This window comes from Struthio camelus, chromosome W (genome assembly GCF_040807025.1).
Source record: "Struthio camelus isolate bStrCam1 chromosome W, bStrCam1.hap1, whole genome shotgun sequence".
NCBI lineage: Eukaryota > Metazoa > Chordata > Aves > Struthioniformes > Struthionidae > Struthio > Struthio camelus.
In genome coordinates, this window is record NC_090981.1 from 6,502,335 (window position 1) to 6,646,513 (window position 144,179).

The 144,179-nt window shown below is 40.2% G+C and overlaps 1 protein-coding gene across 3 annotated transcripts; it reads left to right on the top strand.

The window, feature by feature from the left end:
* Positions 1–2,935: 2,935 nt before the first annotated feature.
* Positions 2,936–112,775, top strand: LOC104145893 (transducin-like enhancer protein 4). Of its 3 annotated transcripts, XR_011137378.1 has the most exons (21): positions 2,936–3,083; positions 3,397–3,494; positions 4,443–4,506; positions 5,861–5,905; positions 43,954–44,016; positions 53,139–53,213; positions 67,591–67,795; positions 68,190–68,206; positions 98,385–98,504; positions 99,060–99,113; positions 99,776–99,928; positions 101,185–101,317; positions 101,550–101,740; positions 101,931–102,007; positions 105,615–105,864; positions 106,865–107,112; positions 108,045–108,192; positions 108,728–108,878; positions 109,191–109,267; positions 111,071–111,504; positions 111,966–112,775. XR_011137378.1 is itself a non-coding variant. In XM_068925254.1 (20 exons), exons 1-20 carry the CDS (start codon positions 3,039–3,041, stop codon positions 111,176–111,178), a joined length of 2,322 nt encoding a protein of 773 aa, XP_068781355.1. In that variant the 5' UTR covers positions 2,936–3,038; the 3' UTR covers positions 111,179–112,775. The 3 variants fall into 3 exon arrangements, 2 of the variants coding, with proteins under 2 accessions (XP_068781355.1, XP_068781356.1); XM_068925254.1 differs by having other exon boundaries at positions 111,071–112,775; XM_068925255.1 differs by having other exon boundaries at positions 67,594–67,795; positions 111,071–112,775.
* Positions 112,776–144,179: the final 31,404 nt, after the last annotated feature.

The window sequence follows — 144,179 nt, forward strand, 5'->3', positions numbered from 1 at the left end:
TCCTTTCAGTGGAACCTGTGACAGTGCACTCCTCCCCCCTCTTCCAAGAGTGAAGATTTAGTCCCATAAGTAAAGCTAGTAGGAACAAGCCTTAAATTATAGTGCATTCGGTAACTATAAACATTATACATCTTAACCTGCCAAAGCCATATTGTGGGACACCATGTAACTGGGCACAGAAGAAAAATAACAGTGCGGGAAGCTTTAAATGATGTGGGATTGCTCTCTTTGACATCCATAAGTATTTGTTTTATAGCCTCAGTTTCAGTGGCTTTGCATTTCAGATGTAAACAATTTAAAATAATACAGGATACAAGGTCTAAAGTGAGGCCTATCTCTGGTAAATGCAGACTGCAGCGAGGTAAGGCAATTGATGCACTAACAAAACACTAAGACAAAGATGTCTAGCTTTCTACAGTGTGGATGAGCCTCCCAACCAACTTGGTAAAAGATTCTCAAGTATTGCAAATTTATCATGCAAAATATGACGGGATATTTTTTTCTAAGATGTGGCATGTCGACTGGTTCTCTTTAGAACACAACCGTTTGTTAATCAACAACAAAAAAAGACTTAAAAGCACGCAAAAGCCTGTCCACAGCAGATGATGAAAGAGGCAGTTTAACACTGGGCCCTGTGACTGGAGGCCGGATCCTTCCATGGAATGGAAATGAAGCTGCTTTGCTGCTGCATCCTCCTGCCACGCAGCACTGAGGGACACCCCCATGGCGCTCCCTAACCTGGCCAAGGTGTTGGTGTTACTCATGTCCAAGGAGGTGCGGGACCCGGTGGGGAAAGGGCGCAGGAAGAGCGGGGGCAGCAGGCCACACACGGGCCACGGCCTTCCCTCACCCCACCAGGCCGCAGCACTGGCCACGGCTCCCTGTAAAGCGGGATGTGTCAGCTCCTTCGACTCAGGCAGGCCTCCCCCCAGCTCTGAAAAGGGCATTTCTGCCTCATGCCACACAGCTTATATACTCCAAACAGATATAAATGACCATGCTCCTTCAGCCTGGGTGGCTGAGGGGCGCCGGGCTGTGTCCCCTCCCCTCACCACCCTGAGGTGGTCGCGCAACCGTCGCTGCGACTGTTACGTGCCCGCTAGGCACAACGCAAGGCCAACGTTGCCCGGGGAGGCAGCGCCCTCGCTCTGAGACCCCCCTGGCCGGTGCCCCATGCGGGGCTACCGGAGGCCGAGCCTCCCCTGCGCACTGGGGAAAGCGCCGTGGGTGCTGCCTCCATCTGCGGCAGAGCCGGGGGCTGCCCCCGACGGCGCCCGGGTCTGGGGCACCAGCCAGGGAAGCGAGGGGCGCCGGCCGGCCAGCCTGTCTGCCTGCCCACCCCCCAGCGCCGCGGCACCCTCCGCGTCGAGCAGCGCGGGGACTCAGCCCCGTTCACATGAAAATTATGCCAGCTCCAGTGGCGCGAAAAATTGATATGAGCTGAAGGGAGAGGGATCAGCGCGATCCTCCTTGTCTCAACAGGGGTTTCGGCACGTTACATAAGACTGCGCTTGTCTCTTTAAGGAAACATTGCCCCCTAATTAGTGTGCGTCCCTCCCGGCGAGGGCGATACGGCGGCACTGGGCGGGGCGGGCCGCGGAGGGCCGAGCACATCCCCCCAACCCGCCGCGCCCTGCTCCCGCCGTGCCACCACCCAGCGCTCGGGCTGCCGCGGCAGCAGCGGCGGCGACGACAGCCAACACCACCCCCACGTTACTTTGATTGACAGCTGAACAAATGTTTCCCCTGTTCGAACGCCGGCGCTATGGAACGTCAACGATCTCAAAGCTCCACCTCGGGCGGCGGGGAAATGGGAGAGGAGAGGCGGGGGAAGGGGTGTGTGCCTCAGCCGGGGAAGCTGCCTGATTGGCTGCGGCCCCGTGAAACGTCGGGTCCCCACGTAGGAGCTCAGGCCGGGGCCGCACCCCCTCGGACGTGTGTGCCCATTTGTCAGCGGCGAAATGATGGGCATTAATACAGAACAGCGATTAATGTGCAGCCGCCACTGATTGGTCGCCAGCGACGCCCTTTATGGGCGGAGCAGCGCAGGATCCGCAAGGGGGGACGGGCGGCGCTGCAGTGCCTTGTGGGAGGGGTAGTCCTTGGCGCCGCGGCGTGGCCACACGGAGGGGGGCCGCGACCGGGGAGAACTACAGCTCCCAGGCTGCCCCGCGGCCGGCGGCCTTCCGGCTGTGTGAATATGTATCAGAATTTTAATGATGTACCGCTGCTAAATTTGGTCAAAGAAGTCACTTCCTCAGAGCGTGCTGTGGGAGCAGCAGTGGCGATTCGATCCGAGTGGCGTTGCTGCTTCCAGTTCCAGGAGCTTCTGAAAGGCGATGAGGAGGAGGGAAAAAAAAGAAAAAAAATAAATAAAGCAACCCGGACCGTATTTTTTCATCCTTCTCTTAAAAAAACCAAACAAGTTAAAAGAGGAGAAATAAAATCTGGCTGATAGAGAAGAGGAAAAACTCATCCCGACAAAAGGTTACTGCACTTAAACCTCTGAAGACGTGAATATCGCGTGGGGGAGAAGAGACAGGCGCAAAACCGACAGCAAAACGTTTTTAGCCCAGGAGGTGCTCTCTTCCTAGTAAAGAAAGGAGTTTGTTTTTTTTTTTCCGCTCTATTTTTTTTCCCTCGAACGCGTGTAGGCGGGATAACAGCCGAGACCAATAAAAGTTTGCAGAAAGGAAAAAAAAAATTGGAGAGGGGAGCCTCTAGGTAAGCCGTGCGCCGGTGCTGGCGGAGGGGAGTTCTTTCCCTGTCTCCTCGTCGTCCCGCTCCGCCGCATCCCGGGGCTCGCAGCCCGCCCGCAGGGATCTGCCGCCGGTCCGGCCCGGCCCGCTGAGCGCCCCCGGGGGATGTGGCAGCGGCCCCCGCGAGCCGGGTACGCCGCCGCGCCTCGCCGCCGCGGGGGGTGCCCCGCCAACCCCGGGGCGGCGGGGGCCGGGGCGCCCTTGTCCACCGCCGCGCCGCTGCGGCCGCAGCCCATGAGCCCCGCTGCTCTGGCCGTCCGCGCCCGCTGACAGGCTTGGATGATTCGTGACCTGAGCAAGATGTACCCCCAGACCCGGCATCCGGTGAGTGCGGCGGGCCCGGGGGAGGGAGGGCGGCAGAGGGGGGGACACTGTCGGCTTGTAGCCATTTTCTTATTGTTGTCCCCGGCTTCGTGGTGGCCTTTACCTTCTTTGAGTTGCCCTCGCCCTGCTCCGGCGTGGCGCGAGCCCAGCCCCCACGCGAAGGGCACGGCCGTTGGGAACGGGGGCGACGCCTCGCGGCGCGGCCCGGCGAGGAGCCTGCGGAGCCCCGGGGGACGGCGGGGGGGATCCCGGGGGCGGCGGGCAGGAGCGGGCGGTAGGGGGGAGGCGATTAACCGACTTTGATCGCTTTTAGGCTCCTCATCAGCCAGCGCAGCCCTTTAAATTCACCATTTCCGAGTCCTGCGACCGGATTAAGGAGGAGTTCCAGTTCTTGCAGGCACAGTACCACAGGTAACGGCTCGTGTTTACTTTCCCTGAGCCGCGTGGCTGCTCGACGCCCGGCGCTAGTCTTTCTCACTCGCTCCCCAGAGGGGCGGCGCCGCCGCCGGGCGCCCTGGGCCGTAACGGTCCCTCCAGGACGGGCTGCCCCTACTGTTGGGCCGGGGGCCGCGGTCTGTCCCGGGAGGAGCGCTGTGAGGCGGGCGCTCGCCAGAGTCAAATGCCCGGCGATGGAAGTGGATTTTTGGTGTTTTTGTCGTCCCCCCCCCCCCCCCAAACACACACTCAATTTTGGGGTGGCCGGCCGGGGTCATGCCCCGCTTTTCTCCCAAACGCCGCCGCCCCGCTGCCGGCAGCTGCCTGGTGCCCAGCGATGACAACCGGCTCTCGCAGGGCTTCGAGCACGCTCCTGCAGGCAAACACAGCGGCCGGCCGGGGAGCTGGTGTTTGCCGCGGCATCCCTTAAACCACCCGCAATGTTTGCCTTGCGATTCTGTCATAAATAACAGCAAAAAAAAAAAAAAAGCCTAACAATCACCTTTAAGCGGCGATATGCATCTGATTCGTCTGTGGTTTGAATGAAAGCAATAAGTGTTTCTAAAACTCGTTTTTATTTTAAATACAATTCTCTGAAATTTTAAGTGGCTTCTGAAGCTTTAGTGTTACAGGTATGAACCAGTGTGTTTGCATTTTCTGTGAACCAGTGGTTTGTTTTTGTCAGAGAAAAATATTCTCCTGTGTACTGTGTACAGCTCACTCAGGAGATGAGGATGTTGCACGATATCTCTTGAGAGAGGAAAAGGGCAAACCTCTACCCTTAACTCCCAAGCAGGAGCTGGAATGTAATTTTTTATTTGTTTATTAGAGAAATGCTTGGAAAGGGGAGCAAACGTGCGCTCAGAAGAATGTCAATTTTGCATTATGAAGTACTCATGCTTTTTTCTTTTTTGTCTTGAACAGTTTAAAGCTAGAATGTGAAAAACTGGCCAGCGAGAAGACGGAGATGCAGCGACATTATGTAATGGTAAGCAAGCTGCATGACAAATTCAAAATATCTATTAGCTTGGTATACTGAAACTGAAATACATTTGAATTGCTGGAGGTGAACAGAAAGGTTACAGCAATGCTGCTCTTGTTGAGGTTGCATCAGTGTTTCCATTATAAATCCTTAATTTCAGGGGGTTTATAACTTGTTTGTAGCAATTAGTTTATATGCGAAATCTGCTTTTTAATGTTTTAAGCAATTGGGGATTTTTCTTCAAAAAACTAATAGATTACTTGGTCAGCCCTTTAAAGGCACACACAACTTCCTAAATATATTTAGGGATGATGTTTTCATTTTTGTTGACTTCTCCCAACTATCATATCTCCATAAAGCAGTTTAGGATAATCTTTTTTCTATGAAGAGGTTGAATCAAAATCTTATATATGTATATATAAAACTGAAGTCTATTTCCTAGAAAACCTGTTTCTTCTGGGCTGCTGGCTCATTGTTTTACTAAATTCAGAATGTCAGGGATCTGAACTGTGAAAGGGATTTCCACAATGATTGTGGCCTCTCTGGTTAAAGAACTTGCATAGGAAGAAAACTCTAAATACATAATTATATGATGGATCATGATGACTCCAGAGGAGCTCTTGCTATCTGCTGTCTTGTGTGTCTATGAAGGATTAGCTGTTTTCCATATGTATGTGACAAATACCATTTACAAAAACAGTAAATAACCTTGAAAAAACTGTTTACCAAGAACACAAGCAGATGTTAAGGCTCGCATTTGCCTTTTTTTTGATGTGGAGATTGTTTGGTGCTAACATTGCACACGGACCTGAGCTCCCTCTGATACTGAGGCACAACAGGAGATATTTAGAATGGAATAGCTGTTTTGGCTCTGAATTTCCATGCTCTTTCATTTTTTGCATCCTTGCAATTTAATTGCATCACTTTTGTGTTTTTAATTTAAAATATTGAATAACCAGTCTGTTAGATATTGCTGATTTATATGTGTGTCTGATTTCAAGCACTTCGGGCTTTTTTGGGCGTTTTTAACGTGTGCTAGGGAATAAAATCTTGAGCATTTTCTGTGAGTTTTCTCTGCTTCTAATCTTTAACTCTGGTTGTTTTCCTTTTTTTTTGTTGTCTGTTTTTTTGCTTGTTTTATGACTGTTTGTAAATTTGACAAGAAGCAATGTAGATAAAGCAAAAAAGGGAGGGGGGAAGGTTGCTATGAAATGCTCTTTCAAATTCCAGGAGCTTTTTCAAGGCTAGTAAATGTTTTGTAGGTCTGTATGTCTTTATAGAGATGGTGTTTGATTCAAAGTGAATTTTGGAATGACTTTCATGATTGCAAGTTCTAATCGAGCCTTTTCTTCTTTCTTAGTATTATGAGATGTCCTATGGGTTGAATATAGAGATGCATAAACAGGTAGGCAAATATTTTGTGTAAGAATATTCTGTATAATGTCTCCCATCAGTCTTAAAACAGATGTGTATTCTGTGAGAGTTGATTTAATTGTATGCTTAAAGTGCATTGGATGTTTTTTGTGCTGCGTGGTGCCCTGAAACTTCTATCTTGTGTATGATACGTGGTTCTATGTAGGTTACTGTGTTGACTTTCCCCATGTAATCTCTGCACATGCAAGTGGTCTTACTACAAAGAGAGTACCTATGTGAGTAGGGAGGGGAACATGAGTTGTAGCTTCAGATCTATCTAACCTTTGAAGTTTACTTTTTGGAACAATAGCTACATCATAAACATATATGAGGTGTAAAGGATTGTGTATTTGTGTATAGAAAAAGGCTGTTACCTTCAGTTAAGGTGGACAGATTTAAGCTGGAACTACAAAAAGAAATTGATGCACAGACATGTTCCTATTTCCCTCAAGCTACTTACTTGGACCTTTGTCCAAAAATAGTGTCTTAGTTACTCAAGCTCTAAAGAGTAAATGAGCTTTCTATGAGGATGTTAGCATGCTCAGTTTTGTGCCTTGAAGTCTAACGCTTAGGCCATGATTAGCAGGAGATTAGTCAGATGGAGCATGATAGTGTAAATCAGAATTTCTTATTTAGTAATGTGTTTTTAACCTTCTCTAGAGGAGAATGAATTAAACATCTGACCTCTTTTCTAGTGAGGAAACTTTTTATATGGGGGAGTTTAATACTGACAACTCATTTTAGCAAGCGGTTGAGCAATTCAGCAGTGTTGCTGGGTAGTGTAAACTGTAGAAATAAAAAAAATGGTTGGATGGGAGAAGAAAGCCTATCTGAAAATTGGTTTGTATGCGTTTCTGTTCAAAGTAAGGGATTTGGAACTTCTCTGGGTTGTGGAAATAGGATTTTTTTATCTTGTTGAGAGCAGACATACAAGTCATGTTTTTTCATGTTATTATATTTTGTATCCTATTAGCATCTCAATGCCACAGTACTAATTAGGGCCATTTGTGCTAGATGGCATACAAATATGAAGATAGTAGGATTTCCTGCCTCAAAGCATTTTGATCTGCAGCTCCAAACCTATGGAACTTTGTACATATATGTTATTTTACAGGCACACACATAGCCCTGTTGAGCTCAAATGTACTACTCACGAATGTGATACCTACCCATAAAGGCTCAACAAGTTTGTTTAACGAACAGTCAAGAGTAAAAGACTGTTCATCTAGCTGTTCAGATTTTAATCATATGATTACTCTGTGGACCTGATTCAGGTCACTGATAGTAGTGGAAAGACTGTTCATTGACTCTCAGATGTTTTAGAGCTGTTCTCAAATGAATAGCTAGATTATTTCAGGTATTATTAAAAGAACCTAAAGTAGTAGATACAAAAACAATTTGTAAAGTCCAGAGTCCGTACAGGCCACCTACGCAGCAAATTCTCATAGGCATTTGAAGACAACCATTGCAGTCAGACTTGTTTATATATCTAGATACTCTGTTTTTACAGTGATTAGTTGAGTCCACAAAATTCTGTATGTAGGACAAAGCCTGTTTGCATATGAAATGTGCAGTTATATTTTTTTGAGGGGGGGAAAACAAAACCAAAACCTTTTAATTTTTAAATTCTAAATAGTTCAGAAACTGTATGCAGTTATGGTAATGGAGGCTTAAATGATATTCTGGAGTAATTAAATGGTTAGTTACAAATAAATGTGGGGATTACAAAGGACTGAGTTTTAATTAAACACCATTTTCCATTACCATTACTTTTGTTCAAATTAATAATGTAAGTATTGTACTCTCATGCAAAACAAATATTTGTCAGCTGTTCATTCAAATTAATTGCAAGAAAGAAACTTGTTTGCTATCATTCTTAAATCTGATGTTAGTTTTGTATCTTTCATGTTTTCCCTTCTGTTGCCTCAGAATTGTTTGTTCCTTTCCTCTTTTACTTCAGCAACTACAAAATATTTCCCATCTTACTTTAGGATTGCAGCATTAAGGCCCAATTTTTGTATATGTAGTGTTGATTGTTTCATTTGATGTGTGTGAAGTTTTTTTTTTAGCCTTCCACCTTAAATTCCCTTTTCTTCCTCCTCCTTGATCTTGGAATTGTACTCAGCTGAAATTGAGCGATTCACTTTTTAAGCTTTCTAAATTCAATCATATCAAAAATCCTGAGGGCAGTTTATCACATTATGAAATACAGACAGCACCGCAAACCACCTACTTATTATATTTTCTTTCTTTTTTTCCACTTTAGCACAGAGGCGTATCTGTCTTTATTTGTTTTTCTGGGCAGACAGCCTTGGTTCCTCTTAATTTCTTTTCCAGATGTACTCACTGGATGCCCTTGTAATGGAAAGCAGGCAATAATGCAGTGAAGTTGCCCTTCTGCCTGTTTGGGCCTAGTTCTCAAGATCAGGTTTATTCACTTATTAGATTTGCATCTCAAAGGGTTCAAGAGCAGGACTCCCTGGAGTCCTTGGAAGTACCCTAGTAATTGGTGGCCCTGATATTTGAAACCTTTGTGTATTTTTCTGTTAAAGCTTCTGTTCTTGGCTGCTCCCAGCCACAGAGTATTTATTTTTAGAGAAATATTTCACTGGAACAGAAAACAATGGCTGTGATGGAGTCATGACTCTGTGACTTAGCAAATTGATAAAAGGATAAATGCACAGAGCAGTGATAGTATGTGTGTACTGGGAGGAGGAGGAAGAAGGAAGAGCATTTCTTTTCCCACCCGTGATGTGATGCTCATCATCAGTCATCCTCTGTTGATTTTGATAGAAGACTATTAAAGTGAAACCTATGGGGAATTTGTCATCCTGAAAGGAAAGCTAATGTAATTAGTACCAATTAAAGTGCATGTAGTAAATTGGATTTAATCTTAATTAAGTCTGCATAATGTTGCCAATTTTTAACAATTATGTTTGAGAACATAATTAATTTAAATTTTGGTAACTGAGTAAATAACATTAGACTGGTAAAATTAGTCATTTGTATTTTTTTTAAAAAGATGTGGGGTATGTTGTGATGTGGTGTTGTAGCCTAAAATATTAATCTAATTTTTGATATCCTGTAGTAGGATCAATAGAGCTTCAAAATAGACACATTCCAAAGAAAAGCCAAAAAGTTAGGGATTGTGGGTTGCAGTATGAACAGATAGTTCCCTACAGTTTTAAATTTCAGTATTAGAACAAATGTGAGCATTTGAATGGGCCTGGAAATGCCCATTTCTTACTAAGCTGTTTTTTTTAAAACATTTGTTTTTAAGAGGCTCAGTGGATAGTTTATGAATGAATAGTTGATGTGCTGCTCTATGTTTCTAATATGGTATTGCTACTTGCTGTTGTTGGTCATTCGGTTTAATTTCTGAAATTAGGCAGTTTTAATGTTATGGTAAACAGTTTATTTAAATTGCTGTAATCAAACATGCTTTCTGAAGGTTTTAATTCGGTATTGTAATTATCACTTAAAACAAGTGTCTGTATTTGGCTACAGACAACAGACGTTTGTGAATGGGACTGATGGAGAACATAAATAGGATACAGCATTCACTTTTTATTTTGATTATCTTTTTGGAGGTGGCAGACCATAAGTTCTGATTCTTTTTGGTTAAACCTATGTCTTTGAACTAATTGTCAGGGAAAAAATGTAGGATTTTAGCATTTTTGAGAGAAACTTCAGATCTTCAAGAAGCTGGATATTAAAAAATAAATGAAATTACTTTTTTAAAATCACAGTAAGAAAACCCCCTCTTTCAGTCCAATCCATGTAAATTTTATTATGAGACTTCAGCAACAACTATTTGAGTGCTGCTAAAATATTAATTGGATAGAAATGAAAGTGCTCTACTAGCTGATAGGATATCCTAATCATAGCTGCAGTAGTTGATGGTAAATGATGATAAAAGGCATTAGGAACCTTTTAGCAAACTGTAATAACTACGAGGAGGGAAGTGGTATGGATTTGCATTATATCTGATACCCTCTAGTACCAAGTGGATTGCCAATACTGCTTGTTTAGCCTTTTCTAAGGGTAATAGGATATTGATTTCTGACTTACAAGGAACGACTCTATTTTCACCATTGAAAAGTATTGCAGGTTGTTAAGAAGAAATTGACTTGAAGAGGCCTGACTGCTGCCCATCATGGAGCAAATAAAGCAAAACTGCTGAAGCATGGTGGAGCAGCGAGATGGGGCCCTCAGCAATTTGTTGCTATTAATTTACCATGCTCGACAGCAAAACAATTGGCATCTACTTCATCTGCTGGAGAAAACGCTGTCCAGGGCAGATAAAAGGCCCTGTGTGGTGCAGGGAATAGACTGGATTGGCCAAACAGAGACTGCAGTTAATGTGTAAATAAGTGAAATCAAGGCCACTGTTGCCAAGAAAGCTGTTTTTAATTAGGTTGGGGCTTTATAGTGAGCTATTTAAGAAAGTAGTATAGAGCTTGGAGAGTAAGGGGAGATTTATTGCTGACTGAGTTAATATATGGGTTGTATGACATCCAAGCCTTGAGTCCGCTTGCTTCTTAAGCATTATTAAATTATTTTGGTAAAAGGGTAAAGATGGGAATCTATTTGTTTAATTTAGGACCGAGTTTTGACTATTTTTCATCTTCATGGCCATAAAATGAATATATCACAGAGAATTGGTCTATGTGCTAAATATGTAACAAAAAAGTACTTTTTTATGGCAAGGAACTGGACTCTGTGTGAATGGGTATGTGAATGCATGCGTGTGTGTATGTACTTTTTTTTAAGGCAGTCTGTAGTTGAATGTATATTGTCTTCCATTTGAAGAATAGCTGGAGACCCAACTAAAATTATACTAGCTGAGTTTATTCTCTGCTATGAACAATAGGAAAGATTTAATAGAGATATAGGCAGTGGGTAGTCGGAACTGAACTGGGAAACCTCAAAATGAGAGAGATTGGAAGTGAAATTTTGAAGACTGCAGCTCGCATAGGACTATTAAGGAGGGAGAGAAAAACAAGTGGCTTTTCTATCAAAGTCACAAAATATATAAAAATAAATAAATAGGTTGTCAAATCAGTTTGACAACTGAGTCTTGTTTTTCCCAGTTTTAGGTTATTTAGCCCTTTAAGCCAGTTGAATAGCTTAAAAGCTTATGAAAAATGTATTATTCTGCAGTTAAACCAAAAGCCTTTTGCATTGTTATAACTGTTAAGTTCTGAAGGGAGATTCTGTGCTTTTTTTTTTCATGATATAGATGTTAGACAACCTTTCTGTGGAGAGAACTTGTTAATTACTGAGAAGTTTGCTGTTTCCACTTGTCTGCAAGATACTGTTGAAATAATCTTTCCCTCCACAACTGTAAAAGAACATATATTAGGACAAGAACTTCCATTTCATTCTGGTTTTGCTGTGCATAAGCAAAGGAAAACATAATTTTTCCCCTATTTGTTTTGGCAATTCAGACAGATGCTTAAGACACAGGAAATAGCACAAAACATGCTGAGCATGCTTTTAAATTAAGACATATGCTCTGTTTTTACTGGCAAAGGGCTGTACTCTACAGTGTTTAAACATAAAAGCATTTTTCTGTCTTTGAAAGATGCTAATTGCCATGATGCTACCTCACTATGTTAGTTTATGGTTGTGCTTGTAATTACAGAGGGAGCTGATGGCGACCCTATGGCTAGGGTTGCCCAACACTTTTCATTATAGAAAAAGTTACTGCAAACTTTTCTTGCAAGAAACTCTGTCTCCTTTATCCTTTGCAATAAGGGACATTGTCCTGGCAGGAATCCCCAACCTCCTTTGATAAATGGTGGGGGGGAGGAAAGGAAGAAAGATAATCTGACCCGGGCCAGACTTTCTTCATCCAGTGCCTCAACACCAAGAGGCTTCTGTTCTGCCTGGCACTGCCACTAGCTCTTTCCGTCAGCTAATATGGCTGAGAAATGTAACTCTACTGTAAGATTTGTGCTGAAGAGTCAAAGCTTACCACCTGCAATGGATCTGACAGGAAAAGAGGGAAGCTCTGTCACCATTATATATAATAATATTTGCACCATCTTATATAATAACACTTGCTTTCCCTTTGGGGGCAAAAAAAAAAATGCCTAGGACATTCAATGCAGGAAAAAAGTTAGCAGATAGGTTTCAAAGTGAGGTACTCAGATGCTAGGATGTCTGAGGCTTACAGTGGTTTCTGTAAGCTTGGTCCTACCCCACTGTGTATGTGCGTTATGGTGCAGTTTTTAGTTATACACTCACTGATCTCATTACCAGTTTTCCTAGAGGACTTATTTCTGTGCACAGAATAGACATTAGGAAAGTAGAATTAAGGCTGCAGAGATAACTAAATCTGGCTTTAAAATATTTGACTGCTTGACTCTGCAACTGAAACAACTTTTAATGTAAGGATACAGACATGAAATATTTGAGATTTTAAGTACCTCAAGGCAGGGATTCTGTTTTACCTTTTATGTTGTACATAGTGAAGGATGCTCTCGCTGGTCAATCGCTGTGTATACCATGCCATTGGTTCATTTAAGCAAGGAAGTAGATTCTGTGACTCAAATACTAAGGCCATAAAACACTGAGAATTCACTGTTGTCAGTTTGGTCTTATTTATTCATTTTAAATGAGAAGCTACGATGTGCTATTTGTGGATGTACTAGAGAATTGGTTATATCATAAACATGAGCCAGTTTGTGAACAGAGTGATTATAACTGCTACAGAAGTCACTGCTTTTGCTGTCTACAGATTGAGCACATCTGTTGTCACTGACTTTCAGAAAACCAACTTAGTCACAAGGCACAGAGGGAGCAGAACAAAGATGATAATGCAAAACACAGGAAGTATGAATGGATACTTGCATTAACTAACTGATCACAATGTTCTTGAGTATGGATAGATTGGGCTTCAAGTAATCCTATTCTAGGAAAGAAATTGAATGTTTGAACGAAACAGTGGTCTTTTTTTTAAATGTAAAAATATGAAGAGTTTTAAAGAATATCTATTTGTCTCTCTGTCTATATCTATATATTTTTTTACAGCTTCTGTCTTGGTTCAAGGTGACTTTTACGATTTCACTGTTAGCTTCAAGTACTTCTTAGGTAAAATTTCCCTTGTTGTTTATCCATCCAAGTCTTAGTGGTGACACAAACTATAGTTAAGTGCAGTGGGAGGCATTTTGGCACATTATCAAGTGCAGGTGCCTGTAACATTTTTTAATTTATATATTTTAAAATATAATTGAAATGTCATAAATTAAGCCAAACTCTAGTATTTTCTGGGCTGTGCACATAAGATTTAGACATATGGAATCATCTCTCCTAGCCCAGGGCAGGTATGTAATGTTTAGGTATTGAACAGTGGTGTTATGGCTGAGATGTTTAAATGCACAGATGTCAGGTAAGTTGAAGTTATAGTCCCCACAATAAACTTGAATTGATCTCTTTATGGATATGTATTTGTATGGTATGCTGTATTGCCAGCTCTAAATGTTAAATCATGCCAGTCCCCAGGAAATCATGAGATTGGCTTAAAATTAATGAGATAAAAATAATAAATTTGGAGTTCTTTTTATTTTCCTTCCAGTTTTAAGCTGTCAAACTGCACTTGGCTCATGCTTCTTAGTTTTTCCTCCAGCATTCTCCTATAATCACTTGTTGCTAGTAAAGTTTCACAATAAAATCAAGGGAGCTGGGTATGTGGTGTTAAAAATACATGTATGGTTGGTGCCTTTTGTCATAATTTCTTGTTCTCTGAAAATGCATGAGGCATACTCTACTTAAAAAAAAAAAAATACCAAATTTAAAAAAAATCTTTCTGTAATTGTGTGCTGGGAGGCCTCTGCAGAATGACTGAACTAGTTGATAGGCATTTTGCCCTGGTGAGGTAGTTCAGCAGGCTCCATACACTAAACGGGTTCCAGTGGTTGTATAGGTGTCCCTACTCCTTATGAATGAGTTCACAATTGTAACAGGCAAGTAACAAAGTTTAATGAATTGATAAACAGTAATGATAACTATAATAATATTGATAAGTTAATACCTTGTGATTATTGTATATTGTTGTTTACAGTGGTATAGATGAAGCTCCAGTATGAAAGTAAACAGAAATGACTATATATTTATACACACACAGGCTTGAGTTTAGAAGACAATCAACAAAGAAAGACACACGAAAGTGATAAGGTGGGGGGGGGAAGGGGAGGGTTAAGCAGGCCGCACCCGGAGTGAGGAGCGCTGCTTCCAGGTCCAGGGACCTGTACTCTAAGCAGGCCACCCTCCGCAGAGGGGGCCACTGCACAGTGAGAAGCTCTTAGCAGGCCACACCCCAAATGGGGGGGGGGGGAGGAAGGAGTGTGCCGCCTCGTGGCCAGAGGCCCTACGATCAAGCAGGCCACACCAGAGAGAGCGTGCCGCTTCGCCCTTACAGGCTTAACTCACGTGTCCACAGTAAGTCAGGATCCTGAAGCCCTGACCTGGCCTCCCAGGTCGGGGGGGGGGGGGGAAGGAAAGCGTAGCGCGTTGCTGAAGCCTGGTGTTGGGGGTGCACCTCCTCTGCTGGCTGTCCTGCAGCCTCCAGCAGAGCTGTCTTCAATCGGGGAATATGCCCTTGGCTGCTTCAGGTCTTGAAAAAGACCGCCAGTGATTTCAGCTCTTCTTCCCTGGGTCACTGATGAGGAAAAGCTCCACCTCACCCTCCCCCCATAAGGGCTCATGGCTTTTTATAGATGGACCACGTTGTGACCGCAGGCATTAAGACACTGCCATTGGTCACACTCCATCTGGATCCGTGTTCCTATTGGTGCATTCCGGATCCGTCACCAGCATGTGGACCCACCTGCCGACCAGCGCCTAGGCCCGCTCCCCTTCCAGAATGTTCCCCTTGATTGACAGTCACTCCCCACCAATGATTTGACAACATAAGGGTGGGACACAAGGGTTAACTAACTAAGGGTCACACAAAGGACAACATGATTGACAGGACACACAAACCACAAATAAAACCTTTCTAGCAGATCCAAAGCATAACTTTCAATCTATTAAGGGTTCTACTATGATAAATTGTTTGTTAAGTTTTTGTGGATTTATATATCATATGATGGTACAGCCATGCTGGTGTTGATTCATTCCTTTTTATGTGGTAGAAAGAGAGGGAACACAGGATGGAGTTTTTAGTGGAGATCTAACTTGATGATTGAACCTCTTTCTTTTGGTCTGCTTAAATAGTATCTCTGCAGGATCTTATACTGGCAGAGGTTTCTGACGCTTGCTGGATGAGGTTCAACTTCTTCAAAGGAGAAAAAACTTTCACTGTTACATTTGGAATGTGGAGCATTGGCAATGAGAATGTGTGCTTTTCTTTTTTCTTGTATTTGCTTAAAAACCTCAGCAGAGCATCTCAGTGGAGCAGAAGTTAAAAACTGTCCCATTCATGCTATAAAAAGTCTGCATAATAATAGGTCCTGCCACTAGATTTTGTTTGGTTTGCATCATGTGTGCTGTGTGCACATTGTGTATGTTCACTGAAAGCATTTCTTTTTTAAAAACATTCCTTTCATCCATCTTAAATACAATAAACCTAATTTATTTACTATCTACTTATGTGACTGGATTCTCTTAGTGTCTCTTGTCTCTTTGGCTGTTTGGAGAATTTGAAAATGGAAAAAGCCCCTGCAACCCCTGTCCTCACTTACCCCAGTAAGAGCAATATAAGCCCTAGGACTGAGTAGCCAGTAATATACTAGCACCCCCTGCAATTAGTATATGAGGAGTATGGTAAGGCTGCAGTTAATCAGCTGGATTTCAATTACATTGATTGCCAGTGATACAGATTTATTGTTTCAAAAAGACTTTTGACAGCAAAGGGACCCCTTTCCCCCTGTCTTTTCAGAGTTTGAACCCAAAATCAACAAATCAAAAGACAACAGGGCCAACATATGCTCTCTGCACATACTTAGTAAAACATTTTGGTACTTGTAGGCAGTGACAGCAAAAGCTACTGAAATTTAATGGCAAGGGATGGAGAGGTAGGGTTTAAAAAACAACAGCAACTCTGGCCTAGGTCCATTATGTCTTCTAGACTGAGAGCTTCGTAGAAAGTGATTATGGGGGTGGCCTTGGGCTTAGAATGACAGACATGGTGGGAGATGAGGACAGAGTATGTGACCTGGAGTCCTCTAACCTGGTACAACAGTGTGTTCTTTGGGTCTTTTTTACCAAAGCTGGAAGGGAACTTGGATGATAGTGCACTGATTTCAGTGTTTGGAAAATCTGAGTTGCAGGATGTTCTTCTGGACAGCCACTTGATGGCTGAAGCCATAATCTATCATGTTAAAATAACAGCATAATTTAAAATTAATCATGAGGCATACTGGAGTGAGTTTGTAGCCTTGAGTTGAGGGAGAAGATGGAGTTTTGATCACTCGTTTTCTTTCTTCATGTCTCTCTGTTTCATGGCAGTGGAAGTGAAACTTTTTTTGTTCATTCTTCATGAAACGGATAGCTAAGTGTGGACTTCTAGGTTTATCAATCTGGACATCCAGTTAACCCATCTATCTCAGTAACTTTTGACTGGCGATCAAGGAATTACTCCTGTTTAGCACTTGATTCAAATTTTAACTTCTAAAAAGGGGGAGAATGTGAAGCAATCCTAACATGCTGTTGCTGAGGAAAGTTTAATCTTTGGCAACCACTTTCCCATTTGTAACCTTTCTCTGGGATGAATAAGAAGTTTTCGGCAATGCTTCATGGCCAAAACACTTCTGGATTTCATTTTGAAAACGCAGTGGGATTTTCTCTCCTATTAATACATGCAAAAGAGCCAAAATAACTGCAGTGCAGTTCAGCTAAGGGTTGTGGAAGGGGGCAAAACTTGGACTCTTCCGTGTTTGTCCACGTGTTTTCATGAAAGCCACTTCACCAAGGGCTGTGCCAGGTCAGGTTTCTGTAAATAGCCTGGGAGGTTTCTCTGACCTGCTTCCTGTCTGACTTGGGAGATTCTGGGTAGGATTTGAGGTGGATAAACCACTGTTCAGCTGCTTGACAGCCAAGAAGTCAGTGGCAACATGGACTCCACAAGGTCTTTTAATTCCAGTAGTTAGGCTAAATGGGACAGATATGTAGTGGTTTCAGCTTTTAGAGGTATCTGAGTTCCGCTGGATTTTTATGACAGCTGCAGGATGAGGAGATGTGAATTCAGTACTCATCCTTTGTGAAGCACTGAGGATCTGAAGAGAAAAATCAGTGTTGAGTTTGTGCTGTTTTGTGCTTTGGATACATACAAATGTCTACCTTTGAGCTTTCTTGAATCTAGGGAAATGGCTATTTAATTTAAACCATGTGACTGGAAAAATTAGCAGTTGTGGTTAGTCTGACTCTGAATATGTTCTGCTGTGCTTTGTGAAAATCTCTTAATGTTTTTTGGTGTTATTTACGTGACAGAAGTGATGTAAGATTTAGTTTGTTAACGTCCATTATCAGATGAGAGGCCCTAGAGAATCACAAAATATTGAATTAATATATGTTTGTTGTGGAGAGAAGAGGATGTATTCCAAATCCATGTCAGCTTTGTAACAGGGTCCAGCAGTGCATTAACTGTTATGAAATTTTATCTGTCCTTGTACCTCAGAGGTTACCAGTAGATAACACTAAAGGTACTTGAGTGCCTGCTACTGTGTTAGTTGTATTTGGAGATAAGTGTTGGAAATGGGGAGCTGGTTCTGTGATGACATTTGAAGAGGGAAGGCAAAGAGATTAAGGCCTACATCGACCAAAAAGCATGTGCTAGACTTTTGGTTTAAGGGAAGAGACAAAGAACAAGGAGCAATTGGAGGAAACCACTTAATTAGTTTTCTTCTCACGTCTCTCATTTCCCTGCAGTACCATTCACTCTGCATGACAAGCATCCAGCTTCACAGTGCCCCCTTTGAAAGATGGCACTATGCTGATGTGTGAGTCAACTACAACACCACTACTGTCTGCTTGTTATAATTTTATAAAGCATGTGACTTGATACAAAGTAGATACCTCTTCTTAAAATATCAATCCATAGTGTTTGAATAGTACAAAAAGATTGGGAAGACTGTTCATAAAATACACCCCATGTGCTTGTATCAGTGTGTTAACAAAGAAGAGATTGTGTATTCTTATACTCAGTTTAACCAGTAGGCTTTCTATGCTAATCGCAAAAAACTGTTGCAGTCTGAACAGGTTGCTTATGTACAATTTCTATTAGTACATCTTAATTTCTGGGAAGAAGCTGTCTGTTTCTTTTCTCAGTCCCCCCCCAAAGCAAACAAAATCCAAGCATTGATATGAGACTTCTGCTTATTTGTTGCTCTAATACAGTACTTGTGGAAGAGATGCTGACTTCTCCAAACGTCAAAGTGTGTTTTTTGTTTGTTTTTGTTTTTTTATTCCTTCTTAATGTGGGAGGTGCTTGCTATGTATTTGTCCATGCATAAATAGGAAGGTGTTACTCTTAGAAAATAAGTAGCATATAAACTCTTGGTTTAATTCAGTGAAGAATGACATCCTTTTTCCTTTGCATCTCTCCATGTTCTTCTAGAGATGGCTGTAAGGGGAGACAGAGCTAATAATGTGTCTTTAAAGTGGACAACGTGAGGAAAAAGACGTTTTCCATGCAGTAAACATTTAGCTCTCTCTCCCTCACAGCTTTCTCTAGTTAATCTTTACTGACTGGTGACACCAAAATGTTTCCTATTTCAGTTGGCACCATAAGGGAAATGTTACAATTCTATGCCTGTGGCACCCTGGAAATTTCTGAGGAATAGTTTTTCTGACGTTTTTTCTAAAACCACGTTTGACTGAAGATAATTATTCTTATTCTGAGCTTTGATCATGTAGATAGAGATGTTAAAGAACAACAGCACCACAACAATGTACAAGAATAGAGTCCCCATGAGAATATATGTGGAGGTGTGGGTTTTTTTCTGAGGTTGTGGGTTTCCATTTTAAGACACATTTTTGAATGTATATATAAGATGCTTTTCAAATTAACAGTAGCAGCCTCATTATCTTCCACTTTCAAACCCTACCTCTGTTACATAAGACTTTTCTTTGAAGATACAAATGCCCAGCTTCTTTGGATATACAAACTTTTTTTTTTCCAAATATACCTTAGGTAGAATGGACATATGTGCCTTATGGACATACAAAAATATAATATTTTGTTTTTTTATCTAGATGCAATTTACTCAGCTCTGTTTTCTGTCTGGAGCTCAGGTGTGTGCTTTTTCTAAAGCATTGATTTTTAACAGATCTTTTTGTGTGAGTGAGAAGAATCCTGGGATAATCTTAGCTTACACGTTTTCAAAGAAAAATACCACTGTAAGTATGCACTGTATTAAGGGTCATGAGGTTTGTTTGAGCCTGTGACAGAGCCTGGAGAACTTGAAGATCTGTAGACACAAGAAATAACTCTCAGTATTAATATGAAGCAAAGCAGAAAGCTTCCAGGTAGGTGAGATTCAGCTGTCAGGGTCTGGTACTTGGGGAGATCGAGGTGTGAGTTTCTGTTCTGCCAAAGACTTTTGTGAGACCTTAGGCAACCTACTTTGGCGGCCATCCACAAAGAGATCGAAGCAGTACTGTGGAAACTGCACCGCTTGCTTTGGGCCTGGCAGAATGAAGCTTACAATGCACAGGGTGAGTCAAGTGATTCAGGATGGAGCCAAAGAAATACATCATGTACTGAGGGTAGCAAATAGGGAAACATTGAGGTCAGGGGTGTGTCTTAAATCTAATACTGCTTGAGGAATGAGCCACCTAACTCAATGCTGCTGGGAAATGCTGCCTTTGCATGAGAATTTCAGCCCAGAATCACTTTTTGAAGATTGGCAGATAAACTTTCTTTCACAACCTGAGCATAGTGTATGTTTTTCTTTTAAAACAAAACTGGAGTAGACAACAACCTATATGCTAGTGAGACCCACGTTTCCCTTCTCCCAGGAGAGTGATGTAATGACTGGGAATATCCAGCAGAAAGCTGTTCAGAAAGCTGCATAGGATACTTTCACTGGTTGGTTAGAGCTGAGAGAGATGTGTGCTCTGCCGTGACCTTGGGAAGACTGTGTCCAGCTAAAAGGAGTTGTGCTGGGTTCCAGTCCCTGTCCCAAACCCATCTGTGTGTTTGGGACACACACAAAACCGCCCATGGCGGTTTTTTCATGTACAATGAATCTGAGTGGGAACTGGAACAGGGGCTTTTTTGCTACAGTGGAAGAATTGGGAGTATTTACTTCCCAGAGTTCACGGTAGCCTAGTAGAGAGGGCGTTCTCTTGGGAGGTGGAAAGGAGAAGTAAAGCAAGAATTAGTCATGTATATAAATGCCCTGATTAAACTCTTTAACCACTGTTATGTAAAAGTCTCTCTGTTCTCCACCCCCTCCCCTTTTTTTTTAATGTGACTGCTGTTGTGTTTTATGTGGGAATAATTCTGGCAGGGATCCTCAGTCCCTTCGGGGAGATGGGTGGAGGAGCATTGAGTTGGATGGGGATGTTTGCCCAGGCTTAGTTGGATGCCAAAGTGCTTGGCATTGTCAAGTCAAAGACACTTCTGAGCAAGTCTAGAAAGGGAACTCAATGGGGAGCTTCAGTGCTGGAGACAGAGACTCTTATGTGCTTTTGGTGACTTCAGCATTGTGTGATTTCCCCAAGTGGAGAGACAAGGGGGAGAAGATTGCAATGTTGGATTTTAATGACTAAATCCTTTTGGTACTCCAGCCTTTGTGTTTGGCATGCCATGTTTTTTAAGGTGCAAAAGTACATTTAAGTATCTACAGGGGTGTGGGTATGTGATTCCTGTGCTTAGGTGTTCTTGAAAAATCTTCTTTAGCGTTTGTCTGTTACTGACTTACTGCATGAGTAAGGTGTGTAGTCTGCTTATGCATCTTTTAAAATCTCATTATGTGCCTTCTTGAGACTTCACCTCTGGCCTTCACTGCCTCAGTTCTGTCAGAGATGATATTACATGAGAGCCGCTTAAAAGTGTCTGTGTTTATCTCTGTAGATTATAAGATGCTTGGGGCAGGATGGTATTTCCCAATACAGTTTTGTCCTGGTTTTGCCTCCCATGTGAATTCTGCTGTCTTCTCTATCCCAGCTGGTAATTAGCATGCTTCAGGAATGTGTCTCATAGTGGTAAAGCACTTTAATTCATATTAAGGTTTGTCCCTGGTAATCTATCTTCTCAGTCTCTGTTTTCCATCTGGAAAATGGGATAATACTACTTTTTTACATTAACAGGATTTTTGGAAAAAAGAACCTTTCCTACCTTGTGGTAGTGTATCTCCAACTTCCTTCTGCATGCCCCCAACCTGGCCTGGGAGGGGGGCATGCCCAAACTTTAGGAAATGCCAGAGATGGGGCTTGTTGCTATGAATACACAGTGGCTGCAGCACAGTGGGATCTTGATTCTCTGGTAAAAGCAATTATATTGTAAAGTTGAGGAAAATACAGGTTTCATTTAACCCTTCTGTACCTCCTGGTTTTAGCACAATTAGTCTGGGATAAGCTGTTGGTGTTGATCTCAAGTACCTAGTTTACCAGTCCATTTTTTTTAACCTTATCTTAATTTCTACCTGCTTATTAGAATATGAAGCTGTAACAGGCTCTTGATTTATTTGTTGCAGAGGTTGGAAGGGGATAATGGCAATATGACTTGTGAAAAGATTAGGCAAACCTGCTTAGTATTAAACAGTGAGGATCACAGCTTTGGTTGAGTCTTCACTCCTGAGCATGTGAACATCCACATGTGTAAGAAACTGTAAGTGTAGTTTTGAGAATAAACAGAAATTGGATTTTGGAAAAGCAATACTAGTCTGAGAGCTGTCTTCAGTATAACATTGGAGAAAGGAGCCTGGTTTTCTTATTGCTTGGCATATAAATACTGTAACTGATCTTTTCAGAAATACTTGATGACATGTATATACACACACACATGTTTTTAAATTAGATTGATAGGTTGTGAAATGTGTTGGTTTGAAGTTGAGTATTCTCCATTGAAACACTGCTGTGCTTTTCCACTTGGGTGAAGCAGTGGGATTTAGAAGGTAAAGTAGTAGGTCAGTTCCTCAACCTGATCATCACTTTGCCTTTCTCAGTTACCCTTCCTGAGAGGGGTGCTAATTTTGGAGGCAGAACAGCTGTGAATTTAGTAAGACTCTAATATCTCTCAATTTATAGTCTAGCCTAGTCTGTAGAGGTGAAGAAAGCCTAATTTACAACCAGATCAAATGAATTCCACCAAGGCTCTGCAATGGATATTGAGAGTAATTTTGTATAGATTTAGGCTGCCTTGGTCGAAAATGGCATCTGCTTTTAAAACTTTGTTTATAGGTAATGAGTTAAGATTTTTTTGGTGCATGTACATGATGTTCAGGAGTGTGACCGAGGTACTCAAAGGCATTTCTAACCACCTTTGAACAGAGATGCTCAGGTCCTGCTAACTCAGCAGCCCAAGAGCCTGGAGGTTGGCAGGGTTTCACTGTGCTGAGTAGTTCTTCAGCTTCTTGGGCTGTTTTGCAGCTGGTTTAAGGCAACTTCAGTTATCTGTACATGAGCTGAGGTTATACCTGTGATGGTAAAGTTGATGTACCCTTTGTGGGTGTCTGTTAAAAAATGAACTTTTTCTCACATCTCTTTCTTTTGCCTTCACCTACACAATGTGGTATGGTATGGCAGTGAAAAATGAGTTTATTAATAAAGAAATCAGTCATTTTAAACTGACTTCCCTTGTATATTAAAGGTTAATCTTTTCCAATTTATTCTTTTATCTTCACTGAAGCTTGCACAAAGGAAATGCAGTCTGAGCTATCCACTAGTAGTCATCAAACCTAATCCTCCCCCCCTCTCCTGGGCTTTTTCAGTGTTCTTTGTGAATAACATATAAGTGATTATTCACAAACAGGTTTGCAAACAATCTGTAGGTAGTTCAGTGATTTTTTTTCAGGTTTCTGTTTTTATATTCTGGCAAATTTCTAATGCAAACAATAGCACAACTAAGTCTCTAATTGTCAGGGGAAGCTACTGTTTATGAAAAGGAATAATTGTAATACTTTGTGCAAAACAGATGCTCATAAACAAAAATAGATGCAGCTGTTGTGTATCTTTGTAGGTTAAAATATTAGGATTTGAATGAGTATTTTTCATATAAACACTTGCCTCAAACTTGTCTGCTTAAAAGAGTGGCAAGATTACAGGCCTAGCTGACTAAATATGAAATTAACAAGCCCAGAGACTGCATTTTGGTAAACCATAGCATTACTCTGTGGCAAAAGGCCACAGATCCATTAAAAAAAAGGGGGGGAGGGGCACAGAAATGTGATTTTGCTGTCTACTATAACTGAAAAAGCATACATTCTTTTATGAGTTTTTTTTTGTTCACAGTTCTGACCACAGCATTTAGTTTCCTCATCAGACTACTACCAAGCCTGTATGCTCACCACTAATTTACACCAGTTTTTATTTATTATTTTAAATTCACTGTGCGATTGTGTATTAGTGATTTGGTTTACCAGATGATCTAATGCATGGCTGCAAAGACAAGTCAAAAACTTGCAACTAAACAGATCTTGGTGCTAGCCCGAGAGGTGAAAAGGTTATTATGTGGTTGATCGCAGTATGGCTTGGTTGCAGGGTAGTGGAAGAAGTGAAACAGAGTGCCTTCTCATGCTGAGAGAAGTATTGGTATATGTCACAAGATGAACAGCTTGCCAAGAGTGCTGCTGTGCGATTTGCTCTTTTAACCCTGTTCTTGTTTTCTAACTTAGAGGAAGAAGGTGCTGAGCGTTCACAAAAAGTCTCAGTATAGCAGTTTTGGGTGTCTGAGACTGTAGCTTTCTGTACAGTTCAAGCTGACAAAAAATGGCCTCAATGCTGAAAGGGGTGATCCTGTCTTTGCCCTTTTACATCCTCTCTGTGTTGACCCCACGGTGAACTGGGTCTGGGAATAGCATTTATATCAAAAATAATAGGGAGGGGACCATTTTAATTTGGCTAAGTTCCTTGCATGGTTCACCACATAGCCACAAAAATGCTGGTGGCATAAGGGTGGGATGAAGAGGAGTAGCTGGGGAAGGTGACAGCCTCCTCAGTGGCAGTGCCAGCTTTCAAGACAGTTCAAAGTGCATGTGAAACTACAGTGAGAGCCTTTTCTCTGTCTCTAGAACAGAGACGGCATATTTGCTGGGAGCACAATCCTTATTTCTGATCCAGCTGGCTTTATAGCAGAATCATGGGCACTGAATTGGACCAACCTTATTAAGGCATCCTGTTTGAGTGATGCCTTTTGTGATAACAATATATGTCAGTAGAGGGATGCATTGATTTTATTCTCACATGGTGATGAGAGATGATTAATCAGTTTATATAGAATTGATTATTAACCCCTTTCTATTTGCTTACGTTTGACCTACTTTACATGTTCTAGATGTGTTTATTGAAGCCTATATATGCAGTACAATGAAGAGCACACAGCATATGGTGCATCTTGAGCATTTGTCTGAAATTAATGCAGTTCATAGTATCTCTCTGCACAAAGTGTGATCTCGCAGGGAGTTACTGCACTGAAAAAGGTTTCATGAAGTGTACATGATATGCATTTCTCATACAGAATTCTCTTTTGCTCCATACCTCCTGTTCTGCTTTTTATGGTGTTTTCTTAAACTTTGTATGTGATTTCTTTAAAAAGTTTATTTTAAGTTGAAATCCCTCTTGGATGAAGAGTATTTGAAAATTTCAGTAATGCTGATGTAATTTAAAGAAAAACATCATTTAGTGTTGCTTGACTCGGAGTCTGTCTTGGCAGGAGTTTTATTGGGGGAATGCCATTCAAATGAATTGAACGTCCAGATGTACTTAGTGTATCCAGCTGTCTTGGACAAGTGAATTTCCTGAATGTATTTCAGCATTCATGTCTTACAAATGTCTTAACGTTTGCTTTGCAAATGTATCTTCTTAAGAAGGTTAAAAGGGGAATCGTAAGCTGCCTGATTATTTTAGATGCACTTCACTAGTGAAATTACCACTTGTTAAATATTCACATTTTGAAAGATAAAATTACTTGGTTCTTTCCTTGTCCTCTTCCACTTAAAGGCAAAAATGATGAATGCTGCAGGAAACCAATTTGCAGAAATGCTGAAACCCAAATAAAGTTATTTTCAGCAGAGGTGGTTATGATCTACAATGATTGAGACTGAACCATGACAATTTATATAAATATTTTCTCCTCAATAGGAGTCAGAGCTAGAGACTGTTATTTTGTTGTTGCTCTCTGAAAAACAGCATTCTGCTACATGAAGAATCCTTTCCTGTTGAGCTAATAGTCACAGAACATGTTTTACTTGAAAAATATGAATGTGAATCAGTATCATCTGAGTGCTGATAGGGATATATGCAATGCTGGGACTTTTAGTGTTTTAGTTTTGGATAAATATGCTCAGTTTGTCACCTCCAGGATTTTGTCCCACTTATTCTGAGGTTACCCTGTGCTAGAGAAAAGGAATAGGGATCCTGTCATCATAAGCAATACTGTGTAAGGTCTGTTACAATTCAGTCTAGCTCACCCATCCTTAGGGTGCTACAGTGGAAGCTCACAGCTGGTACTTCAGTAGAAATCTGGTATTGTCATCTCAAAACATGAAGAAGTCATCAGTCAACACCTCAAGTTTAAACTTGCATTTAAATTTAGAGTAAAAGAAAATGTCCCCTACTCATACACCTGTAGCATTTTAGATAACTTTCATGTGGGTTTTTTTGAATATTGATTTTTCCTGTATATATTAAAAAAATAAAAAGTTCTCTAGGTAAGAAAGGGATAAATCTGTTTTAAATTAAATCTGACTCTCAGATAGTCACTTGGCTCCAGAAACTAGGATTTGACTTAAAAAGGTATGAAGCATTTATTTATTTTCAAGAAAGAATTAACAAATATCATACTTTTACTTGGTTAAAATCTTGAGATGGTAACATGCTTTATTTGAATTTGTATCACTGCAAGGATCCGAAGTTGATGCTTGATTATAGCGTTGCTATAAAATCCACTGCACTATTCTTTCATCTTTTCCTCGGATTTTTTTTAAATTATACTCTTGTGTGCCAGGTTAAAAGGGGCAAGATTTTACTTAATCAAGTTATATCAAATACAGAAATCTGTTGCCATAACCCATGGGACTCACATCTGTGTGTTGTTCATTTTCATAATGCAAGAGGAAGATGCAACAGAAAAGGAGTTGTTCTGTTTCCCTTGCATATTTCAAGGAAAAGTGATCTAAATATGTATGTTTTGCTGGACTTCTTAATTGATAGCTAGTCACCACATGGTATGAAATCCCTGGTTGGGAAGCAGAGATGAGGGATTGATGGTTTGAAAGTGAAGCATAACATAGTTTTTAAACAGTACAAGAATTCTTGTCACTAGACCTAACAAATCCACTGAATAGATCAGTGTGCTGATTCATAGTGTTTATCTTTCTTAGAAGCAAACATAATCAAATTTAATTATCAATGAATCTAATAGGCTATGGGCTCCACCTCTCATGACTTGCAGGGTTGAGGCTCATGAGCTAACTAAACCAGAATTAGAAGAGAAATAGTAGCATCATTCCTGATGCAGAAAGGCCGATTCCTGGCCTCCAGATCAATCTGGAAGAAAATAAATTGAGTTCACTGGTCACATTGCTTTTTCTGTTTTTTATGGGGTACTTTTGGTTGCCCTTTATATAAGTTTATTGATTAGCTATGCATCCAGGCTATGCATTTCTATGTCCCTACTTGCTGGTAAGAGTAGATGTTAACAAAAAGTGTTGACTTCCTCAAGTGACAGGCTTGAAGCATGTTTATATGTCACCTTACTTGATTTGCTTTTTATTGTCTTAATCATGAATGATGTGAATGATTCAATATGTATCTTTTCTTACTCAATTGATCTCCATGTGCTTCTTGAGACCTTAAATAAAAACCTTGTCTTATTGGTTGACTTCAGCAGCCCACAGATTGGGATGTACATTAGCAAATTGATTCTGAAAATTTTACCACTCCAGCTTATTGCTTGTGTTGCTGTCTGCAGCATTTTGTGCAAAATAAGCATCTAAATTAATTTATAAAAGGGTGAATATCAAGTTTACAGTACTTCATGAACTTAACTGGGATGTTTATAGAGAAGGTTGATAGGAAAGTGAGGTGGAGAAGGTACCTGTGTTTATTTGGCAGAGTCTGATGGTAACACTTCATTCAGCTCTCCTGTGCATTGCTCATTGTATAGAATTAAAAATTAAATCTCCTCAACTTGAGCAATTGGTTTGTTGAATAAACTGTTTTCTCACTAGAGAACTTTCCCCCCTTCCATGTGACTGTAAGACTAGATTCTTTGTGGATCAGTTTCCAAGCAGCATTCCTTGATGACTGAAGAGAAATTTTATATTGAGGGCTTGAAATATTTTCTTCAGTTCTGTAGAACTGGAGTAAGCACTTTGCGACAACAGTCTGTGATTAAAACAAAGCATGTTCTTCTTTTTGAAAGAAGAGTTAATTTTCTGTGAATACTAAGATTAGCTTTTTTGCTTGTTGTATTCAGAATCATAGTATGTCTCATACAGTGTAATAATCTTTTTTGTTCTCACTAATTTGTGAAATGCTTGTTTAGGTATTATGGGTGTGTGCATGCGTTCTTGGTAAGCACTTAATAAACTAGATTGATCTTTTTGGTAAAGGCTGCATTGTGTAAAACAAATTAAACCTGAATAACAGTTGTTTCGGATTATTTTTCTGAAAGTGTAGAATCACACAGAATCACACAGAATCGTTTAGGTTGGAAGGGACCTCTGGAGATCATCTAGTCCAACCTCCCTGCTCAAGCAGGGTCCTCCAGAGCACATTGCCCAAGATCGCGTCCAGGCAGCTTTTGAAGATCTCCAGCGAAGGAGACTCCACCACCTCTCTGGGCAACCTGTTCCAATGCTCTGTCACCCTCACAGTGAAGAAGTTTTTCCTCAGGTTCAGGTGGAACTTCCTGTGCTTCAGTTTCTGCCCATTGCCTCTTGTCCTGTTGCTGGGCACCATGGAGAAGAGGCTGGCCTCATCCTCTTGACACTCCCCCTTCACATACTTGTACACGTTGATGAGATCCCCTCTCAGTCTTCTCTTCTCCAGGCTGAACAGGCCCAGCTCTTGCAGTCTTTCTTCATAGGAGAGATGCTCCAGCCCTCTAATCATCTTGGTAGCCCTCCGCTGGACTCTCTCCAGGAGCTCCATGTCTCTCTTGTACTGGGGAGCCCAGAACTGGACACAGTACTCCAGGTGAGGCCTCACCAGGGCTGAGTAGAGGGGCAGGATCACCTCCCTCGACCTGCTGGCAACACTCTGCCTAATGCACCCCAGGAGACCATTGGCCTTCTTGGCCACAAGGGCACACTGCTGCCTCATGTTTAACTTGTTGTCCACCAGCACTCCCAGGTCCTTCTCGGCAGAGCTACTTTCCAACAGGTCAACCCCCAGCCTGTCCTGGGGCATGGGATTATTCCTGCCTAGGTGCAGGACCCTGCACTTGCCTTTGTTGAACTTCATGAGGTTCCTCTCCACCCAGCTCTCCAGCCTGTCCAGGTCCCTCTGAATGGCAGCACAGTCTTCTGGTGTGTTAGCCTCTCCCCCCAGTTTAGTATCATCAGCAACTTGCTGAGGGTGCACTCTGTCCCTTCCTCCAGGTCATTGATGAATATATTGAACAAGACTGGGCCCAGGACTGACCCCTGGGGGACACCACTAGCCACAGGCCTCCAACTTGACTCTGCGCCATTCACCACAACCCTCTGAGCTCGGCCATCCAGCCAGTTCTCAATCCACCTCACTGTCCACTCATCTAGCCCACACTTCCTGAGCTTGCCTAGGAGGATGTGATGGGAGACAGTGTCAAAAGCCTTGCTGAAGTCCAGGGAGACAACATCCACTGCTCTGCCCTCATCTCCCCAGCCAGTCATCCCATCATAGAAGGCTATCAGATTGGTCAAGCATGATTTCCCTTTGGTGAATCCATGCTGACTACTCCTGATCACCTTCTTGTCCTCCAGATGCTTAGTGATGACCTTCAGGAGGAGCTGTTCCATCACCTTTCCAGGGATGGAGGTGAGGCTGACAGGCCTGTAGTTCCCTGGCTCCTCCTTCTTGCCCTTTTTGAAGACTGGGGTGACCTTGGCTTTCTCCCAGTCCTCAGGCACCTCTCCTGATTGCCATTACCTTTCAAAGATGATGGAGAGTGGCCTAGCGATAACATCCGCCAGCTCCCTCAGCACTCGTGGGTGCATCCCATCGGGGCCCATGGATTTGTGGGTGTCAAGTTTGGACAAAAGATCTCTAACCTGATCCTCCTCGACCAAGGGAGAGTCTTCCTTTCTCCAGCCTTCCTCTCTTGTCTCCAAGGTCTGGAATTCCTGAGGACTGGCCTTAGCAGTGAAGACTGAAGCAAAGGCAGCATTCAATAACTCTGCCTTCTCTGTATCCTTCGTCACCAGGGCACCCACCCCATTCAGCAGCGGGCCCACATTTTCCCTAGTCTTCCTTTTGCTATTGATGTATTTGAGGAAGCCCTTCTTGTTGTCCTTGACATCCCTTGCCAGATTTAATTCCAAATGGGCCTTAGCCTTTCTTGTCGCGTCCCTGCACGCTCTGACAATGTCCCTGTATTCCTCCCAAGTGGCCTGTCCCCTTTTCCACATTCTGTACACTTCCTTCTTCTGTTGGAGTTTGGCCAGGAGTTCCTTGCTCATCCATGCAGGTCTCCTGGCCACTTTGCTGGACTTCTTACTCAGAGGGATGCACTGATCCTGAGTCTGGAGGAAGTGACACTTGAATATTAACCAGCTTTCTTGGACCCCTCTTCCTTCTAGGGCCCTACCCCAGGAGATTCCTCCAAGTAGGTCCCTGAAGAGGCCAAAGTCTGCTCTCCTGAAGTCCAGGGTTGCAATCCTACTCATTGCCCTGCTCCCTCCTCGTAGGATCCTGAACTCCACCATCTCATGGTCACTGCAGCCAAGGCTGCCCCCAACCTGCACATCTCCAACCAGACCTTCTTTGTTCGTTAGTACAAGGTCTAGCATTGCACCTCTCCTCGTTGGTGTCTCCACCACCTGAGTCAAGAAATTATCATCAATGCTTTGCAGGAACCTCTTTGACTGTTTGTGCCTAGCTGTGCTGTCTTCCCAACAGATATCAGGGTGGTTGAAGTCTCCCATGAGAACCAGGGCCTGTGATCGTGAGGCTTCTTCCAGCTGTCTGTAGAAGGCCTCATCGATGGCTTCCTCCTGGTCAGGTGGCCTGTAGTAGACCCCCACAACAGTGTCACCCATGTTAGCCTGCCCTTTAATCCTTACCCATAGGCTCTCAACTTGCTCTTCATCCACCCCGAGGCAGAGCTCCATACATTCTAGTTGCTCCCTCACATAAAGGGCAACTCCACCACCTCGCCTTCCTGGCCTGTCTTTCCTAAAAAGCACATAGCCATCCCTGACAGCATCCCAGTCATGTGGGCTATCCCACCATGTCTCTGTCACTGCAATGAGATCATGGCCCTGCGACCGCACACAGATCTCTAACTCTTCCTGCTTATTCCCCATGCTGCGTGCATTGGTATACAGGCATTTCAGAGAGCCAGTCAAGCACGCAGGCTTCCCAGAAGAGGTGCAAGAGGATCCTCCATAGCCACGTTGCATGCTGTCTCCCCTGGTTGTATGCACCCGCTGGAGGCATCCTGACTTGAGCAGTGTTTTACTGACTCCCCTGCCACTATACCACTCCCCTTCCCCCATCTTGCCTAGTTTAAAGCCCTCCGTACCAGGCTGGCCAATCTGTTGGCAAAGACATGCGTGCCCCGCTTGGTAAGGTGGATCCCATCACTCCCTATCAGCTGTTGATCTTCAAACAGGGTCCCATGGTCATAGAAACCAAAGCCCTGTTGCCAACACCAGCGGCGCAGCCAGCTGTTAACTTGGAAAATTCGTCTACTCCTCCTCCTGTCCTTTCCCCTCACAGGCAAGATTGAGGAGAAAACAACCTGGGCTCCCAGACCCTTGACCACCATTCCCAGAGCTCTGAATTCCCGTTTGATGGTTTCCAGTTTGCCTTTCGTGTCATTAGCACCCACATGGAAGATCAGCAGAGGGTAGTAGTCTGATGCGTGGACAAGCCTTGGCAGTCTTTCCACGACATCTCTTATTCGAGCCCCTGGCAGGCAGCAAACCTCTCTGGACAAGAGATCAGGTCGGCAGATAGGTGCCTCTGTCCCCTGCAGCAGGGAGTCACCCACAACAATCACTCGCCGTTTCTTCCGGGGGTTCCTGCACAGCACAGGGTCTGGCAGGCCAGTTGCCTCCCTTGGAGCCATGCCCAGCTCCTCCTCAGCTTGGAGGGCGCTAAACTTGTTCTTCAAGGGTAAGTCTTGAGGAGGAGCAAGAGCCTTTCTCCTTCTATGAGAGGTCACCAGCTTCCAGCCCTCTTCAACAGCGTTATGATGCACCTTTACACACGGTGCTGAGCCCTCTGACACCTCCGCTGCAGTGGGGGCAGGGGACTCCCGGAGCTGAACAGTCTCCGAGAACGCCCTGTCAATCTCCCGCTCATCCTCTCGGATGCTACGCAGCCTACTAACCTCCTCCCGTAACTCCTTTATCTGGTGACGCAACTGGTCAACCACAGCACACCTCACACAGGAGAGCTGACTGTCAGCCCAGGCCTCACAGAGAGGCCCCAGGCACTGCCTGCAGCCTGACACCTGCAGGGCTGCATCTGCTGTCAGAGGGTCTGTCTGGGTTGAAGCCTCAGACACAGCCGATGCAGCACCTCCAGCAGCCACTGGGGAACGTGCTCTGCGGCATGTCATGACCATGCCCCGGGGAAGGACACACCACTGTGCAAAGTGTGCAAAATGGAGAGGTGCCTTCTGTGCCTTCTGGCACCCTTCTGCACAAACTGCTGCCTCTGTTCACTGCACTCTGGGAGCTGCGCTCTAGGCCTGGCTCTTATATAGGCCTCTGCCTAGCAGAGACTCACAAGGGTGCTTGACCCACCCAATCAGGAGCCACCTGAAACAAAAGCCCCAACTCCCTCTGACCAGGGCAGCCCAGAGAGCTCGTTAGCAGCAGCCCCACCTAGCTAGAGCTTCCCAGGAGAAGTTGAGTCAAGGCCCCCTGCAGTTGTCCTTGCCCAGCTCTCCCTTCCTGCTAGCAGCAAGCACCGTCTAGTTCCTCGGGGGTCCCCAGAAAGTCTCCACAACTTCCAACAAGGCCCACAAAAGGCCCAGGCAGAGCCCAGACACTGCTGCGCAAACTGCTGCGTCTGTTCGCTGCCTCTAAAAATATAATTGCATATATTTTTTCCTACTGGCTGCTGAAATGGGTTTCCTAATAGTGTTTTATTATTCTGTTTTATTTCAACATTACATATATACTAGTTTTGTTTCCATTCCACTGACAGACCTACAGCCTCCAGTGGTAATTCTTTACCAGTGAATTTTTATAATTGTAATAACTGTATTACTTTATGAAATATAGTGGAAATATTTTCCTAAAGTTTACATACTATAAATAACAACCCAATTTTGTTTTTTCTCTGCTAAAAAGGAGTGCAAATGGAGATTTTTTTAAGCAAGAAATTGATTCTGAACTCCCCATGTATTAGAACATTTCTGAGTATTTTTACATCTGAAGTTTATATGACTCTTGCTTCTGTTTTAGACCCCAGTTGTGCTAAGAATTCAGACATATGCTAAAATACTTATCAAAGCACTTAAACACATTGTCATATTTTACTGTGTGCTTAAGTCCAATTTTAGCTGCGTGCAGCAAGGGTAAATTGGATTAAACTCCTAAGTGCCATCTTCAAAGGGATTTACGAGTCTAATGGTCTGTCCACGTGCTCTCTTACATATACAGTTATGGTAGTTGCTCTGCAGTAGTTGCCTCATGGGTACTCTTACCCAAGGAACAGCCTGTGCTGAGAGAGTGTTCAGGGGCTGGGTTATCTCACAGGAATTTTCATGTAGCCTTGTCCTCAGGCTTGCCTTTTTCAAAAAGTTTCAGAAATACCTAAGTTTTGATAGGCACTTACATATTTAAAGGTCAGATTTTTAAAGATACTTATCTGCATATTTAGGTAATTAAATACCATTTAAACATTGCTCTCTAATTGCTTTGGTCAATAAGATTTCGTTAGCTGAATCATGGACTTAAGCAGTCACTCTTGTATTATTTTCCTTCAATAATGGTGAGGGACTACTGATTGATACAAATCTTCATTCCTTTACCAGGATCAGATTCTGGCACAATGATTTTATTATTGTCTCCTTATATGCATAACAAAACATAACAGAAAAGTTATTAACATTGTAGTTGGTAAATATTTAATCTTAAAAAAAATCCACACACAATCATGTAATGGAACCATTCCATTTCCATGGTTATGGAAAGAGCTTAATGTTAACAGTGTCTTTTGTAGGTGTCTCCCAAAGGATGCAGACAATACAAGCTTATGTTAGATAAGATAAATAATAAGACAATTCCAGCTCAAGCCTTTGCTGCCTGCCCCTCCCTCATCTTTCCTCGTTGAATGTTGATAGGTTTTTATGCAAAATCAAACATCTTTTACCTTTAGGGAAAAGAGAGTAATAGAAGTGTTGGTGTTTGTTAACATATTTGACAAACTGGCAGCAAAAGCTATCCTTTTTATATTTTGACATGAATAATAGCCCTTTTATTGGGCCATTAATACTATTCCAGAGCATCACGCTGCATCCACAAGTAATAATTTAGCAGCTGTTTGTCAGGAGCTTTCATAAAACTTTGAATAGTATTATAACATTCAGTAACCCTAACAACAGCATTTCAGAATCTGTGCTGGTTTAAATGGGATGACTACGAATGTAGTTGTTCAGGGATGCATGACCCACATAACCTATAAATTTGATTGAAAATTACAGTGCTGGCATAGGCTGATAGATAGCAGATTAGAGCCCTGATTAACCATGTGATTCGCAGGCTGGGAATATATTGTCCTAAGAAAGATTCATCAGATGCAATCAGAATTTCAAGTGGTCAGATGAAATTCCAATGCGCTGTGTGCTTTTTTTTTTTTTTCTTCCCTCTTTTTCTTGTGCTTTTCACCTTAGGTTGCCCTCTTTTTATTTATTTATTTATTTATTTATTTATTTATTTATTTATTTATTTATTTTATTTCCAAAGCTGAAAAATACTACTTTGATGAATCTGCTGTCTGTCTGTTATTCATCAGAAAGCAAGTTGCAGTTCAGTGAGCAGAAGAAAAGATTTTAATAGAAGCTGTGCCAAGGGCTGTAATGCATCATTTTAGGGCCCTAATTACATTACAGTGACAAATATCAATGGTGACAACAGCAATAACCTACATCCTTTAATGGCTATGCTGGAAAAGGAGTTTGGGTGCTGCGTCATTAGATTAGACTCAGTTTCAAAACATAAGCCATTAGAAGTGTGTGTCCACAGATTATTGGCCAGTAAATGAAGCCCAGTGGAAAGGCCTGTAAATAAATGATGCCTCTCAAAAGCTTGGTCCCATGGGACAAAAGAGGCAAAATTAGATGACCGTGGAAGCAGCAGTGTTTCTGAGGCAACTTTAGCTTTCAATGTGAGCAATTGGCTGCCTGATTTTATGAAATCATACTTTTTCCTCCTGCCAATTAGGTTGATCATGAAAACCCCATTGGCATGACATCTAAAATAAAAGATCTTAAACTAGTTTTTGAATGTAGGTTTTAAAAATCTGCATCAATGTAGAAATGTAAAACAGACTCTTATTTTGTGTTTTATTTTGCATGTTATGCAAAGAAGAATGCAGTTTTCAGGCTTGATCTAATGGCAGTAAGAAGAGGCCTCCTGAGATACTAACCTATGTTATCAGAGTCTCCACCTCCAGGCTTTAGGATGGCCTAGCAAGAAACCCATGCTAAGCTAGTGTCATATGATTTAATGATATTTTGTAATAAACAATTAAGCATGTTGCTGTTGTATTATTCCATAAAGTTCATTGCAGAAAGTGTTGCAATGTCAAGACAGAGAATACTTGTATTTACTTCATGAAAATATCTAGTTTAAGATTTTTTGCATTTGATTATTTTGTCATATTCAGCAAAAATACACAAAAGGTGTGTTTTGGTTCTTGAGCTGTTATGTTTTGGGTTAATTAATTTAATACCTAATACTGAGCAAGGTTATGAGGAAAACATTCTAGTATCACAGAATTTGGTTAACTGTTAAATTGTGTGCCACTAGTAATGTTTATTGCAGACAGTATTCTTGGTACAAAATTGGCAGTATCTTCAGGCAGTCCTACCATCAAATTTATTACATAACAGGACACTTAAAATAATAAGCATTTGCTTAAAGCTGCCTTTTACCTTTTGTGTTTAGCTATTCAAGTATAGAGGGTGCATCAGAAGACTTTTGTGTTTTAGTTGCATGGCTTTATTTTCCAGATGTTCTCTGCTGTGTAGAAAGGCATTCTGAATTCTCAAATCAAGTTGGTCTTTTTCCTCCTTCCTCTGATAATCTGCTCAGTCCTATAGGTTGACACGCGTTGTATGAACATATAGCTTGGCCATGCTATTTATTCTAAATTCCTGTTGATGGTTAAAAAACCAAATTCCTCATCATGAAATTATTATCTGAGACATTTCATTTCAGACCCCAAAACCGGGCTTCCTTCTGCTACTTGAGTTTTATGCAGGTACTCTCTGGGGTATCGGAATGGTTACTGCCTGTAATAAGGGTTGACTTTGCAATGTTTTTGATGTGTTTGACAATTGCTCATAAGAGCACAATGTAGCCTTAATATAAACCTTGAACCTATGTGAACTTTGGTCTGGAAACCATACCCTTACTTTGATTCCCCCCCCCCCGATTTAAGTAGAATTAAAGTCTTGCCAGAATAACTTCAGGCATTAGAGTTAGAGGGTTAATAAGGAGCTAATCCTTTTTGGAATATTTGCAAGATTGGAATTATTAAAGATTTTATGCTTGATTATTCAAGAGTAGCTCAGTGTCTTGCTTCTAGTTTTCAAAATCTGTTCTGGCAATACAAAGAGGCCCCTAAGATAATGTTCTGAGGATGAGCTCAGTGGCACAGAGTCTAGTTGGAGGCCTGTAGCTAGCGGTGTCCCCCAGGGGTCAGTCCTGGGTCCAGTCTTGTTCAATGTATTCATCGATGACCTGGATGAAGGGACAGAGTGCCCCCTCAGCAAGTTTGCTGATGATGCTAAACTGGGGGGAGAGGCTGAGACCCCAGAGGGCTGTGCTGCCTTTCAGAGGGACCTGGACAGGCTGGAGAGCTGGGCGGAGGGGAACCTCCTGCAGTCCAACCAAGGCAAGTGCAGGGTCCTGCACCTGGGGAGGAATAACCCCATGCCCCAGTACAGGCTGGGGGTTGACCTGCTGGAAAGCAGCTCTGCAGAGAAGGACCTGGGAGTCCTGGTGGACAACAAGTTGACCATGAGCCAGCAGTGTGCCCTTGTGGCCAAGAAGGCCAATGGTCTCCTGGGCTGCATGAGGCAGAGTGTTGCCAGCAGGTCGAGGGAGGTGATCCTGCCCCTCTACTCAGCCCTGGGGAGGCCCCACCTGGAGTCCTGTGTCCAGTGCTGGGCTCCCCAGTACAAGAGAGACATGGAGCTCCTGGAGAGAGTCCAGTGGAGGGCTACGAAGATGATGAGGGGACTGGAGCATCTCTCCTATGAAGAAAGGCTGAGGGAGCTGGGCCTGTTCAGCCTGGAGAAGAGAAGACTGAGAGGGGATCTGATCAATGTGTACAAGTATCTGAAGGGAGGGTGTCCAGAGGATGGGGCCAGACTCTTCTCCGTGGTGCCCAGGGACAGGACAAGAGGCAATGGGCACAAACTGAAGCACAGGAAGGTCCCTCTGAACCTGAGGAAAAACTTCTTTCCTGTGAGGGTGACTGAGCACTGGCACAGGTTGCCCAGAGAGGTAGTGGAGTCTCCTTCCCTGGAGATATTCAAAACCCGTCTGGATGTGATCCTGGGAAATATGCTCTAGAGGACCCTGCTTGAGCAGGGGGGTTGGACTAGATGATCTCCAGAGGTCCCTTCCAACCTCAACCATTCTGTGATTCTGTATTCAACTGCAATTGCCAGGCCAAGGCACGGTGGCCTAATAGATTAGTAACATAGTGGATAGTGTATCCTTTCTGAAGTGTCTTTAACTCTGGAAGACCAATGGAGATAAGGTATTTTGAGGTTTCAGAACGCAGAACTGTTAACGTCCTTCCTAGCATTTGTGCACGTACGCAATGTTTTTCTTCATGCCTTCCTGTTGACTGTAGTCTCCAGCAATAGGTAGTACATGTCTCAGTCCTGTTGAACCTCTACAGTCTGTTAGCAAAGTACAGCTGCTCAATTGGACTATTTTCTTCTTCCTGACCGCTTGTTAGCTGTGGCAGAGTTCAACTGCAGCCCAGCATTGCTGCAGAGGAGAGATCTGCTTGGTGGAAGGTGAAAAGTCCTGCTCAGTGCCAATATTTTGGTTTGCTGTTCATCAGATGAGTCACTCAAGACTGCTCGGGCAGCTGCACCCTGGAATGGTGTGTAACGCTTCTTGCCACTTCCTTTTTCCTTATGCTTTTCTTGCCCAGGCCTTGTAGTAATCTTTTTGCTCTGCAAAGTGACTGTAGTCCCTGTAAATTACTGTAAATTTTATCAAAGTGTGGTGCCATTGGGGGTGACAAAAACAGAACTGTACACGCAGCCACCAAACTAAGAATGGACGTTTGTTGTTGGGGGAGATAAAGACAATTTTAAAAAAGAAATAGTGTTAACACATAGTTCTGAATAGCAAGGGTTTCTTAGTTCTCTTCTGACTGGCCTAGTGGGGCCCCTTTCAGCTAGCTAAGAAATACTGCTGAGGGATGTCTCAGCATCTCTTGAAGCCATTAGCAAGCTCTTTTTCTTCTCTGTACACTGCGTAAGAGTTGGGTGCTATTTTGATCGGTTCATTTTTCTGCATACAACATGAAAAGACTTTCACTGTTTTGTATTCCGGTGGGATTGATACTGAAAGGTATATTAAAGTTGTATAACTGTTCATATTTGATCACCTGTTTTCAGTTGCTTGTAAGTTTTTGGAACCCACTTTTTAGCTTGACATTTCCCAGGCTCATTTACCTGCCTGAGGTAAATTCTGTATAAATATTATGTAAAAATGTTTCAACCTCTTTTTTACCATAAGAAGAATAGGAGAGAAATGTACTACTTTGGGAGGGGAAGGGGGTGATTAAAAAAAAAAACAAAAAACCCCCCCACCATTATCATAGCTGAAACGTGAGGTTGAATGTTGAAATTCAACATGAACATAAACCTTAATTGAGAAATGCCTTAAAGTATTTTGGATAAAATTGTTTTTATTGACTAAGCTGTGTTCTAGCTGAACTGGAAATTATGGACTCAGTACAGGAATCGGTGAAATTTTACAGCTTGTGTTACTCAGGAGGTCAAATAAGACAATTGTAATAGTCCCTTCTGACCTTAAAGTGTATGATTCTACAAGCTTTTTAAAATTACATGCTAAGCATTTGCATTGCACTTTATTACAAGTTTTATTCTTAGTTCCTCAATAGTTCAGTAAAGGTATCCAAGCTAACATAGCTGTGGTAAAAAGTGGTTTTCTGCTGAGCATGGGCTGAGGCAAAGGCACACCAGAAACCCTTGGTTACCACATAAGCTGAGTTCAGCAGCTATATAGGTGTTGGGTAAGGTTGCTACATGCGTTTTAAAGATGTGTAGGAGGAGTTGTTTTGTAGCAGAGGAAAGCATGATATGCCTTTTATTACTAAGGATGTTCTATGAAACATGCGTCTTCAAATGATTTATCCAGGACAGAAGATGGGTAAATGGTAAAATTTTTTTTTTTTTTTTTTTTGCTCTCAGGAGTTTCCTTTTAAAAAATAGTAGCATGACTGAGACCCAAAATTTGGAAAAGCTTAAATTAATGTTGCTTGAATAACTGTGGTACAGGTTCTTTGGAGCTTTGTATTGTATTATGGTCTACAATTCCATAATCAAATATTATTTCTCAAATGATGCAATATTAGATCATGCAGCCTCTCTTGCTGCAGCTTAGATACACATCTTGTAGCTCTCTGTACTGCTCTATATAACAAGTAGTTCATAAATCTCAATATAAAATACACGCTGTTTATTTAAAAGGGTATTTAAGTTTTACACTGTAGAATATCTGATATAGGCATATGTAGACCTTTGAAATTAGCAGGTAATTTAGCTTTGTGGTGAACTGAATCTATTCCCAAGTGTCATTTAAGATGCCGATGCTGCTGAATAAACATTAAATGTATAGTGAAGAATGTTGAAAATGTATTAAAATGCATAACTTTAATGAGATGGGAACTTGCATAAATGGTCAAGACCAGTGAGGAAGTACTGGGACAGTGTAACATTGAAATTGCTATATAAATAACCTACAGGAGTTTAAATGGATTTCAAAGAAATCAAGAAATTGTATTGTTTGAGGAAGCTTGTGTGTGTGTGTTAACTCAAGTGTATTACAGTACACACAAGGAGGCAGAGTTAGTTTCACATGTACCCTTAACTCTAGTGTACCATGTCTTCTGGTTGCATAGCTCTGTAACCAGAAATATTTCTTGAACACAGATTTATTTTATATGTAGTTCTAGCATTTTTACTGCTAGTTCTGAGCCTTTCTGTTGTATAGGTATGTTTCTAGGGGTTTGTCATTTAAAAGACTACATAGCAAAAATGCTGGAAGGGTGACTGATGGAAGGAAGCCTAAATTGCACAAGTGTGTACATCTTTGTCATACAGTTAGTGACTTCACGAAAAGAGCATACTGTCCTACCATATAATGAGGAACTGACTCTGGTTATAATTTACTATAAGAAAGTCTATGTGGCTGTAAATATTTTGTCTCTGGAGCTATAATTCTTGTGTTATCTCTCCAAATCTCTTCTGTCTCTATTGAGATTTGCAGATTGGATACACAGAATAAGAATTGATCTGCAATATGAAAATAAAAAGTTGTATATGGGCCATTCCTTATCACACTTGCAATGTGAAAGTAACTAGTATTAAGCTTGAGTTTGATAATAGCAAAATATTATGCAAGAGTACAATATTTTTTTCTAAAATATGTGATAAAATGATTATCAGTGATGTTGCAAATTGTGTTACTAATGGTCTCCTGATACACAGTGTTACAGAATCACAGAATCGTTTAGGTTGGAAGGGACCTCTGGAGATCATCTAGTCCAACCTCCCTGCTCAAGCAGGGTCCTCTAGAGCATATTGCCCAGGATCACATCCAGACGGGTTTTGAATATCTCCAGGGAAGGAGACTCCACTACCTCTCTGGGCAACCTGTTCCAATGCTCTGTCACCCTCACAGTGAAGAAGTTTTTCCTCAGGTTCAGATGGAACTTCCTGTGCTTCAGTTTCTGCCCATTGCCTCTTGTCCTGTTGCTGGGCACCACGGAGAAGAGGCTGGCCTCATCCTCTTGACACTCCCCCTTCAGATACTTATACACCTTTATGAGATCCCCTCTCAATCTTCTCTTCTCCAGGCTGAACAGGCCCAGCTCTTGCAGTCTTTCTTCATAGGAGAGGTGCTCCAGCCCTCTAATCATCTTGGTAGCCCTCCGCTGGACTCTCTCCAGGAGCTCCATGTCTCTCTTGTACTGGGGAGCCCAGCACTGGACACAGTACTCCAGGTGGGGCCTCCCCAGGGCTGAGTAGAGGGGCAGGATCACCTCCCTCCACCTGCTGGCAACACTCTGCCTAATGCAGCCCAGGATACCCTTGGCCTTCTTGGCCCCAAGGGCACACTGCTGGCTCATGTTTAACTTGTTGTCCACCAGCACTCCCAGGTCCTTCTCTGCAGAGCTACTTTCCAGCAGGTCAGCCCCCAGCCTGTACTGGTGCATGGGATTATTTCTCCCCAGGTGCAGGACCCTGCACTTGCCTTGGTTGGACTTCAGGAGGTTCCCCTCCGCCCAGCTCTCCAGCCTGTCCAGGTCCCTCTGAATGGCAGCACAGTCTTCTGGTGTGTTAGCCTCTCCCCCCAGTTTAGTATCATCAGCAACTTGCTGAGGGTGCACTCTGTCCCTTCCTCCAGGTCATTGATGAATATATTGAACAAGACTGGGCCCAGGACTGACCCCTGGGGGACACCACTAGCCACAGGCCTCCAACTTGACTCTGCGCCATTCACCACAACCCTCTGAGCTCGGCCATCCAGCCAGTTCTCAATCCACCTCACCGTCCACTCCTCCATCCCACACTTCCTGAGCTTACCTAGGAGGATGTGATGGGAGACAGTGTCAAAAGCCTTGCTGAAGTCCAGGGAGACAACATCCACTGCTCTCCCCTCATCTACCCAGCCAGTCCTTCCATCATAGAAGGCTATCAGATTGGTCAAGCATGATTTCCCTTTGGTGAATCCATGCTGACTACTCCTGATCACCTTCTTGTCCTCCACATGCTTAGAGATGGCCTCCAGGAGGAGCTGTTCCATCACCTTTCCAGGGATGGAGGTGAGGCTGACAGGCCTGTAGTTCCCTGGCTCCTCCTTCTTGCCCTTTTTGAAGACTGGGGTGACCTTGGCTTTCTTCCAGTCCTCAGGCACCTCTCCTGATCTCCAGGACCTTTCAAAGATGATGGAGAGTGGCCTAGCGATAACATCTGCCAGCTCCCTCAGCACTCGTGGGTGCATCCCATCGGGGCCCATGGATTTGTGGGTGTCAAGTTTGGACAAAAGATCTCTAACCTGATCCTCCTCGACCAAGGGAGAGTCTTCCTTTCTCCAGCCTTCCTCTCTTGTCTCCAAGGTCTGGAATTCCTGAGGACTGGCCTTAGCAGTGAAGACTGAAGCAAAGGCAGCATTCAATAACTCTGCCTTCTCTGTATCCTTTGTTACCAGGGCACCCGCCCCATTCAGCAGCAGGCCCACATTTTCCCTAGTCTTCCTTTTGCTATTGATGTATTTGAAGAAGGCCTTCTTGTTGTCCTTGACATCCCTTGCCAGGTTTAATTCTGAATGGGCCTTGGCCTTCCTCGTTGCATCCCTGCACACTCTGACAACATCCCTGTATTCCTCCCAAGGGGCCTGTCCCCTTGTCCACGTTCTGTACACTTCCTTCTTCTGTTGGAGTTTTGCCAGGAGCTCCTTGCTCATCCATGCAGGTCTCCTGCTCGCTTTGCTGGACTTCTTACTCAGAGGGATGCACCGATTTTGAGCCGGGAGGAGGTGATGGTTGAATATTAACCAGCTTTCTTGGACCCCTCTTCCTTCTAGGGCCCTACCCCATGAGATTCCCCTAAGTAGGTCCCTGAAGAGGCCAAAGTCAGCTCTCCTGAAGTCCAGGGTTGCAATCCTACTCATTGCCCTGCTCCCTCCTCCCAGGATCCTGAACTCCACCATCTCATGGTCACTGCAGCCAAGGCTGCCTCCAACCTTCACATCTCCAACTAGACCTTCTTTGTTCGTTAGTACAAGGTCTAGCATTGCACCTCTCCTCGTTGGCGTCTCCACCACCTGAGTCAAGAAATTATCATCAATGCTTTGCAGGAACCTCTTTGACTGTTTGTGCCTAGTTGTGTTGTCTTCCCAGCAGATGTCAGGGTGGTTCAAGTCCCCCATGAGAACCAGGGCCTGTGATTGTGAGGCTACTTCCAGCTGTCTGTAGAAGGCCTCATCGATGACTTCCTCCTGGTCAGGTGGCCTGGAGTAAACCCCCACAACAGTGTCACCCATGTTACCCTGCCCTTTAATCCTTACCCATAGGCTCTCAACTTGCTCTTCATCCACCCCCAGGCAGAGCTCCATACATTCTAGTTGCTCCCTCACATAAAGGGCAACTCCACCACCTCGCCTTCCTGGCCTGTCTTTCCGAAAAAGCACATAGCCATCCATGACAGCATCCCAGTCATGTGGGCTATCCCACCATGTCTCTGTAACCGCAATGAGATCATGGCCCTGCGACCGCACACAGATCTCTAACTCTTCCTGTTTATTTCCCGTGCTGCGTGCATTGGTATGCAGGCATTTCAGAGAGCCAGTCAAGCATGCAAGCCTGCCAGGAGAGGTGCAAGAGGATCCTCCATAGCCATGTCCCATGCTGTCTCCCATGGCTGTATGCACCCGCTGGAGGCATCCTGACTTGAGCGGTGTTTTACTGACTCCCCTGCCACTATACCACTCCCCTTCCCCCATCTTGCCTAGTTTAAAGCCCTCCTTACCAGGCTGGCCAACCTGTTGGCAAAGACGCACGTGCCCCACTTGGTAAGGTGGATCCCATCGCTCCCCATCAGCTGTTGATCTTCAAACAGGGTCCCATGGTCATAGAAACCAAAGCCCTGTTGCCAACACCAGCGGCGCAGCCAGCTGTTAACTTGGAAAACTCATCTACTCCTCCTCCCCCCGTCCTTTCCCCTCACAGGCAGGATTGAGGAGAAAACGACCTGGGCTCCCAGACCCTTGACCACCATTCCCAGAGCTCTGAAGTCCTGTTTGATGGTTTCCAGTTTGCCTCTCGTGTCGTTAGTATGAAAGTTATTAGTTTATTTGTTCCATTCACTTACACTTGTGTTGCTGTAATTTGGAATGGTTCTCTTTTTGCCTCATAGGTGAAAGTTTAATGTGGTACACAGTATTTTTTGTTTGTTTTTGTTACATCTCCTGAAGACTTAGAGAAGAATAAATGTGTTTGATTTCATAAGGAAAATGAACTTTTCTTTGTGTTGCATGGAAAATTCTAAACTGTGTTTTTTATAAGAAAAACCATTTTAGCCAGAAATGATTAACAGTAGCTGTTATGTTTTGTTGAATTGATCTCCAAATGCTTCTGTTATTTTTATAATCTATCCTGGTTAGAGGGTGACTAGAGATGAAAACAAACAAATGTGTGTTCTGTGTTCATGGGTGGCAATCACATTTGAGAATTTATATAATTACACTTTTTTCTTGTCACTTGCAGGCAGAAATCGTCAAGAGGCTGAATGCTATATGTGCACAAGTCATTCCCTTCCTATCCCAAGAGGTAAGGTAGTAGTTTGTACTGGTACTGATCTAAAAAATTGTCTTATCATATCTGTTACAAAAGTGGGACTATGTGTTGAGACTGTTTCGTTATGAATCTCTTGGTGCTTGTAGATGACTTTCCACTGTGCTGTTCTCATTGTAACTTCACTATCTTCTCCAAGTCCATTATAATATCATGTAAATATATTTACGTAATGGAGCGTGTTGTAACGTGCTAAGCAAAATTTTAGTTGTTTAAATATTTTGCTCTCATGTACAAATGCAGTGTTACTCAGAATTATGACTTTGTCAGTCTGGAACCAGAGGATAGCTTGCAAAAGTGCTGGAAAGGCATGATTTCTGCTACGTTCTTGGCAGTGGGCTTTAAAGTTCAGCAGAAACTTTTATGTTGATCTGTTGAGTAGTGATGCTCAACACACTAGACATATTAATGCAGCCTATTTTCTGCCCATTTTTTTTCCTCTCCCCCTCCCAGATTACTTATTACCTTAAATCCTTTTGTTTCCTGTGTATTTGGGGAATATAGACAGAAGATTAAAATTCGCTGTGAGCTAATTTCTCTAAGCGCTAATTTTTTCAAGATTATGATTTTCGAGTATTATCTTGAGTGCACTGTAGATACTTTGAGGGGACCTGGGATTTGGGGGAGTTGGTTGGTGCTAGTGAGGGAGCCTTGGAGCCACAGGCATGTACGAAGTAAAATGAAAGTGTGGTTCATGAAAGGAGACTTCAGGTGCATAGCAGCTTCCCCACCCCACTGGAGGGAGGGGATTGGAACGTGGGGGCTGCTGATGCATGCTGGCATGCATCTATGTAATGTGTGATTTCATTTCAGTAGAATCAGTAGCCAAGAAGTCAAAGCTGTAAGCTGTATTTCTTTGTAGTGCATCTGTAAAACATTGTATCTATGTCTGAGAATATGCTAGGACTCCTCCTCCTACCTTTTCAATGGTTCCATAAAGTGTCATTGCTTTCCAAGAGAGCTGCTCATCCTGCTATGTATGAGAGGCCACATGTTTGATATTAGCATTCAGCTAATGCTCTGGATGTGCATGTGTGTGCCTGTGTGTGTTTGAAACAATGAGAGTAATGCTACCAAAGCTAGAACCTGACATTGTTCACAAATGCTACAGTACTCTTTGCTTATAAAGATGGGTTTGTGGAAACTAAATGGTGTGTAATGATCTATACCATGCATCTCCAGCTACATTGCTGGAGGACTGGAATTCAAGTCCTGCCTGGATCTGAAATGAAAATCTGTTGATTTTGTACTTTGACTGCTACAGAAACACTATGCATCTAGTTATTGGGGTTTGTTGTTGTTGTTTGGGAATAACAGCATATAAAAATGAGGTGTAAAACAGATTCATACTCATGCTAAAATGAGCACTAAATGACACAATTTTGAAACAATGGTGGGATGAGTACTTGGCAAGCAAAACTATGATCTTGGCAAAGGCATAGGATTGGCATTTCCATGACAATGACATCTTTTCTAGAGTATGTGGTGCAGTATTTAGAAACTTTGCACCAATTTACTACTACTGATAGTGGTACTGCTATTTTCAGCTGAAATCCTCCAGAAATCTTCATTTTGGTACACAAATCACATCATTCTGTTTTCTGTACTTCTACAAACCTGTAGCTCATGTTTTCTCTTGGAGTAGGTATGTTTCTCGTCAATTAGACAAGCAAAGGGGGGGGGTACATGGGTTTAGAATTAGAATACATTTGAAGGAAAAATGTTTCATTTACAATGCCTGGCAGATTTGGCCTTTGATTTTGAAAATCTTAGCCTCCACTCTCTCTGGGTGCACATGTGGGATTAAAAAAGAAAAGTTTTTTGAGTTTTACTTTTAGCGGTGTCTGACTTGGACGAGCACAGATTCTCTCCTTTTTCTCTGCTCCATATGCGTTGTGCTCTCCTGTCCCTGGAGCTAAATGACCCTGGAGTCATTCTCCTAAAAGCTAATATTGGTACATTTTAAGTGCCTGCACTGAAGGCAGGAGGCATTGTGAAGACTGCACCTCATATTTCTTAATTTTTCTTCAGTCAAGGAGAATCTCTCTTGTGGGGTTCACATACAAAAACTAGTGAACTACGAGCCAAGGGCCCTGGCTGCTGTTTAACAACCTCCTGGCCATGAAGCTAGGCATGAGGAGCAATTTAAAAATAATTATGAACTTAACCTTTGCAGTAGATTCCCATTAATATGCTTATTTTAAGAACTATGTAGGTAGACAACTGAGATGATCCAGATGGTAAATTTACAAAATGATGATGCCCCACTTCTGTTACGGGTATAGTACCATCCAGGGAGGGCTCAGGCACACCAAAGTCAGTGTGCTTAATCACTGCTGTTTACTTTGTTAGGTTTTTAGATCAGACCTTTGAGTTAAAAAGTTTTAGATCTGAAAACAAGCTCTTGTATGATTTCTGTGCTAGTGGGCCTCTGCTTTTTACAACTTTGGCCCATAAAGTTTCCTTCAGCTGTTCACACATCTCATTCTTTTGCATTTACCAAGCATTACAGCTTCTTCTGTGTGCATGCTCTCATAGTGTCAAAGCTCTTCAGGCTACAAAGGAAATGGAGAGTTCAAAATAAGTTCACAACTTCAGCATCTTTGCATGCATTTGCAAAGAGAAAAGAGAACGTTTCCAAAAAGTAAGCGTACATGTTTGTCTTGCTTGGAGGCAAGTGTGTTTTTAGTCATCTAGTGAGAGAGGGGACAGACAGGAAAGAGGATTTGAAAGGGTAAGCACAAAAAAACCCCCAAATCCTTAAAATATCTTAGCAGTGCCACCGATTATAATAATTTTCATATTGAGATTAAGAAAATTGTGGTAATTGTATGGCCTCTATTAGTAGCAGCAATTATTTAAATCAGGTTATATTGGCATATGCTTATGAGGCAAAAGAGAACTGATCTCCAGTTCTGAGTATTCTGCTAGTCTTGATTTCTATCTAATTTCTGTCTTTAAAAAGTAAGTGTCTTAATGGAACCCTCTTTTTTTCATCATCTAGATTAATAGAGAATTGAAATGCAGCATGCTTTTGCTGTTTATGCATTTTGCATGCAGTCTAATTGTGGAATAGTGACTGAAAAAATGTGATCAAACTCCTTTGTGCCTGAGGGAAGAATGAACAAAATACAGCGGTTACATGCACTGATGGCAACACTATTGCCTCATAATAGCACCAGGTTAACTTGTCTTATTGTTTGTTAACTTTGTAAGGAATCAATGGCTTGTGATAACTCACTCAGAAGTAAGAAATCGTGGCCAAAATCACTTGAGATCTCGTGAAAAGGATGCAATTATAATAAGTCACCATATACTACGTGCTTTGTTTCAGGGGCAATTCAATAAAGTATTCAGGAAGTTCTCTACATGCAGGGCTTCAGTCAGTTTTACTGTGCTGTCCATTACCAAACAAGTACCTTGTTTTTATGTTGACTCCAACTTGGGGGGCAAGACCCTTTAAAAAAAGGGGGGGAGGGGAAGGGGGGAACCAAGAAATACAAGCTTCCCATTTTGATATGAAAGAATGACTTTGTGGTTGAGGCATGAGATGGACCTTGGGGGCGATCCATGTTTGATTTTTGCTGCTGTTACAGACTTCCTGTGTTGCAACAGTCATTTTCAACCTCTGTGTGATGTTGTGAGATATCAGTGGGCTTGAAGCACTTCCTATTTGAGATATCAGCGTGCTTTTGAAGCACTTCCTATTATGTAAGGGGGGTGGGGGGTGTCTACAAATATCTAGGTAAGTACTTGGAGGTTATTAGCACTCAGTTAATTTAGTTTTGGTCTACCACAACTGGTATAGATAACATAATAACATATACAACTGGTATAGATGCAGAGAGTTCATACCATCTAATGATCTACCCAGTGAGACACAATTCAGTTTGGGTCTAAAGCTGTAGATTATGCCTCTGCTAATGTTTTTAATTTCTTAGCTGAGTTTATCAGCTGCAGCACAATGTGACACACAACCCTGCAGCGTTTGAGTTGAGGCTGATTCCTGCCTGACCAACATGGTATGCGTGGGTGGGTGCAACCTGTGGCTATCTTTGTTCGACCCTGCTGGTGTGCCTTGAGTGCCGAAAGATCTTAGGTACCTCATGTGCTGGGTAGTCATGTTTGTTCAGTGTGACCAGAGATGTTCATATATCACGATTACCTTTTGGGTAAACATTGACTGTGTTTATACTTGTGCAGACACACGCAAGCTGGCTGATTTACAGCTAACAATGTAGTTGTGGCAACCCAGAGCTCAGCCAAATCTGCTTGAGAAGCCAGATAAATGTTCGTGGGGTCGTTCCCTGTCACCTTCCATGCCCCACTGTCAGCATTAGGCAGGCCAGAGGAGTCTACAAGAAACTTATTATATGTTGTCTGAATTACAGTGCCTGGATTCAGTGACCCTGCTGGTCCCTTTTAGTTTTCCAAGTGTGTGCTGTACTCCACTGTAAATGTGTTTTTGCTCTCTGATTCTCGCTATTGTTTTTGGCACTGTTTCATTTCATTATGCTGTCTCTAGATCAGGCTTTTCAAAATGACACTACTGCAGTTCTTAAGACCTGATCTGTGCTCCCTCTAAACAGATAATACAATGACAAAATAATATGAATAAAACATAGTAAACCTCCTTACTTCTGCAATGTGAATTGTTCAGTGAGTTTTGCTTTGGATCTCATTAGTGGTGCTGGAGAAGGGCTGAAATTAGATGTTTTTAACACTAGCTTTTGCGCGTGTGTGTGTCGGGGGGAATTTCCACTGCTCAGTTGCCGTCAGCACAGCTCCCCTGTCACTGGAAACAGCAGGGAGTTCTGAAATGATATAAAAAGCCCAGGTATTTTCCGCCATGCTGCAACATATATGCCAGAGTCAGGGCTAGATGATAGACAATATGATGGTGAAAACACCTACATCCTTCTTGTGATCTCTGCTATAGCTACCCACCATGAGACTGAAAGGAGGAGATTTCCAGTGCAAGGCTAGTGCAGACACCACTCATTAGAGAAAACAAAAAGGGATGAAGAGAAGACAGGGAAGAAGTTAAAAAGGAGAAATTATAGTAGTCTGCATGACAGGCAGGGTAGGGTGTCGAGTTCATTGCCCCAGCCTGTTAAATGCAATGCAAAATACTATTTTCTCATATATGAAGAAAATTGGTTTGTCTTTCCCTTATGCATAAGGAGGAAGGCTATAAGTGTGCATGAAAGCTGCAACCCTGTGTCTGTATGCTTTTACTTGGATGGGGGGGGAGTACTTTTTTTTCCCCTAATTTTCACTTGACTATAAATCTTTACTTGATCATTTGATGGGCAGGCTGTTGGATGCTGTTTGGTTTTTAACATAATGCTGTTTGTTAGAGCATCTGCAGGAGAAGACATTTAAGCACAAACTAAGAAGAAATCAATTCTTTAATATATATCCAGTTTGGGCTAGCCAGCTGGCATCCTATTTGGGATCTGCGTTTCCTTCCGTTTGTGGATTTATTTATTTATTTATTTTGGATTACGCTGGGTCCTCGGGGCTCTGTCATGTTCCTTCTCATTTGCCCTACATATAGGACTCTCCACACATTATTGGAGTTGTGATCAATAAAATGGAGCCCCCCTGTATTTAAAAAGGTTCAAATGAGTACCGTGGCCCTCACTGCTGAAAAGGTGCAAGGGTAGCTGTGAAATTCCTTTGGAAGCTTGTATTTTCTTCAAACTCTGCCACACTATCCTTCACAATTGGAGAGGGAGAAGGAAGCAGTACCCTGCTGTGTAATGCAATTATTCTGTTTTCATTCATTTTAATGCATTGGTGTGTGGTGTTTGCATGTGTGACTGGAAGTAGCTTATGGGTCACTCGGGGCAGACCCTCAGTGGGGTTTCAGGAGAGCTCAGACAGAGCCTGCCCGGATCCTGTTGCAGTGCTGAGGTGGAAATGACAGAGGGGCTTATTACAGACCGTTTATTTTGGGTGTTTTACATACTATGCCCCTGAAGATTAAACTGATGTTAAAGCAGCTGGCAATAGGAGAGTTTTAATTGCCTCTACCATACCTAACAAAGGTTCAGCGTCATAAGGCCCATGAGTTTTTTCCCTTTATGAAGATTTGATCCTAAACCTATTAGAATCAATGAAAGATGCCTCATGCAACTCCTTAGGGAATTTGCGTCTTATTGTGCCTTTTCAGAGTTTATTTATAAGCTATATAAAAAAATCTTAAAGTGAAATTTTTGAGTACTCTACCCTTCTACCTCTCCCTTGGGAAGTAAATATTTTTCCCAAATACTCCTTGGAGCCATCCTTTGTATGCTTGCTGAAAAGGAAAGAAAACCATTTAAACTGTTGTGGAGTTGGCTTATTTTTCCAAAACTTGGATGAAAATTTGAGTTATTTCTGCAATAACTTTGTTTTCAGGTCAGCCTTCTGTAGGTTTCTAAAGCTTTTTTTCTTTTTTTTCTTCTTCTCCTGCCCATGGCCCTGGGAACAGTATTTAAATAAATGAGTATTGAAATTGGAAAACAGAATGCTTACAAAGAAATATCAAGAGATAGATTCTTTTCTTTACCTCAGTGCAGAAAGCATTGCCTAGGAAACGGTAGGGAATGCAAAGATGACTATAAACCTCTGGGTCAATGACATTTTATTTATTTATTTATATGATGACACAATCAAAAATGTTATGACCCATTTTTTGGGTGTGATTTACCACCACCAGAAAATGATGGTGTAACTTTTTGGTTACCTTCTTGCCGTTTAAAGCATTGTGTCACAGATAGGGCTTTCAGCGACATAATTGATGTAAGCTGCACCTGTCCTTATCATGTGATGACCTGGAGATAATGTGTGATCTGGAACTTGAAGCTTTTTAGTATTGTAATTTCCTTTTTACTGGTTATCCGTGATGGTGACAAACCACTGCGTTTTTTTTCCAAATGCCAAGAACACGTTTGCTCATATTCAGCCTGTGTTTTGTTCTTTACGTTGGCTGCTTATAAGTGACAGATTTGGTTTATGTTAGCACTGTTACTTTAGAAAACTCTAAACGGGACTGCTGTGATTCTGTTTGCAACAGTATGTTGTTTGCTCTCCTGGCATCTCCTTCATTTAATTTTTCTTTGCTTAAACTCAAACAAACCTTAAAAACATTTTCTTTCCAGAAGCGTTTCTAAATTCCCTCCTTCATTGTTCTTATTTATCCTTTTTTTTTTGTAGTTGAGGTCAGCATTTATTTTAGTTAGAGATGGATTTTTAGGCTTGCTTCTCCTTACCCTGAGAGCTTTTATGGGAGACAATTTATACATGAAAATGCCATTTTTGTTTGTGTGTTGCAGATTCCAGGCCCTTTTAGTACGGAGCAGGGGAAGGCACCAAGAACTGATATATCTGAGAATGCCAGACCCCAGAGCTTGCAGGGCCCTTCCTTATGACCCTCCTCTCCCAACTCACTGTTGCTTAGAAAGCATTTCTGCTGCTCTTTAGGTACTCTGCTTTGGAGGAAATCTCAGCAAATCAGAAGTTTTCTGCTTCCTCCATGTTCTACATGCCAATTACAAAAATATAATTATCAGTGATAATCAACATGTATGGGACTGATGTGTAACTCTGGACGTGTTTGCTTGTCAGAAGCTGAAAACATAACTTTGAGCTGCACAGTTAGCATAGGTTAGGCCCTTAGTTATCATATGAAAATATGAGCTGGTCAAGGTTTAGTCATCAGCTGGCTGTGATTAGGAGAAAGGGGAAGTTTTTTTTTTTTTCCGGAGAGATGTCCATGTAAAAAACCAGTAATTTTATTTGCTGTTTAAATGTGAGTATTTCAACTTGTGGCATCGAGCAGTAGAGGCAGAGCCTGTGCACACAGTGCTGCCTCTAGGGAGGGCGAAGTGGGGGGCAGCTGTGTCCCGTGAGCTGAGGACTGTCCCCAAGGATGCTGGGTCCATCTGCCCCATTCGAACCAGCAGCCATGGGCCCAAAACACTGGCCTTCATGTTTAGGAGGCCTTAACAAGATGCTCTCAGCCCTTTCCTTAACTCTACACTGATGAAAATCGAGACATGAGTTTCCAAATGTGGTACAGAGCTGGTATTTCACTCTTTCCCTTTCCACTGTAGCATGAAGGCCTTGTTGTAGTTTCAGCACCTCTTACTATAGGCAAAAGCTCATGCTTTACTTTGTTCAACCTATGGCGATAAATCAGAGATGATTCACTCCCAGTACAGATCATACAAGCTACTGCAGTTCTCCTTGACACCTCCCTCACCCCCTTGCACCAATTTGTCATCTGTAATTCAGATTTGGCAAGGCTACACATACAGACAAATATGCTACCAGCAGAGCTCCAAGTAGGCACAGATCCTCAAGCAGAGATGTGGTTGCAAGATTAGGAACTTATTTGATTTGTAGTTGATGCTTTCAACTAAATATCAGTTTTATAATGTGCAGCAATTTTGAATTGACTACAGGAATACAGTATCAATCAAACTGAGATAATGTAACCACTGAAGCTTGTAAACTGTGTTGTTAATTAGACCATGTGTTTTTGATGGACTTTTTTAAGCTCTTAAAATTTACATGTTGGGGATTGAAATAATTAGTTCTCTTTCACATGTTTGACAGAATTGTGAATAGCATTTTAAATTTCCTTCCTATGGTTGAACTGCTTTGAAATGTATCAAAGAGAATCTACATATGCTTCAGTCATGTGGCTGTTGAAAATACATACCTTTCTTTTTCAGTATGTTTTTTTTTCTCAAAAAGTTTCTGTGGCTGTAAGAAAAGTGGCTTACATTTTAAGGTGGCATATAAGTTCAAGCACATACTGTGCTGATGAGCAAAAGGAAGGCAGTTCCCCCTTATAGCCAGGTTATAAAATAGCTCTTTTTGGGAACAGGGTATAATTCCTGGCAAGTAATGGCATAAATAAAATCTGCCCCTCACCTGCTACCCTTGCACATCAACACAGAATTTGAATGTCTGTTAGAGAACAATTATTTCAAGCCCTGCATGTGATTGAAAAGCAAAAAATAAAATAAAAAGGAGGGAAAAAATCTGTGCTTAATAATTAAGAAAACAAGTAATTTTATTCTGTTTCTGGTCTTCATTTATAGCACCAGCAACAAGTGGTGCAGGCTGTGGAACGTGCCAAGCAAGTGACCATGGCAGAACTGAACGCAATCATTGGGGTATGTGGTCTTTCCGTTTTAGCTATAATAGTGTTTGTAATTAGCTTTCTTTTCATTTCTTTCTTTTATGAACTCATTTCCATCCAGTGGGCAAAATTTGTGGGCAGTGGTGAAGTTCAGTAGCTTGATCTTCATGAATGCTGGTTGCTACCTGGAAACTTTTGCTTGCACTGTGCTGAGAAGACTGATGGAGTAATGTCTGTGTTGTGTCCATTCCCCTAGCCTGAGTGGATATCTGTTTGTTTGTTTGTTTGTTTGTTGTGCGTACTGTGTGCCAGTCTGCTTCTGCAGCCACTTTAACAGATAGCCTTCAGATGACGCTGCACTTTAACGAGAGTTTTTTCCCCTCACTGCTGCCCATGTGTTTTTCTGTGTGGTGGCCAGGGACTGTGAACAGCTGCAATGTTTTTTCTTGTTACATTAAAAAAAAAGTTTAGTTGCTTTAAAAAAAGGGGGGAGGCGTGGCATGGCATGAAATGACCCTTCACCAATGCAGTCATAGGTGCCCTGCTCCTAGTTGTCTAAAACCACAGGTGTGTGGAGCCCCTCTTGTGAAAGCTTTGCTAGCAGTCATGTTGGCTCAGCGTGGAAGTCCTGTGAGGTTTATGTGCATGGGCAGCCATAGTGTTTACGTTTTATGACTGGAGAGGAAAGGAGTAACAAGGAAGCCTTGGCTGATCACACTAGATGAAATAAAGGTGAGAAGTCATAGCTTAATAGCACATTATTCACATGTGTAATTATGCAGCTGGTGCAAGCAGTTGTTTAAGTTATTCTAATGAAGACACTGCAACTGTACTTCCCTTGTTCTTCCCCCTCCCAAATGCTTTTTCTTTTGTGTATAGATTATACATAAGAGTCTTTTCCCTTTTTTTTTTATTCAGTGTATCAAACACACTTTGAAATGCTAATTATTCCATTTACTTTCATTAAAATTCAAATTGCTGAGTGAAGATGTGGATAAGGGTTGCTGAATAATCAATCTGAAGTGAAAATATTGCTTCAATTATGCCTCTGTATTTTAACAAGGAAATTGGGACTCTCTGATCGTTGCTGACGGTAGTGTAGAGCCATGGTCTGACTGCAGCTTGTTTTTAATAGACTCTTTCTAACTCTATTTTGTATTCCTCTAACCACAAGAAAACACTAGTAGTCAATTAGAAGATATAAATGGAAAAGAGTAACCTTTATTTCCTCTGAAGTGCCCATTAGAAAGGAGGTGAATCAGAGCGAGTTGTGTAGAATCCTGAATAACGTTTGTTGTATGTCTTTTACGCTCCAGTGGGGAGAGTGGGAGATGAATAATTTCCCAATTAGTTTTCATTACCTAACCAAAAATATTGCCTGCTATTAACATTCTTTGCATAAAGTAAGTTGCTAAAGGTTGACTTCTTTGGTAAAGAAATTCTTCTGTGTATGTGCTGCATGTGTGTATGTAGTGTTTGTGTATATATGCACCTACCATATTGTGTGTGTGCGGGCGCACAGGTGTGAGTACAAATACTTTACAGTATGTTTGTGTACATTTTTGTCATTCACCATTGCATATGTTAGAGCGATTGCAAAAAGTCATTTGCTTTCTAGTAAAGAACAAGCTTATTGATGTAGAACGTGTGATGTTAGAGATACTGCATATTGCACTTGTTAGTTAAAGCTTATCCTGCTTTCATGAACCACTAAAATACACAGAATAAATATAAACAGACTAGACGCTTGTCTGGGAGCCTGGCATATCCTTTGGTTGGTCCTCCACCCGACCAAACAGAAGTAAATTTTCTATTTTGTCTGTTATTCTCTGAATTTATCTTTTCAAGTCAATTGAGATTCTATTGCTTCAAATTTTCATAATATCTGATTTTTGTGTGTGTGTGCTTTTGAAAAAGGATAACTCCCACCTCCCTCACAAAAGTGATTTTTAACTTGCTCTACTTCCTGTTTTTGCTCTCCTGTTCTATACTGACTTGGGAAATGCTGTGCAGGCCTCGAGACAAATGGGAACAATACTGACTGAAAATCTCATGTTCATCAAGTTGAGATTGTTATGTAAGAGAAGTAATCTAATTCAATCTTTAAGAGATTTATTGGAAAAACTGAATAAATAGGATAGTAAGTTATCAAAAGAGCTTAAGTTTTAGTTGCATGAATGCCCACAATAATTTTATGTCTGCACCTGAAGAAAGAGGGAATTTAGAGACAGAAAAGAAAATGTGACATGGACCTAGAAAAAGCTTGTCATACTTTGCAAAATGAATAGCAGTAAAGAAAACAAAGAACATAATTTAGAAATTATCACTTTTTTATATCTTAATTATGTTTTGTCTTGCATTATTTTGCAGTTTGCTAAGTCTGACAGTTTGTGTTCTTGTAACGCTGTGATATTTTAAAAACTTCCAATATTCATTTGCTCTTTACAGTTTTTTTAAATATATCTTTTAATCATTGAGCTCTGTATCAGAAGAAAAGAGAAGCAGTACTGTAGTTTGAGGTTTTTAAAATAACTGTAACTTAAATTTCTCTGTGGTTTTGAGGAGGCCTGTTCAGTTTGCCTCACTCATGCTAAACCCCTTTGGTTCGAATGGAGGAGTCCTGGGTTAGAATTTAAAATGGGTTTTATCAGAGTGAAATATGGCACAAGAAAAAAATAGAATGTGCACAAATCATGTCTCTCTCTGCATCTCACATATATATTTTTATATGAATGTACTCTGATTTAATGGAATCTGATGAAGCACCTTTTAACTTTACCAATGAAGATAGAATAATATTGCAAATGAACCAAATCATTGATCCATGCAGTTTAAATGCAGAATACTGAAGTGAGCCTGGAACCTGGAGAGACTAGACTGCTTGTTCTCTTAACAATAAACTAGTTGTGTTTAATGGAATGAAACACAGTTACAATGACTTCTTTCACAAGTCATGTTCAGTTTAAAACTGTTGACAGACTGAAACAAGTTAAATATCATCTATCCTCTTCTTGAGAGATACAGGGAGAAAAACTAAAGCAAAACTATACATCATAAGGATATACTGCAAGAGGATTGTAAATGTGCAGGTATTCAGACTTTGCATCTGATGTTTGCCCTAGACTGCGTTGTACAGGATTCTTGCTCTACATAATTTGTAGTGCAGATTCTGGGTGCTCCTTTCCAGGTTGGCTTGAGGGGGATGACGAATATTATGTATCCAGTTGATCTTGTCATGTGTCAGAGCCACAGTGTTTTTAAATTAGAAACTGCAAGATCACACTGTTGGAACAACACACAAATTGTAGCCTTAAATCAGTAATATGATCTAATTAGGAATGATGTTTTAATTTCCTGTATTATTAAATTGAGGAGTCTAACTCTTAAAATGTTTTTTTTTTTATCCATTATGCTATATAATCAGAACATGCTGTGTGAATGTGGTTATGTTTTAATAAGGGAACTGGGGAATTAACTTACAACTTTACAAGGATTTTATCAGTTCCCCCCCCATTTAAAATAGTCAGTTTTCAACTGCATTTAGGCAGTAAGACAGAAATGAAGGCTACTGCTTGCATGCCTGTTTATCACATAGAGAGAGATAAAAGTACCAAAAGCTTAAGAACAGGTATGTGATGGTGTTCAAAGAAAATGCAGTTTAGCACAAGAAATGCTGAACCTCATTTTTTAGCAGTGACATTTTAATGATAGGAAATTGCAAAATTATTTGCCATCAATTGTGAAGGCAATAACAAGCCTTGGTGGTTTTTCCACACTCTCTGTGTTAAGTGCTTTCAGAATGACAGTGTAAACTGTGTTAGAGAACTCCAAGGAAGTAAAACTGATTAAAATGTTCATGCTTGAATGGTGCTGATGGAATAGTTCATTTGGACTTTCTCTACCTCCTGCAGCTCAAGCTGAAATATTAAAATTCAATGGATTTAAATCTCTCCCCTCAGCTCAGGAAAAAAACATTACATTTTAATAGGTTTTAAACTCATAATTCATTGGTTTGGAGCAGCACTATTAAATCTGTTTAAATATTACTTGTATTACTAAGGAAATGATTTAAATGATTTTGCCTTTACCATTCTATACATTTGATTGAAAAAAATGACTGGTTTAATTTTTAAGCATTTTGTTTTATTATGTTAGTTTTATTATCTTCTTTAAAAATAAGCAAATGGCAGTTACTGAAAGAAAGGACTCTTTCTGTATTGTGACAGATAATTATCAAGTTACAAAGTTCCTTCTTTAATACACTGCTATCAAAACTTATATTCTGTGTTTGAGGCTGAAGCACTTGTTTGCCCCATCTCAGAAGGCGTGTATTTTTTTTGTGTTTTTTAAACATTTAATGCATTAAATGTGAGTAGCCCATTTCTACAGATGTGGAGAACAATGCCTCTTAAAAAAACAATGTCATCTTTTATACATTTGCAGATGTGCGAACCTTAAAAAGTGGTGTGATGCAGATAAGTGCACACAAATTCTAATAAAAACTTAGCATCAATGCATGCTATTATTCCCATGGTGCCAGTGTTCCAGAGCTCCTGCCACTAAATACTAAAGTGTTTTTTTGCATTGGTGCTTAACATATAGAAGAATTTCTGCCTCCTCATGCAGGCTGGATGCTTTCTGCCTTTCATGTTTGCTTACACTGTGAGGAAGAGAGGATTTTTTTGGTTGGTCAAACCACAGTAGTTGAGGGGGACAGGTTTGTAGCTGATATTGCTGGTTAGAACTTGAGAAGAGAGGAAAGCTGAGGATCTGGCCCTGAAGCTTTGTAAGGAGAGGGAATGCACTTTCCCATCTGATGCCAAGTGCCTAGACAAACTGTTTAATAGAGAGAGATGTAGGAAAACTTCTTCCTGTGTTAATTGTGAATGTTTTAATTCCACTTTGTATAGTAAAGTCATTCCTGCCAAATGTATGCATTCTAAAATGGGAACTTCAGAGAGGAATGGGGAGGTGCAATAAAATTAGTAAAAGTGTTGTAGCATGGGCACAACAGTCACTTATCTCTCAGGCTCTTTTGTATGGCTTGATCAAAGGCTGCGCTTGTATGAAGCGATGGTTGGAGCTTAAAGGCTGTAAAACAAATTGGCCACCTGCTGTATATTGTACACAGATTGTTATAGTGGGAAGGTGGTAGAGGAGGTTCACTTAATGGGTCTGTGCTTTGAGTTGTGTTTATTTGCACTGTGTGTGCCTAAAGAAATATTGAAATTCATTCCTCCCTGTTTAATTACTCTTATTTATTGTTTGTATATTGCAAGTGGATGATGAAATGGTCCTGTAATTTTTTTTTTTGTTGTTGACAGTATCTAATCTGAAATTGAATTGTAGAAGGAATTGTAGATGTAAAAGGCTTTTGGGTGAACACTTTGTTTTGCATTATTCATCTGAAGTCTGGCTAAGTTAGACTATGCTTTTGGGGGGGAGGGAGGTGGAATTTTTCTTCTTCTCCCCTCATTCCCAGGTGTCAGCTTTAGAGAGAGCCTTATAGCTGAGGCCTGATTTAAATAAGTCCCTTCCATATGCAGCATTATTCTGAATTCAGAAAAGCTGAAATGAGGCACACAAGTTCTTTTTAGGGACTTTTGAGCAAAGTAATTAGAATGTAAATAATTTGAGGTTCCATATTTACTGGAAAACTGCTCTGAGTATAAATTTTGAATGCTCTTGCTACGTTTGGAATGAGTTGCCACTATTTTCCTCCTTATGCAGGCTGTTGTAGCTACTGAATTTATATCTATCACTATAGGAGCAGTCAGTAACGTTGCAGTGTGAAGTGCAGAGCACTTATATCCCACTGCCAATATGCTAATACCAGAGGCCTTGCTCATTATGCTTAAGTCAGTGCATATGACAGGAGCATTAGAGCTCAGATTCAGGAGACCTGGCTTCCGCCTCCATGTTTCTAAGGTCCTCCAAGCCGTGGCACCAAAGCTATGTGACCACCATGTTTTTTTCTTGAATTAGGATTAGGCACTGCAGATATGAGGAGTCCTGTGGAGAATTTCCTTCATGTTCTATAGCATCAACACATGCTGCAGTATTTTCTGACTTTTTGTAAGCTCTCGCTTTGTGCACAGGAAGGAAAAAGGAGAAAACACCGTTGCCAAGGTGGTCTGTACTCCAGCTTATTGAAGCTGTCTCTAACCAAAATACAGATTTGCCATACCCCATCAGACTCTTGATCTGTTATGTATTATATATTTCCTTCAGTAGTGACCTTATACTGGTGCTTCAGAAGAGGAGAAAAAGTCTATGAAGACCCTCTTTGGCTGTGAAGTGTTGTGAAGTCCAGGGGTTTCCTGCAAACGCTTAATTGAAAAATTAGCAATATATTATGTGTTCAGTAGAAATGCAGTGCATTTTATTTAAATATCCTTACCGTACAATATAGACTAAAGGAAGTTGTTATTATGTCATGGTTTCACACCACAGCTCTGAAATCACCTCTAAACAACATTTTATATTTGTCATTTAGACTTCTTCCCAACCACATTTTGTAGGCTATTGCTTACAGCCATGAATGTGGAACAGGTGTCCATACAGCAGATCAGTTAAACTTTTGCTTCTCTTCAGGTACATGGGTAGTTCTTTTGCTGTCTTCAGTTTTACACATAAAGTAAAGTGAGGGCATTAGTGCTTTACTGGGATGAAGTATAAATATTGCATAAGGAAAATATTTCCAGATGTTAAGCTAGTCTGAGAAGAAGAAATTTAAAAAATCTTTAAGTTTGTCTGAAATTTTTAAATGTTTTACTTTTGTTAATGGGACAATTCCTTGCATGTTGTTTGAAGGACTTTTCACGGACATTGTCTTAGTATATAAATGCATCACAAGCATTGATTAATCTATTCCAGTAATCTGTTTCTGAAATAAGGGAGTACTGCTTTCCCCATTTTACAGTTTGAGAGGCTGAGGCACATAGAACAAGTGCTCCATCCACAATCACAGAGCTGTAACTTAAATTGAGATTATTTGATTCTAGTCAAGACCTTGCTTTATCAAAGTTACTGTAACTGGGAAACTGCACTAAGGCAAAAAAAGTTTTAATTATTTGAATAATGGGTACTGCATTAAATGTTTTTTAAACATTGATGCTCTTAGTGATAAGGAAACAGAACTCTCAATCAAATCTGTTTGACGAGAGGTATTTGGATCCACATATCCTAGCATCAAATTTTGTTCTGAGGAATGGATCCGCTCAGCACAAAAAAGCGGGCATTACAGTGGTGTGCATAGGAGCAGAGTTGCATCAGAAATATCATTAGTCTTCTCAGCACAATGCAAGCAAATGTCTTTAAAGATGCAGAATGGATTGGAAAGAATGGATCAATGCCAGTTAACCAGGTTTTTATCCCAAAGACAGTTTGCTGAAATTTGACACAGTGGGTATTTGTGTATTGTAAGCATTGCAAAATGTAACGTTAGCACTTAAAGAATTATGGAGACTGTGCTTATCTGTAATAGCCATCCAGAAATTTGACTTACTAATGATTGATTTTAAAAGATGCATTAAACAAATCCATGTTTGAAATTCATGTTACACATTTATGCTAAGACTACATGGCTCTTGTTGACTACACTTCATGATAAAATTTAATTTACTTTTGTCATAATAAAAGCTCAGGTGATAGTATTGCCTATGGTTTTACAACTCAGATCTGTGTGACCGGTGACATTACTGAACCCTTCTAACTTTTAACAGTTTTACTATTTGACTCAAATGGCTTTTTGTCACCTTTTGGTCATGTTTATATAGCCTAGGGGGTCAGAAACTTTCACATGAGGACTCTAGAAGAAGTTGGTTTGGGAATGCACTCTGCAAAGTCTAGAGATTTCTCTCCTTGTCTAATCATAAAGAATAGCAACAACATTCACAAAGTCACAGCAGACAGTGTTGTCCTGCTCCTAGTCCAGATGAGAGAAAATCTTTCCCCAGTGTCTGGGGGTAGGACATGAGTGGAGCAGTTTGGTAAATTGCGTGTTTCAACCAATGTGCATGTGTCTAGAGGCATTTTTTGCAATCAGTCTGTCTGCGTGTGACTGTAGATGCCCCGTTGCTGCCATCATTCTTATTTTCTCTGTATTGGTCTATGTAAAAATGTCTTGAAGTGCAGGTTTGATATGTGCGGCGGTTGTGAGGCCGCCAGCCCTCTGCACGGTAGGACCTTGAGTGTAGCTACATTTGGTGCTTTCTGCCTTCTCTTGCAGAAAAGGTGAATTTTCTTTTTGTTAGCTAGCAAGTTGGGGGGGGGAGAAGAGAGCTTAAGTGGTATGATTTATGCAAGAATTTTTGCCCTTTATTAAGTGATAATAGAAAGTGATTCTAAAGAGCCTTATTCTTCCTCCATTCACCCCCAGGGTGAAAATGTTTGAAATAGAGAGGAGTCCTGTGAGGAGAACAATGAACTACTGAACTTCCAGATTCTGGGGGAAAAAAATGCACTTAACCTTTTGCAAGCAACTTTCTTTCTTTAGTAAAATGCTGGCCTCTTTTACCAGGTCTTTTATTTTGTGGTGGATTGTTTTTTTGTTTGGTTGGTTGATTTTGATTTTTTTGTTTTGTTTTTCCTCTGTATGCCTTTTTACTGAGTGAAAAATAGTTGTAAGAGGGGAAGGGAGGACAAATGGTGAAATGTGTATCCTGACAGATGTTCCTATATATATGATTAAGAACAGAAATGTTCTCTGCAAATATCACCTTTCAACCCACGATGTGATTCTGAAGTTGATTTTTGTGCCTGGATCATTTAAAAGATCTTTGAGACAATTTGTGGAGATATGATTCTGATAGTTTTTGTTATTTATGTAGGAGTTCTAAATGCTCCCCTTCTGATTAATGACAGTCATTGATTTTCCCTTCCCCTCATAGCTTTCTCAGTGTAGCTTGCTTTCCTCCTGTAGAATCAACATCCTCAAAGACAGAAATTCCTGGTTCGCAGAGAATAAGCAGCTTGACATTTTGCTTTTTAAAATTTTATTTGATCTTTATTCTTTCTCTCCTTTTTATTGTTTTTAACTTTTTCCCAGATTTTCTCTAACCCGTGCAATCGTTCCCCTTTGTGAACAGAAATGAAATCCATTCTTTCCGGTAGATTAGCTGCATATGAGTGTTTAGAGTGCCAATCAATGTCTAACACCTTCCTTTCACACAAAGCACATTCATTTGCAAAGTGGTCACTCTCAAAGAGTGACCTCAAGGGTGTAGTAGGCTGCTCCATCCTACCTAGGTACTGCAGTCTCTTTACGGCAAACGGATCGTATGATATATAGGCACGTACCTCTGGGACCATTTAACTGGAGGAGCTACTGCATGACTCTTTGTAGACTCTTTTGTCGTGTCTTAATATCAGAAAAATCTGTTTTGTGACATTATGTCAATAGAGAGAGAATTATGCGAAGAAGAAAAAATAGTGCTTATTGTGTCAGGTGGTGCAAACAGGCATGTTATGCAAAAATGCTTATGGTCCTAAATGCACCCTTAACTTTGTGTGCCAGAGTACTTTCATTTCTGTTGTTTTTCGTGCTGATCTTTGAACCAGGTATTGACATTGTGTACTCCTGAGCCATTGTTTTCACCTCTCTCTTTCCTCTTCATCTTGGTTGCTCTTTTGTGTCCTATCTTACTAATGATTCACTCTGAGCAATCTATCACATCATTCAAAAAAATTTCATGGAGCAATTTTATCCAGATATTTTGGGGGTTCCCCCTCCCCCAGCAGTATTGCAGGTAGATGTAGTACGCAGATGTTTATAGATCTAAAATATGTTTTTGAAAGATTAGTTAACATTAGTTAATGCTTTCAGGTGGTTTGGATAACAGCTGTGAGCTTTCAGGGTCTATAAGGGGAAAAGTAGTAGATTACTGTGACACAGAGCTGTTTGGAAAGTATCCAGTAAAAATTTGAATCTTTTCCAGGAAAATAGACTTTGAATGTACTGACTATAACAAGAGAGCTAATTTGTTAGTGGGTTTATTGTCACGTTTGATCTCTTAAGATGTGTGGGGAAAAGAATTAAACTAAGCATCAATATTTAGAATTGCAGTTGTGAAAATTAGTGGTACTCAGATAAGAACCTTTTGCAAAGCATTTTTACCCATTTGTTTAGACATGGCATTGGAAGTTAGTTGTTTTACCCTGTGTTACTGTAGAATATATAGAAGAGTACTGAGAAAATTTAAAAAACAGATTAATAGCAAACAGATGTTATCTCTTATTTGATATATGTTAATAAGTTTTGGAAATTTTACTTCAGTTTTGATACTGTGCTGATTTAAAAAAGCATTTTCATAAACTTATTACAAAAAATGCAGTGTGTTGTTTATTTGCTTGATGTGTTTTTTTTTCCCCTGGGATTGCCCTTGCTTTTATATTTTTGCATCTTGGACATTTCTTAAAAACATTGCAATCCAGTAGTGTTCTGTAGGTTGTATTTCTAGGTAGCTAACTGTTGCTGTTTTCATTTTTAAATAGTTCAGGAATATTTACAGTGCAATAAAGCCTGATGTACTGCCTTCACAAGTTATGCACTAATCCTGAAAACACATGCATGCTTGACTTTAAGCATAGTGTAGTCAACTGTGTTAGGATTGTCTAAAGCTAACCACATGCTAAGTGTTCATGAATGATATGAGTAAGGATAACACATTAAAAAGTGGAGATGGGAGGGGAAAAAAGCAAAAGTGTTACAGCAAAATCAAAAAAATTGATGTTGCTCAGTTGACTTACTTTCAGGCTTTCCTTGCAAGTTTTTAAATTGTATCTGATTTTATGATCTCCTATATTCATTATATAGGCAGAAACGGGTGTAAAACTTTCTTCCGTAGTGGAATATTTGTTTGGGGAGAATATCTGTCAATGTAAAACCAGCTGTCTTACTGCTCCATCTCTGGCATTTTGAGAATTACAGAGGGTACCATGTTTTCTAGCATTTAGTAGCACTAACCTGATGCCCAGTGGATAAGGTAGTTCCCTGTATTTTTCAAATGTTCCCTGTAACCAAGCAGCTGTGTACAGGTCACCCTGCAAGCTGATATTCACCAATGACATGTGAAAAAGCAAAACCAAGCTGTGAATGTTGTGAGTATTTGAATGTAGTAATGGATTTCAAAGATCTGGAAATGGCAGTTAGAGATGCACTGTCACTTTCTCTCTCTGCCTTCTTGAATATGTGTTTTAGCAAACAATGCGTAATTATGGGACCATACTACTTCCCCCCCCCCCCCCCCCCCGCCATGATTACTGCCAGCTTTGTCCCCACGATGGATTGTATTCTGAGGGCAAGAGTCTGCCCAGTATGTCATTTGGATTATTTTCATTTCTATTTTTGGACCAATGTCTCACTTTTGCCATACAACATTGCGTGTCATGTTAGAGGAGGTTATGGTCCTTTCTTGCACCAATGCAATCATTGTTCACAATCCTCCTCTTGTTAAACTTTTAGTCCCACTCCAGTCTAACAAAATGCATGACTTCCAGGAGTCCCATCAGTTTGTCCATGTCTCTATGTGATTTTTAGATACAGACATCTTAGGCAATAATAGAATTTTGTGTGTTATTTAGATTTATTTAACAATTTAGTTTTCGTTTTGTGTGGCTAAATCGAACCAAAATTCTGCCATGTCAGTAAATGACAATTTAATGACTGTGGAGATCATGTTCTTTCTAGATTTCAAGTTCCCATCACTTTGCATAGAAGAGCCTGATCTATTCATAACCATATGGTTTTCCATGGCAGGAGGGCTGTGGGGTTGTGTTTTGGGTTTTTGTTGTTGTTGTTGTTTTTTCTCCTCCCTCTCTTCACTTATTTTCAGTGTTCTGCAGTTCAACTTGCAGGGAAAATGCATCAGTTCTTGGCCAAGAGGGTTTGGGTCAAACATGATATTCTGGGTAATCTCAAGCCACTAGGCACTGTCAACCCTAGGTGTCATCACACACAGTACTCTTGGCATCCATGTTATTTCTAGAAAACGTTAAGGTTGTTTGGTACATCCAAGTTAGTAAGACAGCAGCGCAGGCTCTGCGAGCTATGTTGCAAAATTCCCAACACACAGCAGTCAAACAAGGATTACATTGCTGATGCAGTATTTTTTTTGTGTTTTTGTTTTTTTTTTTAGCTCTTTGCAAACCATCCTGTATCCATAGAGGAGGTCAAATAATGCGGGTTATGTAGATCAGTGGGCAGATCTGTGTAACTTGTACAGTACTATGCCATGAGTGTCCCTTATCTTGTATCCTTGGATCACTGATGATACAGTTAATGATGGGAACAGTCTGTCACTGCTGATATTCTCAGGCCCTTCTCAAAGCCAGTGCCTCAAGCCACTAGCAGATTCAGGTAAACATCATCTTGCTTTGGTTTATAGCATGTTTGCAAATGGGAGCTGGAAATTCCTTATTTAAAAAGAAAATTGAGACTCCAGAACACAGGATGTTTTGTCTATTTCTTTTCTTCCCCTATTCCCTCTTCCCCTATTCCCTCTTCTCTATTTCTCTCCTCTGTGCTTCCTACCCTGTCCCTCCCCCAAATCCCGCATGTCAGCTTGTTCTGTGGCTGTAAGGCAGCCCCATTCAGTCACTGAAGCTCAACAATACACAGTTGGCTCTTGTTCTATTTTGTTGTAGTTAATTTTAAATTCTGAGCAATGAAGCATCCTTCCATAAGAGCATTTCAAACAAACAAAATGTGTTTGATACATTCTACAAAAAGGGAAAACTATTAGGATGACATGGACTTGCAAGCAGGGAAAGGACTGATCCTTTTCCACCTAAAAGAAATCTCTTTTCTGTGTGGGTGGGGTGGGTTTTTTGTTGGGTGTTTTTTTGTTTTTTTTTTTTTTTGTTGTTCCCCTCCTTTCCTTGACTCTGGGCTAAGTTGGGTGACACATACTTGACACTGCCATTCGGATTCCATAGCATGGATTGTATTTTGAAAAGTAAGAAAAGGACCTTTAAAAGACCTTCCTAAACGTTCATAGGAAGGTATTGGGAGACTGTGTGTAATGTTGAGGTATGTATTGTGCTGTGTGTGAATTGCATTCTTTTACTTTCAACTCACCGTTAAATAAAGATTCATGCTAGGGAGAGGAGGGAAAAAACAAGTGAACGGCATATTGTTTCTTGATTGATTAAAGAGCTGGAGTGAGGTGGGAAATGAATTTGGATTCAAGTGAAAAACAAATAAAAGGACTTGAATCTTCACAATTAGGAATTTAAAATGGAATGTTTTTATGTAAAATAAGTTTTTATTTCTTCTTCCTCTAAAGCCCTTTATGAAAACATGCAGGGGAGAGTACAATCCTAGAGGACTTTTGATTTGATTTACCATGAGTCCTGAGAAGTGACAGCTTAAAAACTAAAAGCAAGTTTCAAAGCTAGTAACTGTATGAACAGAAGTTAGTTGGATGGTTAGCAGGCAAGCCATAGACCTGAACAGATCTCTCTTGGGATATATTTAACATAACCTTTTCTCTTTTTTTTTTTCTGCCTTCCCATTCAACAGCAACAAACAATGTACCCCACAGTGGTTAGTATAGTGCAGAGCTTGATGCAGCCTTGGTTGAGATCAAGCACTCCAATTTGAACCTCTCAAGGGCTTTCTCTGTGTTGCCAGTGTACTGATAAAAATGACTTTAAACTCTTGTCAGCACAGTTACTGGTGCATGCATCACAGTCCCACTTAAATAAACCTGTCACAACACAGAGTCAGCAGCTAGAGAAGAGTACAAGGGCAGGCCTCTAGCTTTTCATTCGAGCATCACTAAATGTGCACAGAGTGCCCAATTATTTCAGCATTATTGAGCAAGCCTACAGGAGGACCCAAGCCTTGCTACATTAGATTTTCTTTAGTAATTTGCTCAAGTACTGCTGAGGACACTTAAAGGGCTTAAAATGGTGGCTGCAACCAGTTTCCTTTTCTGGATTGTTAATTCAGGTTTTCTCTTTCAAATTAACTCTCACTGCATACTGTGCAGTAGCGCTGGGAGAGCTGCTTAATACTAATTTTCTCAATTTTCAGACTTTTTTTTTAATATATATAACTGCTTTTATAGTTACATGTTTTGATTAGACGTGTACGTGGTGTGTTTCTGCTAGGAAGAATAAAATCTAATAGCTCTGTCAGAAGAATAAGAATTTCACCAAAACTGGAAAATTTCTTTACTTTAGTCTCTTATTTTTGTTGCTGTTTAATTTGGCACGAGGTTCACAGATTGTGTTGTGTTCAAACACAAGGACATTTTAAAAATGCCAGGATATTTTTGTGACCCTACATCTGTCTGAATCAATCAGGTGTATTGATTGATCTGATCAATTACATCTGATGTACGTGATCAATCAGACAACCCCCTGTTCCCTGAACAAATTCAATATCTATGTTTCATTTTTCACAGCAGCAACAACTCCAGGCCCAGCATTTGTCACATGGACATGGTCTCCCCGTGCCTCTCACCCCACACCCCTCAGGCTTGCAGCCTCCAACCATCCCACCCATTGGCAGCAGCACTGGCCTTCTGGCACTGTCTAGTGCGCTGGGTGGGCAATCTCACCTACCGATTAAAGATGAAAAGAAGCACCATGAAAACGATCACCAAAGAGGTAGGCACTGCCAGATGTGTGCATGGCTTTGTTCATTTTTCTTTGCTTCTCTTTTTCTTTAAAAAAAGAAAAAAGAAAAATGACAGGAACTCCTAGCTAATTGCTTCAGTATTTATTACCCAATTGTAGTTGGAAAGTGCATTCAAATGGTAGAAATCAGGTTTTATAAATCTGGCTGTACAGTATTAATTAACTGTACAGAAAAATTAACATCTATGCAATTTATTATTTAACAGACATGAGAATTCTTTCTTCCAAGTAGGATAAATGTATAATTTTATGTAAACTAACTAGTACTTTTCTCTTTCTCTCTCCTCCCACCTCCTCATCCCCTGCTGCTGCCACCACTGCTTCCTCCTTCACTCATCACCTGTTGTGGCTGTTCTGCCTGCAGACAGAGACTCCATCAAGGTAGGACTCTTTCATAGGTGGAAGGATGGACTTAAAGAGCTGCACGCTGCATTTTATTGAAGTATGAACTGGAATTGTGGAAAATGTCACAAACTGAAACTGGATTGTGACATGCATGTTGATTAGCAGAAATGTAGACTACGTAATACATTTAGAAAGTGGCTGATTATATGTATTCTATAACTAGGATTGCACATGACTTGCTATCCAGTGAGTCTAATGATCACATTTTTGCTCCTAGGCTGACTCTTCAGAATTGAGCCTCTTCCTGTACATGGGAAGAGAAGGCTGTTCTGTGAGCTTATGAAACAAAGAATTAGCCAGTAGTTTTAAAACTTCAAAGCCTGTAAAACTATAATTCTGATATATCCTAATGATATACTCTTAATGCAGATATAGCAAGATCAGTCACTCCCAGGAAAAAAGTGGAGTCCTATCCGCTATTGTTTTAAAGTAGTTAGCTCAGTGGGAGAGGAAAGGCCTGTTATTCTCTAGTCCACAGAAGATGGCAATCACGTTAAGGCTCTTGTATTCCACTCCCAAAAGTTAATTTCCAAACACTGAATGACTCTGTAGTGTACATATGTGCACCATCCTGTAAATGGTAGTGTTTATAGATTAATATATAACTGTGGCTCTCATAATTTTGAGCATTCTGTGATATATACTACTGTGATTCAACATATGTGCCTGGATGCTGGTCCATACTCGAGAGCTATCAAATTCTCATAGAGGCTCCTGTGATTTTAATGCTGCAAGTGGAAGCGCATCTTCTCTCTGCCCTCTCCTAGCTCATTCTGCTTTCCTAGCTGCCACTGGCAGTTTATCAAGTCACAGCAGACCCAGTTGTTGCCAGTTACACAGTTACCTACGTATTTCTGAGTAATTAGATATATTTACTCATCAGAGCTTGAATGGATCGCACAATTTTTAGGAGCATACAAATAAGTCTTTTTAGGTGATGGTGAGTGTGAAATGAGAGATGCTTATCTCACAAAGAGTAAGACACATGTGCCCAACTGACTGAACACTTGGAATCAATTTATTAACTTTTCAATGGTATTTTTTAGAAATAAGTTATTCATACTTGGTTGGCCAATGGCAAAAGAGATATTAATTAACAAAAATCTTAGGTGTGTTTGACAAGATTACCAGATAGTTTCCAGGAAGATGTTATTTGCGTGTCCGAGGTAGACTGATCAAAAGCACGCCACCTGGGCTTCAGCCTTGCCCCCAACCAGGGATCTGCCACTGTGCGGGTTCTGGTGTGATGGGGTATTCCTTTGCTTTTCTGGCAGCTCCAGGTGGGGACATGTCCTGTACCCTTTCCCATCATGTCTATTCTGCCACCGGCAACTTTGCTGGGTCCCAGCAGAATGAAATTGAGCTGATTGTTGTCAGTTTTACTGTTACTCACATGGCTCTGCATAACAACCAGGACCTGACAGGAACTTTCAGTTTTTTCTGCGAGCTGCAAAGGCACCAAAGCTGTCTATCAGCAGACATAAGACAACAGCACGTCAGTTTTCACTTCAACTTACTTTGTCACAAGGACTTGACACTGGCATTCTTGCTTTATGCAAATTGTGCACAACTTAATGATGATTTCCTTAGAACATCCCTGTTCACCATGGACAAATAGGTCAGTAGATTTTCCCACCCCCCTGCACCTGAACAAATAAAGAAAGATAGGGCAGATTTCTAAATCTGAGAATACGAAAGTACTTGGTTTCCTTAGTGAGTCTGCATACCTGTATAGCTGGAACCACAAACGTTTCACTTAGTAAAGTGAATGAAGAGAACTATTAATATATAGGGTATACTAATCACTGTTTTCCAAGGAAATATGTTAGTACTGTTCCTATAATGTCTGTGGGATGTTGAGGTATTTATGCTGGCATGCGTATTACAGGGAATATTTATACCAAAAAGGTTGATTTTGTTTAATTCATCTGCAATTATTTAGAATGACTCAAATGCACAATTATGCATACAGCTTTGGAGACTGAGAGGAAGGTGTGACTACTTTGTACTGGTTTATTTTGAAATGGTAACTATAAATAGATGTCTGTCTTGCACAGTGTTCAGGTTGTGAATTGGATTGTGTGTCAGCATATGGGACTTGCAGCCAGCTTTGCAAGGTGAAATAGTTTGCTAATTTCCTTAAATGTTTTCAGTGATGCCCAGAATAGCAGTTAGTTGCTTGTTCTATCAATCTGTCCTCCCTTAAGTGGCTCCTGGTTAAGAGAGGCTTTTTATGATTGTGTACTGTGTGACCTGATGGTTTTTGTCAGCCAGAATGTGCCAGTTGCCAGCAGCTGGAGTCTGTGTGCATGTATGAAATAATTTATTCATGCAGGATAATACTCCTTAACATTTAACAGGTAATGAACATGACATAAATTTCCTTCTTGCTTTTAATTTTTCCTTTTCCTCTTCTAATGTGCAAACAGACAGGTCTGGTACACTAAACAATAAGTAATTTTTGGCCATCTGTCAAAAGGAAATTTCAATATAAATTTAAATTAATGGTACCTGAATTTTTTTATAGCTCCTCTAAAAGCCTCTAATGTGCAGAAAATTCTGAATCTACTGGTAGTAATTAGTGTAGCATATAATGAGGATATGGGCAACGGTATACAGTCCCAGTGTAACATTTTGATATGGTAGCAAAATTTTGATTTATACAAGGTTGTGGCTGGGTTTAATTGTGAGAGGCACTTTAAAGTGTTTTCTTGCTGATACAGATTATTAAGCAGGGCAGATTTTAGAATAGCTCATGAAAGTGTAAATGTAGGCTTTACTGTAGGATTCGGGTAATTATGGTACCCCACCCATTGGTACAAAGAAAGGAGTTCAATTGAAGTGTCCTGTTCCCCTCATTTTGGAAATCTCTTGCCACTAGTTCCAGTGCTTTTGACTTGTCAGGCAGTTTTCTTCATTAAACTTGGTGTCTCTAATTATGCTTGTCTTGACCCTCCTTTTAGTTGTGCCTGGGGATGTAGGCAACGGCTGATTCACCAACACTGTTAACTTTAGACTTCCATCCAAGCAGGGGGACCCGCGGTATGAGATTACTCCCTTCAGACAAGTAGTAGGGAGTGAGGGTGATGGGAAGGGCTGTGTAACACTACTTGCACGCATGGTTTTACAGGCTCTTCAGGGAGTGTGGTGGAAAACTCATTTGTGTCACAGCTGAGCACTGAAGCCAAGAGCAGCAGTTGGAGCCACGAAGTAAGGCAGGCTGACATCAAAAGCCAGTTCTTCAGGCACGGTACTATTCCACTTTATATCACCCTTCTAAGTGCAACATATTCTGCCCGATAAAACAAACCGGGCTTGGTTCCTTCCAGATACCTCTCTGGAGTGAGCAGTTTGCTGCTGAAACAGAGTAGGGACCTTCCTGATACCATGAGATGTCCAGGAGCTACTCCTAAATAATAGATCAGCGTCAGCATGACAGGCTCCGTGGAGGAAAGCAGCTTGGGGAGCTTTTTGATTTTGTGCTGGATTCAGTCCTCAGGATCCTTTGCAAAGTTTGAAGTGTGGGAAAACTCTACGCCTCGTAAACTGGGTCACGCTACTGCTCTTTGTACAACTGGTAAGGGAGCACATCGGGCAAAAGGAAGGGAAGGGGTGACAAACATGAGGGCTTTTCTAAAAGTGTCTTAAGGGCTCTGAGGGAATACAGTGTGTTTAGGCAGACAGACAAACAAGCAACACTGCAGTTAACTGTGCGGCTTTTCACAAAAGATTGTGTGACTCCTTTTCTTAAGCAGTAAAACTTTATTTATTTGTTTATTTTAAGATTATTCTGTCGTGGATTCTTACTTGCAAATTGTGCCCCTCAAGGATTTTTCCACCTCCTGTAAGACTTGCTGGTCTAAGAGATATGTTGTTTGTCCCAGCCCTGGTCCTCACCTACCCTCTCTGGGACAAGTTTGACAAAAGTTTCTCCAGTCCCTAACAAAGTCCCTTCTGTAAAAAAACGTTATCCTGTGAAAAAACTAAGGAAGGAAGTATTTTGTAGAAAAAGGTATAATCTGGCAGAAAGTAATTTAGCACTAGTAGTTTCTTCCTGTGACTCTTGCTGTCTGCAGTGACACCTGGAGTAAGGCATCCCCCTGATGCTAGCTGGGTTGTGGGTCAGACAGAGATAGCCAATGATGTCTCTTACAGTTTATTCAAAAATTTCAGTCTTCTGAATCAGTCTTGTACAGAAGGTTGAACTCATGTAATTTTTTTCCACTTCTGTTGTTAAGCTAGTTGTGTTGTTCATTACACTCATTTGGCGCATCGCTTTTTTTTCCACTTGAATTGTAAATTATTTGGGACAGATCATGTCTATAGTTAGGCATTCCAACACAGTGGGGACTCGGTTTATCTTGGCATTGGGGGTTACTGTTTCTGCAGCAATAAGAGCTGATAATTAAAAGCTGCAGTCTCATTGCAGGAATAAAAAACTAGCCTGTTTAAGACTCCTCTGGAAAAAAGGCTCAAAGGAAAGGATAATTTCGCTTCTGATATAACGTATCAAATGTATCCATGTATGTTTTGGTGGAATTTCTGTCCAGCATGTTAGTGAACTAGAAGTCTGTCAGGGCAAATTCAAGTGGATTTGGCAATAAGATTATTTTTGCCTTAATCTGTGTGAAGGCCAATAGGTATATAGATGTGGCAAATGCAGAGGAAGTGGAGTGGTGTGATTCTCATGTTCCATTTAAATTCCTGTTGGCAGGTGCTCCAGTGCTTGCTAAAACCTGAGCCTGTCTCAATTTAGCTCCTTGTGTTGTTAGCCACTATTGAATGTTTAGGCCTCTGTTCATTAGTATGTAAGAAAGAGTAAGCTACTCACTCCTGCAGTTATAATTTGATACTTTTTTTTAAAGTTATATGAATATAATGCTTCTGCAAAGAGCAAGGTAGTTTAAAATCAGAAAGTCCAAAATATATCATTGTACTTTTGGTATTACCAAATGTAATTACATTGCTGTGACTTCATTTCTCTGCTGGTAGAGGAACACCACATAAACTGACATGATACACCACCATAGACTTTGTCGAAATAGTCATGTTTCTTTAAAGTGAGACTTCTAGTGGCATGAGTCTCTCTCCAAATCCTACTACATCCAGTATGTATTTAACAAGTTAAAGAAACATAGTTATCTGTTACACATCCAAAGAAAGTTGCAGAATTTATTTCTGATTATTTTACTATGTTAACACCACTCAGTTGAAAAGCACTTCACATGTTTGTTAAAATTAAAACATCTCACATTCATGTCACAGATTGTGTGTGTGTATTTCTCCATATGAAAAACAAGGCAGTGCATGTACTTAGCTTTCTGTAGTGGTTGTTTTAAGTTGAGCATGTTTTAACTAAACTTTGCTCCACAACAGTTGTGTTTAGATCTTCATGGGTGTTTGGGGGGTAGCATTATCAAAATATAATGAATAACTTCTGTTGGCTTGTGATACAGTAATTTGTTCAGTATTAATTGATATCTGCCTCTGGGCATGTAAACTGTGCAGAATGTAACAGGTGCCCTAATTCCAGAAAATGTGTTGTAATTGTTTGTTTGTGGAGCAGATGACTAAATATCTTTGGGGCATAGCTGGTCCTCAGGTGGTAAACGTGAGTGGATTAATGATGTGACTGGGTGAGACATGCTTGCTTGTTGCAGTCTTGTCCAGTACCTGTCAGCTGAAGCAGAACAAATATTAGCAGGGTCCTGCTTGTTGTCTTGGTCTATCTTATAGAGATGATTTTTTTGACCTTTTTTTTTTTTTTAATAATCTTGGCTAGATGTGTAGCAAGTCATTCAAATCTGTTTTTAACAGATTTTTAAAATATGGAACTGAACTTTAGGTAAATATCGCCCTGGTACTTCTCCCTCCTCCTTTTTTTTTTTTTTTAACCTCAGTTTTACATTTCTTTCTTTCTTTCCTTCAGTGTCACATCATTTATCTTTTTAATGAGGTCATCTGGGACTTTTAATTTATTGTAGAGTATTCCTATGAAAGTAACACTATGCACTCCAATTTCAAAGAATTAGCTGCTTCTGCCATTTTTGATGGCTTCACCTCCCCTACGCAATAACTTTTTTCCTGTTTCTATATATAAGCTGTACACTAGCCTCTTACCTCGCACCCTTTTGCCTGTTACCGCAGGGTGACTCTTCAGCAGTGGTGCCCACGTTTGGGCAAACTCCTACAGTGCTTCTCCCTATCAAACTTTATTTTGCCACTCAGTGATTTAGAGTAACTCAAATATTCTCTCTCCAGATGCTCTCCTCACCCAGGAGGCAAACGCTTACATGGGTTGTAATTTCTAACCTGAGCAGTCACGTCTAATTATTTCCATGGCAACAGACAGTGATGTTGATAATATGTTGAAAAATGCATCTGGAGTGAAGTGTGTGCTTGCAGTTTGGGTTAAATACCTGTTAGTCTAAGTAATGAGAAAATAGGCAATATTGATCAAATTTTATCAAAGCAGGACACAAACTAGATGGCTGCTTTCTGCTTTATAGATTTCTCTTGGCTTGGTGATGTTTTTTTTTTCTCCTATATAGAGCAAGTAGTGTTTTAATTTTAAATTTACGTTGAACCTAAAGGTTTAAAAGACATTTGAATCATCTCTTATTTTAATGCAAATTAATGAATTCATTGGATATTCTAATTATGTATTAAAAGAGAGAGAAAGAGAAAACATTACCTTCTAGAATCAAAGGATGGTTGAAATGTGTTGCAACTTTCTGTCTTCTGGCTACAAGTCGCTGAATGCTAATAGTAGGTGAATATTTGTATTATGTTGCTTTTAGTGCCTTTTGTCCACACTAGGAAAGAAGTATATTCCCAATTGAAGTGTTGTTGGTTTCTTAGGTTGATTTTTTTTTTTTTTTATTTTTTTTTTTTTTAGAAGAAGAAGTTGGAGGAAGTGAATGGTCTGACTGATTCATAAGTTATTATGAGAGACTAAGTGCACTGTGACTTACAAAGTTTTAAACATGCTTTTGAGGGAAGAAATAATTATGCCAGCCAGAAAGAATCAGCCATTGAGAGGAATTTGTAGGAAAGTTGCACCATATCTCCTCTCTCCAGTACAGTTCTAATTAAGTCAAATAATTAATTAAATATCTGCAGCTCGATTAGCCTATTTTACATAGCAATTTGAAAAGTTCTGTGTTTTCTTGAGTGACATTTGGCCTTTTGAAGAACAAAAAATTGGAAATGGCTAATGTTTTTCAGCTAACTAAGGGAAGAAAATAAAAATGTCTCCATAGGAACAAAGCTTATTTCTAGATGGTTTCCTAAGATATGCCCAAACTAGAAGCAGATGTCTGATTTGAGAATCTTGCCTCCTTCAATGTAAACAAATAACTTCTAGGCAGGTGTTGGAAATAATATGGAAATCCTATTAAGGGGCCCTGGGTTCCTGTCACTCAGGAAGTCCCTGCCACAAAAGGGTTGGTTGTCTGAATGAAAGAGACAGAGTAAATTCTCATTAGGCTTTAGCTTTTCCCAGGAAATGATTGTCTCTGCGTGTTCTTTCTCCTGTGAATCTGAATGTAAGCTGTTTCGTCTATTGATCTATTCTGCCAGCCCTCGCTTTCTCCTGCTCTCTTTTCAATTAACACTTGATACGTGCTGCTGCTCTGAGTTGTGACATTTGTGATTTTAACCCCCAACCCTCCATCTCCCTCCCTCCTCTGACAAAGCAACAAGCAAAAAAGAAACTGAACAAAACACAACTTGGGCTGCGGTGTCGAAGGCCTGTTGAGAGAGAACAAGCTTGGATTAAGGAGGACAGAAAATCGGTGATGGGGGAGGCGGAGCAGCAATGTCAGAGATGGCTTATTGCTCCTGCTTCTTTGTGTGAATTTATAGATTATGTTGTAGTCCTTGACACTAATGCGGAGCATTGCTTGAACAAAGGATTTTTCTTTCTCTTTTACAGGGACCACAACTTTGGAAGGGTTTTGATAAAGGTTCATGCTTTGTGATGATGCGCTTTGGGATGCAAAATGTGATTACATTTTTTTGGTTTTATAATGTGGCTAGGAAGTCTGTGTGCTTTTTCTTTTTCCTTTCTTTTGAAGCTATTGAGAAAACATGTTGTGTCTGCAGTTAATAATTTGTAATTCTAATTCATCATTTGTGCTGCATTTGTACTTCATAGCATCAATTTTGGACCCAAACCCCATTGTGCCAAGCACTGTACAAACACAATGCTAGCATTTATTTACTTACAGCCCACAGGTGAAAACTTTAACAGAGGCCTTTCAGGAACGGTCACTTAGGATATATTTTTCAATATTTCTAGGTTGGAAACTGAGACCGTATTGCCTCCTGCTAGTCTCTGCACTTTTTCTTTTTTGTGCGTAAGATGTGCATAGTGATGCTCTTAATAATACTCAGAGGGTTAAATGTGGATAAACACAAAACAAGGCTTCTGAAAAGCCTCACTATTATCATGCAGCATTTCTCAGACTATAGTCCCCGAGACACGCTTCATAAAGCCAATAAAGCACACACTGGTGGTCTCCCGTTGCCCTAGCAACAGACCATAGGGCACAGTGTATGTGAAATGCATGAACATCTGTGAATTAATCTTTTTTGGTTTGTTCTTTTCTTGGCACTGATTGGGCCACTCCAGCTTGTGCTTGTGACATTGCGTGAGGAGGGATAAGCTGAAGAGTCCCCCTGGGCCCTGCCCTAAGTGGTTGGCAGAATGGAAAGTGAAGTGAGATTTATCCAGGCAGTGCTTTCAAGTAGTTGAGGGATTTAGCCTGACAGCACTCTCGGTGGGATGTTATTAGCTTACTTTTGGCTGCGCAGGGAAATGAATAAAAATTTTCTAGTAAATCTAGGCATAATTGGGTTTATTGGTCTGCCATGAAAAAATAATCTGAGGAGAAAATTGAAATAATCACTTGCGTTTATGCTGCAATTTACTGGACTTTACCACTCCTATGCTTTGCTCTCATTGGATTAGAGCAAGAAAGAGAATAAAAATTGAGGGCTAGTTTCTCAGGGAAACCACAAAATGGAGACATATAACCAAAGTCAGCGCCAATAACCGACTCAACGAGAGGCCCAAGCATAACTATATTTTAGAGATTCAAAATTTGAGAGGTGATTTCTGTAAGAGACTGTGATGAGCTGGAGGGTGCCTCCCCAAGTAATTGCCCCACACAGAGGTAGTTAGCATCCAACCATTCCCAGTCTGGAGGCACTGGTTTCCCTTCACCTCCCCACCAGCCTCTTCCACCCTTTTGGCACCCTGTGCTGCAGGTTTTGTGTTTGGTTCCTAATGTCAATACCAGCTGCTCACTTGCAAATGGTTCGGTTCACCCATGCTGCCATTTGCCACCATGTCTCGGAGAGGACTGTAGGGGGAACACTGCCTACGTCATAGCTAATGCAATCAGTATTATGATGAAGTACTGAAAGTGAAATGCTGCTTTAATCTGCTAATTGCATTAAGAGGACAACAGATTGCTCTGTATCACTTCTTTTTGAGCTGTGAGCTTATTAAAGAATACTGAGGTGCTTTTAAGTGAGGTATTACAGCCAGACTCAACTTGTTTGCCTACGAATATTAACAGGCACAGCTGTACCTCTGTTTTTCTGTCTCTTGAGAGGCAGTGAGTGCAGCTGTGGGAGTTTCCTTAATGCACTTATGAGTAAGTGGGGCTGAGGGGAGGGAGAAGAGAAAAATTTGAACGCAATTTGTTCCTTTTTTTTTGTTTACGGGGTAAGTTTGTTGTGGTTTGTCTGTGAGGCCAAAGAGTGCAGCAAAGCTGAAGTATTACAAGCCACTATATTCTCGAAAAAGGATAGAAAGTTTTTTTTTTGCGATATTAATCTTGGTAGGTCAAAATAATTTAGAAGCTGAGTTTTATTGACAGTGTCCTGTTTTGTCAGACTGGTGTGTGATGCAGGGGTGCAGCACAGGTGTATGGAAGAAGAGCCAGGAGTGGTGTATTTTGCTTGCAATTACCCCCAAAAGCAGGGTTGTTCATAGGGGTGTGTGGTAGGAGTCTGGCTCAGACTGCAGACAGTACAGAACTTGGCAACTACAGCAACACACTGCTTAGTCCTTTGCTCATTTTATTTTCATAACAAAGTGGCCGGATTACATAGAAATCATTGCTTGCGTTGAGTTAAAAAACAAGCATTGACCTAAATAACATGTACATCACATGCCTTGTGATGTTACAGTGCCCAGCATTAGGAAATCATTGTGAATGGCTTGGTGTAATTATAACTATGTGGTTATATTTCTTGTCTCTCCTTGGTATGCGTTTGCTGAATTCATACCTGTTGATGCTATATTTCTATCCCACCTCTGTTTTTCAGGGTTTCTTTTAAAATATCAAACTGCAATTATTTTTTGCCCTAGAGGAAGCAAATGGTTTTGCATACCTTTTCCTTTCCTGCTTTGAGAAAGTAGTTTCTTACAATGACCTGCAAATATAATTTTGTAAATGAGCTTTGCTGTCCCATACTGCAAAATGCAAGAGGAATTCTGCATCTGACTAATTTAAAAGTAAGCCCTTGGAAATCAATCACCAATAAACCTTGTGGGGAGAGAGATACCATTTTTCTGCCGTTCCCCTTGAAGTAAGGTATCATTCCAAGTGCCCTGTCAGTATACATAATTGGTATTACAGTAGCAAAGGCACCCTGCTTTCAACATAAAGACAGCCTGTCCAGGGTCAGTTTGGTGCTTTTATAAAAAGCACTGTATGCTCACCACCAAGATAGCCTAAAAGCTTTATATCACACTACAGGGTGTTTGAAAGCAATTAAGTATTTAGCAGGCCTTCTGTAGGACTTTTGCATGCTTCATGAAGGTTTTCTGGTGACTGTGTTGTCTCCAGCCATGGCAAAGGCTGGAAATGCCATTTTCCACCCTTCTTCCTGCTCCATGGGATGAGGAACGGGAGACGTTTTTGTGTGGTGTTGTCTCTCCTCCCCATTCTTTTAGAGTATTTAGCATAGGACTGTACAGTTTTTCCCAGTTAACCTGTGCAAGTTGCAACCTTTTTGATACAGCTTTCTGTGCTGTAATACCTCTTTCCTGTGTTTTTGATTCCCTGTGGTCCTTAAACCATTTACAAATATTGTTAACTGACTATGCCAATGAAGGCACTGCTCTTACTAATACTGATGAACAAACTTAGTGTTGCATGCATCGATAATGAAGTTGTCCACGAAGTGGAGCAGGTCTGAAATATGTAGGAATAGCTACCCCAACCACAGGGTGACAGAGCTGGAGCTGCTTAATAACCAGTGTTTCATAATTGTTTTGGACAGGAAAGAGAAGACAATTTTATTCGGTTGAAGATGGTTCTTTATGTTGACAAAACAGAACTCCAGAGATTGTTACAGTTCAATCAATACTGTTTGTTTTACAAGCAAAATATGATATGGATTTTAATTATTTAAAAAAATGTTTTAATGTGACCTATAGACAGAATTTCTCTTACTCTTTTGCTAAATCTCAAAACTGCCAGGAATTCTCTTTGGAATACTAGATATTCAGCATGCACAACTGCTACTGTGGACGTCAAAAATAAAACATTTATAAGTGTATTTGATACTGTGTTCTAACTCAAAATAAGTATCTGTCCAACACTGAGCTGTGATGTATATGTAAACTGTTCTTAGAAAAAAAACAGTTGTTTGTATCCAGTGTTATTCTTGCCAACAGTAAGATTAAATCAAAGCAAGCACCATGTATTAACTACCTTATCCTTTTTCTTAAAGTTTAAAAATAATCTGTTAATGTAACTGTATAGCCATGACCAAAGCCAATGAAAACAAGGAAATTAACATCAGAAGTTGCCTGCTTCCCACACTAAAGAGAGAATTGAGATGAAAAATGTAATGTTTAGCACTTACTTTCTGCTTCCTATGACTGGTTTATGCTGCTCTTTGAAAATGTAAACATCAACCCTCATGAAACCTCTAGAGAAAAGCATGTGAACATTCAGCTTATAGGTGAGGAGAAAGAACCACTAAGGTGGGTGATTAGTAAGAGATCACATGAGAAGTCAAGAGGCAGATGTGGGGATAAATGCATGTTTCTTCTTTGTGTCTGTCTTATTGACTACTGTGCCTGGTTTTATCTATATTTTACATACTCCCTGGAGATCAGTCTCTTTTACAGCTTGCATGAAAAAAAGAGGAAGAAAATTCATAGGCAGCAGCCTTGTTTATGCTGTACAAAGTTCAGGCAACTGATAGACGAGTGTGCACCTAACAAAAAAAAATTTAGTCTCTATACAGTAACACCAGAAACTTTGGGTAAAAAAATCATTAATCCTCTGAACATTAAGCTTTTTAAGATTGCAGGTTACCACTGCCCTCTTATGTCAGAATTTGCCTAATGTTTCCTTTTCTCCAGTCGGACATCTGGTAGTTCCTTGGAAATATTTGAAGAGCCATCATTTAGTAGTTTATGTGGAAAGCCTTGAATAATTCACACAACAAATGATTAGGCAAGCACTTGTCTATCTAACTGAATTATTCTGCATGTTTGCTGAAGCAGTACGGCAGGAGAACAGCATTTTTTTCTCTAGAGGGTTTACAGTGGTAGTATTGACCCACCTAGTTATTGGGTTTCGGCCTTTTGTTGACAGTGTTGTAAATGAAAGCAGCCTGGACAGGCACTGAGCAGCTGGGCTGGATAATTGTGAAGGATTCATGCTTGTTGCTGTTACCCCCAGTGTTTGTAGTGGGTTGTTTGCTTTGACTTTTGTTGAACTGTTGACAAAAGCATTAGATACAAATGGGAACAAATAAAGTGGTGAGATGTCAGGAGGCAGTAATAGTGGTTTTCATCCCAACTTAAATGGGGAATGTGGACACTTATCTGGATGGGAAATGGAAGGTGTGTTTAGTGTTTGTGTGCTTCCCCCCTCCCCTTTCTCCTCGTTTCCATTGCTGTTAAATAAGTTTTTGGCAAATGCATGTGAATAAAAACAGAGCAGAGGCAATATCACCATTGCCTTAACTCTTTGGCACCATGTTTTTTGAAACTCTTTCTGACTGTGAATGTCTTGCTAGGCAAACCCAGTTCCTGGCATGAAAGCATTAAGTATAAAAAGAGAAAAGAAGAAAAAGAAAGCAGGGGAGGCAGAAGGGGTAGAGTTGGGAGTAGGGAGGATTAAATAAAACAGTATACACTGAAGTACTATAGCCAGCAACATTGAAGTCATTTACTGGAGTGCTTTTAATTTGGTTTAAATGAAATACTCTTTTGTATATATTCAAATGGGGAGTAGCTCAGCTGTTGTGAAGCCAGAAAATGAATGGTATTTTTAGTGAAATAGCAAAAGCATGTCAACAACATAGCTGTGGATGATGATGTTGGCATTTTATTCATGAGGAATTATCAATGCGGGTTACTGGACAACATAGTGTGACTGCAATGATTGAGCACAGGGGGAAGTGGCTGTCCTTCTATATGATTTCATTTTGCATTTAGCCTTTCAGGTGGAGAGGAAGGAGAGAGAAAGGAAGCATTTAAAAACATATCTAAGATGCTTATCCATGTGGTTTCTGACTGCTGGGATCTAACCTTTTTACCTCTGACTCATGGTTTTGTCACTCCTTTTTTGCCAGCTGTCCTTTCATCTTAAGTCAGTCTTGAGGGATGTCAGAGAATAGAGGAAGACAAATAGAGTAAGTTTAGGAAATCTTTGCTGAAAAGGTAGAGTTGGCCCTGGATGAGCTGCAAGCTTGTTCTACCCTTCTCAGGCTCTCAGTTTTGTCCCCAAACATCATTTGCTTGGGACCCTTAATGCATTTAATGCATTGTGAAATACAGTTACCTTGGTTGGTCATGGAGGAAGTTAGTATATGATCTGAAAGGTCTTATTGCTTAGCAGGAAAGTTGCTTCATATTTGTTATTCCAGCTAGAGTTTTCTTGTAGCAATCAATCTCAGTGTGTGATGCAGGTCAACTAGAAAGTTGCAAATATAGTTCACAGGGTGGAAGTCAGCACTACAGTGAAAGGAGAAACTGATTTTTTGTGTGGCTGTCTAAAGGCATACAAAGGTATTTCTTGCCTCTGCTGTACTGTGTGTGTCTGGTAGTAGGGGGTTCAAAGCACCAGAGTTGTCTCATGCGGGAATTTTTGTCACCTGCCTTCATGCAGTTTCAAGTCTTCCTAAAACAAACACGCCACTGTAACAAAGTAGTTGTGGCATTTATGGGTCCCACTTTGAGCAATCACCCATGAGTGTTTTTTGTTTCCCATTGTCATGGTTGCCATATTGTTCCTAGTCTCTTCCCAATAATAACAAAAGAAGGGCAGCACAAAGAGAGATAAGGAAGAAATTGCCTTTTACTGCTGCCATTACTAAGGTTTCTTGTAACATGCGGTATGTTTATTGTGCCAAATGGGCCAACCCAGAGTCCTGTGGACAGCAACAGGGGGCATTTTGCCCACATGTTAAATACTGTGGGATTAGGGCCTGAATTTGTTGATTAATCCTACAAATATTAAAAGAAAGTGAAGAAATATCAAGCTATTTCCAGTAAACATGCTGGGAATGGTGTTACTGTAAATATCATATTGTGCATGATGAATCCCTAATTCTTTTCCTCTGTCTCTTTAGGGAATGCCCTGAACAATTCTGCAGGGGGCTCAATAAATTCTCATAGCAAATTTCAACCTTGAATGAAGGAAAAATTAGAAATCTCTGAAAGGTGGAGACTTAAAGCCCAATGAAAACAAATATATCCTATAATCATGTCTGCACAGCATTTGGGAAATCCTGTTTTGGATCATCCAAATTGTGAGAGAATTCACAAAAAATAACTGGTTAATGTTCTGCAGCATTGCCTGAGTGTTTTTTTTTTTTAAATCAAGCTTGGATACTTTTCTGATTTCATGTGAAATGTACTTTCCCCTGTACTTGGTCACACAGAGTTAGCTCTTTAGGCTAATCTGCTTTGCTCACAGACCTGTAAGAAGGGCCCCAAGCTGTGCTTTACTAGGAGAAGGCAGAAGTTTCAGGCAGCTGGGACCTGGAAGTGGGAAAGTGCTTCTGGAAAGAATTTGCATTGGAGTAACAATAGTTGTGAGTGATTACAGGAGTAAGAAGGAGAGAAAGAAGTGCTGTATTACATAGACTGAAATTGGATTTGGACTCACTCAAATCACAAAGTGATTATATATCATGGTGCAAGATTTCTTGCATAGTCTGGTGTCAGATAGTAAGAAAATGGAATGCTAAACTGGCCAGGTAGAAATAAGAGCTGAAGTGGGAAAGGGCATTAAATAATGTAAGGTAGGAAAGTGTCAAGTAATAAGATAGAAGTAGAAAAATGACAGAGATGATGCCCTAAATCAATGATGCGCAACCTTCAGCACACAAGGTCTTTACTGGCAACTTGCCATGAGCCAATGGGCTGCACCTATTTTGCATGTAATTTACATTGGATTTTAATCAGATAAGCACACACTGGTTTTTTATTTATGGAGTGCTGTAAGTGCAAACACTGCATAACACAAAATAATGAAAGACAATGTGTGCTTTGTAGGCTATAGTAAAAGGAGTGGTGAGGGGGTGACTAGCTCTGTATTTTTGAAATCTGGTTATATCTCACATCTGGCTGTCTTTGAGATGGCCTTATGCATGCTGAAGTATGGGTTTGAGTTTATTAGGCAGCTGCAGGTTTGGCTTTGTTCACATTTCAAATACGTAAGGTTAATTTGAGAAAAACAAATCATTCCGAAGACAAATTTCCAGATAACAGCTTTCCTGCTTAAGTCTGTTACCCATGGGTAATTTAAAACAAACAAAAAAACCAGCATTTTCTTCTTGAAATTTTGTTTGGGGTCTTAAGTTAGTCACATCTCAGATATAGTGGTTTTAGCTTCTCTGGGTTTAGCTGATGACAATTTTGCATACAATGTAGAAGTGTTTCCTCTTTTACATTTCTTATGTTTGTGTGATATAGATTTATACAAACTAAGAATGGGCTAAGATTATTACTTGCAGACATATAATAGTGTGCCTATATTAAACTCCAGAACTAATAATAATTGGATTGCTCTAGTTGTTTTGTTGCTGATGTAAGGAACACTGATTTTCTTTTTCCTGCCATGTTTGTCCATTTCAGTCTAAGGTATTTAATGAATCCATTCCCATAATACTGGAGTACCTCCAAATCTTTTAACACATCATCACAACAACCCTATAAGGGAAAAAAATGATCTCTAGGCATGTGAAATTATCCCTATTTTACAGATAATGAACTGAGGCATGAAGAGGCTTAATTGACTTCACAAGATCAGACAAAAGAGCAGACTACCGAGACTAGATTTCCCAAATATAAGCACAGTTTTCCATGCTTCCCAATTTTAGTTTCTTGCTCACATTACCTTGTGGTCCATTTTTATCTAATTCTTCCATTTAAAACCTCTCAATGGATTTGAGTCCTGTTCGTGGCAAGTGAATCCATGCTTTTTTCTAGTAGCTCATGGTGGGGTGGGTTAGTTTGCCAGTTATATCCTTTTGGGCTAATTTGTGTTTCAGCCGACTACCTAATCTCTATGTGTTTTCCAGAAGAGAAGCTTTGGTTGAATTTTCATCCTTACTGGGGGTTTGATTACTTTGCTCTTTTGTGTGGTACAAATTTTTCGGTACAGCATGGGGTTGCAGATGTAGCAGAACTGGCGCAAACCCCCTGTGCTGTTGGGAGAGTCGCGACAAGAGAAGCACACTTGGAGTATCCCCCTGGCTCACCCACTGTCATGCGGCATATCCACGCCATGCAATGAAGCATGCCATGGGCACCCCAGGTCTAATGCCCACCCGTCTTGGCACTTGTGCCTGAGCTGTTCCCCATCACGTTGCCTCCAACTCAGGGCTGTGCTCACGGGGCTGTGCTGCTTTCGCCTGTGGGGCAAGGTCGTTCAGCCGCAGACCAAGGCACAGCGCTCCATGGCCAGTGGGCGATGTGATGTACCAAATGCCGGCTGGTACGTGGCTCAAAGGCTCTCCTCTGTTCCCTCTTGTGCCATTGTAGAGGGAGCAGCCCCATAGATGGATGTGGGAATGTGATTTTGCTACGAGTGAAATTGCCCTGTGGGCAGAGCGTGTAGGCGCAGAAGAAGGATTTCTATCTCCGGACTGGAGCTCTGGATACAATTGTGCCTGCTGTGAAAGAGTTCATTACATTTTCTCACTGTAAGGGCTCCATCTGGTGCTCTAGGTGTCTTTAAATGGGAATTTACATTTACTGTCAAATCTAAAGTCTACACACAATGAACAGTGATGGACTTATCAGTCCTAATTAATTCTGTAAGCCCTTCCTTCACCTCCTCCCCTGTAATATAAGATAGTGAAATAGAGGAGGATGGACAGGTCATGTTCAGAAAGTAGCACATCTAACCTCTAATGGTAGGAAGTAGTAATGAAGGCCCTCTTCAAGATTAAAGATTTTTCTCTTAGTGATTTGGGCAATTTTTAGCTCTTACTGAGGACAACCAAGATGTTTTGCAAGGAAGCTGAGTCTCTTGCTCAAGCAGCTAGGATCTTGATCAGTAAACAGTGTTGTGGCTTAAAACTTGGCCTCTTAAATTCCAGCTAGAAAGTCAGTGGCAGCATTTTATGTGTCTTCTGCTGATGTCAAAGTCCAAGCTGGCATGTGCAGAGATCATAATAATAGTCAAGTCTTGCATTAGCAAGCATGGCTAGCTATTGGGAATTCTACCTTGAAAAGCCATGGTCTTGCCAGCTTCTGAGGGGAAGAAATGCACTAACAAACTGCTGCAATCTGGGATTTAATAAAGTTTCTTAATTGAGAAACTCATTTTACAAATTAGAGCTGTGCATCCTTATGCATGTCCTCAACTCTTTTTTTCTTGCCTTCTCACCATCTAGCATCTTCAATCTCATCTGGATCAGTCCTGTCAAGCTGCTAATACTTACTTAGACTCTCACAACTGCAATAGTTCCTGCCAGTACATAAAATCAAGTTGCCTGTTTAGGTGCCCGTAAATATGGGGATTGGTGTTTTAACCTACTACACACTGAGCTGAAAAATGTTCATTTCCACTATTGCGTTAGCCAGAGTGTATCATGAGTGGAGGAAATTTTCTGAATTGTGGTGACTTGAGAAGGCTTTCACTTAACTCTGTAACCCCTGGGTTTATTGTGCTGCTTGGGCCTTTGATCTCCGCGTTCTTAATTGGCTCATGGTGTGGTTATTACTTTGCAGTCAACAAGGAAAGTACCTTGAACTTGTCATTTTAATAAACTTGTTATGTGTCAGCTTCTGTAGAGGCATTCCAAACTGAAATAAACATCTTTCATTTTGCTTTATAAATAAATTTAAAAAATAGTTTCCTAGACAGCCTTGATGAAATGTCAACTTCTTCTCAGATCTAAACCCACACCATAGGTATTGTTATCTCCATCCCTGCTGGGTAATTTGTATACTGCAGGTTTGTTTGGAAACATGCCTGTTGTTCTTTAAAATGTACTTAATGCTAGATTAGAGAAGGTAAGATTTTTTTTTTTTCCTGCTGTTTCTACAAGCTCATTTCTAAACCATTTAAAATAAAGAGCTTGAGTATGTATGGTATGTTTAAAAAAAAAAAAAAAACCTTTCACATGATGTTTTTAAAACAGATCAATTTCAGCATTAAAATGTTAGGAATTCAGCCAAGGAAAATTCAACTCAGGATTGTATAGCTATAATGATAATGTATTATACCCATCTTCCTTGAAAATGATTGTAACAGTAGAATTGAACCTAGTGAATTACATAATTTAGGAGCGTTTGCCAGAATGCTGCTTTAGGGGGATTACTGTAGTCTTCCCTTCATAAAATCATCCATCTTTCCCTTTGCTTTTGTTAAGTACTTAAATGAGAGAGAGCAGTCTTCACAAAGTATCTAGAATAACTCATTTCAATAGAACAGAAGGTCATGTGTGTGCATGCCAGTTATCACAATTACTTGGCAGAGTGTAAGGGGAGTACAAGAGAGAGATTTTTGCTTTTCCTCTCCTCTAGCTCGAATTAAAAATGTATTGGCTGCTCATTGCTAACATCAAAACATTTCCAGCTAGCCTGAAGTTAGTATTTGATTGTGCTTTTAACATTTAAAAAAGTTAACAGCATGACCTGTCTAATATAAATAATGAAAGGCCCAGCAAAATAAAAGCTACTGCTGCTTCTCTTGGCAAAGCTCTGAGATGTTTGGGAGTTTGTAATGCATCTAAAATCTGGCAGAAGGACTGTGTGTTTTACTTGCTCAGTCTTCAAAGTAGGGGTTGTATGTATAATGTACTATTATATACTGATGTAAATGCTTTAAGGCTGATAGGAGAATCTGTATTACTACCACTCCTCCCTGCACTGCACTTACCAGAATCCTTGATTTAAAGAACTAGTTTGGGGACAACTATTTTTGCAACAAGCTAAGGTCAGGGATAGCAGGTAGTAGGTGCCTAAAGATCAGCACATCCGTACATTCTTCCAATTTCTTTATCTACCTTGTGACTTCTCAGAGATCAGAGCGTGTGCCTCAAACCTGGCACCTGCTTGAGTGCTTTCCTGAATAGGAAATAGGATAATTTCTTGAACAAGGGTCTTGGGAACACAAGTAAGCAAGTGTAGATGAAGTGAGGCAGATGTAATAGGCTTGAATGCTGTTTGGGCAGAGAGACAAACAGTAGCACTCAAAGATTACTTTCTGGAAAATATTTTTATAGACAGTTGAGAGAATGTTTTGTATCAGGATTAACATGAACTGGAATTTGTTAATGCTTAATAGCACCCAGCCATGTTTTAGCCACCTGCCCAATTAATAGACTGGTTGGATAATGAATTCTGTTCTCACTGGGTGCTTAGCAGTGGCTCTGGCTTCCTGAATCATGTAAGGTACAGAAAAAGCCTAAAATATATTGGGTCTTTAGAAGCCATACAAGATCAGACAAGGGAAGAGATGAGTGAATTGCCAGCCTTTTAGTTAATACCTGGGATAAGCATGAACAATATTTCTTCTGATTGAAGCAATCTGGAAATGAAATGACTTTCTTCTCAAATTTAGGGTATTTGTTGTAATCATAGGTTCTTCTGCCACTTCTCTACTGATCAAGCCAGGAAAAAATAGAATTTTAAAGGAGGCAGAAATAAGTCAGTGTGGAAAGAGATCATTAGCCTTGAAGTATTCAGTAAAAACAGTCATTTATTTAATGTTTGTACTGATTCCCAGGTCATCTCTGCAGCAGGACAGCTTTAAAAGACTTTTAAAGATAAACAGGCAGAAGGAATGAAAATGAAAGCAGTTCCCCCCCCCAAGTTTTCATACATATGTATACAGTGAAAAGGAACACAAATGTGAAAACTTAAACTGATGCCTTTGCCATGGATATAACCTATGTTAGATCTAGCCAGGACTAAAAATGTGGGGCACTGGGGCAAAGTAGCTGATTTGAACATCTGTTGAAAGAAACTAAATGGAATTTCTCATGAGGCTGTCTTCAGAAATGATCTGTGTGGTTTTAAAGTAACAAAAAAGGCTAATTAGTGCTAGGTTATATCCTTCTGGTCAAAATGAAGAATAAGATAGGGAACATAAATCCCAGGAGAAAATTGTTAGGACCTATCACTTGAAAAGCAAATCCACTTAGCTATCCCTGGAGAAGGTGAAGCTAAAAACTTGGTCATTATTACTTTGAAACCTTTAATATGGAAATTATGGGGGGGGTAGGTGTGTGTATTTTTACCTCCTAACCTCTGTTGCTGGTACTGATGAGATTTTTTTATAACCCCTGTGCCTTGAGTCGCTGCAGGAAGATGTTCACATTCAGCTTGGTTCAGTGCCATACAGTCTATTTTAATCACTGTGCAAAGTGAAAGGATAACAGTTTTATTGTGGTGCTCAGTCTGAAAAGGGGGCTCAAAGCAAAATCTGGTTATTCTTCAGAGGGGTTTCTTGATTCTTACAGATATATATTTTTTTAACAAAGTATAGTGTACTGACACACACCTTTAATGAGCAGCATAAAACATTCCCTCTTTAGTATTTTCTTACTAGTCTAAAAGTAGCCAAATTACCATGTATGTTTTGCTTTAATTCAGTTGCTGTGCGAATGCAGTTAGTGTTAATATTATGGAGATGTGTTGGTGTTGGGAATTCTTTGTATGTGTTGGTCTTTGGCTTCTGAAGAACGTTCACAGACAGTGAGCACTTTTCCTTGTCTTGAATCAAAGCCCATAATACAGGCTGATGGTTATTGTTCTATCTATCTTTCATGGTGGTGAGCCCACAATTAAATTGCTACATTGAATGCTCTGGCTAGTTGAACTTTTTCTCCTATCCTGTGATTGCGCGCTCTCTCTCCCCCTAGCTAACTCCCAATACTCTGCTCGCCTTTTCTGTTTCTATTTTGCTAGAGCTGCTCGAACTGTCTCAGGTCTGTGCTGAAGGAAATGGTCTGAAAGATCAGTAATTGGAACCCCAAATAAATATTTGAGGAATGGAGAGGTGCAGTCCAGCATTTCCTTGGCACCATTCTGTTCTTCAGATTTACAAAGATGATTGTTTATCCTCTGTCCTTCTGCGTCTCTGTAACTCGGCAGCCTTTGACCTCCCTGTTTCAGCACGTCTGATTTAGGTTAAAGTAACGTTTAGGATTTTGTATGCTGTGATTATGCAGGTTTGTCCTGGATTTTGGCATTTATTTTCTCAAACGCCAGCAGCACAGTTTTCTCTGTCTGGTAGCGTTTCCGCACTTCCACTCCTTTGCTTCTCTCTTCTGGCATCGTTAGGGACAGGGTTCCTTTGCAGCTCGCCTATGCCCCTGGGCTCACTCGCTGTATTGCCTATACCAGCTGTAATTTGTGCATTAGCACCTCCTTGTAAATCTTTTCATTCTCTCCAAATTACCTGTCCCTGCTCTTTTGTGTGCTGAAGCATGCGGGCTCAGTTTGGGGGCTGTTCAAATGGGGAGGAGATGAATGGGGAACGGGTGGAATCAGGTGAATTGCTTTATGGATTAAAAGGGAGGATATTTGACAATGCCTGAGATGTTACCATCAATTAAATCCAATATTTAGGAGTTGACAGACGTGGAGGAGAGCAGACTTTATGGTAAATGTAATCTGTGAACTTTGAAGCTTCTGTAAACCCATCAGGAGTGTTTAACTCCTTTTCCTGCCCCATCTGTTTCTTTTTCTTTTTTTCCTTCCTGCAACCAGGTCCTTTGTTCAGACTGTCTTGCTTACCAAAGGATGCTTGTTATTCCTGCCACACTCCTTGATTTCCCTACCTTCATGTGCTTGTGCTAAGATATCTTTTAACCTAAACCTGTCTTTGTTTTTTGCCTCACAGCTGTGCTCCTCTATGACTTCACTGCCTGTACTTAAGCAGCATCAGTTCTGCTCTCTATCCTCAGACCCTCACAGTATCAGTAGTGATTAGGGCCTTCTGTGCGCTATGTCCCTCAGTCAGTGATTACTGGAGAAACTGTATTTTAAAGGATTTATTGTAAAAATCCATCTGTGAAGGGCTAGCCAGCAGCCCTCGCCGTTGCTTTAACCACCTGCTTTTCTTGCCACCATGCACCTGTACACCAGGAGGGGTCAGAGAAACAATAGCGCATGCTGGCAGAATTACATGACAAAATTGCTAGATATCCCTGACCTCTGTGTAGCCTACTTAGTTTATAACAAATTGATAAGTGTATGTTGAAATACATTACTGGAATTAACATGCAAGCTGAAGTGGTTTATTGTTCATTTTATCACCCATTTTATAACATCTAGACTCTGCTTTTAATTAGCTTAGATTAAATGTCATAGTGGTACCACCAGGGCAAGTGGATCACCAATGTAAATAGTTTATATTGATAGTTTTAAAGAAATTACAAACATATATGTTATATATACACATATATATACTTTTATTTAGGTAAAAATTTTGAGAGCATTATGTTTGGAAGGCTAACTGCTGAGCATGCGCGTTTTCTTTTTATTCTAGATTTTTTTATGACTGTTTCGTTGTTCTTGCAGCAGCATTGAGCATCTAGACTTTGTTTTATATGACACTTACCCACTAATTAACTTCATTAATTTTGCAATTAGTTAAGTTAATTAGTGGGTAAAATGCTATATAAAACTTCAAAGTTTGCATTTTAATCATAGTTTGCATTAAAAATAATTATCACGCCCTTGATTACTAAACGCAATCCAGTTAGCTCAGACAGGGTCACGTGATATTAAAAGTAACTTTTTTCTTTATCTTTTCTAGCTAGTTGGTAGTATTTTTCACCAACAATTACTGAGACTGTCTGGTATCTGAAAACGCAGCTACAGGGAAAAGGCAATGAATGAGACAAATAATTTGATCTTGATATGGCTGAGTGGGAGTTGGGTTTCTGTTTGGGTACGTAGAGAAACAAGTTGCATATGAGAGGTGAAAATATAGAAAAAGTTCACTGTGACCAGTGATATATGTGGTGACAGTACTTGGCTACCACCCTCCATTCATTCTGTGAGCCATTTGTGAAGAGCCACGCTCCAGGTGGTACTGCCTCCTGACTGCATCCATCAGTCTGCTGGCGACCTACTGCATATATCTAAAAGGAAAGACATGATAAGGAAAATCCAGTTGTCTTACTGAGGAGAGCAAAGGGAAGATGTTGGTAAATCAAAGCAAATATCACAAAATCATTGAGACTGGAGTGGGTATTGGAACTGTTCAAAAAAAAAAATCAAGAGTGTTAACGGAGATATGATTGACCTCAGGAACATAACCACTATACAAACTCTCTGTATGGTATCTATAGAGCAGCGCACAAAATTTCACTCTCTTCCTCAGTTTAATAAAAGTAATATACATGTACATGCAAATGTATGTAAATGAATGTATTTTCTTAAACAGAAGGATATTCCCTTATATTTAGATCCATACTGAAGGTTTGTTATGTGGGAACTTCTTTTTCCTGGGTATATAACGTGGGCTCAGCAGTTTGTCCTAGAATATTTTCACCTGCCTCAAAAAGAGAAGTTGCTTGGCCTTCACCCCAATAAATTTCATCATTTTACAGATTAGGCAAGAGGATTTCTTGGAGTCATATGACTGTTTCCCACCTCTCCTAAACTCAGAGTGGTGGTATAGGATTTGGGCAAGCCTTTGTATATTGCCCAAACCCTGCAGCCCAAGCGTTTGCCTTCTGAGACCTGTGGGAAAGCAAATATGTTTCTCCCTTGCTTGATCTGATGTAAGGCCAGAGCCAAAGGGAAAGTACGTCATTGCTCTGGGTCTGATGACCTACCTGTTGCATACTGTACACAGTTCTGGTCTCTGTATCTCAAGGATGACATAGTGGAGCCAGAAAAGTTACACGGAAAGGTGACTAAAGCAGTCAAGGGGATGGAGCAGTTGCCTTATGAGGAGAGACTGAAAAGGCTGGATCTCTTCAGTTTGGGGAGAAGAAGGCTGAGGGAGGATATGCCTGAAGTTTACAGAATTGTAAGGTGGTGGATATGGTGGATGCAGAACTATTCGCTAAATCCTGCAGTATTAGATCTAGGGAACACTTGATGAAACTAGTAGGAAGTTGAGGTTTAAAACAGGTAAAAGAAATTACTCTTCACACAGATCTTCTGAAGCTTGCTGCCATAAGAGAATGTGGAGGCAAGGCAGTTACCAGCAGCTTCAGAGGGGGATGAGACAAACCACAAGCAACAGGTCTACACGCAGTTTCTAAAGGAAAAAGGCAGCATGTGCCTCTAGTAGCCTCAATCCCACAGTTGTGGATGTGGGAGAGGCTGGAAAGAAATGGACTGCTGCAAGTGGCTGTCCCTGCGTGCCCTCCGTAGAAGCCATCGCTATTGCTGCTGCTGTCCTATACAGAATAGGAGTCCAGATGGGCCATTGAGCTAACTCAGGAGCATGTTTCTTACGCTCTTTTCTGCTACCTGCTAAGTGGGAGCTTTCCCACCTCATACCCCTAGTTATTCATCAAAGCAATTTCAGTCTCACCCCCGACTTGTCAGAAGTCACAGCACTTTATTTTTTGTGTTTCCGATTTAAGCATCAGGTTTTATCTCAAAGAGTTAAGAGCGCCAAGCCAAATTCTGGGGCAATGCCTGAATCCTAACTTTGACTTTTATACTTCATGTATAACATTGACACCAGTCAGCCAAGCAGCATTACTCTCGGGTTGTTTCCCTGTGATGCATATTGTATCCATTTTTATAGTTTCTTTTATACTTTCAACAGACTTTATAACAGCAGTAATGTCATTCAGATAATTATATCGTAATTGACCTTAGCATTGAGCATCCTTGGCTTTTACTGCAGTTGCTTAATACTTCAGGATGGTCAATTATCTCATAATCTCTACTTTGTTGGGAATTATTGTTTTAATTATTACACTCCAAATACATCATTGTGACAGAGTTGTAAAGTTACGCTAGCGAATGGTCATATTTGTGAATGCTTTACAGAGTTACCAGCTTCATCATGTGGCAGGGCTTTTCATCCTGTCATCTTTAGTCATTGCTTTTAACAGTGATGTCATTTAATTATCACTTAGTCTACTCAGGCCAGGTCTTCATCTGCAGGAGCTAACATATGGGGAGTTAGGACTTACAGGGTTTGAGAGTGGTCAGAAGACTGCATGATCTGACCATATTGTTTTTTTCTGCTGTGTTGCAGCATGAGTCATCTATTTAAATGCAAGTAACTTTCAGTGGAAGTTGAGGTTAAAATGGTGATAGTGATTCCTGGATTTTTCAAGCAATTTGAAGCATTAATTATCCTGAGTAGACAGCATGCTGATGTTTGCATTGCTACTGGTGAGAATTTTATGGCTTAATAAGAAGTTTATATTGTCTTCTTTATGATCATTTAATTTGTGTGTGCCTGGCACCAATATTCCACCTAGAGCAGCACTGTATGAATGTTGGAGGAAAAACACACCGCTTTGTGAAAGTCTGAATGGTCTGTGTGTGTTGTGTTGTGTGTGTGTTTGTGGGTTTTTTTTGTTTGTTTTTAACACTGTGCTCAACACTATACAAAATACAGAGTGAAGCATCGTGCTTCATGCTTTACAGTCTGCTGTAAAAGATCCTATGGATCCAGCACTAGGAACTGTTTCATTTCTTAAGCAAATTATAAGAACAAGGCAACATGCTCAGCCTTTCTATAAATGTATCTGTTGAATATGTTTTTGTCAGCATTTTGTGGTATATTTAACATGAATAAAAATGTTCTATCTAAGCAGAAAATGAAAAACTGGTATATTTTGCTAAAACACAAACTGAATATAACCCACTTTCACCAAAGAGTATTTTTTTTCCTGTGTTTTATCTAATTATTATATGTGAGCAAAATTGGTGTTCGTTAGTAGGAAAATGCTACTCTCTCTAGTAGATTAAAACATTTTATTGAAGAAAACAGCAGTGTGAGAAGACTTTATTTCTCTGTAAATTTTAATAGTTACTAAAATGAGGATTCTGGCCCATTAAGTTACAGCCTGCCAAGACATAACGCTGAATCACTTAATTTCTCTAAGTAGCTGTCCTATTCTGGCTTCTTAAAGGCAGCTGTTAGGAGACCACCGATGTTTTAATCAAGGAACAGAACAAAGTCTGACAGATAAATGCTGTGTGTGACCACAAGGCAGGCAAGAGAGGCTTGGATACCGGTGGAGAGAGACACTCAAGGTTCATGAGGGGTTAAACAGGATAGATTTAATGAAGGACTTGCACTCCAAGCTGCGCGGGGAGCCCCGGGAACCACGCGGAGGGGCCGCGGATGGGAGGCTGCTGGACACCCGGGTCAGATGCCCAGGCAGGACTCCACTTGTTGTATCCTAAGGGCCCCTTACATCTACTAGAGCTATTTCCTTATCTCAGCTGTGCTAACCTGGAGTAGCTACTGTCCGGGAAGCAGCTAGACATTGCTGACAGAACAGAACATGCATGCCTGGCCCTGACGGGAATCTGGTCAGTGTGTAGTTTCACACGCTGGGGCTGCTACCACGTACTCTGCCAGTCACTGACTCCTCGCCAGGTCTCCCGCAGGTGTGCTCACTACACTGTGCTTTGATGAAGGTTTTTGTATGAAGTCTGGGAACATAAGGATCTCTCTTGGAATATGTAGACTTACACACTCAAGGAGAGATTTGTGTGGGTATAGGATTATATGTAGGAATCTGATATCAGTGGAAACCATGGAGATGATGATGTGTCCGGGTATTTCTCACTTGAAAATATATCCTTACAGTTGCTTACAGGCTGAACTGCTATTGTAAACCATAGTAGGAACTTGGAGCGAATAATAATGCCCCTTGCACACTGAAATCAGTAGGTGTTAGGTACATTAGAAGATCTAGACCATAGCTTTTTGGCTGAGCAGTACATGACATATCATTGTTACTTAGTATAAGAGATAATTTTAAATCTGTCAGCACCAGTCCCAGAGATCCCATGAAGTCAGAGATTTTTATATGGCAGATGCATTACGTATTGGACAGAAAAAAAGCCACTATTGCAGGAGTGTCACTGGGTAACTGTGGCTCCCATACAAGAAAAGGGAGAAAATAGTTAAAGTGAGAATGCTTAATTTGTCCTGTAGTAATTGACACTTTAGGCAAAATAATATTAGTCCTAGTACACTAGCCAAATTACAGTTGGGGAAATGAAATTCTGCCTGCTTTCCCCACTCCACTAATTTGATCCCTTTCCCCACCTTTTCCCCAGTCAATAGGCTAGTTGTCTGCATTTTTCTTCTGATGTAGGTGAGATACCATAGCAAGATTTTTTTCATGTTGATACCAAGTCTGATCAGTCTTTGAAACAATAAAACTATTAAGCAGTACACATTGCCCCAGTGCCCAATGTGGTGCTCATCCTTTATGTGCTAGTGATAATTGACTACTTTATCATTCTAGTAGGGAGCTTTAATTTATTACTTTATTAACCAGTGAAATCAAAGATTAAAGTGGTATCTATAGCACATAGCTAACTGGATTGTGAAAAATGAAACTATATGGTTTCAAATTTATGAAAATAAATAAGTGCAGTAGTTTAATTCTTTAGACACCACTCTAATTTGTAGTTTACTGATGATTATTTTTCTTTGTTTTAAGGCAAATTGCTTTCTGTATGGCGAAGTTGAGAAATAATGAATTGAATTCACATTACAAGCTACTGCCTCCCAAATTGTAAATGAATATAAATGTAATAGTATACTGTTAAAATCTCTTGCAAAAGACTATGCTATATTCTTGCAGTAAACAAATACATTTCTCAAGCCATCAGTTCGTTTAATGTTGCATTTTTACTTGGTCCTTATTTTAAGGGCTTCTGAGCCTACTGTCACCACTGTCTCTAAATGCCTTAACATGTGTTGTCTATTCAGAGCAAACAATAGCACTTTTAATTTTTTTTTTTTTACAGCATAATATTTGATTATAATGGCCTGCTTTAAATCTAAATCGGTGAGCACATTTTAAGATGTATTTGTGCAGGATAGGAAATCCTCGTCTACTATTTTATAATGTCGGAGGAGAGAAGGATGGAGGGAAACTGGAAAGACACAGGCTGCATTCAGCACTAGCTTTGTTTTAAAATTTCCATTTCCCTTCAGCACTGTTAATGATTGACAGTCAAAAATAGAAAATTTCTGTGAAATCCACCACTCGTTAATCTGAACTGCTGTTAACAACAGTTGGAAATTTTAGAGAAGTGACGTGGAGACCAGGACCTTGGTGCTCCACAACGTGGAGAAAATTTTCTCTCGTGTGACTGGAGCAAGTGTTTTTGATCCTTACCAGAAGTTTGTGGTGTAATAGGTCAAGGAAAAGAAGTAATTCAGCAAGAGTGATGGAGCAGAAGTTGCATAATTTAAATATTAATTTCTTGTTTTGCATTCCTGGTAGTAGCTGTAAAATAAGCTTAGGTGTACACTTAAACAAAAAAAAAATTAGTGTGGAGTATTGTACAGTTTTATGCAAAACAATAGCTGGCCACATGCATGGAAAAGAACCCCAGAATCAGTGTTTCTGGATGAGGAGAAAGGACTGAAATCCAGCAGTAAGGACTTATTTCATTACTTTTTTTTTTCTTTTTTTACCCCCTTATGTAAGGAGGATAGAGAGAGGGGAAACAGCAGGGTTTCAATTGAGAATTACTTTCATCTTCATTTCTGTCAGGTCTAATTCTGCAAAATGCCTGAACACATCCTTATTTCTGTATGTTTAACCATTGACTTCAGCATGAGATAAAGTTTAGTGTGTGTTTAAATGCTTCTTTGAATTAGGGCCAAACCTGATGCTGCTGGTAGAATCAATCCTAGAGGAAACTTGGGATCTTTCATTTCTTCCTTGTTTGTATATCAAGATACAGACTCAACCAAGCTCTGGAAATAGGGTAGGAGTTGATAAATGTTGCCTTTCTTGTTTAAAGTAGTAGAGTAGAATTGTAGGAGGACAATGCGCAAAGTACAAATTATCTTCCTTTCTCACCTGTCTCTTCAGTGTGCTCTGTAATAACCATTACTCAGGTAGGGCTGCAGAACAGGGAGAGACTGCTGGAGCTGCTGTGTTCCTGCCTACTGCAGGGACCTGACAGCCTGTAATTGTATAAGGTTTCAGATTAAAATGAGTTAGGTGTTTGCCTCCACTGCTTTCTCCTGTTGCAAGACTGTTATTGGACCTTGCTTCTCTCCTTGCCAGAAATCTTCTCTCAAATGTTTGCTGGAGCATGACTTGCCTTGAATCATCTTTGTTGTTCTCCTTGATTTCCTTCCCCCTGCCCCTGGAGATTAGTATTGAATTAACCCTGAATATTTATCAAGTAAACAAGCCAAAGCCAGGCCAACATACAGTATTCATAAAATGGTCCAAGGTAGCTCTACATTCATCCTATTAACACTGCAGTTATCAACTATTCAATGAACCGTTAATTGATCTCCTTTATCTGTGCCTCTTGCAACGCATTGTACGCTCTCAATGTAAAAAAATTTGCTGGGTAGCTTTCACTAATTAAAACCCAAAGCGCTGTCCATCAGAACAACTTCAAAGGTTAAATTGTATTAAGGGATAGTGACAAATGAACCACTATTTTGAATGAGCATCCGATGATGTTTCTTTCTGTCTCGGTCTCTCCCTCTTCTAACTGCAGAGCTCTTCTGTATCTCCATCAGCCAGTTTCAGAACAACAGAAAAGCACAGAAACTCAACAGATTACTCTTCAGACAGTAAAAAACAGAAAACAGAAGAGAAGGAAATAGCAGCTCGTTATGTGAGTAAAGCATTTACATTTGGCATCGCTGAACTTGTGTCCTCCATAGCTTTACCAATTTTCTACTGCATACCTAATTTTAAATTTGCAGTTCAAATTTTAACAGGTACTTGCTGTCTGCATTTATCATTATGCTGGGTGGAAGGCTGAGGTGCTTGGGATTTATAGTATTTTTGACCATATAAATACAGAACACCTGAAGGCAGGTGACAAGAGGATGGAGCCTTTGGCTGGAACTCAGTAGCTCTGGAGTGTGGCATGGTGCTGCTTCTCAGTGCTGTGCAACTTTGGACAAGTATTTTCATCTTCTGTCTTCATTTGCTTATGTGAAAACTGGGAAGAATGCTACAGCTTTGATACCTATTGAGAAGAAGCACTATAGGAGACCTAAATATTAGAATTTTATTACCATATAAAGCTAGGTAAAAGTAAAGGCTATATTACATAGCTTGTGAGCAGCTTTGTATTTCATCAGATTTTTCTTTGTACTTCAGTGACTTCATATATTATATAATGTGTTATATATTTTTTACACATTGTGATTTGTCATTGCAGGACAGTGATGGTGAAAAGAGTGATGACAACTTGGTAGTTGATGTTTCCAATGAGGTACACACAATGCTATTTTTGGTACCTTATAATAGCAAGGGGGGGGCAGGTCTTCAGTGGTTTCCATGCATATTAGATATATGAATAAGACTGCAGTCTTTGCCTTCACAAAGGAGCTTGAAATTCCTGAGGGAATCCAGTCAGGTCATCTTTCTGTAGAAAGCAAATCAGATCTGTAACACTTTTTTCTACAAAGGAGCTTTTGTTCCTTGCACAAACCAGAAGTCTACTTTGAGATATTTGAAGCCAGCCCAGCACAACAAATAAGATGCTGCTTGTAGTGGTATCTGTGTTTTCTTTCACTCTGGTCTTGACTTCTTTTGCAAACTTAGTCAGGACAGCCAAGTGCCTCAGTTTGCCACCTGAAAAATGAGAATTACTAGCCTATTTCAATATCCGAAGGTTTATAACATTATTTTTTCATGGTTAATGACATTAAATGTTAAGAACTTCTGTAAAAATAGTTTTCTTGGATTATCCATCTTGATTTTACAATTTTATCAGCTAAATCACTTAAAGATTGAAGGAACATGCCACCTTTTAGGGCAGATCTTCACTCCGAAGTGTGACTTGCTAAAGACAAGCATTAGTGGCTACTATGAGTGAGTTTGTTTGTTTTGGATTTTTGTGTTGTTTTTATACTAACCCATGTTGATGTTTAGGATCCTTCCTCTCCCCGAGGGAGCCCAGCACACTCTCCACGGGAGAATGGCTTGGACAAGACTCGACTGCTGAAGAAAGATGCACCAATTAGTCCTGCATCTATTGCATCCTCCAGCAGTACTCCTTCCTCCAAATCCAAAGAACTTAGCCTTGTAAGTGCTTCTGAATGTTCCTGACCTGTGATAAGATAATGAAACACATGTTAACCAGATTTGTATCTGGACACAATTTGGATTTCTAAAGCTATCAGTAAAACGCTATGAAAAATCAGTATAAAATTCCTTTAATTTCTGTTTTCAGGGAATTTAATGAAATACTAAGGAGAAAGTCCACAACCTTTTTTGGGATGGGAAGAGGTTATTTTAACTGCTGGTGTGGATAGATGGTGAATGTTCTGTGCTGAGAGATGTTTTTCTCCTCTCCCATATGAAAAACTGTCATTCTGAGAATAAATAAGAGTACACAAGGGTTCCTTGAGCTGTTTTCTTCTGCTGTGGTTTATAGCAAATTCAGTTCCCTTCTTGGATGTGATTTGCTTGTTAGCTTTGTTTGAATTACTAGGCCATATACAACAACAATAATTTTTATTTTCCATCTAAAAAGTAATCTGTCATTTACAAGAGCCTTCCTTGACTCGCATCACAAATCACAATGCAAAAAAGAGCTGCCTGCAAGTTGGGGGTGTTCTTGCCTTTCCTGTTTGTGGCTGTAGTTAATCACATTTTTGAGCTGCACTGTAACTCCTCTCATAGTTCTTTGCAGGTCAAGGTACATGATTATTTAAAAAAAATAAAATAAAAAAATAAAACCCTAAAGTGATGGTAGTGCTCAGGAAAGGTGATAGAATGACAGGTTCAGACCCAGGAGTCAGCTGTTTGTCAGATGAACAAGTTCCTCACAAGAGTGGCACTGTGCAGTTCCTGACTTTATACCCATCACTGTCTCCATCCTATGTTATCAGACCACATTTGGGGATGAGTTCTTGGTTGGTTGTGGATTTTCTTTGCTTTTCTCATCCACCAGGCAGTGGTGGATGAGAAACTCACAGAAACTCATAATGTGAACAGGTCCACTATGAGCAGACTGAGACCACCAACAGATTTTGCATATGCTGATAATATAATTGTCAGATGGTAATGATTTTCAGTCATTGACCTTATTCTGAATCATACTGTTGACTCAAATGAGGAAAGCTGTGAAGGCTATAGTTAATTCCCAAAGCCATTCCATCCTTTTAAGTGTCTCTGCATGCTTCTCTTCATTGCCAATGACTATTCAAACCAAAACCCAGGTTTCACTAATCATACCACACTCCAGTTGACATCTGCTCTCTTTCTAGCCACAGGTTAAGAAGCCAGAAAGTGAAATAACTGATCAACTATCTTTCATTATCTTTTTTGATTATTAGAATGAGAAATCTACCACACCTGTATCTAAATCAAATACCCCAACTCCACGGACTGACGCTCCAACTCCAGGCAGCAATTCCACTCCCGGATTAAGGCCTGTGCCTGGCAAGCCCCCCGGTGTTGACCCACTAGGTTTGTATCAGTATATTCAAAACTATATGAAACTATAACCATTCATCCCTAAGCAGTTTCCCTTTAAATCTACAGTGACAAAGCTGTATATCACAGCTGCTTAAACCCAATGCTGAGCTGGTTCTTCAGCATTTTAACACAGCATTTCAATGCAGCATATCTTTTTTACTGCTTGCCAAATTTATATTTGATCTGTCTATGTTGGGCTGGCTCTCTTCTTTGCCCTCTATAGCTTCAGGTTTAAGGACGCCTATGGCAGTGCCATGTCCTTACCCTACTCCGTTTGGGATTGTGCCACATGCCAGTATGAACGGTGAGCTGACCAGCCCAGGAGCTGCCTATGCCGGTCTACACAACATTTCCCCTCAAATGAGTGCAGCAGCTGCAGCAGCAGCAGCCGCAGCTTATGGGAGATCTCCAGTGGTAAGCGTTTGCCGCTACTGTGTTTGAGAATGAGAGCAGTTTATGTTAAATGTATGACCTGTGGGGTTAAATCTGGTTCAATCTGTTTGTAATTTGGGGAGTATGCTATGGAAGATATGGACTAAACTGTCTTCTTTTGCATAACTCCATCTTTAATACACCTTTTTGTTTTGCTTGGGGAAAACTACAGGTTGGTTTTGATCCCCATCATCACATGCGAGTCCCAGGCATCCCTCCCAATCTCACAGGCATCCCAGGAGGAAAACCGTGAGTATCAAACAGTCAACTTTAAAAGTTAATCATCTATTTAAGTTGTATTCCCTTGCCAGTTGGAATTCCCTTTAGCTACTGAAAATTATTGTAAGAATAAATATAGCCATTTAGCAAGGGAAGAAAAAACACTGTTCAATCTTAAAATTATATTTGTAAATTTGTTTTAAAGGCTAATTGCAGCCGACAAGTACTGGGTGGTATAGAATAAGAAGAGATGATGATAAATGGAGAAGGAAGCTGAACTTCCAGGTGTTGCATGCTGAATCTGACTGGTTGGTTTAATATAGAAATGCAAAATGGAATGTGATCTTGACTTTCCATCTCTGCCATACTCTGCCTCTCAGGTTAAGAAATAATTTATTTGTTCACAAAAGCCTTGCAATCACTTGCAAACTTATCAGCTACTATAAACAGCAATGTGCAGAGAAAGGAACACTGAAATGTTTTGTTTGATTGAAAATACTGGAAAGAATTATGATATCATAATGTTCAAATTCATCCTTGATGGAACTGACTGTAAAAGGTGACCTACTCTACCAGACTTCACTTGTTGTGAGCCTAGGAAAAAGAATTACACAGATATGAAGAACTCTCTACTTGCATCCCTCTGGAGTTAGAGAGGGCAAAAACAAAAAAAAAACCAGTGATGCAAACCATATTGATCCAGATTTTATGTAAGGGTCCTCAAGTTCACTTACCAGGCAGTCCAGTTGAGGTGTGTGACACTTACAAGAAACTGTGACCAGCTAATATTGGAGGGGTTGAAAGGCAGCGGATGTAGTTTGTGCCATTCATTCTCTCTCTGTCTTATGTATGAATGTGTTTGTGGAGGAAGGGGGTGAGGGGAATATTCACACACCTGCATGCATGTGAATAAATGCATACACTTGCCTGCCTGTGTGCTTGCAGACGCACAAGATTAATAACATATAATGGGAAAAGTGATCAATGCTAGTTCCTATAAGTTTTCTTACATGAATGTGTAACCTGCATCCTACTCTTTCAGACTTCACACATTGGTTATCACCTCAGTTTGCTCTTCTGCTAGTTACTCTGCCCTAGCATATGGCTGCATAAAATGATTTTGGAACTTGGTGCACAGTAGTTTCTAGGATCAGGTGTTTGGATTAAAAATTCTGCAGGGCAGAGATCTTCATCCTACACATGCAATGGGTACACAGAAATTTCCTGACATAATGTTCAAATATTCTTAATGTTCAAGCTCATCCTTGGTAGATCTAGTGGCCCAGAAAAGGTGACCTACTCTGCCAGGCTTTGCTCATTGTGACCTTAGAAAGGAAAATTCTACAGATGTGGAGACTACCCTACTCGTGTCCTCCTTGAGTTGGAGAGGGGGGGGAAAAAAATGATGTGATGCAAATTGAAACCAAACCAGTCAAAGATCTGTTGCATCTCAAAGGCTTCTGAACTGCATTGGCATATTGATGACTGTTTTAAAGGACAGTTGCAGCTAAATGTTTGTCAACTGTAGAGATTGACACCTTTGAAATCTATGGTCATTTTATCATGATCACATTGATTTTCTTCATCTTACGTGCAGTATTTTTCACAGCTATTGTTCGGGATTGTTTTTCTCTCATTTACTCTTCCTTTTCCCTTAAAGCAAAAGTTGTGTAAATTCTCCACACTGAGTGTTTGCTGAAATGGAATGAGCAGTGTGTGGCGCATCAGGGATCTAGCTGACTAATAATTCTCTAGTTTTGAGATGCATCAGAAAGTTGAGGATAGTACAATACATAAATAGAAGAGGTAGCTAATACAAAAAGAAGGAAAAAAATGTTCATCAGGTGTTTATAGTGTCAGATATTTGTAAGATATTTAGAATACTTCAAACAAGCAACATGTAGAAGCAACAGTTTAATCACAGATGCTGGTATGGAATGATGAATAGGGTGAGAATAATGTAGTCACAGATCACTAGAACTAAGCTTTATTTTTCTAATTGTTCAAATATGTTCCCTATGTACTTTACGAGCATGGTAAAAATCCCTGTGCCTAATGAAAACATCATATATTAAGTGCTCAGCATGACTCTGCAGAGTGACTGAAACTTTATACAGAAATTAGAAAGGATGATAAAAAAGTTACACTTGTCTTGTTACAGATTTCAGATCACCATCTGCTTCTTTTTTTAGTACCTTTACTGCAGGAAAAGGAATTAAGGAGATGATGATCTTTCAGATTTCTGTAGTGATAATTGAACTCAAAATTCCACTCAATATAGACAGTTTGCTTCTTCTAACAACCACAGAAATCTGTCCTACCCTTTCCTGAATGTGTTTAATGTCAAAAAATGGAGAATGATGATATGATCTGTCACTCAGACCTGCCAGAACAAGAAACAAAGGGCAGGATTAGGAGAGAGTGAAAAGCTCTGGGAATAGGGCAGAAAGGTGAAAATGCAGTTGTATTCTGCTGAAAATTATTGTTCTAATATTAATGCAGTGTGAATCTTAAATAACAAATGAAATGGTTGAATTCTGAAGAAGGCAGACTTCAGTGACTTTCAAGCAACAATTAAGGAAACATTTCTAAGCATTCTGATAAAATGGTATTTTTGTGAGCTATTCTCATCCTTGCCATTGTGACAATGGATTTTTCATTAGTACTGCTGTGGGTTTTTTTAGGCCTAAGGAAATTAAAGCCTTCCATTAAGTGCATGTTTGTATGTGTAGGTGAACCCTCTTATAAAGTTTGTGCTCTGTAATAGACATCTTGTTCTTAGATGCTTCCTGACACATCACAACTTCACAACCTAAGTGCTCTCCTCAGAAAATATTTTGAGATGAAGCTGTTGATAGGTCATTCACAGGTCATTCACAGGTGGCATAACTGGCAGTCACACAACACATTCTTTCTCAGTGAGAGTCCTGATTCTGGCAAGAGAAATTGGGGTTTGTGGTTGTTGTGTCAGTTTAAAAAAAAAAAAACCCAGTGTGTTTTTGCTAGTCTGTCGTATGATGGCAGTGGTTTCGGTGCACCCTTACAATTTCCCTTGAGCCATGTGGGACCCTTGGTACCATTCAGGGCAGCTTGGCAGCACTCTGGCTCCTGCATGCTCCCTGAAGTTCACACGTTAGAGTCAATAAGGGAACAACCAAATGTCCCCAGGCACTCGGCACCCCCTAATGTTCTGCAACAGCCAGCTTACTATTTCTGTCTTCCCGGGGGGCCCTAATCTGATCTTTCTTCCCTTCTCTGTATGTGGTGTTCTCTCCATGCACTGGAATTTAAGAATAGTATCATGTATCCTCGCTCATGCCAGAAATCATAGCTGCGCGAGTTGTAAAAGCTCATTTGTTTGGTAGATGGTCCTTGACTTGCCGCATCAGAAGGAAAAGTACCCAAGTGTATGCTCCAAGATCCATACTTTAGGTATCTAAGTAATTTTGTTCTTCAAATTAGTGTAAAAATTGCAAAAGGAGGTAGGCATACAGTCTGAATCCCCACAATGGAAAATGATAGGCTGTTGATGTGTATGCACATGTACCACACACGCATCTTGTTCTCTCTTCTGAAAGAGGCTTGAAGAACAGCTTAAATCACTGTCCTTCCCCTCTCACCTTTTTTTTTTCTTTAGAGCATATTCATTTCATGTAAGTGCAGATGGTCAGATGCAGCCTGTACCTTTCCCTCCCGATGCCCTCATTGGTCCAGGGATCCCTCGCCATGCCCGTCAGATCAACACACTGAACCATGGGGAAGTCGTGTGTGCAGTTACCATCAGCAACCCCACAAGACACGTGTACACAGGTGGGAAGGGGTGTGTCAAAGTCTGGGATATCAGCCACCCTGGCAACAAGAGCCCTGTCTCTCAACTGGACTGCCTGGTAAGTGAACAGCTACATATGACAGCGGAAGAAGGTAGCAGGTTGTGTTAAGATTGAAATTGTACTGTTAAGGTACAAAAAGTAGTGGCTATCTGAGTGCTGTCATTGATATCAAAGCTTGATCTTCCATTTGTAATTTTGTTGTTTCTTCTAGGACTGAGTTTGAACTACATTCCTTGTAGTACTTGTGCCCTCCCCATGAATCAAAACATCCTTAATATCCTAAGACTGTAGATTGTGTTGGTAGGGGGAAAGATCAAAGACAGCACAGTAGATATTGTTTATAAACTTTGACATTTGTTGGCAATCTTAAAGCTTGATATCCTATCGTGCTAAAAATTGCTGTCTTGCAGCTGCATTCTCAGAGAATATTTGAAGCTTGTGTCACATATTTTGTATCTTTGTATGTGTAAATGCATTGCCCTGTCTTAATGTGGCAATTAAAAATATCCCTGAGTGTTTGCAAATTATTTGTGCTAACAAGATGAACCATTGTTAGCAGCTTTTTTTTGTTTCATTTACCAGTTCTTGGTAAGATGTTGCTTCTTGTTACAGAGGCTGTTAAATGAGAATTGTGCAGCATGTGTAGACATATAATGAATTTTGCTACATAAATTGCTACACAAATGAAGAAAATTGCCCAAATATTTTTCTCTGACATCTCCTAGATGGTGGCAGCAAGTCTCATTGCAACAGAGGGTGAGGTGTGCAGGGAATTTGGTACTCCCCTATGCCGGGAGGTTAATGTGCTGAAATAAACAGAGTATGAAAACGTAACTTTCTACACAAGCTGTTGAATGCAGCTATCTTGAATTATTTGGGGTTGGGTTCAGGCCTTTGCATGTAATTTTCTGGCATTGATACACTTTATCATTGTCATAAGTACAAATGGCTCATTAAAACCAGGAGAGAATACAATACTTTTATGGATTTCTGCTCTCTTGTTAATGCTGTTTTCCTTTCCTCATGAGTAATCTCTTGATGACTTCTGTCTCCGCAGAACAGAGATAACTACATCCGTTCCTGCAGATTGCTCCCAGATGGCCGCACCCTGATTGTTGGTGGGGAAGCCAGCACGTTATCCATTTGGGACCTGGCAGCTCCAACTCCACGGATTAAAGCAGAGCTGACATCATCTGCTCCAGCTTGCTATGCCCTAGCTATCAGCCCTGATTCCAAGGTCTGCTTCTCTTGCTGTAGTGATGGGAACATTGCAGTGTGGGATCTGCATAACCAGACTTTAGTAAGGTAGGTCGACAGAACTGGATCATCAGGTTGTGAAGAATTAATTAGACATAGCATTACATGCTCTTCTACTTAAATATGCGCTTGTCTTAATGGTGTCAACTGAACTACTTTCAGTATTTCATCACTAGGCAATAACCATGGTAATATCTCGATAAGATTGTATGTGATTGTTTATAGGTTTTGAGAGTTTCATAATTCCAGGCCCATTGAGCAGCCCCAGAACTATAATTGCCTAAGATCAGCTGGTGTTGACATTGCTGGGGGTTCTTTGAACAGATGGGTTCCTTTGTTTTCATGCAGTACACTGTGCTCACACACCATTCTCTTTAATCAGTGCTCTAGCAAGTATGTCTTGGGTAAACGTGTGTAGATCACTGCATTGCACACTTCAACATCTTGGGAATATGAGTTGCTGCTCTACACCAATATACAGATAGCTAGGAGCCAGTAGTACAGAGCTTCTGTATACACTACTGCGCTGTGTAATATAGTATTTCAGTATTACGTGTAGAGGTGGGCTTTTACCAGCTGATGCTCCTCCCATTTAGACTTCTCTGTTTTAAACCTTGCCATCTTAAAACAAGTGAATTTTTACTATTGTGCTGCATTCCTTCATGGGGAATGTGGTATTTCCTGTCAAATGGTGAATATCACACAGTCAGCAGCAAAGATCCCCAGGATATCTGACTCTTAATGTGTGCTTCTCAAAATCAAATTAGTGCTCAGCTGTCTGGCCTGATTGCTTCATAAATTCATCACAAAATTCACATGGTTGTCTCAGGAATTTAATCTGAAATTGCTCTTAGAATCTATGTTACAGTTGTCTTTAATGGATGTGTGTACAAGGCTGAAACAAAAACGAGGTATTCTGAGTACATGCTCAGAACTGACTGTTTCCAATGTGAGAATGTATCTTCTTTTGGTATTTTCAGGCAATTTCAGGGCCACACAGATGGAGCCAGCTGTATTGACATTTCTAATGATGGCACCAAACTATGGACGGGAGGCTTGGACAATACAGTCAGATCCTGGGACCTCAGAGAAGGGAGACAGCTACAACAACATGACTTTACATCACAGGTTCAATCTCAGAAGCTTTGGCATGTTAAGAAAAATCTGTTGTAGTTTTCTAAAACACACTTTTTTAAAAAAGCAGACTCAAAGAGAACTCCAAAATAATTTTTCACTTAGTCTCACACACTTCTTTTTTTAATATGGCAGTTAAACACCTTTCTGGATTATGACTCTATTTGACAGATTAGTGCTTCTCCCATGAGAGCAGTGGAGAATTGTTTTTGTAAAAGAATTGCCAGATTAAAGTGTTCCTGTGCATAATCTGTTACCGTTTCTGTAGATCCTCGTTCAAAAATATTTTGAAATGCTGTCAGATAAGCTAGGACATTAACTTTTGCTTTGCTATTACAGTTTTAATTGAACTTTGTTTACATGAACTAATTTATCTTGATTACTATAATAATTGGATTAGCATGTTTTTAAAACTGTGTAGCAGATGAAAATGTGTTTTTTGCATAGTGTTAACAGTGTAGCAGGAGTCGGGTTTGAATATCTCAAGCTCATTCCTTACTGATTGAAGCATGTGCTGTGTTAATTCCAGATCTTCTCATTGGGCTATTGTCCAACTGGTGAATGGTTGGCAGTAGGAATGGAGAACAGTAACGTTGAGGTGCTGCATGTTACTAAACCGGACAAGTATCAGCTGCATCTTCATGAGAGCTGTGTGTTGTCACTCAAATTTGCTCACTGTGGTAAGCAAAGCTTTCTTTGCCAGTATTTTTTCTCCTGAGAAATTTATTCAATATCACCTTTAAATAAAAACAGGGACGTTTAAAAACTAGATGTTAAGTTTAAGTATCAAAAAAAAAAAACATGACTGCTTTTTAGTACAAACTACTTATGTTGTGATTGAACATCTTAGCGTAACCAGATGAAGATGTGACTGTTTTTTGGATATGTTTTTCATTAATGTGTGGTTGAATTGTTTTTATGACTAATCTTTTTCTTGGGGTGCATTCTTTGAAAACAAAGCACAACTATAACATTTAAACAATTTATTGCAGGCAAATGGTTTGTAAGCACTGGAAAAGATAATCTTCTTAATGCCTGGAGAACACCTTATGGAGCCAGTATATTCCAGGTAATAATCTCCTAAAAGCTATTTTCCACATTACAGTGCACTAGAGCTACACTTCTCAGGGTCTGCCATTCGCTTAAGGAGTTCTTAAATGGAAATTCTTGGATAATTATTATGTTCCTTTAAGACTTTGTCTGTAATTAGAGAGGCATACACTTTTGTCCTTATTAGCATTTTAGTAATTTAGCTCTTACCATAAAGTAACCCTTTACTCTGAAATTGTTTTTAATACCCTTCTTTCTGAGCCTATATCTTTCTCACCTTCTTGTATGTATTGCTGTAATACAGCATCCAAGTCACATGATTAGCTTAGCATTCACTGAAGGTCCAAAATGTAGCTAAAATGATGAAAGGCATTCAACACGTGTATTTTTCATGGAGGAGACAAATTAAGGCTAATGAGTGCTTTCTCACAGCTTGTATGTTTTTGAAATATGTGGATAAATAACATTAAGATATCATACCTTGTATTAACACTGAAAAGTCAGTAGATTAAACAGGTGGACTCTTGAGCTAAAGACTTGATCCTTATAGAGGAGTCCTATCAAATGTAACTGGAAGTTGTAACCTTTCTCTAATCTTTAATCCCTCTATGCCCACTTTTATTAGAACTTCAGTGCCATTAAAGAAGAGTGGGATTTTGGGGATATCCCTCTCTTCTTCATCCTACAGATACCTCTATGCTGGGAATTTTTTGAACTGTGTTAATCCTGATATCGCTGGTTAAAAGGTCAGATCTCCACTATACTGATAACTGTAATGTCTCTGCCTTTTGGGACAGTGCAGTTTGCCTTGGTGCAAGAAATCTGAAGTCTGAGCTTTCTTAGTGGAGAGTATTCTGGAACAACCTCCCACAGAACGCCCAAATAATCCTTCCAAAAACATCTTCCTTAAAAATATGTAATTCCCCAATGCAGCCCTCTTAATGAGTCGTAGAGAAAGAAGCTGGTGTGCAGTGCACTAGAGGTTTCTTTGCGGGAACTGAGCATGACTGGGAAGTATTTAGCCCTTGCAGTGAAGGGCAGAAAAGAAAATGTGGGCATATGTTATACAGAGAAAACATGCACTAAAACTGCAAGTAAAATGTGACAGCATGCATACATATGCATCATCTCAGGAATGATCCATCTCCATGTTGATAGAAAAGCTGGGGGAGACAAAGCTACTGTAACCTGTCTTCCATTCACCTGCTGTATGCTGTTGCTCATGCTATTCCACCGTAGTATCTTTTCATATTTGCATCCTCCCTGGTAATGTAAATTCCTTTGTGCAAGGGTTTTGTCTTTTGTGTTGGAGAAATACTGATAGGAGATGTAGTTATTTCTGTGGAATCTTTGTTTCATGCCTATGGGTAGGTAGGGCTTTGTAGTGCTTCTCCATAAGGATTTCTGGTTTAAAACAAAAAAGAGGAGGAGGAGGAAGATGGCTTTTGATTAACTTTTATGCAAAGACTAACTTATAAAATTTTAATAAATATTCATTGCTTGTAAAGTGTATAGAAGGGACTGCTTGTTTTTTGTTTGATTGATAGGTTATCTCTAGTTCTATAGCATTAAATAAAACATTCACTTCCCTTTCTGCTGCCCTTTTTTGTTGCCATAGAGCTTTAGGTGAGACAAATTTGGAGAAATAGTCTTGTAACAAAAGCTGCCACCCTTTTACTTTTGCTTTGAATCTACAGTGGTGATATTTAAATGAGCTTTCCCTTGCATTCCCTCTCTATAAACTCTTCTGATTAATCTTCAAGTCCTTTTATGGATTGAAAATAATTAATTTATATGTATATATATATTTTTTTCCTTGTAGTCCAAAGAATCCTCATCTGTGCTTAGCTGTGATATCTCTGTGGATGACAAATACATTGTCACTGGCTCTGGGGACAAGAAGGCTACAGTCTATGAAGTTATTTATTAGAGACAAATCTGAATGCAGACAGGAGTCCTTCTTGTAGCACTTTGCTATGTATTCCTTTTTTTTTTCTTTCCCAAACTGAGAACTTAAATGCTTATCACAGTTGTGAAATTTATTTTTCCCCTTTTAACTTACTATTGAATTGTGAATGCTGATTAAGAACTTGTGATACCAAATCATCAGATATCTACTTGGAAGAAAATGGAATACTTAACAGTGAACTTGACTAATTATGTATTATAGTTGTAATGTATTTATTTTGTTTAAAGAAGGCTTTCTAACAATGAACTGACTAAATAAAGCTGTCTGGCCCGACTTTGGTTTGAAAGGTGCGTTGTATATTTTTTGGTTTTGCTGGTGGATGAAAGGAATTGGGGAGAAGGATGTTGTGGAGATAGTAAAAGCTACACTGAATGGACTCATAGATTCTAATTTTAAAAAATGGGGATTTTTTAGTCCTATTCTTGCATGAGGCCTCAAAGTATTATTACAGTATAATTACTTGGTGGGGAGATGCTGCAGTTTAACTATTTTAGACAGGCTTGGAAATTTAGGAAATTGCAACCTGTAGCCAATGATTTACATGCCTGTAATGAATGGCAAGTTCAGTTCACATCTAAATTAAATACCTTTTATGAGAATGTGCCAATTTATATATTTCCAATGTCAATATAGCATCTTGTGAACAGATTTGTTCTCAGTGCTTTTCTATTGATGAACATAAAGCGTTTTAGTGTCAATGTAATTTTTTTTTTTTTTAAATATAGCACCTCTCTCTGTTATATTGTAGAGAGAAGTACCATAAGTTGCCTCAAAGAATCACCTTTATTACTTCTGGACACTTTTGCCACGTTTCTTTGAAAAGGGAGATGTGTCTTTGGGCAATTTTTCAATTACAAGAGATTATGAAAAATATTTGATATATTCATTGGAAACTGCACTGAAATAAGGATGGATTCCTACCAATATACAAACTACAAAAGCAAGGACCTCTGAGGTAGGATTTACAAGAGCACTCATTCTGAAGTACAAAAAAGGAATGGATTCTCACTTGGGATAGGACTTGCTTTGTTTGTCACCAATTCAATCCAAGTCTTGATTGGATGTCTCCAAAATGGATGCAGGCTGAGCCATTGTGCCAGAGACATTGTGTTATCTTTTTATGTTCTTGTTGTCGCTGTTAAACTATGATCTGTGACTTTTTTTTTGAATGCTTTAAAAAAAATCTTTAAGTCTGTGGATCTGCTGATGTACAGTGCCTTTGCTGCTATGGATCAAAATCAAAAGACCCATGTAGATAAATCTTATTGTATAAGTAGAAAATTACTTAATTTCATACTAGAAATGGATTGATGCTGCAACTTAAAATGGACTGTTCATTGAAGTTCCAAATGTGATAGCAAAAAATGGTGTCTTAAGTGTTTAGTGTTTGATGTCATTAACAGTTTCGTAATGTTCTACAGCAAAGAAAAATTTTGATACTAAACTGTGTCATTGTACATAGTTCTAATGCATTGTATTGACCACCAGTACTTCTATAATGGTAGTTTATTGTTTGTGCATTCAGACTTTTTAAGCATTAAACATAAGTAACTTCTAAGATACACTTTTCTAAGTTTTTTCCCCACCACCCCCCCATCCTTTTTGCATATGCTAATCTCTATGTGTGCAGAGTGCAGTTTGTTATAAGGTGAACTGGCATTCAGTCATAGAGCATCCATACAGTATGGATGTTTTGAGATTTTATCATTGAGAGACAGTGTGTGTTTTTACAAAAATTTTCCCAGCAAAATCAATGAATTTAGAATTTCTCAAGTCATTTGACTGCAGTGATTCTCAGCTCTTAGAGGCATCAGCCATAAGACTTCAGCCATACCACCTAAGAGTTGCTACCTCCTGGTTGTGTATTTCCATCTGATACAAAGCTTGTGTTATCCCATACCTCAGTGAGAGTGAAATTTGGAATAATTCTTGCTCCATGGCCTGCCAAAGTGCATGGAGCCCTATGGGATATAGGGAGAGATGTTGCACTGGAATATAACACACAGGTTTCCTCATCAACTTTATATAAAACCTTTTAATGTAAATGGAAATATTTATCTTTATTACAGTAGGTTTTAGATTAAGAACTTAACCCAGCTTCCACTGAGTTAAGGCACAGGTTAAAATGAACCAGGGAAAGTGAATTTAGTTCACTATTCAAGAGGGAGAAAGTTGTGCTATACGTAATGGAAGAAATGGAAATAAAAAAAAAAAACTAAGTGGAAATTGGAATTAAATCTTCTTCATGTAACCCATATCTGAAAAGCGACATTGTCCATGTTGGAAGTTCTCAGGCATATCAGCTTGAGTGCCGTAAGTGCCATAAGTGTCAACCCATGGTGACTGCCTGGTACATGAACCACAGACTAAGAAATTTTATATTTCTAAAATACCAAATTCAGACTTTGGCTGATTAGGTCATTTACCTGTACTATGAATTCTTGGGTAATACTTGTTGACATAGAAGAGTGTAGAGGAAAGTACTGATTTTTTTTTTCCCTCAGAGCTATCAGATTTGTTAGAATTATGGTGAAGAAGAATTTTCCAGGTGTCTGCCAAAATAACGTAAGTTTTCACTTATACGGAGATTCTCTGCTATTTAGAACAATAATACTTCATAAAGGTAAACATGGTACAGATGTTTTCTGTTAATTGTTACTCTTGTCTGAACAGATATAATTTACCTGTTATAAACAGATTATATTGGAGACTCCTTTTATTTTCAAAGCCATTCACAAATTTAAAAGGCTAGGATACGCTCCGTTTGCTAACAAAAGAGCAACCACCTACTTAATGTTTGCGGAGGATATTGTATTTTTGTGAGGTAGTTCAGGCATAAGAGATTACTTCAAACCCCTAAAATAAAGCCTTCCTTTAAAAAGAATAAAACATTGCATACTCCTGAATTTGTACTAAAGCTAATTTTGACAGCGAAGTAATATACTTTTAAAGCAGCCTGCCATATATCTGCTTATTATTGTTTGTATTGATGGTTTGTAAACAGCCTGGGAAATTAAATGCCTTAATCCAGGATTACTGCAGTTGAATGTGTGATCATCCTAATTTTCTCCCTTCAGGGTTCAGTGCAAATGAAAAGTGGTACAGAGTTACTTTCTTCTTTTCATTTAAGCACCCATCAGGTCACCTTCTCTTTTTCATTCTTTAATTTCTCTAGTCACTGCAGAGCACTTGTGCAAAAATGTTTTCTTACAAATGTTTTATGCACCACAGATCTGTGACCAGCATTCTCCATATTCGAGACATAACCATTGCGCTCTCTGTATTCTTTTTCCCCTCCTGATGTTGTTTAATACAATTATATATTAAGAAAGCCATATCTTTCTAATCTTTCCATCCTTTCTGACTGGCCAGTATAGACATGTTTAGGGGAAGCACTTTCCATCAAAATGTTTTTTTTTCTAAAAATATGCAATTTTAAATTTTATTTCTCTTACTTGCTCTCAGCCCAAGGTGATTTTTCTTTCCTGATTCTTTTTAAGCTACTTGGTTAAGTACAAAAAGGATGACTTTACCAGCTGTGAATTTTCTGTATGAGGGATTTTTTGGTCTGTACAGGAGTAGTTCAAACCAGATTGTATATTTGTTTTTACTCTGGCATCTGAAACATAAAATTCTTTCTTCACCCTGAAATGTTGATGGATTTTGATGTATGAGAGAAACATGAAGGCAGCTATACAGAGCTATGTATACTGGGAATGTTTTCTACAGAAACACAGGTCAGATTCTTGATGCAAATGAACATACCTGTATTGAAGGCAACAATGCTCCCATGACTTACGCAGCTGAAAATCTAGCTCACTATCTATTGCATGCAGGACCCGATCAACCCATTTGGTTTTTCTGACAGTTTGGTCCTTTGAGCCCCTTCTGATTTTCTTCTAACATGCTTATTTGTGATCATCCTAACAAATTCTGATATGGCTAGCTTCTGCTCAAGGATTTATGCTCTGAAAGAATGAAAAGCGAAAAAATTGTTAAATAAAATATAGTCAAGTTTTTGTGTGTATGGAAGTCAGGAAATTCAAAGCAGTAGCTTGGACTGCAACTGTTTCTCATTTGCATTGAATATGCTACATCTCTATGGCACCAAATTAACACTGAATACAGCAATACAAAATATGCATAAGAACATCAAGTATGGCTACTGTGAGAACTGTCGCTTTGAATTTTTCAAAGCAAGTGAATATTGAAAAGCTTGGCTATAGAACTGCGCTTATATGGGATATGTGGGAGGAGTGGTTACATTCAGTATTGAAGAACTTTTCTAATATTAACATTTTGTAGTGACCACAATGGTTTTGAAGTAGAGCGGGCAGCATGGGCTTGATCTGCAACTAGCCAGGTCTGCCATATATTTACATGAGAATCCCCTTTCCGTGCATAGTAGGATGAATCCTGAAGTAGTGTGCTGCAGAAGATCATCTTTGACAAGCTCTTAAGTAATGCACCTACAGCCTCTGCTTTTGAACCGAGTTACTGAACATAACCCTTGAAATTTCACGTTTCTTCTGGTATTTGGAGTAGAGCATTTCCACCTTGCAGCAAGAAATTTTTATGTCAAAACCAATAAATGTTCTTACTCTTACCAAATGATTTTCTGTCCTGGTTACAAGGAAACAGTATTATAGTGTCTGTCTTTATTATTAAAAAAGGCGTAGTCTGACATTTACAGCATGTCCATAAACCTGCCGTCAAGTGCAAGGAAGCTCTTCTGGGGGCCTCACTTAGACTCACATGGATCTGTTCTAAAGTATTGTTGCAAAAACATTTGTTTGTGTTTTGAGGGGATTAACCTATGATATTGTATGCATAATATACAAATTAAGGGAGAGACTGCCTAGTAGCTACTTCTGTATCTGTGGTTTGGACTTAGCTAATTACCCCAGTATCCTAAAATGCATCTGAAGGGTAAAATCAGTAAGTACAAATATTTAAGATTTTTTTTTAAAATCCCCTGTTCTATAGTAATTATATTGACCCAAACTGTCTTTTAATGTCATATCACAGAATCACAGAATGGTTGAGGCTGGAAGGGACCTCTGGAGATCATCTAGTCCAACCCCCCTGCTCAAGCAGGGTCCTCTAGAGCACATTGCCAAGGATTGCGTCCAGGCAGCTTTTGAATATCTCCAGGGAAGGAGACTCCACTACCTCTCTGGGCAACCTATGTTGCCCAGTGGGTGTTGCCCACCCTCACAGTGAAGAAGTTTCTCCTCATGTTCAGATGGACCTTCCTGTGTTTCAGTTTGTGCCTGTTGCCTCTTGTCCTGTTGCTGGGCACCACTGAGAAGAGTCTGGCCCCATCCTCTTGACACCCTCCCTTCAGATACTTGTACCCATTGATCAGATCCCCCCTCAGTCTTCTCTTCTCCAGGCTGAACAGGCCCAGCTCCCTCAGCCTTTCTTCATAGGAGAGATGCTCCAGTCCCCTCATCATCTTTGTAGCCCTCCGCTGGACTCTCTCCAGGAGCTCCATGTCTCTCTTGTACTGGGGAGCCCAGCACTGGACACAGGACTCCAGGTGGGGCCTCCCCAGGGCTGAGTAGAGGGGCAGGATCACCTCCCTCCACCTGCTGGCAACACTCTGCCTAATGCACCCCAGGATACCCTTGGCCTTCTTGGCCCCAAGGGCACACTGCTGGCTCATGGTCAACTTGTTGTCCACCAGGACTCCCAGGTCCTTCTCTGCAGAGCTGCTCTCCAGCAGGTCAGCCCCCAGCCTGTCCTGGGGCATGGGGTTATTCCTCCCTAGAATATAAAGGTAAGCATCAGTATTACACTTTCTTTTCATATTCAAATAAAGGAAGGGGAGAAGGAATTTAAAGCTAATCTTTATCTTTCAATCAAATCTGTTGTTTTAAAAAAATGCCCCAATGTTAATTCTTTGAGGCGTAATTGCCTTGATTGTATTATCATTCTTGAAGAATTTTATAACAAATGTGCTGTAGCACAGTAATGCCGTAAATGAGGATGGATGATATGGCTGATAATAAAAATCGGGCTTCGAACAGTGCTATTGGCATTAAAAAGTCAGTGCCATTTGGTGATCGTAGGTGTCACCTTATTTCACGAGCAACAACAATCTGGATTGTTTGGTGATATATTTTGAATGCATTTTGATGTCTGTCCAGTATGGGTTTTGGAAATTTGCTATGTTGTTTCTCAGTATCCTATAGTCAGAATGGTTATGCTGCAAAATGAAGGAATTCACCAAGTTTTCATGGATTTCAACAATTCTCTCTTGATGTTTTGCTGTGATTTAAGTTTTGTTTGAGCCAGAGAATGGTGCTTCAGTGATGAATGGGGGGCCAAGGTTAGAGGAAGGAGACACAGGCTGCAGAGTGGCTGCCCCATTTCTATTTCCAGGCTGTGCTTTCTGCTGCTTGGCATGTAGTGAAATGATTTGTATGTGTCCTGTGTAGTGTTTCTACATTCTTCTGGATGAAAGGCATTATCTAAGTGCTAGATATTCTTTATTTATAAAAATTTGTCACAGCTGAATTGAAATATAGAGAGACATTTTCTGTTAGGGAAAGAAAAAGGAGGACCTCTAGGGAATTGAGCATTTCAACCCCTTATCAAGCAAGGCAAGGCAGTTGCACAGCTGCTTTATAAATTGTCAGTCTTCTGCCCAAAAGCTGGAAGCTGCTAATAGGGTGGGAAAAAATCCTAAAATACATGGTATAAAGATAATAGACTTCCTTATGTTCCAACATGGCTTCAAGGCATTAGATATGAAGTCCAATCCACATTCCTTCTAAAATAAAGAAACATAAATGCTTTTGTGATTTTAACAGTAGCATGGTTGGCATTTCAAAATTTTTTCATTTTACAAAGACTAGTGAAGTTGAAAGAACAAAGAAGTTTACCAGGCTTTCTCCCCTACAATACATGAAGCAATCCTGTACAAAAAATTGTGCTCATCTTACAGTATGAACTCCTAAGTGTGGACTGTTAATATTTTCAATGAAAATATTTTTCCAAAGCAATGTTACTGTCATCCTCCTGTTTCCCTACATACACTTTGCTTGATTTAAAAAGTTCACACTTCCCTTAGACTGGCTTGTTTCATTTGCATCATTTTCTCTCAGGCCTTTCACAAATAATCAGCATAGCTTCTCCATATCATATCATATCATTTTTAATGACTTTCTTCTGTGACAAGGCTGCTATTTTCCCACTCCTTCCTCCCCCATTGAGAAACTTGCTGAAGTTGGTGCTCAGCACTCAAGAGCTGCTGCAGCTTGTAGCTGGGCCCTGATCTCCTGGGTCGCTCGAGGAACGGGAGTGGAAAGCATTCACAGGACCTGGATGGCCCTAACAACTGCTGTGACAGCTTTTACAGGCTCATTTATGTCTCTTTTCCTCTGAGCAGTCTTAAATAGAGATGTGATCTGAGCCATCCTTTGTCTTGCTGACCCTTCTGCTTTACCAAGTTTCACAGGTGCTCATCAGTTGGAAATGATGGAGTAGGAGGAGGACCTGGGAGTCCTAGCTAAGCGCAGCATGCTAGAGTGATACAGCCATGAAAAAGACAAATGTGATCTAGGAGGCATCAGGAGAGGCATTTGCAGCAGAGATAGGGAAGTTTTACTGCCATTGTACAAGACACTGGTGAGACCTCATCTGGAATAGTGAGTACAAGTCTGGTCACCCACATTCAAAAATACTTAATTGAAAATGAGACTGGTAGAAGGGCCTACTAGGAAGACTTGGAAAACCAAGGGAATGGAGAGCAAGTCATATAAGAAGAGCTTACTTTCTTTTAATCTAGCAAATGAAGACTGAGAATAAGTATGAATGTTGTCTAAAAATGCTATGTGTCTAATCATCAAAGATGAAAAGGTACTTAAAGATAATGCCAGCACAAAAAGCAAGTGAGGGAAAAAGGTGTACCCTGTAATTAGAAGAGGATCTTGTTGGAGCAGGGAGAGGTTAGAGCAGCTTTCCAATCCAAACATGGTGGAGAAATAAGAAAACTATTTTTTAGGATGGAGCATGATACATTTATGAAGGAGTGTGTGTGGTAATAGGGCACTGGAGTCCATAGCCTTGTAGCTTTCTTCAGTCCTTGCTACGTGTTCAAATTGCATAAATAAAGGGCGTATAATGGTAATAGAATGAAAGGGTGTTTATTTTGAAAAAAAGTTTGGTGTGAGGGAAAGAAAGGAGGAAGGTGGGATAAGTGGGTGGGAGAGAAGGGCTGTCAAACAAAACATTCATTTGGAGTGTTTCTCTGCAGCTGAAAAATGACTGCTTCTCCCTAGATCTATTTATTATGACACTGCTTATCTAAAAACAATAGTTAAAAAGAAAACTGCACATTATTCAAGCTCTAATGTACCTTATTTTAACCTACTTAAACTCACTAGATTTGAACTCCATCAGCCCAGAGAAGTTTCTTTTATGAGCCAAAGTGTTAGGATGTTTTTGTGCTTGGAGAGGCTGCAGATGCTGCCCCTCGGCGCTGTTGCCAGCCGTGTCTGTAGCGCTTGGGTTCAGTGGGTACCCCCAGCTGCTGCTATGCAGGCTAATACCTGGAAGCTGCTCAGAACAAGAGCAAGGGAAGAGAGGGAAGATTATTTTCTTTGCTGCACAGGGGAGAGGCAGGATGATTACAGCTCCAGGCAGTTGGTTGTACTGGCTCCTGGTATGCACTGCTGTGAGAGATGTGGCTTGAGGACAGGGATTGCTGAGGATCCTGTCACTTACCATGTCAGGAAGAGTAGGGGAAAATGGTATTACTGGCCAAATTGTTCTAAGGGAGACACAGGTAGCCTTCCTGCACTAGGCTAAATCTCACCCACCTTGTCTTCTAGATTGGGAGTTTTCTTAATGCCAGTAAAAGGAAAATTTCTGATATCCTGCTAGAAGTATTTATATACTTTGGTCTGGGCAAGGCTGCAGCCGCACAAATGTGAACATGGATGTACAGGCTTGATGGATCACCTTGAGAGTTGTTTTATATCTTCTAACTTCTTTTTCCTTTTTTCAGACATAGTATTTTCTTAAGCTAAACATCAGTCTGCTGGAGAAATTATTATCCATCATCTTGGGTAGCTTTCCAAAGAACTTGTTTAATGTATAAATGTGCAACATGAACATTGTGAACTGAATTTTGGGTGGCCCTGCACCAGTTTTAGGTATGAACCAAAACAAGTTTGATACAACTGAAGTGAGGTATATGACTGATATTGAAATACAACAGGTAGGTAGGGGAGCACCCAGAAGGACACAAACAAGCAGATGAATGAATTTTCTTATGCAGAAAATAGCCAAGGGGCTGATAGTAGCAAGCGTACTCAAAAAACAAACCAAAACAAAAACACTCTGTTCTCCTGCACCTTGAATCTAAGAGAGACCATGCACCTGCGCTTGGTAGCTCCTGTGTAACTTTTTATCGCTCTGTTGCCATGGCTTAGGAGACTTGCTGAAGACTGTTCTGGGAGGCCTAAAAGGATAACGTGAGTACTGCTAGATATGTGGTAACACTTATTCCTGACATCTTTTATAGCAGCTTCCCCTTAGGGAATCACCTGAAATAACTAGTGACATTTATATAGCACCTTTGTTCAGTGCACTTGATAAACCACAGGCACAGCCTAGGGAAAACTTTATTTATTGCTGAGCTCCAGCCATTACTGGATTGGCAGGAAGCAGCTATTTAAGAGAGGAAGCATGCACATTAAATAATAAATAACTATATTCTTTTGACGATGTGGGAGAGCTACATTTTGTTGTTAGTAGGGATATGTTCCATAATACACTTGCTCATGTGAGCAGGTTTTGATAATCCTTCATGACTCTCATCTCTGTTGCTGAACCCGCTCTTTCCCACTGTGTGAGTAAGATTTCATGAGAAGGAAGGACAGGAAGTGATCATGGAGCATTTAGGTTTCTCTTGCTGATCTCTTACTGAAGTATTGACCCATTTTGATGGTACTAAAATATCTGAAACTTAAGGAGTATGCCATCATTCTTTTGTCCTCACTTGGTGTTACATGACTGGGTACAGAGGGACTTCTACTTCTGGGCCATAAATACTGCGTGGCTTTCACTCTGGTGTAATCTTGATTACTAAAATGCAATCTCCTCCCACTGCATTCACCTGCAGCTCTGTGACTTCCAGTTTGAGGGGCATTACTATGCATATGGTAATGGTATGAGAGTCAAGACCTTTACCTTCCCTAGAGAACCTGAAGCTGTTGTGGAATGGATTTCTTGCAAGATGGGAGTATTTTTAATCCTTAAAAGGGCTTTTCTCAGTCATCTCCACCTTTTCTGCAATATGCCCTTCCTCTGAGCTATTATCATGGCAGGTCTTTCAGGGAAGGGGCTTTGTCTGTTCTTTTCTATCCATTTCTGATAATCTTCTATTAAAAAATAAATTTGATGAAGCCCCTTCAGCTTCTTGGGACAGATTTCTATTGTGTCCAACCAAAACATCTCAGTAGTTTGGCAGTTTCTGGTTTTGCTGTACTTGCAGTTCAACAAAAAGTACAAATGCTTTCATTACTGTTTTTTCTTTCTGTAAGGACTGGCATCGTTGAATAAGAGAATGTAGGAAAGTTAATTCCTTAAAGAATGTCACTGAATTTATTCAAAACCTATGGCAGTCTTTCTACAATTGGAGTTGAAGGGAAATATTTTATTTTTCACTTTTTACCTTATATCTAGATGGTGCTCTAGCCCAGTGTAGGATTATAACAACATATTCTTTAGGAAAAAAAAGAAGAGTTCTTGTTCCACATTAACTGTTCAAGCCTCTCAGTGGTGTGACTCAGTCACAGCGTGTAAGCTGCACAGTTCTGTTGTCCAGCCCACCTGGATGAACATTTGTCTTTCTATTATCAGAATCTTCTTGCTTGGTTTTGAAACGTGTCCTTGATAAAGTTGGTGGTCATCCTTATGTTCAGTTGTCTCTAGGACTGCAAATGTATCAAATTATAGACAGTTACAATGTTAAAAAGAAAATAGAACAACAAAAAAAGAAAAACTAGAAGAATGTTATGTTTCTCCCCTCTCAGAAAACCTCAGATAACTGAAACTAATTCATTTTTTAAATTGAAATTTATGTTTTAAACAAATTTTCATCTGGAAGCTTTCTCATGACTCCAAATTAAATTTCTACTGAAATGAAGAGCTCCACTCCCACATGAGCGCCCATATGATTTGGGCAAAACCCAGGATGATATAGGAAGCCCAGGTTCAGTTCCCTGCTCTTCTGAATACAGAGCTGGAGTTTGAATTCCTGGTATTGCCAACATGGCAGGCTATTGACCCTAGCCATCAGATTATACATCTGCAGGTCTACCTTTTTCCTATCTTGCTTCCTAGATTGTAGCCCTATTGGAATTGGCGACTGGCTTCTGATGTATTTGAGCAGTGCCTGGGCCTCTTGGAGATCTTCAGGCTTTACTAGAACTCCAATAAAAGTCACATTCTGGTTGCAGCTGTCCAGAGGGACCTTTAGGAGGCCCACAGTTCAGTCTAGCTCGCTAAATCATTAGCCATTTTTTAATCTGTTATACTGCTGATTTGTTATAATAAATTTTCTCATCAATTGAATATTGTGGGTCTGGGACTCCTTTTGCTGTCTTGGGGGTTAGGAGACATAATATCAATCCCTATTCATACTGTTATGATCAAACTAGAAGATCTTAAAAGCATGTTTGACACTGCTTTCTGTTACCTTACATATGCCCACAGCTGTAACTTCAGTCACAGTAGGGAATATTAGACTGATGTTAATCATGTTCCTTTCTTCTGTAATGGTCATAATGGATCAATTATTCAACAGTGGTCACATATTCTGATAATGCCCTCCATTAAAACCTATAAAATTTTTTCTATGAAGCTACTTTATTTTAACTTAGCTTTTATCCATTATTAAAATATAATTGATAAATATGTTTCTTTATGAGACACTTTGATATCTATGGATTAAAAATGGGAAGTTTGACTGTTATTTTTTACTTAGGGGTTCATCTGTAAGCTACATAACATAGCATTTCAGTGGATGATTATATACATCTCTGCTTCAGGAAATTTGAGACCAAAAGACAGGCTAATGTAAAAAACCTGACACATCTATAGAGATTCCAGAACCCAGAAAGCTTGCATGTTGTGTCTCATTATGCAGTATCATGTGTAAAATAATGATTGCAACTGGAGTCTCATTTCTCCTTTTCTGAACCCAGGTTCTAGGTGCAGGATTTTTGCCAGAAGAGTGTATTGTAGTTGAAAATCTTCTCTAGTCAATAGCAAGTACATAACTGTGTCTCATTTTTTTTCAAGTGCATCTTTGCTCATCAGTTAAAATAACAGGTGTTGTTAGTTATGGAAATTTGGTGATCATATAATATTTGGAGTCCAGTATATTTTCTATTTAGTGAGTTAGTGTAAAAGTGCCATTTTCTGTGAGTGGAGATGGTTAAAGGTCCTTGATGAGGAGTGGGTAGGAGTTGGAAGATGCTTCCATTAATATAAGCTATTGGCATATTTGATTGAGTTTCTTTTCCAAGGCCTGCTTTATAAGAAACTGGTAAAAATATATGTTTTTATTACAGACACTGTTTATGTGAAGATATGAGGCAAAATTTGTGTCAATAGGTAAATATTGTGCAAAAGGTAAAGGAAATGCTGAGATTTGCCAGAAACAGTGTTCTTTGAGATTCTCTGTCACTTGCAAAGAGTTTCAAACAGCCTTTTAGTAACCATAGGAAAATCTATGATTTTTATATAAAAGCATTTCAAACTTTTCTTCTGTTATAAATTGTGTGTGGTGAGTAGCTACATTAACATTTGCAGTAAAACTCTTTATCATGGTAAGATAAAAGGAATATTTGTAATTTTCTTAAAATGTATTTGATTTTCAATAGATAAAAGTTGATTAAAAGTTATTTCTTTAAAGAGAACCATATTTCTTGCAGTGGTTAAACTGCTAGCAGCTGTATAAAGATTGTTAGCCTATTTGAATGTTTCACCTATCCAATAGTCCTTTCAGTTGTATGCAGATAAGCTAAAAATGAATGACATGTATAAACTGAGCATTTTATCTTGAACAAAAAAGCTATTAATTTTATTTGGAGGCACCATATGTAGCTTATAATTTCCATTGTCCGTTACATTTTTCTGATGGTTTATTTATGGCTGAATTCTTGTTTTTTATAAGTGAAACATCACTTCATTAGCATCAGCAGCACAAAGTCATGTGGGCCATTATAATCTGAGAAGTCAAGGTAAAACATGATTTTCTATATAAGTATCTGCAAATTTTGATGGGCATGGGTTTTGGCTTGTGCAGTGTTGTCTCTGGGTGGCCTGGGTGTTAGCACGAATGCATAGCTTATAATTGAAGAAACCAATGCTCTGTTTTGTTCTGAGCAGAAGTTATGAAATCCTCAAAATGCTGTAGTCTCTTTTTAAAGATGCAGTCAGTTCTAATCTGCCTTGCTCTTTGCTGCAGGCAACCTTATTTTTTGCAATCTACTACTAGGAACGGTATTTCCTTCTGGAAAGGAATGTTTTGTTCTGCTTTGCTTTGCTCTGCCTTATTTTCCACAGGACACTGGTTTTACTGAGTAAAAATCCCCCATCAGTGCGGGCAGCTGCCTGCAAAATAGAATGGTGGGTATAACTGTGAAGCTCCTCCCCAGACGCCAGGGAGACCTCTGTGTAGCCTGTCAGAGTCCTGGCACTGCAATATGAATTTATCCCACACAGCCCAGTTATGCTGCTGGACAGCAAAAACAGGGTTGAAATTTGTTGTTGCTGCTTTTAGCAGCTGCACATTTGGATTGCAGCTGTCCAAGTGACTGGTGATATACTTTCTTTCCTCTTCTTTCCTCTTCCTTCACCTCTCATCTTCCAAAAAAAAAAATCTGCTATTTATTACTGAAGAAATTGACACTGTAACTGTTCTCTACAAAATTCTTTTGAAATTAAAAATGAGCTAGATTTCTCAAGTTGGGTTCTTTTACATAATGCATAAAAGGTGACTATGTATAATAATACAGTAGATGTGGTCACTCATGCTATAATTCATGTCCTATTGTGATGTGCCATTCTGTTTAATATCTGTAACTTGCTCAACTGAAGCACAAAAGTAGCAGAGCTGTAACGCAGCCATTAAGAATGATATAGAATTATATATTTTTCTTAAAGGGACAGTCCTCTGATTTTCATTTAGTTTCACTTGGGCAAGTTACCTTTTACTTCCATGTATTTTTGCCTAGAAAAAAAAGCCTCAGGTTTATAGCAGAGATTAGGGTATACAGTTAGGCTTTATAGTTGTACTTTTAAACAGCTTTGCTCATATGGCTCTGCAACTAATACCAGGGGTATGAAAATGGCTTTTGCAAAGTGCTCTCTTGGAATTCTAATAAAAATAATAAAAAAAAACCATTTTCTTCTGCACAGAACAAAAATGGTAGAAAACTGACACCAAGCTTTGGTTTATTTGCTTTAGAAGGAAATCAAATGTGAAATACTATGCAGGTGGGAAAAAATGATGATAAAAAAACTTTTTCTCATATAAACAATATGTTGCTGAAAAGAATGTTCAAAATTATAATACATATATAAATATGTATCTGCAAATGCAAAGATACAAATGTGGAGACAGTTTTTGTTTATATGGATTATGCCTATATACAGAAAGCTTGGTATGCACTCTCCAGAAAATAGGTGAATGTTTAATTGCAATCAGGAGCAAGGATAGATTCATGACATTAATTATTATGATAATTGGACCAGTTGGTAAGGACATCAGTAATCTTCAAGATAGTTCAGTCTCTAAAACTAATTGCCAGGAAACACTTAAAACAGATGAAGCTCACGATTAAACAAGGAGCTCCTTGTTTAAGCCAAACAAAACTGAAATAGGATTATTCTGGTTATCTGCTCTTTTCTTTCTAATGTCCAAAGAAAACTGTCAGCGGAATATGGTTATGAAGCTGACTTTCTCTCTTCAGTGTTCATTTCTTTAAATAAATACTGCAGACAATCCTAAATGGATGAAGGCCTGGTTCGGGCAGCAGATGGTTCCCTTTGCAGTATTATAAACAGTCATTTTTTAATAGGATTTTTAAATGTATTTTTTGTGGTGATGGGAGCAGAGGAGAAGAAACAGAGGAATGTGAATAGCTCTTCTCTAACAGATTTAGCAGACATGTTTTTTTCTTCAACAGAAAGAGAAAGGATAAATACCACTTATCTGATCTTGTTCCCTGAGAATTCTTGCCAAAGGTCTTAGAGGGCAGTTTGAGGATTTTCAACATTCAGACATCTATGTATTGATTATGATATGGTGTTTTGTTGTGTACACTCACCAAGGAACTTAACCTGAAATGCTTTTAGGTCAAATAAAGTAATTCACTTAAATAGCAGAAGATCAAGAGCTAAGCCATGCAAAACCACACTTGTGGTACAAGTGGCTGTAGCTCAAGAGAATGGAATTTAGCTACAACTACGCTTATTAACAAAGGCTGTTTTATAAAATTTCTTATCTTTTTCTTGTATGAGGATGACAAGGACACTGGTGCCTGATAAGATGAGCTTGTGTGGGTGGTGAAGAAATGCTGAGCAATCCTCCCAAAATATGGAGTCATGCTTTGGAAGTCACACTGGAGTTCTGGTAACCTATTTTCTCAAAATTGCAGAAGTTATGAGCGTATAATCACAGAATCACAGAATCACAGAATCGTTTAGGTTGGAAGGGACCTCTGGAGATCATCTCGTCCAACCTCCCTGCTCAAGCAGGGTCACCTAGAGCATATTGCCCAGGATCACATCCAGACGGGTTTTGAATATCTCCAGCGAAGGAGACTCCACCACCCCTCTGGGCAACCTGTTCCAATGCTCTGTCACCCTCACAGTGAAGAAGTTTTTTCTCAGGTTCAGATGGAACTTCCTGTGGTTCAGTTTCTGCCCATTGCCTCTTGTCCTGTTGCTGGGCACCACGGAGAAGAGGCTGGCCTCATCCTCTTGACACTCCCCCTTCAGATACTTGTACACGTTGATGAGATCCCCTCTCAATCTTCTCTTCTCCAGGCTGAACAGGCCCAGCTCTTGCAGTCTTTCTTCATAGGAGAGATGCTCCAGCCCTCTAATAATCTTGGTAGCCCTCCGCTGGACTCTCTCCAGGAGTGCCATGTCTCTCTTGTACTGGGGAGCCCAGAACTGGACACAGTACTCCAGGTGAGGCCTCACCAGGGCTGAATAGAGGGGCAGGATCACCTCCCTCGACCTGCTGGCAACACTCTGCCTAATGCACCCTAGGATCCCATTGGCCTTCTTGGCCACAAGGGCACACTGCTGCCTCATGTTTAACTTGTTGTCCACCAGCACTCCCAGGTCCTTCTCGGCAGAGCTACTTTCCAACAGGTCAGTCCCCAGCCTGTACTGGTGCATGGGATTATTCCTGCCTAGGTGCAGGACCCTGCACTTGCCTTTGTTGAACTTCAGGAGGTTCCTCTCCGCCCAGCTCTCCAGCCTGTCCAGGTCCCTCTGAATGGCAGCACAGTCTTCTGGTGTGTTAGCCTCTCCCCCCAGTTTAGTATCATCAGCAAACTTGCTGAGGGTGCACTCTGTCCCTTCCTCCAGGTCATTGATGAATATATTGAACAAGACTGGGCCCAGGACTGACCCCTGGGGGACACCACTAGCCACAGGCCTCCAACTTGACTCTGTGCCATTCACCACAACCCTCTGAGCTCGGCCATCCAGCCAGTTCTCAAGCCACCTCACCGTCCACTCATCTAGCCCACACTTCCTGAGCTTACCTAGGAGGATGTGATGGGAGACAGTGTCAAAAGCCTTGCTGAAGTCCAGGGAGACAACATCCACTGCTCTGCCCTCATCTACCCAGCCAGTCATTCCGTCATAGAAGGCTATCAGGTTGGTCAAGCATGATTTCCCTTTGGTGAATCCATGCTGACTACTCCTGATCACCTTCTTGTCCTCCAGATGCTTAGTGATGACCTCCAGGATGAGCTGTTCCATCACCTTTCCCGGGATGGAGGTGAGGCTGACAGGCCTGTAGTTTCCTGGCTCCTCCTTCTTGCCCTTTTTGAAGACTGGCGTGACATTGGCTTTCTTCCAGTCCTCAGGCACCTCTCCTGATCTCCAGGACCTTTCAAAGATGATGGAGAGAGGCCTAGCGATAACATCCGCCAGCTCCCTCAGCACTCGTGGGTGCATCCCATCGGGGCCCATGGATTTGTGGATGTCAAGTTTGGACAAAAGATCTCTAACCCGATCCTCCTCAACCAAGGGAGAGTCTTCCTTTCTCCAGACTTCCTCTCTTGTCTCCAAGGTCTGGAATTCCTCAGGACTGGCCTTAGCAGTGAAGACAGAAGCAAAGAAGGCATTCAATAACTCTGCCTTCTCTGTATCCTTTGTCACCAGGGCACCCGCCCCTTTCAGCAGCGGGCCCACGTTTTCCCTAGTCTTCCTTTTGCTATTGATGTATTTGAAGAAGGCCTTTTTGTTGTCCTTGACATCCCTTGCCAGATTTAATTCCAACTGGATATTATATATCCAACTGGATATTATATATATATATTATATATTATTCCAACTGGAGAGTATAAGACTCTCCCCAGCTGCTACCAAGCATCAGGACACGTGTTGCAGCAGCAATTTGCTTATTGGCAGAGCAATAGGCAAGTGTAGAAGGTATTTCCTATCTCAAATTGCTCTTAATCGATGGGGAAAGAATCTCTTTTTCCTTGCTCTGTCTACTGCCACCTCACACCTTTTTCTGCATTAATAAAAATATATTCTGCAGGCTGTTCCTTACTAGTTGTGTGCATTTTGTGCTGACATCCCAGCCTGTGTTTGATTTTCAGACAGTATTGCTGGCTGGCAGGGACTGTGAGGGGAAATCCAATGAGACGGAAGGAAGAGACATTGCACCAAGGAAGGCCGGAGTGATGGATCAGGTGAGTGGGGCTACCTGGTCCTGGTGCCATTTGCTGGTGCTTTCAAGGAGATCTTTAATTGCAGGCAGGCAATAGAGAAGGAGGATCATTTTGCAACATTTTCAAAGCTTCAAAAGCTATTGAAGAAAGGTATGCAAAATTTAGAGCTATATATTTCAGCATCTCATCTCTAATTTAGAGCTATCTATAGCATGTTTCCAAGAATGCTCTGACTGTTGCAATAGCCACCAATACAACACTGAGAAAGCTCCTCTCAGCAGAAAGCAATCACATTAGAGAATAACTCCTGCTATGGGCCTAATATCAGTACTGCCTGCCAAGGGGCAAATGTTTTTGGCAGCTCAGAAAAAGGATCCACAAAAGAAAGTCTGTTACCCCAAGAAAGACTAACACTTGCTTCTGGAAACATATCCTGGTTTGTGGAAAACCAATTAAATACAATCACCGATCCCTTTTAGTTTTTTGGGGGGTTTTGTGTTTTTGTTTTTTTTTTTCATTTGCATGGATTACATTAACAACATTTTGAAGTGTAAAAACAGTATTTTTGCCAGTGTGAATTAATGAGAATCTACAGACTTACTGCAGGTCATGCACCTATTTTATGCTATTCACATTGTATAAAAATATATACTATATATCCTGGAAGTGAAATAAAGAAAACAGTCCTTTAGCTGACCTTTGATTCTTATTAGTTTTATAGCAAGTACTAATTACAACAAGATTTTAATTAAAAGAAAACAGTTAGAGGGGAGGCTTTCAAAGGCACCTGGCCACTGAATTCCCATCAGTTTAAGATGGGAAATTTGGCAACTGGAGTACCTAACTCAATTGTGCTTTGATAATCTCTCCCTTGCTCCCTTTTCAATATCAGGATAAAAGTGAAGGGGTGAGTGGCTTCATGTGAGCATTTTGGAACTTGCTTCCTTAGAGATCTGAAACACCCTAAGTTGCAGAGACTTCCAGTATGCCTTGAAGGCTACTCTTGCTAATAGAGATGGATGCTGATTTTACCCAGGGCAATAGATAGATTTCTTTACCAAGTATGTTTATTTTAATATATTTTTCAGGGCTGTATGCAGTATTGCATTGCTGAACTTTTCTTGCAGTTTAGAAGAGAATCACTAGACATTTGCCTCATGTGAGTAGGTGCTGACTTTCCATGCAAAATTTTGATTTTTAGGTGTCAGTTTTAACCGATAAAGATACATCTTTCTCAGCCTTTCTCATGGCTGTCTTCTGCTTTCAGCTATTGGCAAAAGCCATCAAAGTTTTTTTAGATATCAGCTTGCTGATATGATTCATCACTACCACTTAGTCATGGTTCATCCAGCTCAGGTAGGCAATGATGTAGTTTTGTCATCTTCTGAGATCTGTATATCATGCGACTCATCATGTACCATGTTTATGAAACTAGTTTTTTTTACTCTTTCCATCCCACTTCTCCCTCTTAATCTTTGGAAACTTCCAGAACCCTTTTTTCATTTAGCAATATGAAAAAAGCAAATTGGTCCCGGCTCCGTGACAGGTGTTTTTTAAAGCTTTGGAAAACCTGTTAATGAAACTCTTTAAGTAGACAGAAGAAGGAATGCTGGTGGTAGTTGTAGTTCCGAAGTGATAGATCAGACTCCAGGGTTGCGACTCAGGTTAGTTGTCTTTACAGTAGACAAGATAGAGCCACGTGAAGAAGGAAAGGGGGCTGGGGACAGATTTCTTTGTCACACTCAGCTAAATTGGTGTTTTCAACCTGACTGTACCCAGAATCCTCCAACTGCTTAAAGGGTCCATTACAGAATATATTTCTAGACTGGTTGAGATCAAATTTAAATCAGTTTTACTCAGCAGATGTTATTACCCTTCCTTTTTAACTCACACTTGTTTGCATTGCTATAATTTATGTGAAAGCATGTAATTATAGTGTTGTTGACTAAATACACACACACACACACACATATATATGCTTTCTTTCTTTCTTTCAAGTTTAGACTTATAAATCTGTTTAGATTTCCTAGGACTTTAGCCTGGTTCTGCAGTTCAATCCTTGTGCTCCTTCTGTTGCAAAATGAAATAATGAGTCAAATATTTCAGAGAATAGTGTCTTATCCGAGTCCTGTAACATGGTGGCACTTGAAATGCAGGTAAGACTGAAGTGATTACAATTCTCAAAACAAAAGTCCAATCTTAATGAGAATAGTTAGGTCACAGGACTTTTGTGTTATCATGGGAAAAGGAGAGGGGAAATGTTCTTCATGTTGGAAATAAGTGTTTTGGGTGTTTTATCTCTGATAATGATGAAAACACTGCAGCCTGCAAAATTCAAAGTTTTATTGTAGAAGAGGACATATACTTTTTTTTTTTTTAATCAGACTCATCTAAGGCCCAACTCCATGAAATCACTCAAGCATATATTTCGATCCTTTTCTGACCAGGGCAAAATCTGTATTCATATATGAAGGGAGGTTTCTGTATGTTCTATAGAGCTTGTCCTTTTATGCAATACAGTATTTCCCTGACAATTGTATTTGTTCCTCATGAGAGGTATTACAGTGCTTGTATTCCATATGTAAGTCTTTACATGATTCTTTTGTCAGAGTGGAAGAATGAGATATACAAATCTCCTGAAATTCCAGAGAGAGCTTTTACCTTGCTCCTTTATATTTAGATCAATACCTTAATTTATAATATTCAACGATGTGAGTATTAACAGAAGATATGTTCAGAATTTGGTTAGTTTCCTGAAGATCCTCTACTTTCAAGACACGGATTATCAACTTACTAACTTTCTTATTTTGAAGAATTCTTGCTTTTCAACTGCACTTTGGAGAGCTTATGTGCATATTCATAGCTGAGGTGATTAAACTGTATGGTCTTGAATGCTTATTGTCACTGGTGTTCTTAGGGTTGTGAAACTCAAAAGCAAAGTGACAAGTAAAACCATTGAAACTGTGTCTAGTGATATAGCTCATATAGTGTATAGCTCATATAGAATGTAACATTCTGGGAATAAAATCAATTTTCTTTTGATTTGGCGAATAAGTATAGCTTTCAGAGTTCAGAAATCTTAATTTATCTGAATTGCAGCTCTGTTCTTTTTCAGCTTGAGAAAGTGTTTATGACTGTTAAAACAAGAATGAAAAATATGGCCATGAAACAGATGTTACTTTTGCCTGCCAGACCAGGAATTGGCTAACACTGAATATACCTCTGTCTAGTTCCCACAGATAATGCAATATTTTTGAATGAAAAGGGTGTGGATTAAATCTTGAAAAAGAAAATACTTAAATATTCAGATATATGACTGGACTCTGTAATTTTTCATATAGATTTAGATGGATGTGTTCTTTGAATAGTCTGTGTTCCTTTTTGTTATTCAATCTGTTTGTTTAGTGCACCCTCAAAGTACTGCATACTACCAGAGTAGCTTTCGTAAAATAGCTCCCTGTGTGGACTCTGTACCCTAGAGTAATTAATATATTTTGTGAAAGTGGAAATTATTCTGAAATAAAGAAAGATAAATTAACATTCCAGAATAAAATGCCTTTGGAGGGATGGAGGTATTCTGCAGTAACTAAACCAGTGGATTTCCCCATATAGATAAGCTCTTAGTGTTTTGTCTAAGCGAAGCATCAGTCTAAAGCATGTCTAAAAGACGCAAGTATATCTAAAGAATGATAAAACCCAACACTGCCTTTGTTAGCAGCTAACAGGAGCTTGAGTATGGATAGCCAAATTAATTTGCAGCCCAAAGCCCTGTTCTTCTATTCTTTTTTGGTGAGATGAAGTTTGTTTCCAATAAGACACTGGACTATGACTCGTGAAGCTGAACTAGATTTTTACTTGCACCATGAGTGACCTCAAGCAAATCACTTGGGTCACAGATGAGCAGAAGGCTTGAGCACAGATTTATGTCCTGGTGATCGCAAAGCATGTGGCTTGTGGAACTGAGACAATAATCCCACTGCTACTTAGTTTCTCACCTGAAAAATGAGGAAAAATACCAACACTTTTCTATCTACCTTTTTCTGTTTGGCCCACTTACATTGTCAGCTTTCCAAGACAAGGATTTTCTCTTTGCTGTAGAAATGCATTCTCTTCATGAGGCATCTCTGTCAGGTGAATTGGTTCGTACTATCAACTGTCATCACCGGCTCCCTATCAGCGGTTACTTCTCCCTGAGATTTCCTGGCACAGCTGTTTGTGCGAGTCTTCTGTAACCTGTTTCAGTCAAATGTCTGAAAGACCTACTATCAAAACTGCTTTTTGCAGCTAATTTGGGTAATTTAGGCTTAGATAAAATGCTCATCCAGGAGCAGCAATGTCATCTGACAGTAGGTAGTACTGAGAAGCAGGGAGTGGTTCACTCTTCTACTGGTACAGCCACAGTCAGAAGAGTTTACGGGTCCAGGGCTCTCCTGCTAAATACAGTGCATCTCTTTGTAAAGAGAGACTCAAATTGTACTGCCATAGAACTGTTTGTCTTGCTTTTCTAATGGTTGCTCTATCATTAGGCTAGCGATCTGAATTTTACTTGTTGCATTTATGGTATCTTAAATTTTTTCTTACATTTGCATGTTTTCTGTATTTGTTTATAGTGTGTTTTAGACTTGGAAACACAAGATTTTGAAAGAGCTGCGTGTTTGTTATTTCTGAACGCTTAGTCAGAGTATTTTATATCCCAAAAACATACACATAATTTTCTCCTTTAAAGCCATAAGAAGTTTTGTCAGTCAATCAAAATAAAAATGTCAGAAATGGTAGAATTTTATTTTCATGATTGAAACTGCCAATCCCTCTTCCAAGACAATAATATTACATTTCATTCTTACTAGCTTTCTATTTTACCATTTAAAAAATGTAATTCCATACAGAAAATATATTTAAGAGCAGCATAAAATTGCATGATTATGTTCTGAAAAGCCAGGAGAACCAAATGCAACATGCAAGAGGTATGACCCCATAAACATCCCTTGCTGTGTTTACACCCTAAATGTAATAATTTAGGATCCGCTCTTCATGTGAATCTCTGTTTGCATTCTTTTTTGTAACATCAGCCTTTGAAATGGGAAATTAAACTAAATGATAGATTTCTAGGAAGAGAGGAGAAAAGAGAGGTCACTCTTGGTTCTTTAATCTTTCATTCATTCCATCTGTCTGCAGCCACGCCCTTCACCTCATTTTCCAGTTTAGAAGTTTAGAGGCCTAGGTTTGAAGATTGCTCATATTTTTTGACTTCATGATAGATAAGGTCCGTAACATTCTTGCTTTTTGCTTATAAAGATGCTATAAAAGTGAGATGATCTGAAAGCCGTTGTCTGCTCTTGAGTTTTCCACCAGCCACAGCATTCCAGATGGCGTTCTATACATAGGCTTGGTTGGCTATCGCTGGAGCCGTTCTGATATTGCCAGCTAAAAATCATCTTCAGGCAAGAGGTGTTGAAAACCTCTAATTATCTCTGTGCATTTTGCTCCATATTCTGTTTTAGTGTTGACAAGGCATTGCTGTTGCACATTTTCAATTTAGTTTTTAGTTTAGATCAGGCAGCTGCATCAGATCTTTCTCACTTGTCTCAGTGCATTTTTTGCTGTTGTTCTGACAGTTGGTCTTGTTCTTAGCTTATTCCCTTTTACAATTTTTTTAATGCAGTTATCCACTTATGTACAGACATATACCCACACTCCTTAGCTTCCAGAGGATAACTTTTTATTTTAATTCCTTCAAACGTGTACTATATTTTGCATCATCTGTCATTCTTTGTAAAGTTTCCAAACCTTTATATGATGTAGCATATGCAAATTACAGATCCCTTAACTATTCCTCTTCATCTGGTTGATTCCCATGCACGCTACTCTGCAATTTCTCCCCATCACAATGGCTGATCACGGAGACACAAACATATATTCAAGTGTGCAAGCTTGTGTGTGTACATCACACATGCAGACCTGAAGACAGATCCACTCCAGTCCACAGTATTGTATCAATCCTAATGGATCATCTTCAGTGATCAAAAGGACCATATATTTCTTTTTCAGATCAGAAACTTATAAGAAAGCTAGTAATGGAAATTATTTTCATTTCGAATATTAATTCAGGTCCTTCAAACAAACCATTTGTCATTTTCTTTAATTTTTAGTTATTCTTACTATCTACAAAAAAGGTTATTCCAAATAAAATCACTCCTTTATCTTTCTGAGAGGCTGTACTTAGAGCCGGATAAAAGTGAAAGACAGAGGAAGGCAAATGCAAGGGCTCTATAAGCAACTCTAACAGAGGAAGATATTGTTGTCCTCCTGCCTGTACTCAACCTTGCATCTTTGCTCACCTTTTAGAGCTTAGTGTCTCCTTCATATTGCTAGAAAAGCTTTTTATGTTCTGTAAACTGCTTCAGTCCAAATGAGTCAAGGTAGCTGAAACAGTATAAAGAGTAGCTCAAAAGGATCTAATTTGATTCATTTTGAAAACAATATGTTGGGAAGCTTAGCTGGAAAATTTGAAGGGATTGTAACTTTTGGCACAAGGAGGTGAGGATCAGCCAGGGAAGCTGAGCATAACAACTTCCTTCTCCAGCATGGGTGGGCCTTGGGCTTTCACAGTAACTTAATTATCTCTTATCTAGGAAAAAACAAGTTCATCCAAGCAACATTATTGTTTTTGTCATTTCTACAAATTCTCTTATATTGTCAAAAAAAAAAAGTAAGATTTGAAGAATGTTTTAGATTAAAAAAAAAAAGTGCACTGATATTCTCAAAAATTAAAGAAATTGATAAGCCTGTCCCCAAAGTATCATGTGATAGGTGTTGAGTAATTGATGCTGACTTGTTTTTATTTGTTCTCTGGTTTCTGGGTTTTGGTAGTGAGGTTTGGGGAATTTTTTTATTTCATTTTTTCTTTAGGACACACTTGGGCCATCTAAAAATATGGTTAGAAATTTGTGTTTCTCTTAAGTGGGAGCTGAGTTTTTATCCAGTGACTGATGTTTAGATATGCTGACTTAAAAAAGAGGACTAAATATCATGGGAGTTATAATAAAAGCAGTTTGTATTCTGTACTTCTCTGATAGAAAAGGTGAAAACACAGAATGATTGCTTCCACAATATCTTGACATCTGAGTCTCCAGTTCTTTTGGTACAGGTATAATTAATAACATATCGTAATGGTGGTTACATCAGTGTGAGAATTTTCTTCCTCTCGGTTAGTAGGGGACACACAGCTTTTATCGCATCAGTCAGAATTGGGTGTTTGACTTTCCCACAGCCGTGTGTGTGTGTGTGTGTGTGTGTGTGTGTGTGTGTATATGTGGATCCTGTATGGTCCTGGCCAGAAAGTTGAAAGGAACTGAAATTGTTCATCTTGGTGTCCTTAAATTTAATGTGAGATTTCCTGCTGATCTGGTGAATTGAGGATTGGAGCTCTGTGTAAGCAATAATATTATATGATATGTCAGTTTACTGATGATAAAACAATCCTACTATGCAGCTATAAGTGCTTTTTAAAAGAGAAAATATGACAAACATCAAAGGAAAAGCTGACACTGGTAAACAATCATCAATTATTTAAAATTCTTCTATGAAAACCTACAATACTTTATCAGTTTCAAACAGAAAAATGTGAGAAAAATAATTATTTTCAAATTGCCATCACCTGAAATTGAATTTTGAGTAATACATTTCCTATTTAAAATTAATCTTTGTGGAAGCTCTTTTTGTTTGATACTAGTGAAATTCTTTCCTTTATTTTGTACTGATTCTGTGGAAATATGAAGGTTACCTATCGCTCCTCTGCGTCTCCTGGACAGTTTTGGTAGGTATGTTCCTGGCTTAGTTTTATAACTATTCAGAGCCTTGTGCAACCTTATTTATGAAAGTTATCCTTAAAAAAGGAGTGGTTGCATCAGACATAGAGCAGGCATTTTTAGTTCATTGAGAATGCAACCCATTCAACTCCAGTTCTGCAAAAGTGCTTTATGCATCTATATTACTTTTTGAATTCAGTGGCACTCTTTGCCTACCTGAGTGTACACTCAAGTACTTTACTTTGCTTAATGTTTGCCCCAATACGAGGCTTGATCCTGCAATCTGTTACTTTCATGAGTGCTGCCAATGTTATGAGTCTCTTTAAACTTCAAATGAGTGAGCACTGCTTGTAAAAGTGAGTGTTTCCAGGGCTCCACACTTGGAGTGTGCAACAGATATCCTGGTTTCAATCACATTCATTGTGCAGGGTGGCCATATAGCTAATGTGATGTACTGTAGGAAAGTACAGTAAATAAGCCAGGAGGTTGAATTCTGCAGCCCTTCCCCTGCTTTCCAACTGCTTTCTCTGTGATCTTCCAGAATTCATTGCCCCCCTCATAAAATGCTAATCCTTTTAGCCTTGTTAATCATTCCAGAGCTGTAAATTGCTAGTGTTACAGTCCTCATTCGGCCATTTTCCAAACAGTGTGACGTGCCGCTTTTAAAAATTGCATGTGCCCAATATTTTGTCTAATGTCAAGGATGTTTTCTTTATAATCATTCATTTCCACTGTTATAAAGGGATGAGATGGTAAAGAGAAATGTAACATTAGTAAGATATTCTTGTTTTTTGCAGTAAATGTCACAGGCTGTGAGTCAGGGAAGTGGGCAAAAATAACTTCACTTGCAAAATCTCTGTTCAGCATAGCACTTAAGCATGCACCTAAGGCACTTTGTGGTTGATGCTTAAATTTAAACGTGTGTTCTAGTGTTTGTTGAGTTGGGTTCATGGTGCACATGTATCAGTGTATCTATTTAATGAATAATCTTGCTTAATGTATGTTTTCCTTTTCCATAGCTAACCAAGCCTCATTCATTTTTGTTACCACTATTAAAAATTTGCCCTTTTTGCAGCATCTTTGCTTCAGGAAGGACAGTGCTGCTTCTCATCCTGTGACTTTATGATTGCGAGAATTCAATTTCCATCACAGCAAAATCTTTGAGAATTTCCAGCATTGTTTGCCATGTTTTAAGTCTTCTCAGCCCTGGTGAGGCCACATCTGGAGTGCTGTGTCCAGTTCTGGGCTCCCCAGTACAAGAGAGACATGGAGCTCCTGGAGAGAGTCCAGCGGAGGGCTACAAAGATGATTAGAGGGCTGGAGCACCTCTCCTATGAAGAAAGGCTGCGAGAGCTGGGCCTGTTCAGCCTGGGGAAGAGAAGATTGAGAGGGGATCTCATCAACGTGTACAAGTATCTGAAGGGAGGGTGTCAAGAGGATGGGGCCAGACTCTTCTCCGTGGTGCCCAGGGACAGGACAAGAGGCAACGGGCACAAACTGAAACACAGGAAGGTCCATCTGAACATGAGGAGAAACTTCTTCACTGTGAGGGTGACTGAGCACTGGCACAGGTTGCCCAGAGAGGTGGTGGAGTCTCCTTCCCTGGAGATATTCAAAACCCGTCTGGACGCAATCCTGGGAAATATGCTCTAGAGGACCCTGCTTGAGCAAGGAGGTTGGACTAGATGATCTCCAGAGGTCCCTTCCAACCTCAACCATTCTGTGATGCCTTATCATTTCAACTTGCCTTCAATAAAAGCTGGTTTTATTGGTAAGCGAGCTTAAAATAAAATAAAGGTGATCCTGAAGTAGAAGATAAGTAATAATTATAAACGTGGTGCTTGTCTGCATCACTGCTTTGCACATAGTAGATAAGCTGCTCCAAGGTAAGAGAGTGATTTGTTTTGGAATTAATAATCCCATTTTTAAAGGGGGATAAATTACATCAGTGTAAACTGTTTCGTTTCAGGCTATTGATGCTACACCTGCCATGTGAATATATTTCACCAATCTGACAATATCTGTACAGAAATTCTTCTTATAGGCAAATCCTTAGTGGCTGTCCTCAGAGTGGTGGACCTGGTGTGGATATTATATGGGGGTGGTGGAATGCACCGCTGCTATTTGGAACACAGGATCAGGAGAGGTGTGCGATACAGGATGGTAAATGGGACATGGTGTATATGTTCCCCAGTCCTGAATGTCATCCCAGCATGTCCCTCTCTCCGACTAGCGCATGAGATTGCAGGCCTCCATAGTGGCCCATCTGGATCCTATTTTTCAATTGGCTTATTATTTCACACCAGATCAAAACATTAATCTTGGTTTGAATGCCAGCTTGTATAAACTACTTTTATATACCCTGGAGCCCTTCCATTGACATTCCTACATGTTTATGAGAAAGTTATTTTATTTGTAAGATTTCAGGTGGCCTCTTCCAGACTGTAAATAAATGAAAACACCAGGAGAAATATTGGCTTGTGTGGTTCTACTGTAAACGTTAATGCTACTAAGGGAAAGCATCATATTCGACTGTTAAATTAAAAAAAAAATAGAAGTACAATTGCTTCTCACAAAATAAATTAAAAAAAAAAAAGAATTTCCAGCAAAAAATATGAAGTCCTGCTTTCCTAACAGCAATACTATAAAAAGTATAGAAGTACTATTTCTTTTTGGGAGACAAATATGTATTAATGAAAAGTGCAAAAAGAATCTGGAAACATCAGTGTGGCTGTGTGTGATGTATGCCTACACGTAAAGATCATTTTTACTCTGTATCTTTAGTTAAAATAGAAGAAAATGTAGTATCAGTAGTGAAAATAATACATTATTAGACTAAATTCTGGGATGCTGAGCTCCCTTTGAAACATGTTTTTGTAGCCAATTTATAAACTTCTGAAAAAAGGCTTAGAAGAGAAGTATTTGCAAACAGATAGTTAGTCACTTCATTGAATCTCTCTCTAATAAATTCCCTGCAGTATTTTAAGCTATTACATTGCCATGTTTATTCAAGATCAATATTAGTGTTAATTTACATCCAATATGCATTGAAAAAAACCCTGCTATTGTTAATCTTTTTGGTCAAACACTAATCTCCTCAGATTGTAATACTGTATTGCAGCACAGCATTTTAATACCAATGTAGTTAAGGTGTTTGTCATTATTGTCTCTGTATTTATCACTTCTTTCAAATGCACGTTGATAGCTAAGAAGCATGAGTCGTATAGACTGACATTTAACCCATGCTTTTGGGTATAAGACCATTTTAAAATTGGGATATGGTGTTTCATGTAATCCCAAATAAAATTAGCTGTTTGAACAAACACCATTGTGTGATTTAAAGTAAGATCCTATTAAAATCCCATTGCATGGATGTGCAATGTAAATAAACCCCATAATTCCTCACTGAAGTTCTTATTTCCATCTAAATACAGCAGGATTTTCTACTTTTGTGAACTGCCTTGGAAGTCTTTGTACTGAAACATGACATACCTGAAACATTACTATCACTGCAGTCATCTTTCTGGCTGTATCCTGGAGTGCTCCCTTTACCTCTGCACCTTTGGAAGTTAAGTTTTCTAAATCACTTGTGGACAATTGACAGTGTTGGCTTTTCTGCCTGATGACAAGTAAGTGGTTCTTCATAGCTTGGGATCTGAAGGACAAAAGGTATTTATAGCTCACCTGTCATAGTGGAATTTGGGTCTATGGACTAAGCAATTTTTTAACTTGATGAATTCTTTGACCTATCAAAAAATTATTTTGATAAATCTTATGGCAGAATGTTACCATTTCTGTCAAAAATTGTGAAGCCTTGAAGAACGGAGTGACAGGTGTATAACCTTGTTATGTATTAATTTATACATGTGCTTTTGGTAAGCTAGCAAATTACAGAATCACAGAATCGTTTAGGTTGGAAGGGACCTCTGGAGATCATCTAGTCCAACCTCCCTGCTCAAGCAGGGTCCTCTAGAGCATATTGCCCAGGATCACATCCAGGCGGGTTTTGAATATCTCCAGGGAAGGAGACTCCACTACCTCTCTGGGCAACCTGTGCCAGTGCTCAGTCACCCTCACAGTGAAGAAGTTTTTTCTCAGGTTCAGATGGACCTTCCTGTGGTTCAGTTTCTGCCCATTGCCTCTTGTCCTGTTGCTGGGCACCACGGAGAAGAGGCTGGCCTCATCCTCTTGACACTCCCCCTTCAGATACTTGTACACGTTGATGAGATCCCCTCTCAGTCTTCTCTTCTCCAGGCTGAACAGGCCCAGCTCCCTCAGCCTTTCTTCATAGGAGAGATGCTCCAGTCCCCTCATCATCCTTGTAGCCCTCCGCTGGACTCTCTCCAGGAGTGCCATGTCTCTCTTGTACTGGGGAGCCCAGCACTGGACACAGGACTCCAGGTGGGGCCTCCCCAGGGCTGAGTAGAGGGGCAGGATCACCTCCCTCGACCTGCTGGCAACACTCTGCCTAATGCAGCCCAGGATACCCTTGGCCTTCTTGGCCCCAAGGGCACACGGCTGGCTCATGGTCAACTTGTCCACCAGCACTCCCAGGTCCTTCTCTGCAGAGCTACTTTCCAGCAGGTCAGCCCCCAGCCTGTCCTGGGGCATGGGATTATTCCTGCCTAGGGGCAGGACCTTGCACTTGCCTTGGTTGGACTTCATGAGGTTCCTCTCCGCCCAGCTCTCCAGCCTGTCCAGGTCCCTCTGAATGGCAGCACAGTCTTCTGGTGTGTCAGCCTCTCCCCCCAGTTTAGTATCATCAGCACACTTGCTGAGGGTGCACTCTGTCCCTTCCTCCAGGTCATTGATGAATACATTGAACAAGACTGGACCCAGGACTGACCCCTGGGGGACACCACTAGCCACAGGCCTCCAACTTGACTCTGTGCCATTCACCACAACCCTCTGAGCTCTGCCATCCAGCCAGTTCTCAATCCACCTCACTGTCCACTCCTCCATCCCACACTTCCTGAGCTTGCCTAGGAGGATGTGATGGGAGACAGTGTCAAAAGCCTTGCTGAAGTCCAGGTAAACAACATCCACTGCTCTCCCCTCATCTACCCAGCCAGTCATTCCGTCATAGAAGGCTATCAGATTGGTCAAGCATGATTTCCCTTTGGTGAATCCATGCTGACTACTCCTGATCACCTTCCTGTCCTCCACATGCTTAGTGAGGACCTCCAGGAGGAGCTGTTCCATCACCTTTCCAGGGATGGAGGTGAGGCTGACAGGCCTGTAGTTCCCTGGCTCCTCCTTCTTACCCTTTTTGAAGGCTGGCGTGACACTGGCTTTCTTCCAGTCCTCAGGCACCTCTCCTGATCTCCAGGACCTTTCAGAGATGATGGAGAGTGGCCTAGCAATAACATCCGCCAGCTCCCTCAGCACTCATGGGTGCATCCCATCGGGGCCCATGGATTTATGGATGTCAAGTTTGGACAAAAGATCTCTAACCTGATCCTCCTCGACCAAGGGAGAGTCTTCCTTTCTCCAGCCTTCCTCTCTTGTCTCCAAGGTCTGGAATTCCTGAGGGCTGGCCTCAGCAGTGAAGACTGAAGCAAAGAAGGCATTCAATAACTCTGCCTTCTCTGTATCCTTCGTCACCAGGGCACCCGCCCCATTCAGCAGCAGGCCCACATTTTCCCTAGTCTTCCTTTTGCTATTGATGTATTTGAAGAAGCCCTTCTTGTTGTCCTTGACATCCCTTGCCACAATTAATTCCAAATGGGCCTTAGCCTTCCTCATTGCATCCCTGCAGACTCTGACAATGTCCCTGTATTCCTCCCAAGTGGCCTGTGCCCTTTTCCACGTTCTGTGTACTTCCTCCTTCTGTTGGAGTTTTGCCAGGAGCTCCTTGCTCATCCATGCAGGTCTCCTGCCCACTTTGCTCGACTGCAAATTAAGTGATTTGCAATCAAATAGTTGAAACTAGATCAGAGTTCTCTCAGGGAAATGTTAAGAGTTCAATGAAATCACTAAAAGAGGTTAAATAACCAGGGAAAAAGATACAGCATTGCTATCTGTTATATCATTTAGACTATAGTGTTGAGGATCCAACTTCATGAAAATAAATAAATTAAACCAAACAGAAATGTTCAACTTTCTACTTATGAATAAATATGCCAAAAATACATTGTTTCAGATATTCTGGTAATGTTAGTTTTAAAGCTTTGTCTCCAAAATGCATTTTAAGAACATGGTGCAAAAGCAAAATGAAAACTGAAGATGTGCCAGTTTTCAGAAATCAAGAACAGAGCAGAGAGGTAAGGAAAAGAACTGAGTGACAACCTTTTAAAATTCCTTTTTGCTATAGTTAGTACAAGTGAAAACACTTTCCATTATTTTTATGGGTCAAACCTGGCTGAATATTAGAAAAATAATCTAGCCATGTTTTCTGAATTCTAGGAAAATGTTTTGTTAATTTTATATTTCTTTATTATTTTGTAAACTGCAAAGCTGCATTACTTAAAATAGATAGATACACCTTTGATGATAATAAATCTTAACTACTTCAGCTGAGGAACTATTGCTCCTTTGCTAAAAACTTGCTATGTAGACAATTTTTTTTCAGTTTAAGTGCCATATAGATTTCAGAACAAGTCTGATCCTTACTGACTTTTTATTTTAACTACATATTGTCTTAGTGAAATCACTAGATTGTCTATTCATATAGGAAAGGTCATCATTAAGCAAACAGATTTCATGCTGCACAGAGGTACCTGCTCTTCTCTGGAATCAGGTGACCTATTTTAAAGGGTGGAGTCAGCTTAAGATGTCTTTCAATTAATCAAGAAATTTGTTCACTCTGAATATACCTCAGTTTCAAATGCCTAGCAGATCTGTAAGTAACTGGGAAGGACTGCAAATATTTGATGGTCAAAAAATTAAAAAATAATCCTCAGAAGTTGCAATTTGTGCATTTTATGGATTGAATTGTATTTACTGAGTATGGTATATTTGTTATTGCCCTTTCAAAACGTGTTGCAATTATTTTTAAGCGTGTGTGCTTTGTACACAAGAGTATGTTAATTGTTCCAATAAAACTTTTTTTTTTAAACCCACAGGAGTCTGAACTCATTGTTTCTCTTGAATAGAAAAGCAAGTTCCAAAAAACCTTGAAAACACTTGTTTTTCTAACTATACTGGAAACTTGCTCTCTAAACCAAACACTTAAAAACCATACAATGGCATGAAACATGAATGTGTTGT

What these genes read in the sequence shown, in the direction of transcription:
- LOC104145893 (XM_068925254.1), top strand. Translation starts at nt 3,039, where the DNA reads ATGATTCGTGACCTGAGCAAGATGTACCCCCAGACCCGGCATCCG. An exon ending in TTCCCTTCCTATCCCAAGAG is followed by an intron (nt 44,017 to 53,138) that starts GTAAGGTAGTAG and finishes CTTCATTTATAG; the next exon opens with CACCAGCAACAAGTGGTGCA. An exon ending in ATGGAGCCAGTATATTCCAG is followed by an intron (nt 109,268 to 111,070) that starts GTAATAATCTCC and finishes TTTTCCTTGTAG; the next exon opens with TCCAAAGAATCCTCATCTGT.